Source organism: Lichenostomus cassidix, chromosome 8 (genome assembly GCF_008360975.1).
Source record: "Lichenostomus cassidix isolate B80296 chromosome 8, HeHo_3.0, whole genome shotgun sequence".
Lineage (NCBI taxonomy): Eukaryota > Metazoa > Chordata > Aves > Passeriformes > Meliphagidae > Lichenostomus > Lichenostomus cassidix.
The window spans coordinates 1-130,368 of record NC_139489.1 but is presented as its reverse complement, the minus strand read 5'-3'; the positions used below and the strand labels follow the sequence as shown (position 1 = coordinate 130,368).

The 130,368-nt window shown below is 39.5% G+C and overlaps 5 protein-coding genes, 1 long non-coding RNA gene and 1 other non-coding gene across 14 annotated transcripts in view; 5 read left to right on the top strand and 2 right to left on the bottom strand.

The window, feature by feature from the left end:
• LHX8 (LIM homeobox 8) overlaps window positions 1-9,082 on the top strand; it is a 12,927-nt gene extending 3,845 nt beyond the window's left edge. For all 4 annotated transcript variants that reach the window (XM_085067333.1, XM_085067331.1, XM_085067332.1 and 1 more), the window contains exons 4-9: window positions 1,330-1,451; window positions 2,933-3,153; window positions 3,591-3,694; window positions 6,391-6,486; window positions 7,546-7,729; window positions 8,489-9,082. In XM_085067333.1, coding sequence (XP_084923459.1) covers window positions 1,330-1,451; window positions 2,933-3,153; window positions 3,591-3,694; window positions 6,391-6,486; window positions 7,546-7,729; window positions 8,489-8,565 — 804 coding nt within the window. In that variant the 3' untranslated portion in view covers window positions 8,566-9,082. The remainder of the gene's footprint in view (window positions 1-1,329; window positions 1,452-2,932; window positions 3,154-3,590; window positions 3,695-6,390; window positions 6,487-7,545; window positions 7,730-8,488) is intronic.
• A 6,796-nt stretch (window positions 9,083-15,878) lies between these two features.
• Window positions 15,879-82,944, bottom strand: SLC44A5 (solute carrier family 44 member 5). Of its 5 annotated transcripts, none has more exons than XM_085067323.1 (22): window positions 82,715-82,944; window positions 57,517-57,565; window positions 51,991-52,064; window positions 49,996-50,080; window positions 45,971-46,055; window positions 43,446-43,574; window positions 42,615-42,675; window positions 40,875-40,998; window positions 39,897-39,980; window positions 37,129-37,241; window positions 36,573-36,704; window positions 33,953-34,052; window positions 31,100-31,192; window positions 30,098-30,185; window positions 28,130-28,392; window positions 27,236-27,330; window positions 26,748-26,851; window positions 25,419-25,492; window positions 23,483-23,553; window positions 22,331-22,419; window positions 21,629-21,713; window positions 15,879-20,814 (listed from the first exon to the last, which is right to left on the bottom strand). In XM_085067323.1, the coding sequence occupies exons 1-22, from the start codon at window positions 82,731-82,733 to the stop codon at window positions 20,702-20,704; spliced, it is 2,130 nt and encodes a 709-aa protein (XP_084923449.1). In that variant the 5' UTR covers window positions 82,734-82,944; the 3' UTR covers window positions 15,879-20,701. The 5 variants fall into 5 exon arrangements, with proteins under 5 accessions (XP_084923449.1, XP_084923448.1, XP_084923447.1 ...); XM_085067322.1 differs by lacking the exon at window positions 82,715-82,944 and adding an exon at window positions 82,289-82,531; XM_085067321.1 differs by lacking the exon at window positions 82,715-82,944 and adding an exon at window positions 81,969-82,231.
• A 1,541-nt stretch (window positions 82,945-84,485) lies between these two features.
• On the bottom strand, window positions 84,486-89,916 carry LOC146433571 (uncharacterized). Its single transcript, XR_014853642.1, has 4 exons — window positions 89,751-89,916; window positions 87,641-87,757; window positions 86,885-86,937; window positions 84,486-85,308 (listed from the first exon to the last, which is right to left on the bottom strand). It is a non-coding gene; the product is annotated as an uncharacterized LOC146433571 (long non-coding RNA).
• Window positions 89,917-89,955: 39 nt separating this feature from the next.
• Window positions 89,956-104,525, top strand: ACADM (acyl-CoA dehydrogenase medium chain). The gene is made up of 12 exons (XM_085067326.1): window positions 89,956-90,111; window positions 93,400-93,499; window positions 94,283-94,380; window positions 94,501-94,570; window positions 96,231-96,331; window positions 96,418-96,498; window positions 97,361-97,491; window positions 98,566-98,674; window positions 99,355-99,495; window positions 99,574-99,669; window positions 100,397-100,645; window positions 104,224-104,525. The coding sequence occupies exons 1-12, from the start codon at window positions 90,088-90,090 to the stop codon at window positions 104,293-104,295; spliced, it is 1,272 nt and encodes a 423-aa protein (XP_084923452.1). The 5' UTR covers window positions 89,956-90,087; the 3' UTR covers window positions 104,296-104,525.
• Window positions 104,526-106,629: 2,104 nt separating this feature from the next.
• Window positions 106,630-118,934, top strand: RABGGTB (Rab geranylgeranyltransferase subunit beta). The gene is made up of 9 exons (XM_085067327.1): window positions 106,630-106,792; window positions 107,281-107,388; window positions 108,387-108,584; window positions 110,859-110,964; window positions 112,449-112,501; window positions 112,620-112,730; window positions 115,797-115,922; window positions 116,736-116,885; window positions 117,935-118,934. The coding sequence occupies exons 1-9, from the start codon at window positions 106,790-106,792 to the stop codon at window positions 118,073-118,075; spliced, it is 996 nt and encodes a 331-aa protein (XP_084923453.1). The 5' UTR covers window positions 106,630-106,789; the 3' UTR covers window positions 118,076-118,934.
• LOC146433569 (small nucleolar RNA SNORD45) lies at window positions 107,549-107,631 on the top strand. Its single transcript, XR_014853900.1, has one exon. It is a non-coding gene; the product is annotated as a small nucleolar RNA SNORD45 (small nucleolar RNA).
• A 1,372-nt stretch (window positions 118,935-120,306) lies between the features above and the next one.
• On the top strand, window positions 120,307-125,325 carry NAA20 (N-alpha-acetyltransferase 20, NatB catalytic subunit). The gene is made up of 6 exons (XM_085067329.1): window positions 120,307-120,512; window positions 120,652-120,676; window positions 120,765-120,855; window positions 122,430-122,565; window positions 123,537-123,682; window positions 124,970-125,325. Exons 1-6 carry the CDS (start codon window positions 120,460-120,462, stop codon window positions 125,053-125,055), a joined length of 537 nt encoding a protein of 178 aa, XP_084923455.1. The 5' UTR covers window positions 120,307-120,459; the 3' UTR covers window positions 125,056-125,325.
• Window positions 125,326-130,368: the final 5,043 nt, after the last annotated feature.

Genomic DNA, 130,368 nt, shown 5'->3' with positions numbered 1-130,368 from the left:
AGAGCTGCGTTGGCTTCTCTTGCCTGTGCCGGGGCTTGGTGCAGACCTGGGGAGGCCCGGGGAGCCCTGGCACGGCAGGACTGGTTGCAGGGCAGGCTCAGTCTGGCCCAGTGCTGCTCCTCTGCTGAGGCCCTTCTAAGACGTGGTTGAGAGGGTGAGTTTGGTGACAGCTATCAACAGTTTCACATATTCTAGTGTAAACTTGTAAACACATGGGAAGGTGGCTGCCAACAAGGTTAAGGGTTAGGAAAGCATTGGGCAAACTTCAATATTACAGCCTGAAGAATGACTGAAACGGGTAATTCCAGCATGAGTGTTGGAGTCAATGCCTTGCTTTCTCTGGGGTTTGTCTGGCTGTGCTCTGATGGGCATATCCTGGATTACCTCAAATCTGGAAATATATGGGCTGTTTAGTACTAAATGAGAAATTGGCTCAATGGGGGGAAAAAACATTCTAAACTTAATCATTATTTGGTTTACAGAATTCCTCCTATACAGCATGGGATTATCCAGAGGGTTATTACTTAATTTTTGTGGTCTCTGGGAGTCTTGGGTTGTCAAATTATTTATTTAGGTGGTGCACAATGTATGCACAATGAAGAGCTCCTTTTGTAGGAAAGCAGAAATTAAAATAATTGCTCTCATCTTATTTATTTTATATGCCCTAAAATTACATGTGAGTTTTCAAAAATGCTGATTTCTGCTGCATTCCATGGCTATGTTTAGTTTTGCTCTGGACGTATCAAAGAAATATTGTATCTGCTATTAAAACACCTGCTGCTGTTTTGAAACTCAGAACTCCATTCACCAATTTTGATTTAACAGAAATGTGGCAAATGGAGATGTGGTTCATGGTGTGTTTCTATCTGAAAGATTTTTCCCCCCTTCAATACTCCTGTTTTAAAATTTTAAATAAATTTTGCAAAGTTTGTTTTTTGTTAGGCAGAACTTTATGCAGACTAGGAAATGTAAGTATATAAGTTAGCTGCCTTCCCAAGGTCATGTAAGGCCAAAAGTTTCTCTCTTACTCTAATGCTATGAGAATAGAACAAATTATCTGAATGGCACTTGTATCTCTCTACCTGCCTCTCCTAGTGCTTTTAATTACAAACCCTTGAAAGCTTGTTCTGAAAACCTGCATCGAATTAGTTAACCTCAATATGCATGCAGTTCTATAGGAAAAACCTTTTGCATTCAAGATAATTTTTCTGTGAATCATGTTGCATTTAACTTTTGACCTTGTTTGCAAAAAAACCAGGGTTTGTAAATATAAAATGTAATAGTGGTAGTACCAGCATTGAGGGGTATTTTTCTGCTGGGTTTTTACAGGTAAATGACCTTTGCTGGCATGTGCGCTGCCTCTCATGCAGCGTTTGCAGAACGTCCCTGGGAAGGCACACCAGCTGCTACATCAAAGATAAAGATATCTTCTGCAAACTTGATTATTTCAGGTATATCATCCAGGAATATAATTTATCAGATAACTTGTTACACTTGCTTGTTAGTTTTCACTTCAGCGACAACTGAAATTCATTTGAGGTGCTTTCCTCTTCATTTGCTAGTTTTATTTTCAGCAGTTTAAACTCCGACTTTTCTTGGCGAGGGACTTTGGAACCCTGAGTCTGCATAATGGAACTGTCTGCTAAATCTCCCCTCTGCCCTTCCCCTGTTGTGCATAGCTGCTGTATTTACACCATCACTTACCTGTGTATGCACTGAGGGGAAAAAGGTCAGAGTCCCTGCCACAATACAGTTGTAAAGCTATCATATGTGCAAAGAATCATACTTAGGTAATGCAGGCTGAGAATGCAACTTAAAACAGATGATGTGTTTGAAGTAGCATTTCACTGGTGTGGGGCTGAAGGCATCACAGGGACCTGCAAAATCAATGCAGAATAAATCCTGTGATATTTAAAAGGCACTTTCAGCAGTTATATCTTTCTATGATCTATTTGATTTAGAATGTAATTTTTCAAGATTACAGGCTAATCCTGTAAGGAATACTATTATTTATTTGTGTTGGCTATGTAGTATTCAGGATGCAAATTCTTTGATCCAGAAAGCAGCCAAAATCATTGCTGTTAATTTTTGTGTGATTGCTAGTACTTATCTAGTTTGATTGGTAGACCAAACTATTTCTGGCATTCTCATTTGTGCAGTGAATAGATTACATCCAGGTACTCAAGTTTGACACAGAGTGGGAGTGGGCAGGCTGAGTGCAGTAAACTTCTGGAAAAACTAACTTTTAAGGGACTTGAAAAAACTTGGGACTGCAAAGATTTTCAGGACAAATTCTTACCTAAATTATCAACATATCTTGGTGTCTAGTTTCCTCTTCAAAGAGAAATATTCTACTGAAATAAATACTTGCAAATTTTTTCATTTAATTATAAATTACAACGTGATGCGAATTGAGGAAATAGCTGTGAAGATACAGGTTTCCCCCCTTCTGCTGAAAATGCTGAAAGATTAGTGAAGGGTGATGTAGCAAAATATAGTAGCTCAGACTACCACTAGAGTAATGTGAAATACATTGGAATAATTGGAAGAATTTTGAACACCGTTAGCTGTTTCCATCTTTCTGCTTTTTAGAAGAGTACTTATCTTTATAAAATGAATTATGAGGAGATATGAATTCATGTTGCAGTTAAAATGCTTGTTTTGCTCTTTGCCTTATGAAAATACTAACTTCTGTATTTCTTTAAGTAGTGTCTTACCTTAAGATGTTAAATACAAACTTGCTGTTTCTTTTTTTTTTTTTTTTTTTTTTTTTTTTTTTTTTTTTTTTTTTTTTTTTTTTTCCAATGCAAACGCAGTCATGCCGTGGATCTCACCTGTGCTGCCACAACCTGGTCACTTCTAATCCTGCCGGAGCTTTGCTTTGCCCGAGACAGTGTCTAACTTCACCCCCTGGTTGCCATTCTCGTTGCAGGCGATATGGCACTCGCTGTTCCCGCTGCGGGAGGCACATCCATTCCACTGACTGGGTCCGTCGGGCTAAAGGAAATGTGTACCACTTGGCATGCTTTGCATGCTTCTCCTGCAAGAGACAGCTTTCAACTGGAGAGGAGTTTGCTTTGGTTGAAGAGAAAGTCCTTTGCAGAGTACATTATGACTGCATGTTGGACAATCTGAAAAGAGAAGTTGAAAATGGTAACATACTGTTTTTGTTAAGAACTGTGTTTGTGGTTCAGATTTAATGAAATTGTTGGTTTACTTAATTTTCCTTACTAAGAGATAATTCAGTGGCTTTAGTAAGACTGGAAGCACAGGTTCTTGAATTAAAATAATGTCTGTGTTTTTTGGTTTGGTTTTTTTTTGTTAGTTTGTATAACTTGTTTTCTATCCTAAGGAAAAGAAAGCAGCAGCATATCTTGTTAATATATCAAGCTAGACTTATTTCTTCCCTCACTTGTTTAGGGTATGATGTGTAATGGTGCTACATCAATTTAACTTTGAATAGAATATGGCTTTTTAAAGCTGAAATTCAGCTGACCAAGTGCTGTTGGTTATTGTTAGAGAACAGTCTGACTTATAACATCACTGTGAATGTTTAGAAGGCAGTGTTGTTTCCTTTTTAAATTTTTCAGGTAACGGGATTAGTGTGGAAGGAGCATTACTAACAGAACAAGATGTTAATCATCCAAAACCCGCAAAAAGAGCTCGGACTAGCTTCACAGCAGATCAACTACAGGTAGAGGCAGTGCTAAAAACTTGTGTAACTCAGGTTTATGCAGGACATGGGTGCTGAACCAGTAGGAAGTTTTATGCATATAGGGGCAAAGAAAAAGCTTGAATGCTTTAAACTATTTCATAAACTATCAAGACACAGCATGTTTCTGGACTTGTTTGTTAGCTTCAGCAGTTTAATATGAAATAATCCTCCTCAAGCTCTTTATTTCCCTGGGGGCAGATGGTAATTCTGCAGAGTGGAAATAAAAAGGTTGTTCTATTTTGATTACTTGATGAAATCTATGTAATCAGCCATTTCCATCACTAAACATAATAAAGACAAAATATTGAGTTATGTAATGTGAAAAATTGTACTAAAGATGCGTACTGTATGTGAGTTCAAGACATTATTAGGATGGAAGTTGGAATTGTTGCAAAGCTAGCATCTCCTCTGCTTTCCAGGCTTCTTGTCTTTTTGTTGCCTGGTCAAGAGTTAACTTCTATTGAGACAGTCCAGAGCTATTTCAAACTCAGGACAACCACTTCACCTAAATTAGCTTTCTAGGGAAAAACACCAGGACTAGGGCAAGCTTCCAATGAAAGAGGTAATGGTGAAATAAGATTGAGGTTTCCTTGTCTTCAGTTTAAGTTTAAGGTCTGTGAATTTCTGATCATGGTGTGAGTTCTGTTTTGTTGGCTTATCCTCTCTTATTCATAGTGAAAATAGCTGAGAAACACACACTGAGGTGTAATAACATGTGCAATGTTACAGTAGTTCTATATAAAATGGCATGGGGTTGTTCAAAGCTTGGGTTCCTCTTCTAGTCATGACTGGAGATAGAAGGTGGTGTTAACATAAAGCAAGCATGTTAGCAGTAATCTGACAGGTGCGCAGGCCAAGGGCTCTGGACGCTGAGCTTGAATTTCTGTAAAAGGGAACTTTTTTCCCAGCAGAAGCTGAAAGGGAGATAGGACCAGCCGTTGGGATGGAAACTGTGTTCAGGACTCCTTCCCAGCTGCTGTCATTAAAACTTCCACGTTCCCTTATTTTCCTATTTAAGGTGGATTGTAACATACTTCACCAGGTGTTTGAGATTTTATGGCTGCTTGTTATTTACTGATACTTTCTATCTACTTGTTGCATCCCTATACCTTTCCGTCAGGCTCTTATAAGACGTTACTACCAACAGAAGAAACTTTCTAGGGATACATGGACTGTCAGAGTGGCAGCACCTCAAAAGTACCTGTACAAAAGGGTGTCCACGCTTTTTTGATGTTTTTGTTCTGTAGCACTTTCCAGGACTTAAAGGGACTCCCAAGGGAGCTGGAGAGACAGTTTGGACAAGGGCCGGGAGTGATAGGACAAGGGGGAATGGCTTCCCACAGACAGAGGGCAGGATATTGCCCTTGAATTGCAATGGGATATTGGGAAGAAATTCTTCCCTTTGAGGCTGGTAAGGTGCTGGCGCAGGGTGCCCACAAAAGCTGTGGCTGCCCCATCCTTGGTAGTGTCTGTGGCCAGGTTGAATGAGGCTTGGAGCAACATGGTCTAGTGGAAGGTGTCCCTGCCTATGGCATAGGATAGGAACAAGGTGAGCTTTTTAAGGTCCCTTCCAATCTAATTCAGTGCGTGATTCTATAAAAATTTACAAAAGTAAATAGTTTCTGAATGTGGAGAGTAGTAGTCTGAATCTTCAAGTATGAAGCCAGACAAACTTGCTGGGTTAAATTAAGGGTCAAAAATCCAAAAATGAGAAAATAATGCTTTTGAAATTGCTGAAGATACCCTGCAGAAATCCATGAAGCCTTACTCTCATAAACAGGGCAAACCCTTAAAGCCTCTGAAAGTCTTCAGGATGCAGGCCAAATTGACATTTACTTCCTCAAAAAAAAGTGTAATTTATATCCCTATGATAAGTGTTAACTTTATTTACTGTAAAAAGATGAGTAAGCAAACCATCTAAAAGGACAGGTCAGGCAAGGTGGAGCCTCTGTTTTTTGGGTTGATTAAAGGCAATGGAAATATAGAGTGCTTCCTAGTTTCTACATCCTCCATGGAGATGAAAAGAGGATCAAATACTCCATATAATATAGGCTGCCGATAGTGATTGACAAGTTCAGAGTGGTGGATCATGGCTCATGCTTTCCTTATGCTATGGTCTGTTGCTATAGGTGTTTATTTGTATATTTGAATTGCTTTGCAGTGAATTTTCTCCTACAGTTCTTTTAATGCAATCTTACAGAGCAGCTCTTCTAGTTTTCACTACTGCCAAGCAGAATCAATTTCTTTAATTTCTGGTAAATGTCACAGCCCAGTTGAGCATAGAAAGGGCTTGTATTTGAGGTTTGGGTTTTTTTGGTGGGGACTCTTTTGTTTGAGGATTTTTTGTTTGTTTTTCAGTGGTTGGTTTGGTGCTGTGGTTTTTTGTTGGGGTTTTTTATGTTTGTGGGGGTTTTGGTTTGTTTTTGGTTTAGTTTCTTTGTTGGGCTTTTATTTGGTTTTGGGTGGTGTGGGGTTTTTAGGTTTCTTGGTTTTTTGGGATTTGTTTGTTTTGGGGTTTGTTTGTTTTGTTTTTTCAATATGTTGAGGACTCTCTAGAGATTAATGATTACAAGTTTCCTGAAGACAGGCAAGGAGCAGTACCACCTGCAACAACTGTCTAATGTGGCTTTCGACACAAATCCTCCTGCAATCTCATATCTTACATATCTTTTCAGGTTATGCAAGCACAATTTGCTCAGGACAACAATCCAGATGCACAAACGCTTCAGAAACTGGCAGAAAGAACAGGCTTGAGCAGGCGTGTTATACAGGTAACAGAGTGAAGTTACCTGACTCACAAAGTCTGGTACCCATCCATTGGCAATACTCAATCACAATTTTCTCTGTGAGGTTATTCTGACATGGAGAAAGATCTGATCTGTTTTATCTTCAGACAATATCCTCAGGAATGTCTAGAACAAGCATGTTAATTTGGAAAACTTGCTGTATTCCTCTCCTTCTTTGTGTGGAGGATTAAGTCTTCTAGAAAGAAACTTCCCAGCCTAAATAGTTGTAATAGTATAGAAACTGGTACTAAGTTATTCCAAATACACAATTCTGCCCTCAATAGTCTGTTCTTAAGACCTGCACTCTTTTTGAAAGCATCTTCTTGTGCACATTAGGAGCAAGTGTATATCTAGTCATCTGTTCTAGAGAGCAGAGTTAAAATATATACCCATGTCAACCAAAACTGAAACACAAACTTGAAATCTTTGCTTGAAGATGTCTCTCAGCAAACATAATATGGATGCTTTTTTACATGTAAATGTGATTTAAAAAATATACATTTCTATATGTTAATATAAATAAAGAGAAATTTTGAGTTGCCTTGGCCCATTCCAGCCTGGAAGAATGAGAGTGTTTCTGTAGAAATTAGGTATCTGGCAGCTCCAATAAATCCTTAAAAAAAAAAAAAGGAAGCTTGCATGGTTTTCCATGTGAAAAGGCAAGTGGGTATCCTATGAAAAAACACGTTTTGCTGTCAGTAGTGTTCAGGCAGGGAGAAGACTGTGTCTGGGATGTTCTGAGGGGTGTGATCCAAGTGGAGCGGGGCTGCAAGTCCTGTTGCTTGGCCCGGGGAGACACCAGCCCCAGGAGATGCCCAGCCCCTTGCTGTCCCTGTCCTTGGTGGGCTGCTGGGTAATGAAGAAACCTTCCTGACTTGACCCCACATGTAGGTTTAGAATGGCTGTTTCTCCATTTGGACAATCAGCATTGTGTCAAAAGCCCCATTAACTATGTGAATTCAGCTTAAGATAAATTCAAAGGTTATTGTTGTGCTAATGTTGAATGCAATCTATCAATGTGAAGTATATTTCCCTCCTTTTCAGGTGTGGTTTCAGAATTGCAGAGCACGCCATAAGAAACATGTTAGTCCTAATCATTCATCTACTGCTCCTGTCACAGCAGTTCAGCCCTCCAGGTTGTCTCCACCCATGTTAGAAGAAATGGCATACTCTGCATATGTACCCCAGGATGGGACTATGCTGACTGCTCTGCATAGCTACATGGATGGTAGGTATAACAGCTTTGCTGTTTCTCTCCTAAAATCATTACCATCATGATCAGCCTTTGCAAGAACAATTTACCAAGTATGGATTAAAGAAACCTAATGGGTTTATGATTTCTAGTAGTCTCCATAGAATATATCAACACTGTAATTGCTTTCTATACCTCATTAAGAAAGCAGTAGGCCTTCACTGTAACAGCATGACTGAAGACCTGAGTATGAAGACAATTATTTGTACCTCTTCCAGACTATTAAAACGATAATAAGAAATTAAATTACTTATTTAAACATCTATGTCACATATTTTAATAACACATCATTTTAATGAAAACTGTTTGTCATCTGCTCCCTGCCTGTTATCCCATGGATTGTGAGTATGCTCAATCCAAAAGATTCTCTGAGAGTTTCAGCTTCCCTCACAGTAACAGCCAATGGGAGTGAGGGGGAGAGCCTGGTGGTCAAAAGTACCTCAGTCATTATGAACCAGCAGGTCAACAACTTTGGCTCTTATTTGTAGTTACGAGGGATTGTAAAGGTTTTGGGAGATTCAGGCTGAGCCGCATATGTGGCCTGAGCTTGTTTTGCTCCAAAGCAATGGTGTTAAGGTGGGCTGTGGGTGGTGAAGGAGTGCAGATGCTGGGTTAGGAAAAACAGAACATGCTGTAGGGTTGGGACAATGAACTGTCATTATCCAGTGGGATTTACTGGCTTAAATTTTTTTGCTATTTTCAATGAAGTTAACTGGTAAATGTCTGTTTTTGTAGCTCATTCACCTACAGCTCTTGGACTTCAGACTTTGCTACCCCATTCAATGACACAGCTGCCACTAAGTCACACCTAATTCCTTTTTGTCAGGGATCTAAACTATTAAAGATGTAACCTTAAGTCATAGTGTATTGAAAACATCATTGGAAAGATATTAATGTCAACTTTTTATTTAACACCCAAAACATTTTCCAGATGATTTTTGCTGCCCAGGTATGTATGTTTGTTTAGCCTGCAAGACACTTTTATGGATTCTGCATAAGTAACTATTACATTGTTTACAAGCCTTATTATACACCACTTTTGTATTGTCTGGAAGTAGTCCACTCTAGTTATGTGTGTGTTAATTTATTTGTCATCAAAAGAGCACTTTGCCTAAAAGAAAGGACTGACAATTGTGCAAAAAGTTTACAATCTTTGTGAAATCGTGGTTTATTATTAGTCTGTGTCTGTAAGTTATTGCTAAAAGTATTACTTGTATTTGAGTTGTATACAGCCTATATGTTAAAGCTTACTTCTGTGAGTTTACAAAAATAAATTTTGGTTGCAAATATTTTCAAAAAGAACTGAATAAAGTTTCTGCTGTAGCATGCCAAGCAAAAATGTTGCTGTGTCTATAGCTGAACTGTGATCATTTGTCTAGTGCTTAACTTAAATCTTTTATTTTAAGAGAAGGTCCCTGGTGGTATACTGAGGAATATTACACTGAAGCCCACTGAAGCTTCTGGAAGGCTCATATCTATTTCAATTGATAGTAAAAGTAATTTCATGGGCTTAGATGGATCTTAAAACACTCCAAATGTGTGCTATATGAGTGGGTACATGCAAAGCAGTGCTGCTCCTGAGGGTGCACACCTGGGGGAGAGGGAAATTTGGGATGCATAGGACAGATTTTAAACTATGACTTGGCAAGTGGAGAACCTGAAGTCACATTTATTATTTTGAATCTTTCCTACTTCAGCTTTTGTTTTCTTCAGTGGTTTTATCTTGTGATTTTATTGAGCAAGGCAATGAATAAGATTAAATACTTAAGCAGTCCGCTTTTTAAAAGCGAGATCTAGCTTCAGCATTTTAAAAGTAAACTCTAGTTTGGCATTTTAACTGACATATCAAACTGCATATGAACAATGACTGGAGTTCAGTCAAATGCACTATAGTCTCCTGTGTTTAAAGCGGTTAATGTGCTAAGATTTACACATAGAATATGTTTTGATACACTGACGTTACTACACATTCAACTGCTTTTTGTCTTCACAGATTAGTTTCCTTCAATGATTTAAGACCATTAGATCCCCCTTGCTCACTTAAACTTTATTTGCATCAAAAGGAAACCATACTTTGGAAGGGGTGTGTGTGTCCATATTCCTCCTCCCCCTCCCAGCTATGCATTACTATCTACTCTGTGAAATTCCTTAATGATGCTGGTTAAACCATTTCAGTTTGGAAAAAGTAGTGTTCTTTGTTGATGACTTTTGTGAGCAGAACTTTAATGGAAAGTTCTGAATTAATAAAGTTCCATAAGTTAAATACTGGCACTGTTTTAAGTGCTGCTCACAGATGTCTGAGCTAATCTGTGAGTAGCAAAAGCAAGTGCCTTGCACTGGCACAGTGGTTTATTATCCTGCCCTTTTTTTTGTCTTTCTTTTTTTCACAAAACACTCAAGATGGGGGTTGTAGGGGAACTTGACCGACTTTATATTTTATTATAGCATAACTTCTAAGTGAAATGCCCTGGGTAGGCTACTGAATTCCAGATACCATTTTCAGTACCTAAGCTAGCTCTGTATATCTGCGTGCTACCAAACTGCATGCATAGCAGTAGACAAACTAGTTTTTGTTAACTTGTCTGATATGCAAGTAGAATAACCTTACTGCTGAAGTTTTACCAGTTAAATGCTAAATAACGTTAATTTAGATGTTAACATAACTTGGTAATTTAAAATGCAGCTTGGATTACACTGAATAGCTCTAAGGAAAAGTAATTATTAAATCTGATTTGAAGAACTGAATAGCTTCAGGTTGTCTGAAACAAAAGCAAGTTTAAGCTTATTTATGAAACACCTCTTTCTGTTCATTAAGTTCCAAAGCGAGAACAGTATTAAGCACATGGTGAGCAGCTTTCCTATTTCCTCATGAAAATAGGAAGCAGGAGCATTCATCTTTTGATCTTTTGCTACTGTTGAGTTCTTGAGCAGATATTTGTAAGTGTGGCTGGGAAAATGCAGAGTTGAAAATAGGAGACTCCAGCAGAGAATTGGAACTTGAGTCTTCCTTTGCCACTGCCAGAGCTGTCTGCAGCTCGTGTTGGGCTGACAGAGCAAGACTGAGGATAGTTTTAGTCAGCTGCACTCAGCTGAGGCTGCTGCTCTAACCTGACTTTGAATACTTTTTTGACAAGTCTCTATGTTTGTCTTTCTCTCCTGGTTGTGCACTGGCTTCATTTGTAACTTTGCTGCTGAGCTCTTCAATGCTGTAGCCATCTTCTCTGCCTCCTGCTGTATAAAAGAGTAGCTCAGATAATGCCATGATGAGGAAATTCTTGGGCTCTCTTTGCAGAAAGAGAATGTAGCTATAATAGGAACATGTGTGCTAAGTGAATGCCTTTTAGAGGGCTTAGATTCAATTTCTATTTGAAAATTTGTGTTAAATTTACATATGAAATAAATTGGTCCTAACATCTCACTTAAGCAACCTGTCTTGAACAGAGAACAATATAGAGCTTTGCTGTGTGGATGCTTTCACAGAGAATTGTATTTGCAATGCATTTCCTCTGATCCCAAAGCGTTTAGACTCCATGGTAGGACTTGTTAATAGTTTCAATATGACATATATTAAGATATCCAAAATCAAACTGATTTTGGCTATTGACTTTCACACCTTTTCCCTTTCCTTCTCTAACCTGTCCAACTACTGCTAGTTGGGGCTGTTTCATGTATTATTTTGTGTTGGAACAAGTAAACTGTAAAATAAAACTTTAAATGTATTATATTCAATCTGACCTAAGAGAAGGGAGAAATATTGAAGGAAAATATCCTCCATGTACAAACTTCACAGAATCTCTAGAAGATGTCTTCTTATTATTAGAAGTGGGAAGTATTTTAGGTTGCAGGGTAAAGAAATGGTCTATAGACACAGTATCTTCAACCGTCTTTTAGAAATATTTCAAACTGCAATTAAATGGAATCTAGATGTTTTGAAATTCCAACTGGAATACTAGTTTGTGTTCATCTGAAAATAAATCTGAAAAGTACTTGGTTATTCTCTAATCTGCTTTTCACTCTAAGGCACACCAAAATACCTTAGTCTCTGCTGGTGGAGACATTTGTCTAATCTGCTCTAAAATGTCTTCAGTAGCAGAAAGTTTTACAGACTCTGAAGGAAATCTGGCACCTTCTCCAGGAAAAAAATTTAAAAAGTCTTCCCTGCCAAGCAAATCTGCTTCACTGAGTTTTTCATACCAACTCATATTTTCTAAATGTCTGATTGTTTCTGTGCTGTTTTCTTTGTCATCTTGAAGCATGACACTGGGGTTTAGCCAAGCCCTTGCTGCTGCTCAGCTGAAGGATTAGGGCATATAAATGGCTTGTTGTTATGGGCTCTAGACTGGCAACTGCTTTTTTTGTATTAGCACTGCCCTCACCTTCTGTTTGTGGTCAGCTGTTACCTTGTTTCATTTACCATTCTGCTTAGATTATTGCAATTAAGCAGCTTCTATTTTACTATACTGTATTTCACCATTTCTTTCTTACTATTTCTCAAAGTTTTCGAAATCTTTTTGAATTCCCATTCTGAACTCCCCTTTATTGCCTCTTTGGAAAGTGCCTCAGTGAAAGAGTGTTTTGACCCAAACCTTTTTTTCCCAATTTCTGTTTTCAATAAGTTCCGAATTGGCCCTTCAGTCAGAAGAGATCCTTCTAAGCAGAGTACCTGAATTTATTATTATTCTCTGTCCAGCTAGCAGCAGAGTAGTCTGCTTTGACCCAAAATGCACAAACTGCTTCAATATTTCTAGCTGCAGGAGTCTGTTGATGCAACCTGACACAGTTTTACTGTAACCAATGGTCCAGCACTAGTGACTCTTCCCTTGTCATGGGTGGATGCCAGCAAAAATGCAGAATGATAGCCTTTACGTTCAACCTCCAGATAGGTCTCTTGCAAGGGGATTTTTCTGTAGTTTATTTGGCTTTTTTAATATCTTTGTCTAAATGTACCTCATATCTTTTTACCACACTTGCTGTTTTATGACAAACCTGCCCTGAATACCTTGCTTCAGGGATACCAAGGTTTTGTTCTCCTGTACTAAGCTGGAACACCGAGACTGCACAGCCACAGACTTGGGAGTTTAAACATACTAATATGATGACACTGTTCAAGTTGTCAGTATTTCTGTAAGAAACTGGAACTAAAACAAACAGTCGAAAGGTAAAATAAAAACTACAAAACCCTTTTGACATTATCATTTCGAGCAAAATAAGTACAGACCCTTCTCCTGGGAGTACTTTGATTCTTTTCCAAACTTAGCCTCTCTCAGACTCTAAAATTAAAACAGATTGCCAGCAGAGCCCAGCCAACCAACAGAAATGGGAGCCTGGGTCTTAATGAAAGTTGATTCAAGACAGGAAATTGAGTTGGTCAGATGTGTTGAAAATGATGGCAACCAGAAACTACATTATGAAGTTTTATACAAAACAACCCTTTCCTTCTCCAAGCCATCTGCAGATGTGTGGATTTGCAAAGGAGCATGCCAGTTTTTTGCAGAAAATGCACCAAAAGCAACATCCATCAGCAAAGTAAAACCACAAAGATATGTACAGGTAGTCCACATCAGACAGTGGCTGATATTTCATCCCATATTTATGACCAGGGTCTGTTTGATTGTAACAGGTCAGTTATATTACCATTTCCTTCTTTAACAGAAATTTGTCAGACCACACCACTGCTGCTCTGTCACTGTGGCCCAGAGTAACTGCAGCACAACAACAACTTATGGTGCCAGAGCAGAGTGAGGCAGCCTCTTCTTCCCTTTCCTTGAGCAGCTGGCACCAGTGCCAGAGACAGCACCTCCATGAGCAAGATGCTCAGAACACAGGTGCTTCCCAAACAAATCTACTGACTGAAAATGAGTGGCCATGCTGCATTCCATCAAGTGATGACATGGGTCTCTGGTAAGCAGCCCAGTGCTGCCTGGAAGACTTGCACAATATGATATTTCCCTTGGCTAACCAAAAAGAGCAAACCTTGCAAAAGTACGATCCCTAGAAGAGACTGGAGATCAGGCTTCTGGTACATGTGAAAAAGCTCCAGATAGGCTTCGAATTAATCTGGATGTGGATTAAAGTTTGCATGGCATGCAGCCAACATTAGATTTAAATGTAATGTGAATAGCAAGAAAACCACGTGAGATAAAAACCTGTCAGTCTGAAAAAAATTTTTTAAAAAGGCAAGAAAGAAATTTGGTTAGCAAACCTGAAATTTTGTGGAGGACAATATAACTAATAGCTGCAGTCAGTTTCAACAGACTGCATGTGTTAACAGGAGATACTGATGCAGTTTTAAAAATAGAAATATCCAGATTTTATAAAAATAACAACGTATATATGAGACACATAGTAAAGGTCCTCTGTGCTCCAGAATCCCCTTAAAATAACTTCTATATTACAAGTGTACCTTCCAGGGTCTGGGTACACTATGTTAGATTCTGCGAGGCTATACATGATCACTTGAATTCAAACAATGTTCTTTAACATACACAGTGCTTTACTGTTATTGTTGCTTTTCGGCATGGTCAAAATTGAGTTTTACAGCAATGCTTTACAGAACAAAAAGTGTGTAGATTTTGTTTGCCAAATTTGCATCTGATCAAATATTAAAAAGAAAAAAAACCAAAGCAAATAAAAGGGAAACAAAATTGTATCTGCTTTCATGGAGATTTACCATTGAACAGAAGTGTCTTTTATTACTTCCAAGCAAGTCTAATGTACCTCTTCCCTTGTGGCATGGCCTTAGTCAGTCCAGCTGCTAACCTGGGCTCAGGGAATACCAATATTCCTCTGAAGATCATTTTTGCTTGCTCACCTTTCACTGTTTAGTTTGGAGCAAACCGGTCCACATCTAAACCTCCTAGGACTGCTGATCTTCTCTCCACACGCATTTGCTTTAATCCAATCACAGAACATTCTGAGTTGGAAGGGATCTTCAAGGATCATTGAGTCTTCTTCTTCTTCAACCTCTTCTTTTAGGTGAAGAGCTCACACAGGGATTAAACACACAACTTTGTCACAAATTCCCTTTCCCAGCAACTGCCTACCACCCCTCGTGGCACAGATCTGGGCTGAACAAGTATTGCTACTCATGGCCAGTGATGGGACAGCACAAACCAACAGTGTGCCCACCAACACTGATGCATTTAACCCTCGCTAAGAAATAGCATCGTATTTTATAAGCCTCATACATGCTCATTTTCCCTTAAATTATATATGCTGCAACTATATACACAGGTTCTGTGTACGCATTTACTCGCCCCTGAGTCCCAAGCACACAGCCATACCAGCTTGCTTTGCTAGTTCAAAAACTTGCTTTGCTCATTCAAGGTTTTGTTGCAGGGATTGTTGAATGCCAGACAGCAATGTCCCCACATATGGAATGACTTACAAGGTATACCTTAACCTCGAGTCCAAATTCTTCCTTTGTCCCAACTCTAAATAATTGCTCCACTGCTACCTCTGCTGAAATCCATCCCCATCTCTGAAAAACTTTTGCACAGGGTTTGGTGGTGTCTTTTTACCTTTCCTATCTGCCAGAAAAATGTATGCAACAGGCCATTGGCCAGATGGGGAGTCATCTACCACAGCTCATCTGCCTGTGATGCTCCGCCAACACACAATAAAGGTTTTCTTCACTTCTCACAAAGATGGGGAAATACGACTCTTAGTGAGCCTCCTAAACTCCAAGAAAGATTTCTGCTGAGTTCCATGGTATCATTTCAGCCTTGCATTATATAAAACCTCAATTCAGGTTCAGACAAAAGTCAGTATTATTATTATATGGTTCAAAAAACCTAAATTGAAAAAATGTGACAAACAATCCCTCAGCCTTTAGAAATGAAGCCCACAACTCCCGTCCAAACAGTAGCAGTGGCAGCTGTCTCCCCGGCGCCTTCTCTGCTCTGCTCCTACGCCGCAGCAGTCGCCCACACGCCCTCGGCACCAAACTGCGCCTCGCACCCCGCGCCCCGCCGCCACCAAACCGCGCCCCGCGCCGCCCTGTTCCGCCCCGCGCAGCCGGAGCCTCCCCCGTCCCCGCTCCGCCGCTGCCAGCGCTGGCAGAACCCCTGGCTGCCGCCCCGTACCGCCCCGCTTACAGCCCGGCGCGGTGCAGACGCACTCCGGCTTATATGGAAATCTTTATTAGAACAATCCCCAAGAACTGTAAAACGGTGAAGTAACAACAAAATTAAGTACTTCCGTTATCAAAGATATTTAAACAATAGGTTTCTATTTCTGCATAGCAGAGGCAACAGGGTTAAGAGCTCAAATAATCATGCTCATGTTAATTTGGTTTTGGCAAGACAATATAATCTTAAGAATCATATTCATGAAACAGTAACCTACCTTTCATCTCTTAAACATCAAAGAGCCATTTTTATGGTTTTAAAACTCATTATTTGGGACAAATGCATGTGGACATTTTGTAGCACACAGTAACAGACAATTTTAATATTAGTAGTACTAGTGTTACTGGAACATGAAGAACAGTTGTCTAATTGTTTACAGTGCAGTACAAATTACATATTACCCAAAAAATCATAGCCTGTATCAAAAGTTTAAAAATTTAGAACAATTTATAAAACAATTCCAGAATAAGAAATTATCAGTCTTGAAATGGAGAAGGACCTTTATGCCTATAAACACGCAAACAGATGCATTACAGTAATATATATGTATTTGTTAGCTTTATTCCTTCTTTGTAAGTAGCAACTTACTGTTCTACCCACAGTTACACAGGTACAACACGCATGATCATTGTAACAGAAAGCAGAAGAGGCCCTACTCAGAAGTCCACAATACCACAAATTAAAGCTATTAAAAAAATCTACTGTATAAAAATGGAACAGTCTTGCATTGTTTTCATGTATTTGCAACACTACAACTGTCATGTTTTCTCCCAGACCACACAATCAACTTTCATAATCTGACAACAGCAACAGGCAAATGGTGTGTGCTGCATCACACAGTCCAAACACATCCCTCATCCTTACTACAGTCCATTTTTTATCAGTTAATTTGAAATAAAGTGTTGGTTTTTCTCTCTACCATTTTCTATTTTGTAATCTACATGGTATGAATGAATTTCAAAGTGTAAGCCAGGTAAAGTAACAGCCAGTAAGGCACTTTGTGTGCTAGGACACAGCTGTCCAGGCTGAGCAACTGGTCAAAGGGAGACATTCTGTGTTACTCAAAACCAGTCAGTTTATTCTTCATAATCACTTCTCTGACAATGGAAGAACATTTACTGACTATCCCAGAATCAGCCTGACATTGTATCTGCCAAAATATTTCTCCCGTTCTACAGCAGAACATGCAATAGTAAAATATTTCATTAAATACTAACATTTAAAAGAATATCCAGCATCCTTGGATCACCCAAGAATCATCTGCTGAATACTGCTTGGGGAAAAAAACCCTCAGCAGAAGAAATCATCCTATCTTCTTGTTTCTGTGTTTTGTTTCCATGGTTACTTTTTTCTTTTTTTTTTTTTTTAAACAAAATTTGAAGGCTTGACATTAAAACTTTGGTATAAAACATGTAAATGAAAGCCATCCAGTAACATGCTCCAGGGAGATACAATGAATTTAAACGGAACTAAACAAACATGATTACACAGACGTGGTAAGCAGGCGTTTTCTACTGTCTTGGTTTCTACATTCTCCTTGTTTGTGATCTTGAGAATGTTTTTTTTTCCTACTCATGTACAAGGGTCTTTCTTCAGAGCTTCCTGCTTTTCCAAAGCTCCTCCCACGGAGAAGGTGCCTGGCATGACCCTGACTCGTGAGCCCTTGGAAGTTTGAGAGCCTGCTGGTTCTGGGTTCTCCCATCCCCTCCATCCAGCACTGTGAGCACAGAACCAGTGCCAGCCCTTCAGTGCCCCAGGTGGCCACTGTGTCATCAGCCCTGGGGGGGCTCAGCAGCAAAGCACATACGATGTATTTTACTGTGTTCCACTCTCTAAAGCAAAAAATGGAATTTTGAGTTTTATACTAAACCAAGCAACAAAGTAAATTGTCATAATGTCAATACTAGTACCTCCTCTGTGGTGCACATCTGCAGACCCTGGCCTACGGATTAGTTAGGAACCATTATAATAGTCTTGAAACATCTTAGGTGATTCCCAAGTAAACACTTGCATTAATTTTGACTTAGTAATTAACAGCAATTTCATTTTAGAAAGCCAATTTTAATATTAATTATTACTTACTGAATTTATTTATTACAAAATCTATATGGTATTGCTTTGTATTTTCACAGTTCTCATAATTATGTCATTAAAAAATGGCTTTTAAATTTTCTTCTCAGAAACAATGATCACTTACATTCTAAATACTTTCACAAAATAGTGAGAGGAGCAAATTTATACATATATTTTTTTTACTGTATATAAATAATAATACAATTTAAAACTTTCACTTTTAGAAATTCCTTTAGTAAATGCATAGGTTTGTTACAAAAGTCTTCTAATCACATAACTGTATACTACTTCTATTATGTTTTATTCCTAGTAAACTCTGTGGTTACATTCATATGATAAAGAAGCGAGCTAAATATGCTTTTTTTCAAGTTGAGCTCCCAGTAAGACACTCAAGTCCAGTAGAAACAGAGATTATGTAATGCAGTTTCTTTAGCTGAAAATTAGTCACTCAGTAGTATAAAAAAAAAACTTTAGAACATGGACTGTAATGAGACCAACAGCTTCTTTAATCACAGAATGGTTACACATACCCCTAAAAGTTACTGACTGAACTCTCAGTAAAGATTGAAGGGGGGGGGTGTAGTGTGTATTCCATGCCATGCACATAATGAGAAAGGAATAATGATGATCAAAAACTTCATCCCTCAGCTATCTTTTTCTCCTGAATGTAGGATTCTCTGTCCTTTCTGACAGTCAGGTTTACTCTAGGGTACTCAGGAGGGGTTACCAAAATCTAAAGCTGCCTATAATCAGTAGTTCCTTATGAAACTGTATGCCTTTATTTTACATTATTTGAGTCCTACACTGAACCCCTCATCTTTGCTTCAGGGAAAAGGGCTCCAGCATGCACTGGACCACAAAAAATGCTTACAAGAATACTCCCACCTGCACCTCAGGTCACAGAATTTCAAGATCTTACTATGCCCATAACTGCAAGCATGTGGATGGCAGTCACTTGTGCATCAACATCCAGACCTGCGGCACGAAGGACAGTGCCAGCCTTTGCAGCAATTACAGTAATCACAAACTGTAAGTTAGACAAGTTAGTGTAAGTTAGGTAAGTTAGTGTAAGTTAGGTGTAAGTTACATAGCAAAATCCCATTGGGATGTGGATGGCCAGTAAATTTTCCCTAGAAACTGGCCTTCAAATCATCTGGAAAATAATTTGCATTTCTTTTTGTGACACCAATGGACTCCTAGGGTTAGAAAAGTATTTCCAGGTACTGAACTCCTGTCATAGAACTGGATATGTATAGCACATGCCTCTCCTGGAAGGTAGACCGTACTGGAATAACTTCTTCAGTACACTGGAATCCATGAAAACTAGGGACAGACCACAATATGGTTGGCTCCTTGGCTCCCCCAGGAGACTGATAAATTAAAACCCTTTTAACTCAGCTCTTGGCAGTAACAGACTTGAGAAGCTCTTCATTGTTAAGAATTTTTCCATCAGCAGAGCTATTACTTAAATGCAGTGACAGTTTCACTACTGGGAGGGTCATAAACCACACTAAATGTTAATGTGCTTTCTACGAACAAATGTATTAATAATTTTGTACTAATGACTGTCCAAATTTAACAATCAAAAAGCAAACAAAATCTTTCAGAGCATAGTTCAGTAGTTAAATAATTGCTCCTGCATCATGAGATGACTTGAGTTTAATGTCCTAGTACCTTACTGTGTGAGCTACTGAGAGCACAGAGACATGCAGAAAGCACAGCCCTGGCCCTCTGCACCCACACAGACATTTCAACGGCTTGACAGGAGCCCTTCTGAGCTAGGCAGAGGCAATGGAACTCCTTGTGCACACACAGAGAGCAAAAACTTTCTTTCAATGAAAAACAGACTGCATTTAGTTTTCCTTTCAGTGAAGCTCAACTTCCTTGTAACACAGAATACAGAGACTTATCAGAGATAGGGGGATAGTAACACATGTGCATCTCTCTTAGACATCAGCTAAAAATTATACATTCACCATCTTGTACCAGATGAAACCTCATTTGTGTGAACCACAAATCACTTCAACTGCAGTGGGACTTTCTCTCAGTTATATGATCGCTTAAGAACAACTCACAGAAAACTTCACTTTAAGCAGTATCAACTAAAGTCTTTTCTGACTATCTTTTTCAGGACCTGCAGGGTACCATCATGTCTTAAAAGATGCAGTTGTGAATGTGATTAAAATATCACTACATTTTTCAGTGTAGGGAATCATTAATGCATGTATAATCACAGTTTAAATAGCTGTGAACCAGCTTGTACAAAAAAATACAATCATAGCACCATATTTACAAATTTAGTACCATCTCCTGGTTAACTGGAGTCTCAAACTATCGTTTTTATGGCTAATTAGGTTATACATTAGTGCTTTCAAAAAATTGCTGAATTTCTTTTACAAATATACACTTATAAGAAGAAACATTATCAAAACTGCTGTCATCTAAGGCAGCAACTTGTATTACAAAAGTTATTAAAACATCATTACAGACTTATAAAAGTTTCAAATTTACATTTTCCTTTACATAGGCACTCTATAAACTAAAACGTGGCCTTGTTTTCACAGCTGTGAGTTTAAGCATTTAAACTAGTTAAATGTTACCAATGTTGCTCTTTTTTTTAATATAAGGAAAAGGAAAAAAAGAACCACCCATTAACCAGAAGCATCATTTACAGTTTTTACTTTTGCCTACTTCATACACATTTTGCTTCAAAGTTTCACTTTTTGATGTTGAGGTTTAGCATTTGTTATACCACTGCTTTCTTAGGGCTTAGTTTCTTCTTCCCTAGAATTCGGTGGAGGCTAGCTGACATGAAGTAGGGTTTTGCTGTAGATCCATCATTTCTTTCCAGGTCTTCACCTGAATGTACACAGCAAAAGCAGTCAAAAAAGGAAACAGAAGTACAACCACACACACAGAGACACAAACAGAACAGAAAAAAGGAGAGAGCAAAAGACCCAACATTAAAAAAAAATCTCAATCAAGGTAATTTAGCTATATTATTAAACTGATGAAGGACATTATAAAATTTCTATTTTCTCAGACCACAAGAGGTTTTAAATGATGCAGAGACACAATCATCTTGCCATTTTTAAATGACAGCAATATATCCTTTTTATTCTCCACATCTTTGGTTTGGCATTATAGGTGGAAATTTTTAGAAACTCTCGTTCCTCCACTGAACCCTGGCATTTTGGAAACCTCTTGCTAGAAAATGTATCACAAAGACAGCCATGGATTTAAGCACTTTTTAAAACTGGCCCCTTTTTCACTGCCTAAGATAAAGTTCATTTGAAAACCTGCTGCCATGAATGAATTTGTTACTATCAAGAATGGATTTGCTCTTATCAAGACACTTAAGCAAATCAGTACTGTACAGGGCTCTTCACAAAGCACCCAGAAGCAAAATTAATGAAATTTAACGAACATCTGAAAAACAAAAGCCAGATATCTCCACGAACCATAAAGCTATCTTACACTTCTTGAAGTAATGAATTTGAATACTAAAGCACTGAAGAACACATCACAGAGCCAGTGTGAAAAGAAGAAGCTGTTAATTTTTCATACAGTTTGCTAGTATGTCACCAGACTTCTGTAACGAATGGACAAGATGATTTTTCTACTCCTCTTTTCATGACTTGCTGGTATTAGTGAAAGAAATCGTAGTACTTACAAAAGCAGAGGAAAAGCGTGTCAACACACATTGCATAGACGCTGAAGAATCCATGTGCAACTAGGTAGGAGCCAATTATGACTGTCTACAAAAAACAGACCACAATAAACCCCCAAATTTCTTTTTGCACCAGTATGGCAGTACTAACACAAGTCAGAAGCCTAGATTGCTAAGCAAATTTAGAAGAATCTAATGTCAGCTCTGCATTTCTACCAAAGGTTACTACTGCTGTGGACACTGATCACAGGTTCAGGACACTGCATTCTAACTAGCAGTAGCTGCTAGTTTTCCAGTTGCCAAACTGGAACTATTTCAACCTCCAAGAAGAATATATGCCAAGAATATTCTGAACTCCTTCAAGAACTGCTCAGCCTGGAGATGTTCTGAAGTTTAAGTGGGTGCCTATAAAAGGAGAGATGCATCGCAAGTCCCTTCCATTTGAAGCCATACTGTCATCAGTGCCTTGCTGTGTGGGAAGTTTGAGCAGATGTGAAACCTAATTTTTCTGAAGATTCAGAGTCATTGCAGTGCCACTTCTGCCAGAAGGACCCCAAGGACTGGAGTGCAGCAGATCAGTCCTCACTTCAGTAGACACTACGCCACAGAGAAGCTGACCACAGAAGCTGTTACCAGACCATGCCCTGAGTAGTCTGAGCACCTTGAACTGCCCCAAGTATTCAGGAGATTAGATGGTTGCCTTACCAACAATGGTACCCAGTAGTAATTTAACATTGGCACTTCTTGTGCAAAGACTGGTATTCTCTGTGTGAAGAAAAAGAACGCCAGAACACCTGCAAGAAGCACAGGCAATTAGTGATTCCCACGCTAGCTCCTATTTCCCAGGATCTAAAGAATGGATAAGAAAGACAACAGATCCAAGGTTGGTTTTAATAAAAGTTTGTAAACAATACATTCCTCAGTACTAATTATCTGATGGAAGAGATATGTAAATGAATCAATTACCATAAAGATATTCACAGGCCCAGAAAGACTTTAATTAATTGTTTTGTTTCACCATTCTACTGAATTTAACAGCAAAATTAATAAATAATGTAATTCTACAGTGATGACAAAATATTTTAGATCAGCACTTAGTACTAGTTTTCAACTTTTGATTAAAATAGAAGTAATTAGTTAACTTTGAAAGTATACAGATTGCAAAACACAGTTATTTGTAAAATAGTTTTTTGAAACCACTGTGACAATCTGGAAAAACTGTAACAGAATACTGCCAACCTGAATTTCTGGAAGTGCTTAATTTAAAAAAAAAAAAAAACACTTTCCTGTCACAGAAAACCATGAATAATCTATTTGATATTTACTGAAAGCTAAGAAAACCTTATAAAAATGCTAGAAATATTCTATTTCTTTTACTGCAGCTTATAGCTATAACACACTCAAATACAGCAGAACTTCATGTCCATTCCTGCAGACCTGTACCATCACCTCTTGTAGCCAGTTGTCTGTTACCAGGTGAATCTCATTTGCAATTTTGCTCAGCTCTTCCAAAAGGAGAACTGACTGTGGCTGACCAATTAGATGTGAATTTAGTTTGATTCAACTAAGATGCTGTGGCTGCAGAAGTCCTTGCACCAGCCATACACGCAAGAGTGGTAAAAGCAATTATGGAAAATATGCTGTCAAGGCAAATCAGGTGCTGGGCGGGGGAAGAAAGGGGGGAAAAAAGGGTTTTAGTTCAATCTACCAAATCCTAGAAACACAGGAACAGATTTCCAAATAGCCAGACCAGTGAGAACCTCCAGCTGCTAACTAAGCATATATGAATACAGCAGGGATGCTTGTGGGTACCAGAAAATAGAAGATACAATTCAGAAAAAAAATTGACTAGCTTACCTACACCACCAGCAACAAGGATTTTCCCCAGGAATAGAAGGAAGTCTGTAACTTTGTCCAGAACTGCAACCCTGTTTAGCAAAGGACAAATGATACACAATCATCACAAACTAGACATTTGTATTCCTTCTCCTTAAATTTATGGATAATTTAAAAAAAAACCAGAAGGTTTCTGCTGTTTTTACAGGCTGTCAACACAGCACCACAGACAGGCAGTGCTGAGTTACTGCAGCGTAATCACAGGAGGCAAAAAAAGCACTGAGCATTTGCTGAGTAAGGCCTTAATGTAGCAATGCTGCTACAGGACTGACATGAAGACTGTTTACTGCTCAAGCTGGTTTAAAAAAAACCAACAAAACCAACCAACCCAAAACTTCAAAATACTTTTATTTCAGCCTTCCTTCTAGGGGCACAGATAAGCCAGACCAAAATAGTTGAAGTACACATCAAAATAAAATGCAGTATTTATGTAGATTGCTGGCAGGCCTCCTTCTCACTTGGTCCTATCTGGCCACATTTCATGATCCCACAACATGCCCAATCTATTTTAAGATATTATGGTACAACACTGAAGGCACGAGACCTCAAAGCAAGAAGATAATCACAGGTGAATGAAGGTAGACAAAAAAAGCTGACAATAAATCTGCATCTCTCATTGAAAGCACAGCAGGGAGCTTCTGCTCAATGTCCTGCCAGCCTATCAGAGAGGTAAATAATGGGATGAAAAATGAACTTTGTATCATCTACCTCTTGACAGCACAGAAGGCCATATTACCATTACGAATATGGTAATATACAGAACTGACTACTGCGACAAAGAAATGTTAAGAACTACTAAAGAGCCAAACCTTCATTAACCTCTCAGAATTCAGATTTAGCAAAATACATGAGACAAAAGCCTCTTTATTTGAAACAAAATAATTATATGCCTAGCTTTAACTACTGTTCTTAAGAACAAGTTTAAGAGGAAAATGATAAGCAGAAAATCACTAAAGGCAGAGAGATGATATTCTATAAGGAATTAAAGGCAGCTTCTCTTTTCTATTGCACAGGCATTAGACAGTATGGACATCCTGTCCTGATATTAGTGCACGGTAACATAATGAAGGTATTCCATTCTCCCATTTCCAATCCTTTCCTCTTCTTTCTTAAGCATCATTTCCATTTTCTTCTTTCAGCCTTCCTCTCCATTTCTCTCTCCCTCCCAGTCCTTCACTTAATAATTTAAAACACCTAACCAGTTTTACTGTGTCTCTTGCTCGGTAATTAGATTGTGTGCTATTGCATCAATATGGCTTGCTCCTAAGTTACTCTCCCATTATCTTTTGATCTTACAGTAGCAAAGGAAGACCCAGGAGCAATGAAGGAAAGTACTAATGAGAACAGGGCATTTGGCAGCACACTGGGTAGTGGAGAAAAGGGCCAGGGAATTTCCAAGCATCAGGGGAGATCTGGCTATGTTAAAGACAATCTTTTTGAAAGGAAAGCATCCTCTCTTCTTTACTTCCACTCTCTGACACCTTGTAAGATTTCTGAATGAATCTGAAGACTTAGGTTTTTCTGCTTTCCTTTTTTCAGACCAAGTGGACCAAAGCTCAAAAATCAAATATATGGCAGATGATGAGTACCCCATTCCTGTGTCTCTGCAGATCTCCTTTCAGGGGCTTCACTTGTTTCTTGGAGGCATTATTACAATGGGTACTTAGGAATTTAAAGGAGCAATCACAACAAAACAGTGCGATTACATCAGCTCTGCATAGTTTACTGTCCTGGACAGCCTGCTGTTGCATATTGAGTGTAAGAAGTGAGGGCCATGTCTGAGGAGAGAAACAGCGCTCAATATTTGGAGGAGATATGGGAGAGGAATGATGCGTGTTCACAGAGTGCAACAGCAGGAACTCCTGACATTTCCAAGGACTGGGAAATAGTCCCTTACCTCACCACATTCCGCATGAGCAAAAAGAATGCTTCCTTTGCCGAGGTGCAGAAGTTTTTACCATATATGGCAATCTGCAAAATAATAGCAGCTGTTATGTATTTCAAACAATTAGGACACCTCTTTGTATGCCAGGATCTTACTGCATGTAATGCATAGTTCTCCCTAATATGTGGCCTTGAAACTCAGATGAACATGAAGCATTTCCTCAGTCACCTGCTACTTCTCAATACTGTTCATGAGGCAACAACAGAATATAATCCACCTTTCCCCTTCAAATCACCTGGTGATGAGCATGCCACCCCTTGTGATCTTGCAGGCAGTAGACTCAGTATTTAAGTTTGCCAAGCAGAGCAAAAAAAGGTACTTGTTGAGGGATTCTTCTCCCTTTGCTAGGTACCTAACACTAGATTTATAGCCAGTGGAAAGGAACAGGCACTTGTAGAGCTGAAGTGAGCTGACCCTTGTAGTTATCTCCTTGGACCTGATACTGCTTTCACTGAAGAAGAAATTGGCGTAAAGTAAAGTAGCTAAAGTAATTCAGGAACAAGACCATTTCTTCCTGGAACAGTGTCCACAGGGGTAAGATACATTAGAACAGCTCTCAGCTCAGTTTATGAACTGTGAAGAAGATTGTCAAAAACAACAGTTCCTCTTCAAGATGGCAATAATTTGAAACGTAAGTTGCATGAACACTGGTTGTAATGGACCCATTACAGCTATCTCCTTTGTGACCATACTATTCAATCACTGAAATTGCTTCAAACCAGAACATCCTAGGCTGAAATCTGCATATGTTTATCTATGTGAAGATTTCAAACTTCTCTTATCTGGAAGCTATGAAGGCTTAGTTGAGAGAAATATCACTGCTGCTGCTAGTAGAATTTGTGCTTTTAACTTCCAGGTGGAAATACAATTATCACATGGTCATGCCTTCTGACCTCCTTATTTAAATATTGCCTCCAAACAGAAGTGTCATCAACATGCAATATGAAATAAGCTAATATTCCTGTTGAAATCAAGATACCAATTATTATATTAGAAGGGGACTTAACCAACTAGTTATGCCATCCCTTCCCACTCATTTTGGGGGTGAGAGTGATGGATAAAGACAGGAATAAAAAGAGGCTGAAATTAGAAGGCAAAAAAAGGTAGAACCACATGCATGTACTGAAAAGTCCCATAAATCCCATTATTTATTCAGTAGATTCAAGTACTGCTGACTTCTGATCAACTAGCAGTGGATCAGGATATTGTCATCAACTGTCAGTTGTCTAGGATATTTTAGTGTCCCAGATAGGGGAGACCACATGCAGACACAGCACATACCATGATGTAGGCATTTCTGTTTATAAATTTTAAGAATTTTTCCAAACACCAGAAACAGCACTTGAGGCAGCAGAGTAGGAATCTAGTGAAGGAGTTCTGGGTACCTGAAAAAAGCAGGAGACAGTACATCAAACATAGAACTCATAAACAGTCTTCAGAATGCAGAAAGCTATTCAGAAGAAGATCTTAAATTGTAACAAAAGCAGAAACATTTCTTTATTTCTAGGTATGGACTCTCTTTCTCAACTAAAGTTAGCTCACTAGCTTTAAATTATATCAGACTCGTATTCCATCTGAACTTTGCATTAGGTTCTCAAGAACATAGATGTCGTTTGAGTAAATCAACACAAATTTACTGGCTTCAAAAGAACCTACAATGGATAATGTGGAATTAATCTCTTTCCACTGCTAAAAAACAGCTTGGGAAAGTAAGGAAGTAATTGAACAAGGAAAGTCTTAACAACTTAGAGCAGATTCGTAAACCTCACCTTTCAGTTTGTGATCCAAGTACTCCAGTATTACTCTAACAAGCTGGACAATTGCAAGAATTAAGGCTCCAAATGCCAGCGAACCTGTATGGTATCTAAAACCAAAATATATTACTGTTATGTCACATGGGTGCATACGTTCACAGATATATGCATGTACATGTAGATGTACATATAAATAAAATCCAAAGTGAAGGAAGGTCCATTAGTGGGAATTACACAAACTAATGGACTTTTATCCTGATCCATCACAGAGCAACAGAATGAAGCCATCAGTGCTGTGTCTGTCTCTCAATCTGTGTATATATGTATTTAGTGTGTGTTTCTACTGGGAGTACCTGCTCAGCCTTACAACTGGCTGGACCTGGGGGCAGGGAGCTGCAGCAGCCTTGGTGCTGTAGGGCTACAGGATTCAGCCTTCCCCTAATAACTACGTCTTGCCAAAAGTGCTGGGTTTGGATAGACCAGAGTTAGTTTTGTTCATAGTAGCTTATGCTGTGCTACATTTTGGATTTTTGACCAGGACAGTGATGATAACACACACCCATGTTTTAGCCACTGCTGAACAGCACTTGCACAGCACCAAGGGCTGCTCTGCTCCTCATCTGGTCCCACTGATGAGAAGGTTTGTGGTGCATGAGGAGAGGGAAGGGGACATGGCCAGGATAGCACCAAATGAACCAAGGAATATCTTACACCATATGGTGGTGTGCTCAGCAACAGCAGCTGGTGGAAGGAGGGGTAAGAGGGGAACGTTGGCTTGGCTGTCACTGAAATGAAACCATAATGCTGATGAATCATTTTCATCCGTTATTCTAAGACCAGCTTCCCTAGATATAAAACGAGCAATTGTCAAATACATGACAAGGCTCACATCTGGTTCCACAGACTTACCGTATTGCTCGTCCAAATGAAGAGAAGAGTGGCCACAGTGGAATATCAGCTGGTTTTCGATAGGCCCAGTAGTAAGAGGCAAAGGCACCAGCAAGGGTACACTGACCCAGTGCAATTGCAAAGTTCACCAGCCAGAGAAAGACAAAGGCATTGGCTAACTGGAAGATGAAGATGTACTTATGGTACAGGCTTTCTCCTCCATAAAAAGCAAAAGTACACTGAGCACCTGGGCACAATTTAGTCACATTGCTTGTGTTAAAAGTCTGAAGAGAAAGAAAAATAAACAACACACTCATAAGCAATGAATTCTATGTACACAGCCTCTAACATTTAGCAGGTTAATACAAATAACATAATTTGGCTTGATGTTTCATTAGCTCATTCAAAACTGCAACACTATGTAACCTGTTTTAAGTGGTTTACATATTTAAGGATTCATATCAAAGACTTAAGCAGTCTTATGCAAAGACTTAACTTTAAACCAGGTGTTGGCAAACAGGGCTGTTCACCACATCCCTGAAACTTGAATAGATGGAATTTGCATTTCAGAAACCTACTTTTAAGATATATAAATGCTTCACTTAAGAAAATCTACTCAATTATAAAACATATATATATTTATTTGAAAACCAGACGCCAAATTGGACATTCAGGCAAATCGCCACAGCTGAAATAAAAAACTGAGCTATACCATTTAATACAAACTGTGGATATTGTCACAACTTAGCTTATGTATCTCAGACTATTAAAAAAAGGAGTAATCTCTACATTGAATTACTTTTCCCTATTTCTATTGTTAATTTAATGTATTTCGATATGGTTTGGATATGAAATGAAACCAGATCAATTCTAATTCCTTTCTTTTTTACTGTTTAGACATCAGCAGGGTGGGGTATATACATCACCACTGCAGAACACTGAAATTTAACGCATCAGTTTCTGCTCATTACCTCTTGTGCCATTGCTGGGCACCACACAAAGCAGAGCCTGATCCATGCTCTGCCCCCTCCCTGCAGACAGGGACAGACAGGGATGAGGGCCCCTCGCAGTTGTGTCTCCTCTCAAGGCTGAACAGCCGCAGCTCTCTCAGGCTTTCCTCACCAGGGAGATGCTCCAGGCTCCCCTCATCTCCACAGCCTTCGCGGAACCCACTCCAGGAGCTCCATGTCCCTCCTGTCCTGAAGAGCCCAGTCCTGGACAGAGCACTCCATATGTGCCTCACAGGACTGAGCAGAGGGGCAGCATCACCTCCCTGACCTGATGGAAATGATCTTTCTGAAGCACGCGAGGATCCCTTTGGCCTCTTTGGCCCCCAGGACAAATGGCTGGCTCAGGGACAGCTTGTTGTCCACTAGAATCCTCAGGTCCTTCTCTGCAGAGCTGCCCTCCAGCAGGTCACCTGCAGCCTGTGCTGGTGCATGGGGTTATTGTTCTCCTGGTGCTAACATTTGACAAATATTTCTAGTTTTTAAAGAATCCTGAAATTCAAATCTACAGCCAAGTAAAAACATTTGACTGAAGGCAAATTTTTTTTTAAAAAAAGACAAATATTTTTGCTGCATAAAGGTAATCACTGTACCAGAAGAAGCTAAGCTGCTTCTTCAAGTCATGGCTAATTCTTGAGCAAGCTTGAGACACAGCTTTCAAAGTTTACCACTGCCTTTGAAAGACCAAAAAACAGATTCCTCACAAATTCAAGAACACCTTACCAATAAAATTGTATTTCTCTCTCTTCCTTTCTCACCCTGTTAATTAGAATGGTTAATATTTACAGGACAGTTTAGCAGAAAAACTAGTTTATGACTGTAAAACAAAGATTTGTTACCTGAACACAAGGTAATATTTTCAGATTTAACATGGGGACTCATTACTTAAAATAAGCACATTTTCTACTAGCACTAAATTTAATCATGATTAAGAAATGCACTTAGTATAGCTCTTGCTGTAGGCAAACATTTGCACACTTACCTCTGGGTCACAAGTCAGGTTTGCATACTTGCACAGTGTTTGATTAGCCATTACTTTATACACAGGTTCTCCTGATGTGGCCAGAAAACTGAATGAAAAATGTTAAGGACGAATCACAGAACTGTGGGTTTTTTGTAATTTAGGATTCTGCAGTGGGTAACCACTAGCTCTAAAGAACTTGTGCAGATAACAGAAAAACTGCTTTTGCTCTGCAGAGATGTATCTGAAGGGTTCACAGACAAGACCGAGTACTCTCATTACTTAGAGGACTAAGGCAAATTCAGACCTGGAGCTGTAATAACCCCTGACCAGAATGGGCAGGGGGCATAACCTTGAAAATTGTCCCCATCTCTCCTCCACATCTACCTTTGACAAGGCAGACCATGCTGTAGTTCTTTAACAGTTTGTATTTTGACAGAAGTAGACGCAGAGCCTAAGGATGAATTAACACTGTCCTGAACAGCAACAACTAACCCTCTTTGCATATGAAGTAACAATTGGTTTTGAAATAGCAGTTTTCTCCTTTCTTAATCCTTATCAAACCCTTGCTGTTCAGGAACAGTGGTTGCTGTTAGACAATTCAGAGAAGATATTTTGTATAGTCTCTTACTCCTTTCTCATATTTTTCTGAACAAAACACATACAGAGCCCACTCCACCTCCAGTTAACTGAGATACCAGTAACACCAGGCCTGTAAAGCACACAGCACATTAAAGGCCCTTTTCACCCCCTAGAGTCAACCTTATGCAGTATACAAGGCCTTGTATGATCCCCCTGCCTTGGCCTGAGTTTTAGTTCAGCTCTTTTTAATTCAATTAAATGGACTGTCTGATTTGTACATCACATGCAGATGTGCAGTGAGGAAGACTGCATCAGAAGAGTAATTGCTAAGTGACCAAATAGTTTCTTAATACTGGTTTAATTAACATGAAATGGCAGAAAATTATCCAGTCTTGCAGATCAGAAGACTTGCTCCAGATAGGCACACAGACAGAAGGATACACAGCTGTCACAGCCCAGTAGGAAATACAAATTGCAATGAGTAAGAAGGTGACGATTGGGTAGAACAGTGTAGACATTATATAGCCAATTGCCCTATAAAAGAAACAAAATACATCAATAAGCTACAACAATTCCAGAAACAAGCTTATCAGTCCTCTTCTAGAAATTTAACTTTGAGATCCTTGTTGACAGTCGTAGCATAATCTAGTGCTGGGATCTCAGAATATGGCAGATATTTTTTTCTTGTATCTTCGGACCTTGACATCGTCATTTCTACCACTCCACTTATATCAACGGTACTACAGTGAACTTAATCAATTTGCCATGTTCCAACCTGTCTTCTACTTTCTCCTTCTTCATGACTGCTTCAGAGATCCCTCTCTTTCCAGGCCACTAACTGATTTCCATGACATCTCCTTGCTGACTGCTGCAGACATCACCCTTTATGTCTTTAATCCACTCAGCTCCTACTCTGCTCTTCCTTCACTCCTACAGACCTGAAATTACCTTGTTCTGTTTTGTATTTGACTAGTCTATTCTCAGCAATTTTCCTGCCTTAAGTGCCAGCTATTCTGGGGCAGAGACAGTCAACTTGTCTGCAATGCCAGGACAGACTTGCACCATCCTGCAACTACGTGACTTTCTTTGCATGTGCTGTAGATAAGTGGCACTCACCTTTGACTTCTGGCCGGCAAAACGAATAATTGCCTTTTGCTGGTGACACCTTAGAGAGCTTCTTTTAATATCAAGGCATACGTAGACTGATATTCTACTGCTAATTCTTGTGGCTAGAATGTGGCTAAAGAGCAGAAACTCATGCATGCCAGTTCCTACCCTGCCAGGGGCTCCTTCTCTGTAAGAGAGGAATTGATACCACCCCTCTTGGTAAACTGGCTGCCGCGATCCCAGAAGTGAACACCTCCAGCTGGGTATCTCACTGGATGTGAATTCAGAGAGCATGTGCTTTGTTCACTGAAGCTTACAGGTTGGTGCTCTTTACATGCCTGTAAGCTACTTCTTCCTGTTACTCCAGATGTTCTTTCCTGTGACCCTGTAAGCTTATCACAAGCCTTTTTGTCTAGTACTATTTCCTACAGTATTTCTCCTGTGACTTATGGCACTTTTGATGCTATTTGTTTTATAGGATGCAATTTACAGAACGCAAAAGGAGAAAAATTTACTGTTTCTAAAGGTAAAGGAGTAAATGCTGGGGTGGGACGCAAGGAAACTGTCATGTGCAATCAAGAGGTTATGAGCAAAACATCAATTGTTGTCTGAGACCAGAGATGAAAACATCCATTATGAGTCACACAGGAGGACGAAGCCTTATGCTGACTGAGAAATAGTCACAACAAATTAGCTATGTTCAGAAGTTAGTTGTAGGCCACTTAGTTACCATTAAGACCACGGCCTATTATTCCAAGAAACTGATTAACAACTGTTGTTTCTAACTATGGATTTCAAGTCAATTATTGGCATTATAACTGTAATGTTTTTGAAAATGTAGCTAAAAGGTATTGAAAAACATAATTTCATTTCCAGTCATTAGCACCTTACATTTCATCTTCCTAAATACAGGCCATGGTCTTAGGTTTACAATAATTACATACAGTGTTTCATCTCATGCATTATGCATGGCAGTAAAAAGCTCACTTTCAAGTGACCCTTCCATGCTGCTGGAAAACTACAGAATGTTATTACTACTCAGTTTATGAGCTTTCTAAAATCCTTTCACCTGTCAAGGTTGTGAACAAAGATTTTGAAGAGTGTTAAAGCGTTCCTGGATTTTAATGAATAGGAATTAAAGAACATAATTTAGTGCTGCCTGAATTAATTGCTATGCTCTAATTGCACAGTAGCATAAGAGAGGAAACAGATACGTGGCTAAACGCAAAACTTCAGTATTTTTTAATCCCATGACAAGAATCCCTAATCCTAATTCCCAGGAGCCAACAGAGATAGCAGAAAACGATAAGCAAGTGTACATAGACAAACCCAGAGCTAACTCTATGTGCTCTAAGAACGCAGCCTTGCTTACAGGACCTATGAGACCACAGCCTATTTGAAATTAAATCCAAGGGCCTGATGTTTTAAGTCAGTCTGTTTTAAGTCTATTTCCTTTGTAATATTCCCATGCCCCCCCCCAAAAAAAAACCCTAACTAAGTGTTGTCACTGTGTAAAACAGGAACCACTGTGAACAAAGCCTATGTAGATTTCAGGAAACACACAATGATGAGGTCCCTTAGGCCTTCAACTCTCATATCCTGCTCTGCTTTCTCCTTTTTTCATAGTTAAAAATAAATATGTGGGACTGCACCCCCTTTCAATGTCTGGTCACAGAAGTCTCCTTTTCTCTCTGCAAGTTTATGCCTCTACACACAGAAGTTTAACTGGAGCCAGTACAATCTCCTAGTCTTTCCTAAATAGAAGCCACAGACAAAACAACACCAATCCTCTGCCACTAGTATATGACTCCAGAGACAATCCAATTACAGAGCAAAGTTGGCAGTTCTAGGTCCCAGGCTCCTATTAACAGTGTACCACACTTAGCTTTCCTGCTGAGACACCTTCTTGCACTGAGGATATGTAGTAACATCACCAGTGTATGTATTCTTAAGGCAAGAAGCAGAGAGGTAAGATGCACCTTACTTTAAAAGAAAAAGCTCTATTAACCACAACCTCATTAAGAGGGAACTGGCATTCCTTTTATTACTTGTTTAGTTCAACAAATGTAGTGCTGTATTTTAATCCCCAACTTTCTGCCCTTGGTAGAGCAAGATGGAGCTCAAGAAGAGTGTATTCTAGAAATCATTTAATAAAATTCAACATATAATAAAGTCAGACAAACATACCTACTACCTTCCTTCAACAGTGCAATAGCAATCCGGATCCGATTTCTCAGGAAGATCAGCATCAGTATGATTATGACCTCAACACCACAAAGTATTATCACTGTAAACAAAAAAATAAAGAAGTTAGATCTATCAAGAACCAAACCAATATGCTGTCTCTGTCACTTCCTTGCAATTTAAACTATTGTTTATGAACTGTGTAAAATTCTCTGCTTGAGCAGGTCTCTCTTTCTCCAACTGCACCTGGCAAGCTTCAGTCCCATTTCATAGTCCCATTTCCAAGCTCCATTGTGAAAAAAATTCTGTATGCAGAGTTAGTCAGAATGTGTACAACCCTGATATATTTTTAACAGAAAACCGGAACATGTAATTCTAAAAGATAAAAATTTACTTCAATGTGATTGCAGTCTCTAGCCCGAGATACAGTTCACCCTTTACAGATTCTACTTTTCATAAACAAGTATTTTGATCATACTACAAACATTTGTTCATGCTATACTGTTGCTCATTTGCAGTATTTAGATAACAACAAAGAAATAGGAAATGAAGAGTCAACTTTTTCATGGAGAGTGCATTTTTCTGATCTACATAGTTCTAAAATTTCAATGTACTAAATTCAATAGGTTTCTTTGAGATTTAACCTGAGATCCTTTCACCTCGAGTTAAAAAGAAAAAAAAAAAAAAAAGAAGAGACTAAGGACAGTTCCAGACAAATTACCTTCACCTTCCAGTTGTGCTGCTGGAATTAGTGTGCTCTGATGTTAGAGAGCTGAGAGCTCTCAGTTATAAGCAGTATTTGAATAATAACTCTGATGTCGGCAGAGTCTGCTTCTGTCTGATTTCTATTTGTGTTGGTTAAAAACCTACTTCTGCAGTAGAGAGTCAGAAAATTCTGTGAACTACATCTAAAGAAGACTGAGTCTTTAATGCCTGAAGCACACATCCTCTGACTCTGAGACATATCCATTTATTTTTCGTGCTTCTGAAAATAGAATTTCGTGCCATAGACCTTATTCAGAACAAAATTTTTGTTACATACATTTCAACACCATTTTCCCCAGAAGGAATATATAAACATGTTTCTTTAAATTTGGTCTCATTCCAATTTGGCTCTCTGTTAGGTTAATGTACTTGTCCCAAACATTGTGAAAAAGGCAAGCAATGTCAGTACATGGTGAGTTCTAGACAAGGACTCTGACTATGTTTTCTTCAAGGATATAGAACTATTTACTTTGCTGGGTGATTGCTTTTTGAGAAAGCAATTTAATTCCTGAGTACCTCAATTTACTCAAGTGAAAGTGACGCTAAACTCTAGATAAACTATACACTGGCTTCTAAGAATCAGTGAGGGAGGAAGAACTTGAAAAGTCACAAGAAAAAAACCCCTGTAATAGAGTCCTAATATTCTCTAGGACAGCAAACTAAAAAGCCCCGCCTCAACAATATATAGAAGATGCCTCATAAACTCAATGATCCAATACAGAGGTAAATGAAGACACCAAGAAGAGAAAGGAGATTTAAGCAGCAACTACTGTTCTATTAATTTAGCTACCAATAGGGAGAGGTGGTGTTTTTTGTTATGTCCCATTCATCATCAGTTAAGAGTCTGTGTGTCTTCCAATACAGCAGTAACAGGAGTGCAAGTAATATTTCACAGGTATTTCTTCTCTCTTCTGCCCCTCCTTTCTTGGGGAGAAATGTGTAAACTGCAGGCTGTCTTGTTCCAGTAAGATTTTGTTTAAAATACACTGCTCTTTTAAGAGAAGGCAACAGAGCACCTCTGAAAATAAAGGTGATGAAATTTGCAATGGTTCATTCCACAGTTTTAGATCAGACTCCAAGAAAATTCAGGGACGTGAGTGTAAACTGACGGAAGACCTCACTGTGGTCTTCAACATCCTCATAAGGGGAAGTGGAGGGGCAGGTACTGATCTCTTCAGTCTCATGACCAGTGACAAGACACAAGGGAATGATTGGAGCTGGGTTTGGGGGCGGGGGGGGCGGGGCGGGTTAGGTGGGAGACAGAGTCGGGCACTGAACAGGCTTCCCAGGGCAGTGGTCATGGCCCCAAGGCTGCCAGAGCTCAAGGAGCATTTGGACAATACTTCAAAGCACAAGGTGGGATTGTTGGGGTATCCTGTGCACGGCCAGGAGCTGGACTTGATCCTGATGAGCCCCTTCCAACTTAGCATATTTTGAGATTCTAAGATACAAAGAGGTGTTGTTATTACTGTAATTTATTAATCTAATCTCTGGGGCTCTCAAAGAAAAAAAATCTGAAAGGGAGAAGTACCCCTTCTTATACAACTTCGTCATGGCTAACTTAATTATTGCCTTTTGTTTTCCCCATGACAAAGACGGAATACACAGGAAGTAAAATGCTAGTAACAAAAGATTTTTTCACTCTTATTGCTAGTGTGATTTCGTTATCTCCCCTTGCAAATATACTAGTCTCCTTGAAAAAAGCATGTTTTTAGACAATACAAAGAAAGGGAATTCAGCTTTCTTCTCTGAGCAACATGTGTAGCGGAGGAGATTTAACTAAGCAATAAGTGTATCAAGACACTGACTGATTTTCCTGAATATTCATTAACAGATACCAAATTTAAAGGGCACTTACTAAATGCTAACCATGTTTGCCTCAGTTGCAGGTACACTTTGAAGTCTGTCTGGAATCCAATATCATAAACAGTGAGGTCAGATCCAGGTATTCCTTTAAGATGATCGTACTCCCAGTAACAATGCCAGATGCCTTTTAAAAAACAATCAATACATAATAGGAGTGTGTTTCAAGAGTGCAAAGACAAATTTTAAAAAATCTTACAAACCAAATGTTTTGCTTTTGTATAAGCCCGAGAGGTAAGACAACCCAAAAATGCATCACTATGAGACTAGCCAATTATCACATATATGGGAAAGAAATATCAGTCCAAGTGATTATAGACTAAGCATACTGTGCATAGATAATGCAGGTCTCTGTATCTGCTGCTAAGTGTCAGCCCAGCTGAAGTTTTACTACATTTTCTTGCCATTTATGTCCTTCTCATTTAACTGTGCCTACAACTAGGCATTAATTCACCCAATTGTATCATTTAATTGATCTAACTACTGATTTTTCTTGCCCAGACTTAAGCAATAAGAAAAAATAGTCACAGAGGCTAGAAGATTACACTTACCATAACCTATAATTCCAATCACACCAAAGATGAAAATCCAGAAGAGAACCCCAGCTGTGAACCTCAATAACACAAGGAAGAGCAGACTCAGCATCATGGCAATGAACAGCCCACTAGAAAGTGAAGAAACAGAAACACAGAGAAAATGAGCATGAGAATCTGTTAACTTTCTTGTATTCCTGTTACTCCAAATGAGAGTCACTTAATCTCATGTAAGAGAATGATTTGTAAAAATGTATTTCAAAATCCTTGTATGAAATACATTCTTACAGCTAGCATCTGCTATTACAAACAAACAGCTTATATATGATGATCTCATAGGGCAAAGCCTGAAATATTTATGTGAACTAGGTTCTCAGGCTGGCTGAATGGGATTAATATAATGCCTTTTTTGTCACTTACGCCACCTGAAAAACTCACTGCCTTTTTTCAGGCCACGGTCTAATCTACAGTACAGAAAGTTAAATTGGAGGAATACCTATGAGTGGGGAAGTTGCTGGTTTATGTCCTCCACTGAAAATCCCTGCTTGCAAAGAAACAATGTTAGTAAACAACATTCTAGGAGCTTCCTAGAAAAAAAAGAATTTAATTTAGGAGGAAAACCATCAGAAGGTTAGGTGGACATAATTACAACTCATCACCACTTCTACTAATCAGAAGAGGAAATGATCAAGGCACTATGATGCATAGAAAAAAAACTGTTAAGAGCCATTTTATGGAGACCCTAGGAAAGACACTTACAGAGCCTTCTCTTAATCAAGATATAACGTAATGTAATGTAACATAACGTAACATAAGGTAACATAACATAACAAACATAACATAACATAACATAACAACATTTCTTTTCACTCCCAGAAAGCAAGTCCGAAAGAAAAAAATTATTGCAAAAGGCTTTTTTAATCCATGAGGCTTTCTAAATCATTATGAATAAAGCAATATGAATATTAATCCCATCAAACAAATATCCAGCTCAGATGCTTCAAAGAACATTTCATGTCTTATTTTCTTTAGTAGGTGTTACATGAGAATTTTTTACTAGTACAGACTCAAAAGATTTAACCCCTCCTTCTTGCCTGTGTTCAATAACCTTTTTTCTGAATGTTCCCAGTTTATTTAGCCAATAACCACAGCTGAAAAATGGGGCAGCCTCATCATAAAGTATCAAAAGCAGGTTTTTTGTGCAATCTAAGCCAGATGGGTAGAAAGACAATAATAAAAAAAAAAAAAAAATCATCAGCTTAGTTAAACCTTTGTAAGCTTGCCTTAAGTCCTAGCCATTTAAAGGCTTCCTAGCCTGATGTACTTTCCCTTTCTGAATGACATACTGAAATTCAAAATGTATTCCTCAAGAAAAGTTGTAGTTTTGGAGCTCCATCTTGAAAGCAGTAAATCACCTTTATCTGAAGCTGCCTTTAGTTATACATGAATCCTACTAACACCAAAACTGAATACACAGTAGCAACTGTCTTCAACAGACTAATTCTCTTAAACTGAGGCTTGAAAGCAGCAGTTCTTTTGGGGTATGCTACAAAGACTACAGCAATTCCATACCTAATTTTTAATCCAGCCTTCCTTCAATGTCAAGCCTTCACTGCCATCACCCAAACGCTGGCACTTAAATATATTTGTCCAGAAATCATTTGATATTTGTTATCATTTGCTGGAAAGTGTGAAGAAAATTCTATCCCACTACTTTAAAGTACTCCCTTACAAAAAATATAATATTTAAAATGTGGAAACTTGCTTCAATACTTAGAATTTCTGTTCAAAAAAACAGTCAGTTCTCTGTCCTATGTGTTCAGTGCTATCTCCTTTGAAAGAATCTGTACCATAAGCCTGATTTCAGTAAGTGATAGAGAGACTCAAGCTTGCTGAAAATCTGTGAGTTTCTAAAGTTTCTGTGCCACTAAATATTGTGAGCAGAGTATCAGACTATGGGAAAGCTGTCTTTCCACCAGTGACTGAACACCTTTAAAAGCTGGCAGCTTATGTCTCTGAACTGACTAATGCTCCATATTATTATCTAACGTGGATTTGCATTCAGGCTTGACTAATGTATGCTTAACATGTGCATGTTAGAGGTTCTCACCTGGCGATGACTTCTGTTCCTGTTTTAATAGATCAACACCCTGCTCCATCAAAACCAATATTAATGGACTAAGAATGCACAAATACTTACATATTTGCTTCAGCAAAGTAGCTGCTTCTTTTGTTTCAGTGCTGCATTTTAATTAATTGGTGATAAATGAATATTAATTGCAAGAAAAGTTAATACTCTTCAATAATTATTCTTCTTGATGTTGCTTTGCCTGCTGCATTGGATTTATGGATTTATATTGGATTTACAGATTATAATGGTTTTAATTGTGTATTGCTTGGATGAATTTAGAAACTATCTGTTTTATACACTAGTGACATATGGCAACTGCAACTGGTTTGAAAGTCACCTGATTAAGATTTTTCAGTTTTGGAATTACCACACACCTGAGTCTTGCAACAGACTACAGCACCTCCTAAATTTTTGTCTGGCAGGAGATTAAAAAGGTATTCCAGATCAATTGACACTCTATGTATGTATGCTGTACTATTCTTATTGCATGCACAGAACCATTACAACCTTATTATCATGTGATGAACGGAAATTACAGTTACTCCTTGAGTTTTAAAGAAGGATTTGTACCAAACACATACATGATCTATTTTTTTATTCCCTGCACACTCCAAAATTAGTTTGGAAACACTAAAATTACCCAAAAAGATCTTACATTAAAATCCAATACCAAGAAATGGCATAGTCTTCAAAAATTTTCATTCCAACTGATCTTGCATCCAGGACATTATTGATGCCACTGAGAAAAAACAAATCAAAGAAAAGGTTGCTTCAGATAGAAAAGCAAAATTTATTCAAACAACAAATAGGAACAGCGAAAGAATTTGAAATATTTGTGGTAGTGATAGGAGTATAATACAATTTTTCAGCTGCCGTTCTGCCACCAAGCCAACACCAATCAAAGTTACAGCAAAGAAAAAAATTGCATAAGAATGTCTCTAGAACTCCTGAAAAAAATGTTATTAAAAAGGCTTTATTGTCAGAATTGCTTATTGTGTCACAAGACAAGTGTATACTATTAATATCTGCAATGTACCAAGGGACAAACAGTTGTGATTCTAGAACTGCTAAACAGCACTGAACCAGAAAGCACGTCAGTGAAGCGAAAGGTTGGCTTCATGGAACTGTTTTCCTATCCTGCAAAGTGCTTGCCCATAAAATTGTTTTCTAAAGAATAGCCCAGCACATTGCTTTTTACCGAAAGTAGGAGCACTCTGATGAGGTGAGATGGCCAAAAATACTAGGCCAGCCCATGGTATTGGTAAGGTCATCACAGAACAGGATAGCCAAGGCCAGTACAGGCTGGCCTGGGTCCTGCCACATGAGGATTGCATTTTGAACCTCATTTAACTTTCCTAGAAAAACTAATTTTTGCTAGGAAAAACAAATATTATTTCAACAAATAAATGAGACAATAAGACTAAAACTTTTTGCTCCTTTCTGTACACCACAGTGCTAGATTTCCTTAATGGAACTTTGGAAGTGCTCAGGCACAGAGAGACCATTTACTACCAAGTCCTGCTTGGGTACCCTCAGTCCTTTGCTACAACAAATTCTGATTCTTCTTCAATTACTAAATTATTGCACAATCTCAGAATCCAACAAACAAACACTGAAGAAGGGTAAAACCTACTTTGCTGCCTCCCTGAGATCAGTTACATTTCTCGTTTTTCCACGTCCATCTTTGAATGTCGTCTGATTTGCCACAGTCAACACACCATTCTTCGTGGAGAAGTCTGGGAAGCATCTCTTCAGAACTATTCAAAATATCAAAACAAAGCATGCATTTTACATTTCATGTCAAGCTCCACCTTTATCACATGTGTTTCATAACATATTTAAATAATTTCAGATTCACAGTCAATTGTTTTTCAACTGATTAGCTAACCATATGTTGACTTTGACAAATCTTGGAAGAGCCATTACATTCAAGATTATGATTTTTGTGCTCTGTGGCTTTTCATCTAAGATCAGGCAGGGTGGGATTATAGATTTCAACTGGAGATTCCAGGTCCTACCAAATAACAACATATGTAGGAGTTTAAGAATTTGTAATAAATTTGAAACTTACTCTCTGACAGTATCTGGGCAGCTTGCAAAAATTGCAGCTTCTCAAATAGGCCATTTCATTTTAATAATCAGACTAACCCCCAGGGACAGATTCAACTCGACTGGTCACGAATCATGCTAGCACCCAAAACAATACATAACAGCAAGTGTCAGTTTCCTTATATGCCAGATGAGCTCCAGTACCAGCCACTATCATTAGACATTCTTGGAGATGAAGCAATGGAAAGAAGACAGAAACTACTGGTTAGAGAGAGGGAGGAGGGGATTATAAACACGCAAGAAAAGGAGAAATGTTTGCATACTCATTTATGCTGCCCTGTTCTTTGCTGAAGAACCTCCTTGGTTTCATTCCAAAGAGAAGAGCATGTGAGTCCTCCTTCACAGCTGTACTTAATATAACCATTCAGTGCTTTCCTGATAATATTCCAATACATACCACTGCCAGGGTTCAATATTCAGTCTCGTGTATCTCCCCCCGCAACTATTCTGACTAAATAATTAAGTAACATATCTTAATATATCTTTCCCTCTCTCTGTAATCTTTGTCCCTTGCTGTAGTCTAGAAGAATATAAGAGCTTCTTTGCAAATTATTTTATGTCTTTTGGATCAGTACATCAGTTTTCATACAAATTCATACTATGCTTTAAAAATATAACCCATATTTCTCCTTTGAATGACCTCTTCCTTCCCTACTTTAAAGTAGAGCAAAAATAAACAGAAATTTCTTATTTCCGTAAGATTCTGGGTCAGTACTACGCTTGTGCAGCTGAGATGAGCTCTGAGATCAGTGGTTGTCTACTCAGAAATAGCTGCTGACCACAGTGATGTTTTTGGCCCCTTAATGCCTCTGTATGCCCTGCATAGCCAGCATTGCACTGAAAAGAGAGCTGCATTGTAACTGGGCCGAAGTATGATTTGAACTTCAATAGCTGGCCATATGATCCTTCCCACATTTGTAGCATTTTTTTATGCCAATGGCATTGCTTGCTCTCGTTTTGGAAGGCACAATTTAAGCTGAAGAGGTTTTGCTATCAGTGATGATTCAAGAGCAAGAAAGAGCTCAGCTTGACCTGATCACATGCTGAATGTTCACAGATGACTGTTGGAAAAAATATTAATAAATATTTATACTTTCAAATTGAATTGATCTATAGCTTAAAACTGAATAGATGTCAATGTCAGATAACAGACATAACAAACATCCTAGTGGTGCTGCCACAAAACGTATTTCAGACTGGAGTTGTGCTTTAATATAAATGCTCACAATGTGCTAAGATGTGTGTAAGAAGTAGAACCACTCACAAGGCCTGCTTGGAATGATCATCGAAGGACAATCTTCATCACGTAGGACTTGAGCAACAGACTAAAAAGGGGAAAAATACGAATGCTGAATACATAGCAGTAAAACTAGTGGTTTTTGTTTCTCACCCAGTCACCCAGAGGGCATATCCCAAAACGGGCTTTGTAGCCTCCTCCTTAAACTTGATACATTCATGATCTAGGTGAGAATCCAAACTGTCACTGTGATTTGGGAAAAGACTATTTGTCTTTTCTTTTCTAGTGACAAAAAAGAAAAGACCTTTGGATCAGCATCTAAGCCAGAACTGACTGGGCAATTGTTCCTCGCCTACCCTTCACCTTTTCTCCTAAAGAAAAATAAGAATTTAACCCAATTAATACAGCTGAACTGCAAGGAGTATTAAAGATGGGAGAAGTAACGCAGTAATACATTTGAGTGCAAAATCAGTTACACAAAGGATAGATTAATTTTCTTAGCTAAATTTCTAAGTAGCTATAGATGACTTAGGAGCCTTAAGAATTGATTTGAGACATTCCACTTTACTGCTGTGGGGTACCTAAATACTAAAGGATACTGCTTGCCACAGTACTGCAACTACATGAGTAGCTGCAGATAGTTTTTTAAGCAAACACCAATCACTGGAAGAGTGGGGGATTTAGTGCGCATTCAAGACCTTCACCCCGGATTAAACAACTGGCAAATCACATAGAAGGGACATCTCCTTAGATGCTGAAATCAGAATAATTCAAATCTTTGATGTGGCTCAGTAAAATCATGCATATTACATACTACTTGAAAAAAATGTATTTTATCTTCTACTGATACATACGCACCTTGCGAGGATTGTTAAAACCAGGTTTGCAGAACTGCCTGAAGTAATTCCACTGATCTGGTCTATATCTGTAGGAAGCCTGAACATCAATGTAAGTTGCAAACCTTTCTGGGCACTTTGAGACACAAAGCTGCAAGAAAAGAAAAAAGTAAGTAAAGATACACTCTGGGTAGAGAAGGGTAAGGAAAAGTCAGTGTAATGAAAAAGCAAGAAAAATGCCACTGCCTTCAGTAATGTTTACTGCAGGATTTAGAACGGGACATATGTTGTCCTTTTGATTCCCTAAATGAATACTTCTAGAATTCTTTAATAGAAAACACTTTCAAAATGTGTTCTTCTCCTTGGCATATCAAGCCACTCTCTGTGTCTTCTTAGGTTCTATACATTCTGGTAGATAAGAAGAGCTTTTCAGTCTGTTGAAAAGAGTATTTTTTATTTTTTTGGACAGCAAGGAAAAAACCTGTCAGGTCCTCCTCTACATCTATCAGCAGCAATGTATATGAGCAAGGTGGCAGCTACTTTCACAGGATACGCACAATTTCTTTCTACTGCATGTATAAGGAGAACTTTATTTAAACAAAGTCTCACTAAAATCAAAAGCCTCAGGTAATGCTGTTCCACCAGTCTACACAACCTCTTTAGTCAAATGCATCTCTTCAAATACTGTCAAGTCAAGTGTAAATCACTCAAAAGTGACTTTTAACTGCTGACTAAGGATGGATCTCCCCATGTTATAAAGCAAGAGGATGCATATGTCAGGAATGAAGTTCACATGACTCGAGGTACAGTCATTACAAGCTGGATTTATGTGAGAAATCAGGTGAGGACTGGGGTTTAATGAATGCATCCACTGAGAAGTATGAATGCATCCACTGAGAAGTTGTGATTTAGATTTAAGTTATGGAGAAGTGGCTGCCCCAATAAATAGACTCTGAAGGTTCTGCTGGTTGCTGGAGTCATGTAAGTGGACAGACTTTCTTCAGCATGAAGACTGAGGTGGTTTGAATTCCACCTTTACAGCAAGTTTCAGCCTTTTCTAGAAGGCAGTTTGCTCCCAAAGCTGTGTTATCCAAACACCCTTTGCAAAGCTCTGCTGTTCAAGTACCAGAGAGACATCACGAACAAAACTGTCTTTCATGTCAAGGGCATTCCACCATATGTAATTCACCTAAAAGAATTTTGGGAGAAGATCTTGTACTAATCCTTAGAACAGGGCAGATGCTGCAAGAGGGTCTTTCTAGATGAGTATTTCAGTCCTACAGACTACCCACAGGCCAAGGAACAAAGAAAGAACTTTGGGCCACAGACAAGTACACACTCTACTATAAATTGTTTGCCACCTATGAAACAGGCAATGAAATGTGCTGTCTATTGATCCAATGGACTGCAATAACAGTTTTCAAATCCAGTCTTACTCAGGAACTGAAGCTCTTCTGATGTTTGTTCTTGGGTTTTTTTTTCTCATGCTATTTATATGGATAGGACAGGAATGAAGCACCCTGTTTGCAATTCAAAAGAGGAATTATCAAACAAACATTTCTTCAGCATTTTCCCAAAAGACCAGAGATTTAACCATCTGCAATAACAAACAGCATTCAAAAACACTCTTAGTTTTGGAGTTGTTGCATATTTTTAAATGAACAAAATAACTACTTTGCTCCCAAAACCTCTCCTTCAACAAGTATTTCACCCTATTTGACTCATGGCCATTGCTAACTTGACAACAGCACCAGTCACATCCCACACAATGACCTCGTATTTCTGAACAGACTGAATTGCCCTAGTAAGAGAATCTAAAGACTGCAGGGTAAAAGAGTGTTGGTGTCTGCATGTGGACAGATGGGGATTTCTGAAGCAAAACTGTGGCTGACAGAGCCAGTTTTCATTCTGATAGCAATTAGCCAGTGTTAAGAGGGTTCTTGCTCTTTCTTGTTGCAGATGTCCATCTTTTATGCTCAGGAAAATGGTCTTAAAAGAAAGATCAGGAGGATAATTTTAACTCACACAAATGCAGTGACTGGGTTTATTTCACAGCTTCATGAGGAGTCACAGCACAACAAAGCTGTGACTTATGCCGCAACAAGAACAAGCTTTCCAAAGTTTAGGTTTTGAAAGTGCCATAGGCTCTAACCACACTCAGATACTGCTGTCACTGGCAATATGCACATTTTCTTGAACACGTCTAGCTTTGAAAACCCTAGGTATCAATCAATATTTTCTGCATGCACTGAATACTACTGGATAGCTGCCTGTGATGAATTCGTAAGTAACAAATTCCTGTATTCAAGTCAGCAGACTTTTTTTTTCTCTACTCTTATCCAAAATACAGTCTTGTGCATTTCTGTTTCATTTTTCTGACGATCACAGGCTACAGAGACTGTGTGCTACAAGTCGTCTATAAAACAATCATGTTATATTTTGAAGGACATGAACAACAATTTTTAAATTCAAACAAATGTATGTCTCATTTTTAAGCACCATGACTAAGATGCAGAGAAAATATTTAATCTCTACATTTTCACTCACCTGTGTTGTAGGGCACTGTAGGTTTATTAACACTGCGGGGCTGGCACATTTCAGAATGTTGAAGTAAAACAAAATGGTCTTGTTCCTATGGAAGTGGATATGAGATAACTAACAGCATAAATATAGGTGCTCATACAGCCTACCATTCCAAAATTTATATTATTAGATATAGATATTTAAATTCTATTACTGTGAACATCCATATTGCAAACACAAGACAAAAAAAATTCCAAGCAGACCCCAAATATTTCACATCAAGGCATCTATGAGACCAGAAAAAGTTGTTCTAAAGAATACTAATTTTGACAAGTTTTTTCTGTAGCAAGATTTTAAGCTGAAACAATCAGTGTATCTGTAGTCCTCCCTTAAAAGGCTGAGGTCTGTAAAATAACCCTCCAAAACCACCATAGTCTCTGTGCCCTGAACATTCTTGTGTATGCACTGCATGCAAACTCACCATCAGCAAATGCTTCACTGTAAAAGCTGCCTAATTTTTGTTGATCAGAAGGTGGCACCAAAATCAGTCAGAAGCTTTTTATGACTGGAAACCAAAAGCAGTTGCCCAGAAAACAGAATGACAATACCATCTACTAATCACACTAAGATGCCCTTTGATATAAATAAGGATCAGTCTGTCAGTCCCAAACACTTGACATCTACTGGAACTTGGGGCCTTGTGGTAGCTGTCACTTCCATTTGGATTTTTTGAAAACATGATTCCAAGATCTCTTGATTTAAAGACTTGTGTTTTGAAGACAGCAAAATGTGCTGTTTATCTTTGCTAAGTCAGAAAACTATCAGATAGCTCTAGTGAAGGTAATATGGCAGTAGTCCTGCCCTTTTTAAACAAGAGTTCAAAGCCAGCTAGTCAGGATTATGCAGTGTCCCTGTAAGAAATAATGGTGCATATGCCCCCCTATCGACAATGAAGGGCCACCAAATTGATCAGAGAAATGGAGCACCTCTCCCATAAGGAATGGCTGAGAGAGTCGGGATTGTTCAGCTTGGAGAAGAGGAGGCTTCGGGGGTAGCCTAACTGCGGCTTTCCAGTACCTGATGGGAGCCTACAAGAACAGATGGAGAGAGGCTATCTACAAGGGCCTGGAGAGATAGGACAAGGGGGAATGGCTTCCCACTGATAGAAAGTAGGTTTAGAAGGGATATTGGGAAGAAATTCTTGGCTGTGAGGCCCTGGCACAGGTTGCCCAGAGCAGCTGTGGCTGCCCCATCCCTGGAAGTATTCAAGGCCAAGTTGAATGGAGCAACCTGGTCTGGTGAAAGGTGTCCCTGGCCATGGCACAAGGGTTGGAATGAGATGAGCTTTAAGATCCCTTCCAACTCAGGCTATTCTATGATTCTGTGATGTCCAAGAGACTCCAATAAGCAGAGTTTGAGCCCCCACTGACCTCCACCATGGCAATGCAGCACAGTGAGAGCTCTGTCTTCTGAACAGGACAGCAGTATTAAAAATAAAGGGTGCTTAGGCTAACAGGGCTGCCCCTCTTCTATCTTCTATCAACTGGCGTTGACTGCTTCAACACCAGTCCTGCTTCTACATTTCATTGTACACGCCAGTCCAGGACATATCCTCTGCTCTCCCACCAGCATGCGACTCCCACCAATTGCTGGATATGACTATGCTTTCAAAGCCATTATATAGCACCACTCAAGCCCTCCTTAAGACTGGGATTAACTAAACTGCCTCACATTTTACAAGGTTAACGTGTTTTCACTGAGGTATATTCTGCTATGCAGTGTTTAAGAAAACATGCATCGCGGCAAAACCAATTCACTGTCATTAGTTACTATTTCTTTAAATTAGTAGAATACAATTTTGGACTGAAATTATCATTATCTTTAATAGCTTCTTGACAGTATTTATGATCTGTGAGCCACTCAAAACCATTTTTTGCTGAAAACTAAAATGTCTTTTGCTTTCTTAGCCCACTTGTTGGTATTGACAGCAGAAAAGAAAGTTTAAACATATACATAAGCCATGAAAACAGCCACTGAGAATTAGGTCTGTATTTTGTATAATGAAATTGTGTTATATTCCTTTAGTACATTATGCTCTGTAGAAGGCAAAACAAATTTAGAGATTACATGGCAACTAACGGACAGATTACAAGAAAACATGAAGAGGTCTAATAGAGACTTCCATGATGATACATAAAGAATTTATTTGACTGCATGGTATTCATTGGAGTTCAAATGGGTTTTGCATAAGTCGTGAGTGCTGGCTTGGTTTTTAGCTTGGCTTTTCTATTCCTCAGTGAGATTGTTGAAAATACTTGTTACAAGGACAAGACTCAAAACATGAACACTGTGATTATTTTCCAAGAAAAATGTCTCAGACTAAGCCCTTGGGGACTTTGGAAAACCATAGTTCTGGGTTAGCCTTTCACGCTGCTTACTTTCAGGGAATGTGTAAAACAACGGTATTGACAAAAGCCTCACAAGCACATCCACAGGAACTAGAGAGACTCATTCAGAGAGGTGTCTTGGCCTACTGGTATAAAAACTCTTGCTTTTCCAGTAGGTTGTATTATGTGTCTTCTGGTTTATATAAGAATCTCTGCAATGTACCAAATAAATGCCAAAATGCAGTCTCAGTAGTTGTACTATTCTCCAGCAATCCTATATATGGAGAGTAATTTGTAAATACAAAACGGAAACCACAGTTTAAGAAATAACTAAAGGGAAGACTCGAGTAACAAAGAGAAAGAGGGAATGGGAGTGAATGATAAGAAACAGAGAGAAACACCTGGCTCCACAATACATAGTAAATTGAAGCTGTGTGTCTGAGGCTCCCTAAGCCATTTGCCCACTGCCTCCTACAGGCAACAGAGGGGACAAGGACAAATTGGCAGTGAGGCCGGGAGCAGAGAAGGGGTGCAGTGAAGGGGTGCAGTGAAGGGAACACACTTTTTCAACTACAACTTTTTCTCCTTGTTTTGCCTCTTCAGGAAGTTTGACTCTGCAACAACTGCTGTGAAGAATCTTAAACAGAGGGTGGACCAGGCCTTCTTACACTAGCCCATTTCCATTGTAAAAAAAAAACTTGAGGGGTTATATAGTCCTAGCTCTACTTCTGTTCCAGTCCCTATCTCTTGCTCCTCCCCTTCCAAACTGCCCTTTGGACAGCGGCTTCCTCATTTTTTTCCACAGAAAACTAAATGGAGAAAGAAAGAAGCAGTGAAAAGTTGTTATCAAACACTAGCACAGCATCCAGCTTCTTGACAGTGACAAGAGCACAAAGGGTGCCTAAAACTTACCTTTTAAAAGGGAGAAGGTGAGGCAATAAGCAAACCCTTTTAAAAATTCTGTTTCATAAACACCTTAGATTTTCAGAGAAAACATTGATGCAACATCTTTCTTCCGTAGAGGTTATTTTCACGTATAAGTACTCTGTTGATATCAACTAATTAGTTTAACTCTTACAATTCAAAATTTAAAAATACTTGAAAACAGAGGTAAGTAAATAGAGCCATTTTCCTCTACTTAACTCCTATTTACCCAAGGAGGATGTGGTTAGAGTTGCTTGTCTCCCAGACTACTCTGTCTCCTCTCTACAGTACCGGATAAGCACCAGAAAAAAACCAAGAGCCTTTCACTACAGACTTTTCTGTTATTCGGTGTGTGTTGAGAAAAAACTATGAACCTGGCTACAATGCCTTAGGACTACTCTTATGCCAAGGTGGATGAAGAATTACTCAACAGGTTATTAACTACCCAAACTTTGGCAGTTAGAAGCTGTGCTAGCTAGTCACTTTCTATGCAACTGCTGACACAATCTTTAAGTTATATTGATACTTTATAAAACATATTCTCTGAATGATGCAAACAGCTGCATTACAGTAACAATTTGGATCTGGATTTGCACTGAGCAACTAATATATTTCTGAAGTTTATTTGGAATAATACAGTAAGAGTATCACTGTCTCTTCGACAGACAGATTTGAAACCGCACATCTTATTCACAGTGCACAAGAAATAAAGGTTATGTAAATGGATTTAGTACTCACTCATTGAGGGTATCTTTCTGACCACAGAACTGCCCATAGCTGTCAGTTGGATAAATCACTTTCCTGGGGTCCCCGTGCACCCAAGCTGCAAAATACACAATACCTCTCAACAATTTAGTCAGGTTAAACCACAGTTAATGGTTAAAACTAGCTAGCATGAAAATGTATCACTTCTAAAATACCATTTTATACTTTGTTGATCACCACATTAAGAGTACTAATTAGTAGGTTTCCTAATGAAAAACTAAAGTGCAAAGCACAGTAAGCTGAACTGAGACATGGATTAATCCGTAAAAAATAATGGTTAGTACAAGAAGAAGAGGAGCTAACTATGTAGACAAATCTGAGTGTTCACAGGCAGTGACAATGGCGTTGATGGTAACCTTCCACTAGACCGGGTTGCTCCAAGCCCCCTCCAGCCTGGCCTTGAACACTTTCAGGGATGCCACAGCTGCTCTGAGCAACCTGTGCCAGGGTTTCACCACTCTCACAGGGAAGAATTTCTTCCTAATATCCAATCTAACTCTGCCCTCTGGCAGTTTGGAAGCAATTTTTCCTTGTCCTGTCCTTTCATGTCCTCGAGCAAAGTCCTTCTCCAGCTCTTTTGGAGACCCTTTAGGCACGGGAAGGGGCTCTAAGGTCACCCTGGAGTCTTCTCCGAGCTGAACTTCTCAGCCTGTCTCCATAGCAGAGGTGCTCCAGTCCTCAGAGCATTTCCATGGTCTCCTCTGGACTTGCTCCAACAGGCCACTGTCCTTCCTGTGCTGGGGGCCCCAGAGCTGGATACAGGAGTACAGATGGGGTCTCACAGGAGCAGAGCAGAGGGGGAGAACCCCTCCCTTCGACCTGCTGACCACACTTCTTTTGACACAGCTCAGGATACGTTTCGATTTCTGGGCTGCAAGTGCACATGGCTGCCTCATTCCCAAACTCCCAGCAATCACCATTGCCAATTCCTTCTCCTCAGGCTACTCTCAACCCAAATAGGCTTTTGCGGCTTGAAATTTTCCATCACAGTTACTTTATGATTGCAAACTTATCAAACTGTGTCATTTTTTTGAACACACTTAATTTTGAGGGGGGTTTTTTTATCAGTAAACACATGGCTTTGTACTTCTCCCTAATAACCTGCAGGAAAGCAGCTCTTCAGAGAAGGACCCAAGGATTCTGGTGGACAACAAGCTGTCCCTGAGCCAGCCATTTGTCCTGGGGACCAAGAGGCCAATGGGATCCTCGCGTGCTTCAGAAAGATCATTTCCATCAGGTCAGGGAGGTGATGCTGCCCCTCTGCTCAGTCCTGTGAGGCACATATGGAGTGCTCTGTCCAGGACTGGGCTCTTCAGGACAGGAGGGACATGGAGCTCCTGGAGTGGGTTCCGCGAAGGCTGTGGAGATGAGGGGAGCCTGGGGCATCTCCCTGGTGAGGAAAGCCTGAGAGAGCTGCGGCTGTTCAGCCTTGAGAGGAGACACAACTGCGAGGGGCCCTCATCCCTGCCTGTCCCTGTCTGCAGGGAGGGGGCAGAGCATGGATCAGGCTCTGCTTCATGGTGCCCAGCAATGGCACAAGAGGTAATGAGCAGAAACTGATGCCCAGGAAGTTCCACCTGAACACAAGGAAGAACTTCTTTCCTGCACAGTGATCGCACATTCAAACAGATTGTCCAGAGAAGGTGTGGAGTCTCCCTCACTGGGGATATTCCAGAACTGTCTGAATGCAATCCTGTGCCATATGCTCTGGAATGACCCCTCTGAGCAGGGATGTTGGACCATATGACCCACTGTGGTCCCTTCCTGCCTTACCCAGTCTGTGATTCTGTAAATTACAGTAGATACTGAATGTTAATTCATTATTTGCTTCTACAAAAGGCATTACTTATTGATTGGAAAGTTTAGCATAAATATAAGCAAAAGGGACATTTCAATTAAAAATTCTAACTTTCACAAAGCTGCTTCCCCTCCATATGAAAAGGCATTACTATACCTGTGTTTACTTACCCACAACTCCTAATGCAATGTAACCCAGAATGACAACTATGAAGATCACACAGCAAATAACATCTGTGCAGTGCCTGGGGGCAAGAAGAAACACTTTTTAAAAATAAGATGTTTAATATGACCCTTCAAAACCACTGATTGTTATAGGGTATTTCAACATCTGAATAAGATGTCTGCACCAGCACTTTGCAGAAGTTTTATTCACAAACTCACATTTGAGGTGTAAGGTATTGTTTTTGCAGCAGGACCAGCTAGTAAATGTGTATGCCTTTTTCATTGTAGACAACAAGAACATATTAAGGAACAGATTTAAGTGTTGTTGAAACAAGTTATACCTGTAACACTGAACCTGTAAGATCACTTATCATATCAGGAGCAAGATGTACTACAGGACATCTGCCCCAGAACTGTCATTTTTAGCATCTGCCATTCTTTCTGTTCTCCAATCTATGTTTCCTCTTACAGCGAAACATTTTTTACATGAAAGAGATAAAGAGAGCAGAGTTTTTGAACAGCTGGAAAACTTAAAATGTGTTTCCAAGTGTGGAAAGGAATGAAGAAATCCTGTACACTTCTCTAGAGAGGCACAGCTTTATCATCTCACTGAAATAAACTTTTAGTAAGGCTGAGGTAGTACAGAATACAAGGTCAATATGACAGTAATCTAAAATGGGACAACTGCTCAAAGTTGAAGAAGCGATGCAAAAACAACACTTCTCATTTTCCCATCCTCCATTCAGAAGCAGTTCTGACACTGCTCAAGCTTGGCTTTTATCCCACTAGAGCCATTTTTAAGGGTATAATATTTAATTCAAGATGTCTCAGGAGAAATATGGCAACATAAATACTTTAATTACAACTCTTATAATCTCAAAAACCTCTTTCAGTTCAATTCTCACAGGTCACATTTTACGATACCTAAATGCAATTAAAGATTAGGTTTAGCACCATTTATGCTAAAGGTCCCGTTTAAAGTTTTGCAGAACCAGAAGTACCCATAAGCACTTCACTGGAATGCACGATTTTATCTTCTTCATAATACACAAATTTCCATACAATACCTAGTAAAACTCACTGTTGCCAAATACTATGGTTTTATAACTATTAAAAAAGAAAAAAAAGTTCGTAAATTTTTTGGGCGGCTTCAGAAAATGTTGAAACAGTTCACAGACACTAATTGATGTCCATATAAAATAACTGTTTATTTTACTATATATTATGGCTGAAACCCTGGCTCCATTTAATATCACTGTTCGCTCATGTAGCTCACTTTCAGGGAGGTCATAATAGTAACTCATAAATACAAGGCTCCACAGGACAGGAAGAAAAGTTGAAACATTTTATATTAATAGATTAAAATAACTCCCTAAAGACACAGGATTAGGTGGTGAAAATTCTGGGAGTTTACATAGTTGAAGAAACTGGAAAGAAGGGAGTTGCCTCTTCTTGAACAGGAGATATTGGAAGCTCATGCTTGTTACTAAAACCTAATAAGAAATTTTGCAGTCTTTTTTGCTTTTCACCACCTGTCAGAAACATAGTGGCTTCTTGGCTTCTCTTGGTGTGTTACAGGTGAAAGTGCATGCAAAGAATACTTTGTGCATGTGTAATGGCATCCTACCACATAAATGAATGCAAAGATAAAATCATCCACAGAGTATTAGTGAATGAAAGCCATTTATTCACTGACAGCTTGTACACTTAATCATTAGTGACTGTAACCTCTCTCTGGCAGTTTCATGCCCAATCTGTCATGAATACAATTGTGCTCAAGATGCTACATGAGCAACAAACGATGACATTTATTAGTTAAACACCCCTAGTACCTATAAAGCTTTGAGCCTAGCACTTTGCAACCACACAGAGCAAACGGAGGCTTGAGATGTTCACAGTGTGGCCTTCAGGTTACCACTTTCAACTCTGCAGATTGACAATAGGGTAACAGCTCATGTCCTCACTTCTGAATTCTTTCTTCCTGGTTAAATAACAATTTGTGTTTTGAGACTTCCCTAATTCATGTTCCATCAAGGTGATGTTGTACTATGCCATACAAAGCCATGAATACAAGGCCTTATTTCAATTCCTGCGGTGAACCTCGAAGGCAAGGAAGGATTACTTGGAAGAAATGTCTACCTTCAAGGAATCAGAGACAGAATCACAGACCGGATTGGGCCGGAAGGGACCTTAAAGATCATCTTGTTCCAACCTTGTGCCAGGGGCAGGGACACGTTCCAGGCTGCTCCAAGCCCTGTCCAACCTAGCCTTATCTTAGACTTAAAATATAATGCACTAGATTTTGTCTCATATAAATTCAATTAAACTGATCATCAAATCCGGCATGAGGAAGGTATACATCTCCAATTCAGACTGACACAGAACACCAGAAGTTTCTGTTTTCTAGAAAGTTGTCTACCAAAAGTCCTGCTACTTTATTTTGAGCTGAGAAATTGCAGAGCTACTACTTCAACCTGTAAGCTCACTCATTTGGTGGATAGGATACATAAAACTTTTTACGTATTTTCTGGTAGTAATGCACATTGATGAACACCTAGTAACACCTCTAAAATACAATTTAAGTTCATTTCTATACACAGGGCACACAAAGTCTCACTGGCAATATCATAAAGATTAGGAACTCCCTAAACAAGTATTTCTATTTATTTCTACAATTATTAGCTTTCAGAAAGGAAGAAACACATCCTGCATAGACAAGAATAATGTGTATGTTCTAGCGATAGTGTGACAAGACAGCAGTTTTCTTCTTTGTCATAAATTTTCTGCTGAAAATGGTAAAACTGAAGTAACTTGTGTTTCTCTAATTTAGTCTTAGTGGGGACAGTAAATGCTAATTTAGGACTTAGCTCTCTACGTTGCATCTGGAAAAACACTGACAAATTGCCCATGATTGAAGGCTGGACTTGATGATCTTGGAGAGTATTTTCCAACCTTAATGATTCTATGATTTCCTTAGATGCTTTCTGAGCAATTTCACTCTGCTTGTAAACTACTGAACCTTCTAAGTGGTAACATGCTTTCATCTGCATTTCATAAAATGAAGTGAAGTCAAGCCAGATTGTTCTGGTAGGAGGCTCTATCACAAAGTGTATCAGAACTACTTTTAGGTTAGACACAGTTCATGTTTTGAATACGTATTTCTATGGAGAACAGAGGCAGACGGTCTTGAATAGCGCAGAATGAGTATGGGAAAATCTGAAAGGACTGCAGTATGTACTCATACCAATAAAAGACACTATCGTGGTAATACCATTCTGGATTTTCTGAGTTGGTTGGCTCAGTCAATCAACACAGTCATTGCATCTTAATCCTTTTTAATGAAAAGATGTTTGCCTGAAATATATCAAACTTCACACACAGTCCCCTTCAGAATGATGGTACTAGCAAATCACTATAGACATTGCCTTTTTGAACACTCCTTTTACCCACCATTTTTCAACATTTAAAGCACTGGCAACAGCTCTGTTCTATTAAAAAAAATTCAGACAACTGAATATTCTTGCAGAGGATCCCTTTGACAAAACTGTGGGAGCAATCCATTATTTAATAGATATTAATACACCATCACTAAGGCTTGGTTTTCTATTTCTCAGTTTTTCAGAGTTTTGGAAGACAGCTTGGTGAACAACTTCAAACATCATTTCTACTCTACAGCACCTTCAAAAAACTTCATCAGTTTCAACAGTCACAGTGATGTGATGTGATCTTTTCCAGCTATGTCTGTACCTTTCAATGCCAATACATACAATTTGCAGCCTATGCCCCTAGAAACCCTCTCCATTTTTCAAAAATGAAGAAAAACTTTCTCCCTGAAAAATGAAAAGTGACAAGAAATCAAGCACAGGACAAATTATATTATCATCAGAAAAAACAGATGGGCATTTCCCCACTCCTACTCTACACAGTTATGCCAGTTATGGCAAGGTGTGCAAACATCTCTGTTCCCACTCAAATACCCATTAGTTGCACTCATTTATCTGGTAAAAAAAAGCATGCTGTCAGCTTCCTAGCATCGCTTTTACAGGCAACTGAAAAGCCCCAAAGACAGAAACAAACTCAGAGACAATTCCCATTTTCCTCCTTTTGAACTCTTTGGAGTACCATCTAAGAAAGCATTTTGTTCATAAGAACTAGGTAGTTTTTATTTGCTTGAAAGACTGTGGTTTCATAATAATTTAATCTTAGTAATTGGGAAAATTAATTTAAAACCCTCCTGTTCATTCACTGTATTTTAGAAAAATCAATAATAACCTTGAACTACTTCATGGGCATATTGGTAGTGTACTGCAGAGCGCTGCACTCATTATCCTAAAAGGTCAGGCAAGTCATCTGTATATCATGCAGAAATATTTTCTTGAACATAAATGCAAGTGCACCTCATTGCAAATATGCTCAATAAGCATCAATATACCTACCACGTTCTTATGATCTGCTATTCAATGAATCCATACCCTTAATATTTAGGGAACTGGTCTTTTTTATAATGTTTCCAACAATACTATCTCAACAAAGCATTATAAAGTGCACTGAACATATGTGGTGCTATATATATGTGCTATATATAGTAGTGTTGCATTGTATTCATTTGGTTGTGGTTTTAAGCAGATGCTGTGCAATGTACAATTAGAATAGCACATAAATATATATGCAGAAGCTGGCACTAAACAGAAGCAACTACACAGATGTAACAGCAAACCACAGTGAAAAACCAGTTTTTACTGACCACATCACACAGTAACAGTACAAACAAGAGAACTTTTCCTGGCATACCATCACCAGAGTTTCACCACTTCTCATGCTTGTGAAAGGCACACTAATAGACTGATCAAAAACACCATTAAATTGCAATATTTCAGGATCTAATTCTGCAGTCCATAAAACCACCAGTAGTCTCACTTCAGAGACATTTCATGCATGCAAAAACTTCTGGCTCAAGTAAGGTTTCAGGGCTGAGTCACTGCAGCAGCCAGCCCCTTCACTGACAGTACTTCACCACTCAAGCACCACGGATTTCCTGCCAGGGATGTACCTGCTGGCCAGCTGCAGCACAAATAGCATGGCACACGACCAGGCCATTCTCCGGAGAACTAAGTCTCCTGGTGAGGTGACACACCTCCCTGGTGAGGGAGCAAGAAAACCAGCTGCAAACCAAACAGCAGAATGTGACAGAGTTTCAGTCCTGTGCTCTTTGGAAACAAGATGAACTGCATCACGTGCTTCCTTGCCACGGCACCCCAAAATTGAACAACACCTCAAATGGTCCTATTTACATCAGCACAAGTCAAGACCACAGACAGTAGTCAATAAGAGGCACATGGAATTGGCATTCAAACTAAAAAGACTTAAGAGAACACAGTGTAATATTCCCCATTTGTCATACATTCTCAAGGGTAGTAAAGATGGTGTCCTGGATTTAGGAGACTTGCAGACTCAAATTCACAAGTCTTGCTAACAATATTTTTTACCCCCTGTTCACCAAAAGAATTTAACAGAATGAGTTATGATATTTACCTGTTATGAATAGGTCCTCTGAACTTCGGGTCAAATTTCCTTGGTTCACCTGCAGTTAAAATAAAACAGTATAAAAACATGTCCTTATTTAAAACAAAATCAGTCTAGAGAGGGGTGTTAACATCAGTCTTTGAAGAACATCTTCCATATATTCCTATTTAATCAGTTTTGTTAAAATCATTTCATAGGGGGAATACCAGTAATTCACCACTAAAACTACCTAGCTTTTGTGTGTAAGATTAAAGCTTTTTTTCTTCTAGTTTAAAAACATTGAGGGCCTCACATTTACCACATGATAAATTACCTTTAATGAACATCGTATGACTATGCCTATGCACAGGGTTACAATACATTTGAGAGACAAGGATTATGTCTCCCAGTCACATGCTAAGTGTGTTTGACAGTGAGTAAGTGAACCTAACTCTTTGCGTTTACAGGCAATGCCCGTCTGATTTTTCTCTAGAATCACAGAATGTTAAACGGTCGGAAGGGCCCTTAAATATAATCTTGTCCCAATGCCCCCTTCCATGGGCAGGGACACCTCCAACTAGACCAGGTTGCTCAGAGCCCCATCCAACCTGGCCTTGAACACTGCAAGGGTTGGGGCATCCACAGACCCCATGGGCAACCTGTTCATGTCTCACTTCTTCTTAAAATCCGACCCAAATTTCTCCTCTTTCAATTTGTACCCATTACTCCTCGTTCTGTCATTACAGTTCCTGACAAAAAATCCCTCTCCATCTTTCCTGTAGGGCCCTTTCGGATACTGAAAGGTTGCTATGAGGTCTCCACGCAACCTTCTCTTCTCCAGGCTGAACAGTCCCAACTTTCTCAGCGTATCTTTGTAAGGGAGGTGCTGCAATTCTTACTGACTTCATGGCCTCCTCTGGACATGCTTCAACAGCTCCATGTCCTTCTTATTCTGGGAGAACCAAAACTGTACACAGTACTCCAGGCAGAATCTCACAAGAGCAGAGTGAAGGAGGAGAATCACCTCCTTTGACCTGCTGACCATACTCCTTCAGATGTTGCCCAGGATACTTCTGTGTTGCTATCTAGCCCAGGATACTTCTGTATTGCTATGTAGCACACTTTCCCTAGCAAGCACAGATACGCAAAAATACTATATAAATAGATTTTAAAATAAAGCTGATTGTCACGGACTTCTCCAACCAGAGCAGAAATTCACAAAGTAGGCAGTCCTTTCTGTGAATAGAAAGTTATCTCTCAGTGCCTCATCCACCTACCCAAGCCAGTCTGGACAAAGAGGAATGACTCTTACCAGTTTTTATTAACCTACAGTGTATACGCAGAAAGGGACACAGCTGTAACTGAATACCATTTGTAAATTAAACATACAGAAGTCAATACAACCAAAAAACTTCCTGATGATTTGATAACTGAAAATATGGTATCACACCATTGGCTATATTTTTGTAGCCTGTGCTACTGTGACAGCAAATAGTCTTTACGTGCCACAGATAGCCAAATCCTTCCTCCTCTATCATACGACTAGCTCCCCCTAAGTTCAAGTTGTGTAAGTCTAAAATGTAAATTGTCTGCAGTATACCAAATTTCCAATTTTGTCAAGTGGCAATCTATCTATAGAAGTAGTCATAATTTACTACATTAATTTCTTACTAAAATGTACTTTTTGTATTTCTGCACAGCCCAAAAATGCAGAACAGAAGAGGCAGCGCTAGAAGGTCTAAGCATTATTACATTGATACTGTAATGCTTATATAGTGAAATGAAACACAAGGCATTATACTCAGTATGTGAATCTGAAAGCCTGAGGCAATCTCTCCTTTCAAGTCACAATGGAACAGAATCTCCATGTGGTGATCCTGACCAAAATGAAATTCCCATTCTCTGTGGAATTTGATTAAAACACCAATTGTAGAATTCTGCAATGAGAAATGTGTACACCTGTATATGCACTCCTACAATAACGTACAAGACAGGGCCAAACTACATGCTGGAACGACAAAACCATCATTTTAAAGTCAGCCCTGCCATTGCGTATTACGCAATGACAAAAAAGAGTAATTTCATATGACAGTTCACCAATGATGCCTGTCATATGAAGCCACAGCACATTTTGTTATTACAGAACTTAGCAGCAACGTTCTAATGTTTACCGAATGAAATATTTAATATAACGAGTATTGGGCAACCAAGGTAAAAGTAACATGATGAGGACGTAGACCGACCGATCTCCTGCGAAATATTAAGTGTTGACTGAACTCTAATGTTTAACTACCTCCCAAGATTTCCTGTCATCCTTTTGCAAATACAAAAAAAAAAAAAAAAATGCAGCGAAGCCAAATGACTAATTTTACTGTGCTCCTACTCAAGTTTGCACCTCTGTGAAAGGCTGTTTCAGTTAATCTCAATATAGTACAGGAACAGAAGATGCTAAACAGAAATGCACACTAACTGACATGCATTTGGTCACCAATATATTACTCAACTCCAATAAAATACTATTTCTAGTTTGGTAACTATTAAGTTTCTTCAGGTTTCTTCTCTGGTGTTTGGTCAACAACTACATGTGCCTGTGACTAGAACAGACATAGCTTTTCAAGAGAACAGTGTTTTTACAAGCAAGACGTTGGAGCTACATGTATAGGCACTGCTCCCCTCTACTGGAGCACATCAGTCAGTTCAAGTAATTTTAAGTATTGCTAGAAAAGGCCTCAGCAACAATAATGCCTCCTTTAGGACACGTGTACACAAGCTGCTAATTCAATGCTCAAAGACACAAGTGCACAAGACAACGAATTAGACTGCTAACAAAGGCTTGGGGTGGGATTGAAAGAGGTTTATCCCAGTTATGTTTCTCTAAAATTTACACTAGGGTTTTGATGCTTTTGCTCATCTATTCTGGGTAGGATTATGAAAAAAAAACTAACACAATTTCCTGCATAATTGATATATCCCTTTGAGAAGCAGAAACTTCTTGAACATATATAAAAGCCTAATCTTTGCAAGGTTTACAGTCTTAATTTTGCAAAGAATCCAAATAAATGTTTGAAATTTACTGCTGTTTAGTAGTAGTCAATTTAATTTTACTTTGAGGATTTTTTTTAGGCAAACTGAAGGTACGTTTTAAGCCACATGTAATATTCCTTATATACACACAGCCTAATAATTCTAGTGATGTAAAGTAATATATTATTACTATAAGACACAAATATGTTGAAGCAGTCTATTAAGTCAAAAGGTTGACATTAATAAAAAAACAACTCTTTCAATAAGTCTTGTACCTGGTTTACAGGGTTTTTTCCTCTTTGGAAGATCCAGGTATAACTTGTTTCTTATAAGATCATGCACACATAAATTGCAATTATAATAAAGGCACACCTATGATTCCTCTCCTGTGTAATAAATCATACTAAATGGTAGCTGCCTTTGAAATATCTTAAGCGTAAGTCTTTCTGGACTGCCATTATACTATTGATACTGGCTCATGACTTGCAAAAAATGGAAGGGTGAAGTGGAAAGAGGAGTGGTAGATGAGACAAACAAGTCACCTCATCACTTAAGTGTCCCTTTCTTCACATGGCTGCAAGGACACAGATTTTTACATGCAAGTCAGTTTCCACCCACATTTAGTCCAAGTTTCAGAAGTGACTGTCGCTGACTTACAGTGGAGCTGAGGGCATTCAGCACTGCTCACAAACCAAGTGCCACTGCTGCAAGTCTTACCAAAGGACAGAAAAAAGGCAGAGGGGGGAAAAAAACACAACACAGTGAAAGGCAATGGTTTAAGGTTTCAAGCAGACCAAACTACTATATACTACTTAGTTTTACCCATCATTCAGGCTCCTTGCTTCCCAAGTAGTCCAGGTGATGCACACAACATAGAAAGAATTGTCCAGGAATCCTGACGTCCGTGACAGTTCAGTGGAGAAGGCTGACTGCTTTTCTACCGTGGTTAAAAAACCAAGCATTAAATCAGACTCTAAGAATGAAATTATTATGCATTATTATGAAATTAAATGCATTCTTCCAATTAGTCATGTTTTTGAAGAAGTATGATGTCCTCCATGTCATAGCCACAAGAAAAAGTGAACGACAACACATCATACACCCAGCTGACTATCAGTCCAGAGACTGTGCAATGTTTTTTCCTGATGGAGACTGTACAGTAAATATGCTGCCCATGTTCACTTAACAGTGGACAAAACATCACCAGCATGATACAATCAAATGTCAAAGGTCCACTCCTAACATTCTTCTGATAGTAGTGACAGCACAGGCTATTAAGTAAGTATTAAAATATACTAGTTGTCAAACAATTACCCACGGAAAGGGGACTGAAAATATATAGTTAGTGTACTACAAGTGGATTATCACCGAACTGCAATTCTGCCACATGATCAAAAGTACCGATAGCTAGTGGAAGTTTTACAGTCTCTAAAACCACAAACAAAACGTTCCCAGCAGTTTGGGTCACATACAGAGCTTCATTAAGGTTTCCATTTCTATGAGCATATTAGCTGTTACCCCAAATTCTTCTTTAGAGCTGAAATTCTATCTGTCCTTTTGTTTCCCAGCTTCCATTTCTTATTATTTTTCTGGGGCTAATGCAGCAACAAGTTTCATGGAATTTTCAAGCAAAGACACAGCTACCAAGATACTTCTGAAATGTACGATGAGTAGGAGGAGTACTTCTCTGCAAATTCAACTATTCTGCGAGACCTTTTTTTCAAAGTGAGGTTGGGCCCAGGAGAATGGGTGAACTCTAGAACAAAGCAAATTGTGTTTGTTAGTTATGTTTGATGTAACTGTTTTGTTAAATATCTCCTTCTCCCAACATTTTCATATATTAATCCAGCTAGAAAGGGTTCTTGAAACACACACTTATGCTTTAGAAAAAACAGCATCTAAAATACAGTCTTTGATGATACTTTACCTGGAAAAAGGATGTTTTGAAATAATCAGATGCTTCCTACTTGGGATCAGAAAATGCAAGAGTTTTCTGTTTCTAGGTTGCTCTACTCCAGCTGATCTAGAATGACAGATGGCCACCAATAATTTTTTTTCTCCTAGCAGAGTCTCTAACCCCTAATGCTTTATACCATTACATATCACTTTTCTAGTTTATCCAATGCTGTAAAATGCTGCATGCAGACACCATACCAAGACCTTTTCTATAAATCATTAAAATACCACTTTCATAACCTCAGAAGGAGGGTATTATCTCCAGCATCTACCATTAATAATTACAACAAGGCACTGTTGCTAGTGGGGGAAAAGTGCAACTATACACATTTCTTTACATATAAAAATGCCATGTAGATGAAACAAGAGCTGGTTTATTCTGGACTTTGTGCACATCATCTATCTGCCACCATTTTATTTGTACAAATGCATTGAATTACTTTGAAATCAAGAGAACAGTAAAACTCACAACCTCATGAATATACTAGTGTCTAATTCACAAAAGCCACGTTGAAAGTGCAGTAATCAGAGCTTTAACAGCAAAGCATAATTTTGAAGATCTGTCTTTCTCTGTATACCAGGCCTTTTGTAATGGCTGCTGATTTAAACCAGTAATGGCCAATGGTTGCCTGTATTTGTTTACTGCACTGACATTCGCTTTGAAAGCTAGACATCAAAAATCCTAATGTAACATGTTGGCACAATGTACAATACAAAATGAACATGGCTGCAGCTTGCCCGTGCCCACGCCAGACACAGCCCAGGCTGCCTCGTGCTCCTGCCTGAAGCCATAGAGTCATCAGATTTTGCTCAGCCCATTGGACCCCTGTCTTACCCTGCCCTGCCTGCAGCACCAGTCCACCACCAGCCCTGCCTCCCGGCTGCAGGTTCACTCTGACCTGCTGGCCTTGCTGGGCATCATCCAATAGAGTCTGCCCGCCAGGCCCTGGCCTGCCAGCCCAGTCCTGGCACTTGTGGCCCAGCTCCCAAGGCAAACCTTGATCTGGCAGCAGGATGTTTATATAGAGAGTGATTAATTTTTCTCAAAGAACAATATAATGGAAGTTCAAGCATATTTAACATTAGTAACACATTTTCTCTTGAATACCCTCTACAACAACTGAAGGTTTGTTTCACCCAAACATTGCTGAATACCAACAGATCATGTCTGCAGAGCCGTGTCGAATAAACTACACTACATAAGGCTGGACAATTTAACATATTACAAGTATGGTTATTGTTCAAGGCACTTCCAAAGCTAAAAGATGCCTTATTTTGCCTTTACAAAAATGTTTGAACCATGCACTCACAGTTTCAGTGGAAGTCCCACTGCCCAAATGCATGACCAACTTTTGCACTTGGCTACTACTGTTTGGTATGGTATTAGAGCACAAAAATAAATGGTTATGGCTTAGACCAATTACAGTGTTGAGCATATAGATTTGTCCAGAAAATTAGTGACTTACTGATAAGATTAAAAAGCTTTATCAATAGCTATTTGCTAATTCACTGCCTTTTCTCTGTATAGATACACAAACCTTGTAGAGATGTACTTTAGAGGGAAAAAAATTATATAAAGAAAACCATTCAGACAGGGATTTGGTGAGTCATGACTACTGCTGCTTTAACAGAGGTTGAAATTTATGTCTAACACTGTACATAAGAAAGATGCATTATTATGAATGCCTGTCTTTCTGTACAGTCTTTGTACAGCATACTGTCTGGTATAATGAACAAAGCACCAGCTCTCCCTGGCTGTTTTTGAACCATTAGATATGCAGTGACAATTAAGAGTTTGTAAGGCTGTGTTAATTAGATCCAGTATTTTAATAGGCAGGCACGTTTTCATTTATTTTGCCTTCATTTCTGAGACTTCTGCCACTTACTGTAGGATGTGCTCTGCAGTCTTAGCAGTGTTAACAATGGGTCTGTGTCTGGAACAGTGAATATATTCACAAAACAATAATACAGGCAGATGTAATTTATTTGAGCAAATAAATCCCTTACAGTTGCTTAGAAATGGTCAGAAGTAACCCTTTATTCCAAGTTTTTTCACTTGTTAATAAAAACAAGACTTCCACTGTATTCTCAATTTTGTCTTCTTAAAAAAAGCCCCAAAACCTCTGGAATCAGAAGCTTGACTTTATACAAAGACAAATGTATTCTTAGACAAAAGAGGACTGTGACCACCAATGTCTTCTGTTCCTATAGGCTTCTAAAGTAACAACATATTATGCTTAGCTGGTCTGCAACCTTTGAGCCAGGTTCTATTCCTAGGTAATAAGACTGTTACCAAATAAATAATCCAACATTAGTTACAGGTTTTTATTCTTCAAAGAAACCTGTAGGCATTTCCAACATATGCAATTAATGAGAGATTTTTACACACGAATGCAGAAAACAGTGTCTCCATACCTTTCATTGTTAGGGGGTAAAACAAAAAAGAGCATGATTTGAACAATGATCTGAAAACTGTTTGAATAATTTTGTATGTAAGGGGACTTAGTTTGGAAAACTTCATGCTAGCTAGATATCTGCAAAAAATGATACATAGTGACTCCTAAACCTGTACACAGACTGACTTTCAATGGTACTTTATTGAGTACTGTGCATTATGAGAAACGTCTCTCTGGGAAACAACCTGTTTCTGCAGAAGCAAGGGTCAAGTTAGTGTCTAAAGCACAGAACTGGCTCAGATTCCCCCTCCATTTCAACAGCAAAATATATGGTATGTTCAATGTATAAGACTAGGTTTATTATAATTGGTTTGCAGATTTTCCAATTTGTGATGGGTAAACTAACACTAGTTTGGAACTTGTTTTCTATTGCTGTTGGTTTATCAATTTAGAACAAAACAACTGATTAATATAATCTCAGATGTAAATCCACAAACACAGTGGCATAAATAACAGTCCTGAATGATCAGCCTAGACTGAAATCATTATATGACTAAAACCCATATATATAAATAATTAGATGTGTATCAGCTATAAAGTATGTGGAATTAGTGAAGACATGATTACAAAAGAAAAAACCCGGTGGGAAGGAACATTTCTACAATTCTTCATGTTGTTCAAAAGAAAGGGTACTCAGTGATTAACCCAGCCCAACATCTGCTTCATTGCAGGAATGGGCTTTGAGTCTCGGCAGCATCTTCAAAAGTGTTCAGAATCCAAAAGCTGAGAGTTTGGTTAAATCCAGATGCTGGATCAGACCCTCACTGTTTTCTAAGAGGGCAGAGATATTCTTACAGACAAGTCAAGTGCTACTTCCATTATCTGTGACCTCCAATGTTCCAGGCCCCGTAATCTTTCCTTCTGTACTGTTAATGTCCTTCAACTCTCATTTCCTAGTTCACATCCTTTAATAATTCTCCATCCTGAATCCCACATTACCTCCCTTCTCTTCCTAACTACATTTTTATTGCCATTCTGCTGCCAGAAATAGGAATATATGAAATATACTGCCACCTATGAAATGCTCCTGATTGACAAGTTTCCACTCTGTTCACCCTTAGAGATAAAAATGTTTTATACATTTTTAATGTGGAGTGCTGATCGGAAATCAAAAGGCCACCTAAGAAGGTACATTAAGACCAATCAAATAAAGGGACTACTGCAAACTAAATTTGCTTTCTATATATCTTAGAATGCATAGCACTAATTAAATATCTCAGTGAGCAGTAGCATGAGTCTAGTCTCCTCTGAATTGGTGTCATTTACACTGCACCATCACCCATTAAAACAAAAGCTGCTCCTGCTGACCCCTAAAACATTTTGCCAGTCAAGAGTCTATCTGTTTGGAAGCCTATCACAGAAAATACCCGGAAAGAGTGAAATCAACATTCCAACAATATTGTAAACTACGTAAGGTAACCAGAAACTAATTTGAAAAGAGAGAGCTATTTTGAAGAAACAACCCTGTGTTGACAGAGAGATTAATAAAAGGAAATGTCACCAAAAAAGTCAAATAAAAGATATATCTTCTTATATCTGTTTATGATATAAGAAGAAAAACACTCCTTTTCTATATACATTCCTTTCCTGGGTATAATTCAGCATTATGAATTTGAAAGTTGAGATTCTAAATCTTGCAAATCTATTTTTAACTTGCACAGTTGAAAAGATAGGTATCTCTATGGGCTCCACAGGAAAGGACCCAGGTTAAGTCTTTCCTGTAAGTTGAATGAGACTTAAACTAGTCTGAAATAATGGTTCAGAAACTTCATCTTTCCCTACCGCTTCTAAATTGTATCTTCTGGTTTGTTTTTTTATAAGACAGATGGAGTTCCTAAAGAGCGACTTAAATTTCTGTGACAATTACTACAGAAATTCCAAGAAAAGCTGCAAACATTTGCACTAAAAATAGCAAGAAATCTTGAATTTCTCTCATGTTTTAAGCAGCAGACCTTATGCTAAAGAAACAGATGCCAAAGATAAGTATCAGAAATTTCCTGACTGCCCTTTTACTATTTTCTGGAAGGTTTTCTCTACTGTAGTAAACCAGTATGGGCTCGCCTAAGGTGAAGAGACAGATCTATAAACTCAACTAGGGGCCTAAAAAAATGTAAAGTAGACTTGAGGGATCCTGTTACAAGCAGACCAAATGGACAGTAATTTAAAAGTTGTGAGATCACAGTTAGTAAGCCAAGAAGAAAACAGGACTGGTTAACAGCTACACTTGCCTGGTGCGAGAGGCTTGATTTCCAGTCTCAGGGTACTGACTTTATGTTAAACAGCTCTCAAGAAGAAGAAAAAAATCTTTTATTCAGGACTTTTAAAATAGGACTGATCAAATGTTTTAGCATGATGTTTTCAGCTTCCCAGACTTCTTTCCCTGTCAATGAAGCAATACCAATATTTGTTCTTCAGCTTAAAAGACACAATACCAGATCTCCATCTAAATTGCAATTAATGGGGCTTGATTAATGAGTAAGTGGAACAAAAAATCTTCTGGAGGGAAAAAAGGAAAGAATAAAACAAATAGATGGCGAAAGCAAGTCAAAATGGAAACAATCAGGTACGCAAGGGAAACAGGAACGGGATGATGCAGGAGGACACATTGAAGAACAAACTGTAACTGAAGTGTAGGAGAGTTTATAAGACTGATCAGGTATCCAAGAACAGCAGCAGATTATCCACATGTCCTTCACTAAAGACAAGTCCACCACAAGCTGTATTTAGCAGGCAACCCAAAGGCATTAAGTTAAAATTGGACTTCAGTTATCCTGACAGCTGCAAAATGGAATAAACTATTCAAAAGTCAATTTCTGAACCAAAATTTTGAATCTAAAGCACAGCAATTTTGTAATTAAGAGTAGCATGAACTGAAAGAAGTTCAAGTCCTAGCATGTTTTCAAGACTATGACTGACAAAGAATTGTTTCTTTAATCATAAGCATCAGCAATAACTTCTTTTAATGCACCTAAACATTTTCTAACAGCACACTCTCACCAATTGAATCCATATAAGTCAAACAACAAATGCAGTAAACTCTGCATAAATGAGAATTTGATAGTTACAATATGTTATTGCTTGCCGAGAAACGGAGGCTTGACAATCCAATATGGGTTTAATACAAGCTTCGGTTTATTGATTTACAGTATAGAGTTTTATAGTCTAGTTAACTAGATCATGCGTATTCTGTAATCGTACAATATTATTGATTATATACTTCCACGCCCTAAGTTTGGCTACTTGCCTTAACATGTATCTATGTTTATCTATAATGCCTGATTTCTGCATATTTGTTATCAATTAACACATTCTCGACGGCTCCCACACCTCTATGTTGCGGCCAAGGTTATGATGACATAGATCGCTGATTGGACGCAGGTATCTAATTAATAGTTGGCTGAATATGGCTATTGTCAAGAAGCGGCTTGTTAAGAAGCAATCTATCTACGTCTGCGTGTCCCTTCTCTAGAAGCCAGCTTTCCACAATTGCTTGATTCTGATTTCTGGATAATACACAAATGAAATGATTCCTGAATGCTCACAACAAAGACAGAACCATATCGATAATAAGCATGTACTGGTAAAATGCAGAATGAGATGACAGTACATATATATCCTGAATGCTTCAGGAAATACAGTAAGGAACTTGGCTGAAGGAAAATTATCTGAAACACAACCATGTATTTTCCTATTACTAGCAGACAAAATGAATGGTAACATAGTTTTCTTCTTAGAGTACCTTTTGTGAGAGATCTCAATCTCATTCATCAATAAAAACTGAAAGGATAATATAGATTAAAGGGGACAAGCTGGGAATACTAGGACACAGAAAGCTGACTTTCTAAGGTCACGTGCCAGAAGGTTGCTCCAAGTTACTATTCTATTCTAAGGATGGAAGCCAATACTTTTCAATCCCAGGCTTTTTTAGACATACCAATAATTATCCTCAGTCTCTCTTCCCATTTCACTATTGTTATGATCCAATTATTAAGGTTCTTAGAAATACCTGTGCCTGAATTAAGGTGCAAATGAGACCATATGCCAGTCAATAGTATGGGCTTTATTTGATAGTAAATATGAGAGAGAGAAAGAAGAAATGAGAGAAAAGGAGGAGTAGGAACAGAGGTGCAGGGGACAAAATAAAGAAAATATCACCATCTGTGGACCCCACTAATGTTGTGTTGGTCCTCTCCAGCTGGTCTTCTTGGTGGTGATGGTCCCCCCAAAAGCACAGAATGCCATGGGTTAATATACACTCAGGCCAGGGGCAATTGTCAGGCATGTCCCGCCGGGGCAGGGGGCAGTCTCTTGCAGCAGACTACTTGCATCACGTGCAGTCCTGTGGTGCAATGCCTAGCACTTTGGGGGGTCTTTGATGGATTGTGACTCCCCCTCAGCTGCCTCTCACATCAAAGTCCCGCAGATGTGGCCTGTGGGGCTGGGGGCTCCAAAGCTGGGCCAGTTTGTGTAACAGAGGATGGGTGTTTATTGCCTCTGACCAGAGGTTACACCACGCACCCCAAGCCTCCTCCCCTTCTCCGGCTGGGGGGGAAGTCTGTGTCTGTGAGCTGTGCTCTCCCCCACCCCAATACTCAGCCGGGGACGATCCTCAGTGCAGCTGAGGTTTCGCCTTTGTGGATGCATACTTTTCCCTCAGCCGGAGATGACTGAACAATAGGTTTCCCTTTATCTAATCTTAGCAGTTTGACTCTCAGTCCAAAGCCCCAGTCAGGTACCTTCAGGGACGCTTCTTTGATTGTAGCTTCCTTATACACTTTTTGTTATAATGAGCAAAACTTTACATCAGTGTTTGAGGCATGAACTATTTCAGTCTCCGACAGCCACCCCATGACTCAAACATTACAATAAATGTCTCTCTCCTAGCAATCTTCTTCAGTTTATGGGCTATCTACGGAGATGATGAAAAAAAAGATAATAGGAGAAAAGATAGAAACAGTAGAAGCAATAACATGGGTAATGATACCAATACGTGCAATAGTTCAAAGCATAAATTGAATTGTAATCATCAATTTAATTTTCATTAGTCAGTGCCCCCACTCCAGGAACCCCAGGAATTAGTGGGCTTTTTCAATGGGTAGTGGGTGTGAGGGATATCACTATATTGTATCTCTTAGATGTTGGTTCAATGTTTTGAAATTGGTCATAGAATTATACAGCGGATTTTTATTTTTAAATTTCATAGAGGGATATTCTCAACAAAGGAAGTGTTGTACATGTGTTTGCATGTGTCAATTAGCTGAATTTCAAGAGGACTCCCAGCTTTTACAGTATAATTGATTAACTATGCATCGTGGTATAAATGTGAATGGATTTATTGGCGATGTGTGTTTTCTTCTCGATCACATTCATATATAGTCAGAAGACTTCTATAGGTAATACTCCTATTCCACTGGATAATTCTATACATCATGAAAATCAGTTTTTATTATACAAAATTAACATACACAACATTTTCATACAAAATGTTCTCATGCAAGCTTATCTTTACCTTAGGGCTATGCTCGGTTTTCCAGGAGACAGATTATAGCACTGTTTTATTTTCAATCTTGACACAAATTAGGAATTGTGGCTTTACAATCAGTGTGATTAAAAAATGAAATTAATTCTTTTTCAAATTTAGTTGTATTATCCCAAGTAGGTTTTTCTCTTTTGAATTTTTGAGGCAAAGTTAAAATACTCTCGTAGGATATATGGCAGGAGATTTAACAGCCATTGGTCTGAGAGCTGGTAGGAGGCTTTTCTGTGTTTTATTCATGTAATTTTTATGTAACATTTGTTTGTGTTCTGTTAATTACAAATTCTTTAATTCACTACTTAGTAAATTAGAAAAATTTAGCTAAATTGTAATAATTTTAAATCCTTCCAAGGCAGAAGTGGGAACGTTAGTATATATTTGTATAAATTCTTATACCAACTCTCCGGATAAAATTGGTTGAGACAAATTATACAACCATAACAACTTTTGCCACACTATTTTTCAGTAAAAAGACAAAACAAGTTAGACAAAAACAAAACAAAACAAAACAAAAAAACCCTTAAGAACATGTAGAATGTTTTAACTAATATTTGATCCTCTAGCAAGTCATTTGCAATGAAAATACAAATAAATTACAAATATTAACAAACTGACAATGCAAGCAATTATGGTGACACTTTACATGTTCATTGGCTTTCATGAAGCTTCATTTCATGTGTTGGTAGGTTCCCATAAAAGAAAAGTGAAAATTTGGCCCACTAGACCGATTACCAAAGTCCCAGTCAAGTACCTTCAGGGAGGCTTCTTCAATTGTAGCTTCTTTATAAACTTTTTGTTATAATGAGCAAAACTTTATATCAGTGTTTGAGGCATGAACTATTTCAGTCTCTGACAATTATAGACTAGGAAAAAAAGTAAAAAACTATTCGAGTTTCGAATTATTGTCATCAAAAATCTGAAAACATGAATATTAAGTCCGTTTGCCAATGACTCTATAGTCTTGCAAAACACTTAACTGTATGTTTGCTGATTATTTTATGTCAAGAATTCGCTTTCCCTCAGTGTGATTTGGATACCTACCCTGCTCAGCCCTACTTTGTTATGCAACTTGTGCTGGAACAATGAAGCAACAGTGTTCTTCACAGGACACAAAAAAGCCATCATCCAGACGTGAGGAAAAAAAATACAGCAGTGGATCTGCCCCCACTTTTTAAATACTTCCCACTCACTAGAGAATTCCAGCAAAAATCTGTCCCACAGTGCACATTCCACCCTACTAGTATTCCCAGAATAGAAATGTCTCAGTTGTTTGGCACAGTGCATCACCAGGAATAAATACATCAAGCCAACCAGAGTTTGATCCTTAGGTATTACGACCTATTATTCCTGGGATACTCTGACACTTTGTCATACTATCAATACAGTTACATTTACAATTGCTTTGAATGCTACTGGAAAATGGTCCTGAAGCATAAACAACTTCTCACACATTCTGCAAGTTTCCCATCTTGAGCAACACACAAGTCATTAAAACCTAAAAAACAAGAGGCTTCCTTTACCAAATAAACATTTCCTCATCTTTTTCTAATGTGATAGTACATGGCAACATTCTTCTTACTCAGTACTTCCAGAGGAAGATTTTCTCATGGCCAAAATGTTTCTTTTATTACAGATTCAGCATGTTAACTCAGCAGAAGATTTGGAAAAATTTGCAAACAACTTTCATCTGTTCAGAAAATCTGCTGCAAAGTGCTTTCTACCTAGTTCTATGAAAGCTGCAAAACAAATGAACAAAATCACCTCCAACAACTCTCTGATCAATGTTTATCACTACTGAGGTTTTGCCAAAAAAAATTGGCAGGTTTCCTACAGAGGTCCATCATGTATTACAAAGGATTCACAGCTGGAAGCCAAGTACAAACTCCTCCTGAGAGAAATCTTATGTCCTAAATATGATTATATTTTGGCAATCTGCAATTATCTTTTTTAAAAAAAAGTTCTGATGGTGAAATACGCTGCAAATGTAACACAGAAAAAAAGCATAAAATTCATTGCCTTTTGCTCACATTTATTTTATATGTAGGTCAGATCTACAGAATTGAAGCCAGTAGAGTGAGAATGGGGAGAAAAAAATCAAAAAATTCCTCTACAACAGATGAAAACAAGGAAGGAGCATGCGATAAACTAAAACTGTATTTTGTAACAAAAAGACAGATTGATAGAACAGAGAGAGACGAACAGACAATAATGAAAGACAAAGCAGATACACCAGATGCACAGATGATGTCAAAATAGATGCCTGTAATGACAACAGCTATAGTACAAGAACTTGACATCTGTACCAATAATTTGCATGAACTTTCTTTATCCTTGCAGGGATGCAACCTTACAATTATTTAGAAGCATCTAAACTAGTAGCATTGGCAGCATTTGGTTGAGGGGTTGTGTCAAATAGTCAGGAGGAAGCTGTGTAACTTACCACAGCTTTTGTAGTGCAGCCAAAGCAGCAGAGAAAGACAACATAATATGTAGTTGTCATCAAATGTAAACATTTGTCCATAAATAGTCCATAAAAAAGAAAATACATAATTTAATCTTCTAATCAAATATTTAGCATTCATCCATCTTTGCAAAAGAAAAGGTAAGGACACGCGTGAAGAGCAAACCAATCTCAGCTGTAAGTGGAAATCATATACAAGACCGTACCCTACAGAGATAAAGCAAGGGAAAGCAGACACATATGCTTTACCCTTTATTACACTAATCATGACTGACGTCAAAGCTGAAATGCCCCAACATCAGGAAAACACGTTTTAAGACAGTGCCCAGCTACCCCAAGTGTCTACAAGTGCTCATCAGGTCTGCATGAGAGGATGAGCAGACAGGCCAAGACAGCCCAAGTATGTTTGAAAGGTCAAAAAAAGCACAGCTATATAGACTACAGTCCTACCCTTCCACCAGTACTCCAGAAAGGCTCTTGGGATCACACAGCAAGAACAGAATCCAATTCCTCTTCCAGTTTCATTTATTATGCAAGCTAGAAGCAGAATTTTACCCATAAACAAGAGAATCTTGCCAAATACATAGCAGTCTGTATTAAGGACCACTGTAATTTGGTTGCTCTTGTTGGGCAACTATGACTTATTATTTTAAAGGTAAAATCAATACAGGCAATTTCAATACTTAAAAGCAAATTCACTGCAGGAGGCCTTTTAAAGGTAATTACAAATCTTTGTACAGACATAAAACTATGATACTTTGCCCTTAGGTATGACAGAAAATGGCTAGAAACAACATAGTTTAGTGCAAGCCCTTCAGTCAAATCTAATGAACTTTCATTCCCACGTTAAGTGTAATATTATCATTAACTGATCCCACTAACTGAACTGACCCGAGAGCTTAAAACAAGTCAAAACAGGTGACAAAAAACACATTAATTGACCATCCACATCCCCCAGAAGTCACTCTGTGGGGACAAAAAGAAACACTTCCCCAGATCGTTCCTTGACCATTCCACCCTTTCTTACTAAATATTTTTTTATACTTTTGAGTGAGACAGAGCATAAATAAACAACATTTGTAGGATTTCTCATATATCTTCTTCTGGCAGTGGTTACAGTGCGCATAACAGGGAAGAGTCTTGGAAAAAAGCTCTTCGCAGTTGGAGCGTATATATTTTTCTGCTTGCAGAGTTACATTTCCAGGTGTACTATACAACTTCATTTGATAGTCGTTGGCTCAGAATTTCAGTGGACTTGTTTGTTTATTTGTTTACCATCCCGTTACAGATTCCCTTGATTTGGGGTTACTTTCACCTTGTTAAGAAACTTTCACTGATTTCTCTTCCTATTCTGCTTGTCAGTATCCCAAAGCCCTCATTCACTACCTACAGATTTTTGATTCCCTCAGTTGAAAGGAAAACGTTTCATTATATAAGGATTAGAAGAAAAAGCCATCAGTTTCCAGTAGCTGAGCTTTCTTTATTATCTTCTGTACAATTCCAAAATAAGCTTTCAGACAGCTGCCACAAAGATGGTTGTTTTCCCTCAAACTGGAGAACCAAAAGGTGGCTAATGTCAAGTTTGTGGACTGGTGTTACATGGCTCTTGCCACAACATTTGGTCATTGTTTTTTATACATACATATTTATATTTATATATATATATATAAAGTGCCTATCACCATATTGATAAACATTCTCTGGAACCACTTGTGAAGAACCCATCAGCATAAATTAGCAAGGATCTATCTGCTCTGCACGAACTGCATAAGTAGAAATGCAATATAATGTAACATTATGTTACTTGCTTTCCAAATGAAATTATGTATTCCTAGTTATAATAGTTCTGTCAGCAATACTTTCTCTGGGTGTAGCAGAAACCTGCATAGATGCCAGAAAAATGCTAACAATGAAATATATATGTGTGTGTTCATATTATGTACATATTTACTTACATACACACATATGTATGTATGCATGTACGTATAAAAGCACTTGATTATCTCACAAATTCTACCCAAACCTTTAAATTACATATGGGGGTAAATATTACAAGAGTTCAAGAGTATTGGTCACAGGCACATCATTTCCCCGTTTATAGTAGTTGCCTAGATGCTAGCACAGATACTGCATTGTACTGAAACCAACAAAAAGGGATATTCACAGATACAGCTTATTGCCTTTTGTCAGAAGACAGAGTAAAGCAACAGCTTGGGAATTATTTATCATTCTGCCTTGGGGCAGGGGGAGGAATCTAAAAACAAATACTGTATTTTTCCACACTTAGTCAGCCAGTTTTTAGCAACCTGATGACATCCAAGAAATCATAACTCTTGTAGAAAAAATATCAGTGATGAAAAAACCAGTTAATTTTACTGTAATATCCAGCACAAATTATCTTACATAATAAATACTGGAGGTATTATTCCACATATTCGTTTATTTCAAAGTACACTGATTATGAAGGACACTAATTCAACTACCAAATTTCATAGCACATCAGCTTGTGTAAGTCTAGATGATTTGCATGCAATAAATACTCAGTTTCTTCTACATATAATCAGCTGTGCAGGAGATAATTAAATGGTATCCCAGCCCACTCACATTAAAGTTCCTCCTTCTGGTGAAACATACTCCTAAGGCACAAATAGGTTCCCACCCTAATCACATCAGAAATACACACTGTATCATATATTTTAACAGCTATCTCCTGGTTAAAATAGGTACAAGCATGGGATTTCCTGCTGGAGAAGTAACCCACCAGCGTCTTTTGGGAACCTTAATCAGTGGTCCTCTTGAGGGAGAAGATTGCTTTAGGCAAAACTTTCTTGTCTTGGCAGATGTCAGAGGTCAGTCAAAGACACCATTTCAGGTTTTAGTAAAACAGAAGACCTTTGACTTCAAAGTGACTGCTCAACAGTCACTTTGTCACTTGTTGCAGCTCTCTTCAGCACAATCTGGGAGGGAAAGGATGACTTCATTTATGTGGAATGAGCCTGGAAAAATGCAAACATCCCTTAGTTAGGGATATTTATTAGAAATGAGAAGGAACAGTCAGATGTATCCCATCTCTGCCTGTGAAAAGTTCCCCATAATTTGTATAGGCATGCGGGCAGCACTGAATTTCTACATCAGCAGTAGGCTCTGTGGCTTTATCCCACAAACCAGAGAGATTCCCTCCTGGCTACTTTTATTTCTGGGTGTTTATAGCAGCCCAGTCGCTGTGAAGTGCTACAGCAGATAATTGTGGTAAGAAAAAATCCCCACTCTTGTTTCATATGGACTGCAGATCTATCATTCAAAATGACTGGTATAAAGCTATTTATACCTATACCTGGAGAGAAGTGCATTTCAGAGACTGGAATACCAGGATCATAAAAGCTTTGTACCAACAATTTTAGACTGAACAATATGAAAAGAAAAGAAAAAAATAAAAGAAAAAAAAAGAGAGAAAAAAACCCCCAGAAACATTCACATAAAGTTTAAGTTGCATGGGTCTTTTGTCCAAAACTATACTCAGTCACTGCTGGGATCTGTTGCCTAAGAATACTTATATATCTAAGACATCCATGTAACTCTAATGCCTGCCAGGCATTTATTTCCTCATTCATCCTAGCAAAAATAAAACACAGGTTTACAATAAACTTCTTTTCCCCCTGGAGTTACTTATTAGAAGAGTCACTGCTTTCCCACACCACTTTCATGGACTTTGAGTCCTCTGTTACACCACCTTCCAAGTAAGTGCTTACAGAAAACAAAGTTGGGAGGAACTTTGAAAGGTTATTCTGTTAGTCTTCTTCCAGGATTTCTTGCTACTTCTTCAATGCTTCCTCAACCTCAGACTGAAATACCTTCTTCAAAGTCCCAAAGGAATCACTACAATTTCAGAGGGAAAACAGCACATACGGAAATCTAAATGTCCAGGTTCACGTATATGTTGTACAATACACAGCCATCACATTTTCCTTAGTCTTCACTGTAACAAAGTAGGCTTGTTAACAGATTTGGGTATTTATCTTCACTGTACTAAACAAGTCAGAGTAATATTCCATAAAACACACCTTGTTCCTGACCTCACAGGAAAGCTCTTATGCTTACATGCTTTAATAGTCCAAAGTTAACATAATTTACACTATCCTGCTAGATGCTTCTGTATTATTTCATTAGAATAATAGATATTAATGACAGGCTGCCTCCCTGACATAATACCCAGATGCTAGGGAATCACATTAGCAGATTTTGTAAATCTGCTTCTGAGCCAGATACTAGCAATAGGAAAGAAATAATAAATACAGTTAAACAACAGTGAATGTGATGTGCTTTTACACTTTAGGAGTGAATGCAGAGCAAACATTTTCTCATATCCAAGTGAAGATCGGTTACTGAATTTACCAAATCACCTCCACGTTTCTGTGTGTTAAACTGTAGAAACATTTCTGTCTTCTGACCAAATGATCATGGTTAATTTATTTTATTTTTGCTTATCACATAACAGTAACAACTAACTAGCCTGTACAGAATGAGATATTTACAACTCTAATATAAGGATACAGTGCAGAGAAATGCAGGCCTGGTATGACAAGAGAGACTTTGAGAAGCAGAGATGCAAGATTAGATGATAATATCCCATACAGGCTTGGGATAGTAGTAGAGAGAATCTCCCCTCAACTATGTATTAGTATAGCTTGTTAAAAGATGCAACAAAGTTAATTACTCAACAAGAAGCCTAGCATATTAAACTCTCTCTCAATAATGTTCAGTGACAGTTATACCACAACCCACTCAATAGTGTATAACTGTGCATAACAATTACATTAATCTTCTTACTTACAGATGTTCTGATTGTATCGTCCTTGTTCATGGCTGAGAAATAAGAATGGCTCAGCTTAAGTCAGTAAGCTAAAAGATGTAGAACACTCAAGTGCTAAAGGATAACAAATGTAGAACGTGGATGCTTTCAGTTACTCTAGAATCTTAATTGGACTGGAAAATGCAGTAATTATTTTGGCTTAAGAAATACAAAGAAGTGATAGACCACTAGGTGAGCAAAAATCATATTAACTAAATCCTACCAGTTTTATTGCCTATTCAATTACTGACCAAACTGTCTCTGGTATGCAGTACTTTTCATCTTTTCACAGAACCACAGAATGGTTTGGTTTGGAAGGGACCATAAAGCTCATCTCATTCCAACCCTATGCCATGGGCATGGACACCTTTGACTAGACCAGGTTGCTCCAAGACCTCTCTAACGTGGCCTTGGACACTTCCAGAGATGGAGCAGCCACAGCTTCTCTGGACAAACTGTTTCAGCATCTAATCACCCTTGTGATAAAAAATTTCTTCCTTATGTCCAACCTAAACCCTTTTTCAGTTAAAAACTATTGTCCCTTGTACCCTCAAGAGAAACCTGGGGGGGGGGGGGGTAAAGGAAAAAAAAAATGGGGTTAAAAAAAAAAAAAAGAGTATTTTTCCATCTTTCTTACAAACCCCCTTTATATACATCAAAAAGCCAAATCATCCCAACTGTTTCAACCTGCCTTTCCTCATAGGAGAGGTGTTCCAGCCCACTAATCATCTTCATGGCCCTCCTCTGGACCTGCTCCAACAGATCCCTGTCTTGCTTGTGTTGGGAATGCTGGAGGTAGATGCAATACCTTCAGGTGGCGTCTCACTGGAGTGTAGTAGAACAGTAGAATTAACTCCCTCAACATGCTGTCACACATCTTTTGATGCAGCCCATCTTTTGATGGTTTTCTGGGCTGTAAATGCACATTTCCAGGTCATAGCCAATTTTTCATCCACCAGTACCCCAAGTCTTTCTTCTGCAGAGCTGCTCTCAAACCATTCAGCCCCCAGCTTGTGCCAACAATGGGGATCACCTGACCCCGGTGTAAGACCTCACACTTGGCCTTGCTTGACTTCAAGAAGCTTGTAGCTCCTCAAGCCTGTCATGGCCCCCTGAACGGTATCCCTTCCTTTTAGTGTATCAGCTGAACCACTCACCTTGGTGGTACCCGCAACTGTGCTGAGGGTGCACTCAATCTCATTGTATTTTGTTAATGTACATACTAAATAGCATTGGTTTCAGTACAAACATTACTCATTACTGGTTCCCTCTTGGATACTGAGCCATTGACCGTAACTCTTGGGACAGGGATATTGTAGAGGACATTACCACTGAAAAAGACAAAAAATTAAGCAGCATGCTAAAACAGAAAGTTTTCACTCAAAAAGACCAGTTAAAAAAGAACAGGAAACATATTACAAAGTGCTGCTTTTAAAATTCTTTCTCCATTTTTCTGTCCAGCCTCCCAAATTTATTCCATGGTGAACTGTTTTGTAAATTTGTAAATTTAAAAAAATTGTAAAATTAGGATGTTAGTAAAATCAGATATGTCTGAAGCTCTGTAACTAGGTTCAGCAGATGTGCTCAAAGAGTAAACAACCTATCCGACCTAAGGCATGCACAGCAAAGCCTAGATGAAGTGGACCGAATTTATGTCAGAGGAAGAAAGGTTTAAGCCACCTGAATCTGAGTTTCACCTACTTTCAATACTTCTGCATGTATTAAAATATTAATAAAGTGTTACATTGAGTTTCATTTTTTATATGAACCTACCCCCCTGGTATGAAATTTGAACCTCAGAAGGCAAAACTAATTACATACCACATACACAAGGATTTACCAGCAGGAGCTAAGGAAGCTTTATCTGCAGTAGTGTAACAGCCAACAGCTTCCATATCATATGACACTGCTGTGGCTAAACAGCCCATTTTCCTCACATTGAGGATGTCTTTCCTTCGTGGTACATATGTGTAACTGGAGGAAATTAAGAACTGCAAGTGCGGGCCAAGTGATATGAATCTTGACAGTAAGATTTACAGTTCCTCAAAAGCTCTCCCAAGAAACAGAACTTCCCCAGCTTGGGAACACAAACAAATAGAATTGTTCTTAGGAGAAACCTAACATGCTCACTTCATAGCAGTAACTAGGAAATCACAGCTATAGACTCAAGTTTTGGTTGCATCCATTACTGGCAAAGGAAATCATAGGTAAGTAGTTCTTCCTAGAGAAGATCTAAACATGCAGATATAAAAAAACTAGATGAATTTGAGTTGGGAGTAATAAAATTGGGTACTTCATAACCTTCTCAATGTTTCTTGTAATACTGATAAAAGCTTTTTTGAAGACGTCATCATCCCTTTGGACTTCAGTGTCCATTTCTAAGGTAAAACTGAACTGGAGTTCGCTGCTACAGGAAATTGTTTATGGGACAATCACTGATTCTACAGAGAAGAAAAAAATAATTCCACCATTCATTTCAACAGTCACTGACAGCATTTAATATTGCAGTCACATGAAAGAAAAGCATTACTTCAGTTAAAAAATTAAGATCCCACTCGTCAACCATGCCCTTGACTAATCTCTTCTAAAGAATCAGAGTGATGCCACAAGTTAAAAAACTTTGAGAACAATTTGCCTTTGTCATTTATAAATGTGGTGAGGAATCCTTGAGATTCCAAGGAGAGAAGTTTAGGACATCTATAACTGAAATATATGCCAGCAACTAATAAATAACCAGTTGCTGGGACAGACAACAAAGTCAAGTGAATAACTACGACAGCAAACTAACTTAAAAGGAAAAGCATGTCATATATGCTCAATTTGAAAATGCTGCACTTTCTGTTTTATAAGTCCTTAACATTATGGTGCCTAACAAGGGAAAGAACCTTGCTTCCCAACACAAGAGTAGAGTAATTGCTTGAGATTTCTGCAAAAGTACGAACACAATAAACATTACCACTATGAATATCAGTACATGCAAATGAACTAAAAATAAGTAAATACACTGATGAAACAGCTCAAGTAGCAAAAATTCTACAATTCTCAGAATGTTGTCCTCCCCCCTAAAACTGAATAAAAAGAACCACCCTTTCTTACCCATGCAAGATGCTTTCAAAATGAAGTTAAAAAATTATTGTATTATGACAGTAACACACTTGGTACCTCCTGTCATGACTTTACCAGAGTGTTCTTGCTTACAAATGGCAACTGAGGAAGCATACATAGCACTTACTGATCACTATTTGAAAGCTATTTTTCCCTTTCTGAATACTGTGTTCCTGCTCTTCTTTCAGAACAATACTTCCTCTCTTTCTACCATCAGAGCTGAATATCTATGATCCTAGGCCTACACTCTCTCTGCAGTAACCTGCAAAACCATTTGAATTCCATAGGAGTAGAAAAACGTTCTCATACAAGTTAAATGATTCCAGACTCATCAATTTACATTTCACCTTTGCTTTGTAGCTTATTTTCCCTCCCTAAATACTTTCTTTTTCTTTCATTTTCCTTTTTAAAGGAAATCAAGCTGTAGATTTTCCTTTAGTCAGACCAAGGTTCATAGCATGGCAATGAATTAAAAAACAGATTTCTCCAAGGTGTAAACACCTCACACAGCATGCCTCTGCTACCAAGGCATAGCTTTCCAAGCTATGTTTACCCGTTTGTGTAACTCGGCTCATTGCTGCAGGCCTTTAGGGCTCCCGGAGCAGCAGACTTGTTCTAAGGGGGTTTGCTCATTCTGCACGTTTGTTTTGCCATGGAAATCTCGCGCTCACTGGGTGAGGAAAGCGGCTTTGCAGCGACACCTTCAAACAGGCTAAGCAGCTTTGCAAACCCCGTGTCCCCCATCACAAATACATCGCCATCCAAGGAGCAGTTAAAGCAGAGTCCAAACACCCAGATGAAGTTCTGCCCCCGGTGACCTTCCCGCGGCGCCGGCTAGGAGGAACAGCGGGGAGCTCCCGCTGCGCGCACCCGAAACACCAGCAGCCCAAGGGTACCACAGCTCAGCGGGCTCCGCCCCCGCACACCGCTCCGGGCACCCCACGGCCCACGGCCCCGTACAACGCTTTAGGCACCCCACAGTCGGCTCGGCTCGGCTCGGCCCAGCCCGGCCTGCGCACCTGCCGCCCGGCTCGCGCACCTGCGGCCCGGCCCCCCTCTACGCCCCAGAACGCGGACAAAGCGGCCACAACGCACCTGCTATCACGGCGGGGGCGGCGGCGGAAGCTTCAGGTCTTCCCGCCCCCATCCCTGTGCCCACCGGCTCTCTGCCCGAACCGATCGTCCTCCTTGGTCCAGGCCGGGCGAGGTGCTCCGGCGTCCTGGGGTCTACCTCCGACACGGGGAACCCTGCGCCCACCACACCCCCATATTCGCTGAGGGAAACAAACTCCAGCCGCGTCTGACCACCGCTGCCCGCCGGGCAGATCCGCGCTGTAAACAGGCCGAAGGGCGGTACAGGCGCCCGCCGCCCCCGCCCCAGCACCGGCGCTCGCCCCGCCGTGCCCCGCGCTCACCGTAGAGATGTGCGGAGGCTTCGCCCTTCCTCGCCATCGTCTCCCGGTGCCCTCTGCGCCGGCACTGCCAGGGCACAGCCAGGGGCCCGGCGCCTCCGCCCGCCGCTCAGCGCGTTCTTTGTTGCCGTGAAGGCATGAGAAGCGGCGGCGGCCGGGCAGCCTCCCGCTCCGCTCTGCCGCGGCCGCCCGCAGCACCGCCCGCACCCCGCGCCCACCCTCCCGTCCCGGCGGCTCCGCGGCGACGCCTGCGCCGACCCGCGGGGGCGGTACCGGTGCCCGGGTCGCGAGGAGGGGGGTGCGGGCGGAGCAGCTGCGCCGAGGGCCGGCGAGGGGCGCCGGGACGGGCCGCGCGTCGCCAACTTCGCTTGGGCCCGGCGGCAACTTCGGCATCCGGCGAGAGCGGGACCGTATCCGGCGGGGCCGTACCTGGCAGGGCGGTTTCCATCCTCCCGCACCAACCGCCGCTGCCCGCAGCCTGACGCGCTGCCCGTCCGTGCCCTGCGCAGAGCCCGGAGGTGCTGCCGCTGGTGGGAAGCGGCCGGCCGGCCGTGAAGCCGCTCGCTGCCCGCCCGGGCCCCGGCGGGAAGCGCCTCCCTTGGCGGAGCTGTCCGTGCCGCCCGTGCTGAGCGCCGGGCCGGCCGGGCCGCCCGCGGGCAGCGGTCTCGTGCCCAGCAGCCGGCACGGGCTTCCGGGGCTGGAGGAAAGTGAAGCGTTTTGACGTGCTCACCGATAGCGGACGGGGGGAAAAGAGTTGGTTCTGGGTTGGGGCATTTTCATGATTCAGTCCAAAAACAGCCTCAGTCCTGACAAATACAGATTTCTGGTCATAAACTTTCCTCTAGTTGACATCTTTCTCCTTGTGTTTTATCTGAATGGGGCAATGGCCACTTACAAGCAATTAGTCTAATTGCTGAGATTGCTGAGACTCTTTTTCAGTCGTGACAACACAAATCATCACTACAGCAAAAGGCCCCTGTATGCAGATGTCACGATGCTATTAGTCTGTTGTCACTAAGTGCAATGCACCAAAAAATTTGTACAAGAAAACATTTTGAAATTACAGAAGTGCACCTGTAGGCCATTGTTAACATTTTCAGACATGAGCTTTAGAGGAAAAGTTACTTTCTGAGGCTTGCAAATAAAGGCGCTCTTCCAAAATTGGCTTAAGACCCTCAAAAGCACATGGTTATTTTATTTATAAGTAAATTAATCTCCATAGACCATGGAAGTTGTTGCTATGCTTGTATTGAAATGTAAACCAATCATCTTTGCATTAGTGAGTGTATATGCCTCTTACATGGTGAGTGCATCATCAGGTGTTGCAGAGCCAACTGCCTTGGCTAGTTTCAAGAAAACTAAGTCAGGCATATGTACCTCCTTATCCCTCCTCCCAGAGGTCTCAGTTCAGGCCAATTGCTCCAATAATTACTGAATTTCACATATGCAATTTTGTCTGCTAGTAGTGGAAGTACTGGGGGCAGTCTTTCCTTGTGAAAAGGTTTTAAATAAAATAAGCCACCATAGAGGGAAAAGTCCTTTTATGGCTAAAAATTGTTAAAGGGTGTTAGAAGGGTCTGTCACTTCTTGTAGCTCCGGGACCCCTCCTGCCCAGCTGCTGGAGCCCAGGCTGGTGCCTGGGAATGCAGGGTCCCTGCCAGGCAGAATGCCGCCGCTGCTGCCACATTCCTGTTTGTGGTGCCACAGATGAGGGACAGTCTTCAACCGTACCTACATGTAGGACTCACCTCCAGCTCCAGCACAGAGCACAGGCAGCCATGTCTTCTCCTCCTCTTGGGCTGGCAGAGACAAAAGGTCACTGGCACAGGTGCACACAAGACTCCCTGGATGCCCAAGAACATGCACATTCACGCAGTCCCACTGCACTGATCCCAGCCTTCTTACCTGCCTCAGGAGCACCTAGTTCCGGGCTGGTTCGGCTTGGTGCTTGCTGCAAACATATTGCACTCACACATCCCACAGGCATTCCATACTCCCAGGTTGCCATGGATGACAGGATGGATCCCTGCCTGTCTGATGACCCAAAGTCTCCTACTCACAAGTCCAGCTTGAAGTTTGCCAGCAAATGAGACATGCACACCCACCCTGGAGAAGATATTGGCACCCTCAGCATCCAGCACCAGGCACACAAGCTGTGATGTGTCGTCACACTCCAGCTACCGGTGCTGAGCCACTCACTCACCTCACCCACACCAGTCCCTCCTAGTAGAAGATTTTCAGGACATGCGCTGTTACCTCCTCAGCAGCTGGCAGCTGAGACCTCCAAACGCTCCAGTAGCAGATACTGAGACCTCCCTGGCACAAGCAGCACCAGGGGGCACCAACGTTCCCAAATGTAACCTTGCTACCAAATCCAATCACAGAGGACCCTCAGTAACTGCCACTTAATTCATCCTTACAACACACATACACACGAGACAGTGAGATTACAAAAACAGAAGAAGATTTTATAAGAAGATAGGATTTAATAATAAGACAGTGGTGTCTAGGCTGGGCTCAGTCAGGCAAGTGTACTTACTGCCCTTTTTAACATGACTGGTCCATTTAATACCCCGTTGTTTTTTCTGCCTCTGTTCCTCCAGATGCCCTTCCCCTGCACATTCCTTCATTAGTTTGAATAGCTCCACAGATCCATTTCCAACATCACGGACCCTCAGATTTGTGTCTTACCAGGTGCAAAGTCCCAGTTTGCCTGCAGTTTACTGAGAGGCAGTTTGTTTCTTGTCTTTGTCACTGTTATCTTTGACTGTCAAGTTTGTGTCTCCATATTTTGTTCATGGCTTTTCACCTTTGTGTGGTATCTCACTTGACAAGACCTTTGATCAGATAATCGTTCTGAAATAAACATTCCTCATTAGTTAGTAAGACTGACTGATTTGTGTCTCTTCACTGCCTCCCTTACCATTTGTCAGTCAGGTCTCCGTGTCTTTATGTTCTTGTTTATGGCTTCCTCCTTTTCTTGTTCTCCATTTCTGCACCAAAAAGGTTCATGACCAGATATCCTTAAAGAAGCAGACATTTTCCTTTCGCATGCCCCTATGAATAATATTTTTTTTAAAATTTGAAGACTAATCAAAATTTTTTTTAATTGGTGGGGTCACCCATGAAATCTCAAAGGTTTGTATGTTGGGACTCTTGCTGTTCCAGATACTCATCAATGATTTAAAAAAGGAGAGGAACATTGAAGTGGGAAAATTTGATGCCGATAGTTATGGGGCTGAAAGAATTTCAGATAAGCTCAGGGTAAATACAATGTAAAATGACACTGACACAATTGTGCAGAGAACAATTATATACAAAAATGAGCTTTGAGTTGACCATAACATCTCACATCTTCTTGTCATAGATAATACATGAAAATTTTCACTTCAGTGTTCAGAGGTAGTAAAAAAAAGGCTAACAGAAAATAACGCAAAAAGAGAACAGAACTTATACTTGTATCTTTTTGCAAGAACATGAGTGACTTTATGATTCTGATTCTTTGACACAAAGCTAAAACATTGTAGAAAGTACTCAGAGATGATTATTCAGCTTGGAAAAGTAACAGCTTTCAAGACATTTTTCTATTAGATCTTTGACCCAAAGAGGATGACTGCCTCAGAGACGGTTCAGTGCCTGTTTGAATTCAAGTAGTAGGGACCACAAATGAATTTAGCAGATGCCTGATTGAAAAGAAGCAAGCTGAAGTGGTTCTTCACAGTGTAAGAAACTAACCTGTGGTTCCCAACACATTCAAAAAGCAACCAGTCAAGTTAATGGAAGAGGCTATGAAGCATTATTGAATACAAAGGCATCACTTCCAGCTCAGAAAACTTCTAAATTGAAAAATGTTTGGAGGGTAGAAAAATTTTTGAAAAAAAAAGACAAAAAAATCACTATTTTGGTAAATTATTATTGGTAAATGCTCTCTTCTGGAACCATTTCCTGACCATTCTTTATTGCACTACCATAAACTGCATATTGTGCCAAATGGATCTTTGGTCTGACCTAGTACAAGTCTTATTACTTCCATGGCAAAAGGACTTTCACCTATTCACGTTGTAAAGGGCCTCATCGTTTGTCACAGGAATGTTAGATGAATATCTCAATCACCACCTTCTTGTGCTCGTATTCTGAATCCCATTATTCTTCTTCCAGAAGTTCCAACCCAAGCTTTCTCCCTTTTGTTTACTTTGTCAATGCATGTGCTCCAACAGGGCTATAATCTCAGCTAGTCTTTCTAAACTCTACCTTATGTAATTCAACAACAAGCAACAGCTATAATCATTATTGAATTCTGTCTTTATTATGCAGGCATAAGTTCTGTCAGCTGTTGTAGAAACTGAACTCTTATGATTTAAGGCATGTTTTACTTTGTGTTTTGTCATTTGCTACACTTACTAAAAATAATTATACAGGTTTTACTATAAAATTAGTGTCTACCTTGTATCAATACACATTAACGGGGTTAGGCTTTTGCACACTATTAAATGTTAGCATTGGTATGGTCTGCAGAGCCACAAATGGAATTTTACAATATAAATGTTTATTGAAATCCCACCCACCATACTGTCACGGTGCTGCTTACTGGTACCTCACCTTTAGTCAGGTTGGGCTGCCAGACTTCTGACATCACTGTTTTGGGATCTAACCTACAAGTGTTAAATATATTTGAGTTCAGTACAACTCGACTTTAATGCTGGATTCCACAAGGAGAAATGTACCAAACAATATATCTTGAATATTTTAGGCTGCCAAAGTGCCAGCTGCAGCATGCTTAGTGCAAAAATGTCCTAAATGCTTCCTTTACACATTCTTCTGGTTAGTATATAAGAGAGTATTCTAGGTTAATAAAGCAACAAAATGCAGTATACAATTCTTACTGTAGTAAAAATTATCAGAGGAATATTAATTAAGAAATATGACACAGTAGTAAGGGTTTGAGAAAATAAAAATGAAAGACATATTTTCTGCTTCGGAGAGAAATGCAAAAAAAAAATCTAAGTACACTTTACAGAAGTTTCTGTCTATTGTCAATTCTTATATAAGTAAGTTTGAAACTCAGAGTTCTAGAGGTTCAGGCTTTGACAGATAACCTTGCCATCTTTCATATCTCTCTCTTCCCAAACATTTAGTAGACACGGACCACCTGAGCTTTGAATTTTTTCCTCTGGATTGTCTTTGAAAAAACCATGTTGACAACATATTGCCAAAAAAATTCTCCTTCATTCACCCAAGAAGGAGATGTGAAGAGAGGTAGAAAGAGGTAGAAAACAATTTGAAGGAGAGGAGGAAGGTGACCAAGGGTATAGCTTCATAAGTGCAAGCTGCATAGTGATCAGCTGGTTCAAGTACCTTAACTCAGTTGCTCCTGTCATTTAGCAGAAATGTCCTTAAATGCCTTTGTCTTGGCTCCACACACTCTTTCCTTCCTTTTTCTGGAATAACTTCTGTTCTTTAACCTCTACAATCCTGCAGGAGATCACAGATTATTAGCAGCTTTTTACTACAGAAGCTTGCTTCCAGAAAATAGAGACATCTGTCTTCAGAAACAAGTAGCATTTCACATGCAAATATGCTTCTAGTGTAAGGCAGATCTGAAGAACAGCAAGTGTTATGGTGTAGTCCTGACTCAGTTTCTTCAATTGGTCAGTTTTAGACAACAACCTGCTCAGAATATGTCTACATGAACAATTCAGTTCAGGTGAGGAGCGTAGTTTTCATGTGAGTTTCCCAATTGTCCCCTTTTACTGTGCCTTACTTGATTCACAGAGACATCTCAAAGCACCTAAACTGATTTTTGGATGAAATTTACTGGAAGACATGATCTAGGAGTGCACCCAACATGTTCCAACCCCTTATTAGGGGACACTCTGTCAAGCCTGAAGTAAAAATGCTCCAAAATATTTATTAGGTCTTGAATACAATATTTCATTGTATAAACCTAACAGCATTGCTCTGCATTACTTCACCATGTCTACACTCCCTCAGTCCACTGATTTATTCAGTCTCCCTGCCTTAAGGATGTCCTCAACCCCATTCAAAGCTGTCTCTTCATCTCAAAAAAAGAGCTGATTCATCTACTAAAGAGCTACGGATCCTAACCTTAAGGGCATCTATAAATAACGTCTCATTTCTGATCACTGTAGGATTTTCATCACTTCCTGCAGCTAGCAACTATGCTTAGGCTATAGCATCCTTACAGGTGTTTAAGCATGCTCAGTCAGCTGGAGTTGCTTGTTTCATACAGACTCTGAACCCGTCTACACATCTTTAGAATTTTGACGTGTGCAATCTTAGAATATGCACAGTAAAATCCATGCTGCAAATCAAAAATTAAAAGTTTAAAGCCTTCAAATGAGACTACTATGTTTCCTTATATATCATCACAACGTAGCACTGTGATAATAAATAGGCTGAAGAATACAAAGATACTGCATACACACAAACCACACAAATAGTTAAATAATACATAAAGAGAAAATTGACTGCTCAGTAATTAAATTCCCACCCTATATTCAGAAATATGACCTATGGAACAGAACCCTATATTAAATGGAACACAAGATGCAGACTTTGAGTGCTGACATTTAAAAGCACCACTACAGCTTTACATTCTAAAGGTATAGTGTACTTGAAACAGTAACATACAGAAAATTAAAAAATACTTATGCAATATAGAGTTATAGATTATGCTTATGTCTTTTACTCAAGTACCCTTAAAGTGCAGAAGAAAAAAATTCTACTGATATTAGAGTGAAAAAGCAGCAGCCTATGAACTGTATCAAAGCTGCCTACATGCCTCCCTTAGGTAATCACCTGCAATCACGACAGTATAAAGTCTGAAGTCTATAAAACACTTCAATCAGCTCCTTTCAAACAGTTGATAAATATGCCCAGAAATAACTTTTATACGGCTAGTTTTCTATCAAACTGTTTCTTTGGTATTAACTACAAAATCAGCACTCTGAACTGTCAGAAACAAAACAAGCAATTAAGAACCAAACATATAAAGGCAATAATGATGAAAAAAATTGTGGCATCTTATTTTGTATTATTATGCAAAATAAGATGTTATCCAAAATCCAGCTTCCAGAAAAATACTGTGTTTTGTTAATTCTGTTTAAAATCTCACACCAAAAAAGACATTCATAGAAAAATCAAGGCTGCTATTTTTCTTGAAAGCCTTATTTTACTAAACCCCTAAATAACACTGCTGTACAAGAGTGAAACAATAATATTCAAAACAGTGTATTTAACGCACCACAGATAATTTCCAAAAGTACTACTTTTCCTTCAAAACACAACAGGAATTTCGAGCATTTATAAGCACATTTTATGTAACTATCAACACAGATGGTAACAACTCCCGTGCGCCAGGCTCAGTCACTCTCCAGTTCCTGGCACACCTCCGAAACATGAGTTTATGATTCCCTGAGGTGCAAATTATAGTAAAACTGCTCACACGGACTTTTCCGCTAACAGGTGAATGATGTAGGTGATTGGAACCAGCCTAGGGCACTCGGCAAACAGACAGCAAACTGGCCAAGCCTGCGGCACGGACACTGCGGGCTCCGGCTGACGACGTGGGCCGGGCCGGTCACAGGGCTGGCTCTCCTCGCAGGAGCGGGCGGAGGGACGGAAGCGGGCCCGAGGCCCTCCTCGCAGTGGCTGAACGGGGCGGCACGGGGCAGTCGAGTCCAGGGCTTCGCCGGCTCAGTGGGCGGCCCGCGCTGCACCGCCCCGGCCACCCGAGCCCCGCCCCGCCGAAGCCACTGCGGCCGCCGGGCACCCGCGCCGAGATGGCTGCGCTGAGAGCGACGCGGGTGAGCGGCCGGGTCGGGCGAAGGCTCGGAGGACACAAGACCCGGGGAGCGGGACGGGACGGGACGGGACGGGACGAGACGGACCTGGCCGAGGTGCTGCCGCTGCTGGCGGCCGGGGAAGCGCGGGCAGCGGGGATGGGCCGCGGGATCGCAGAGGGCGAAGGGCGGAAGCGGTGGCGCCAGCCCGGGTTCCGCCTGCCGTGACCGTCGGGACAGCTGCAGGCGTAGGGGCTGCCATGGAGGGCAGAGCCGGCGGGGCTGGAATCCACCCGCTGTGCTGCTTTTCCTGCCCCGCACTATTACCCGAGTTTATGGCCGTAATCCACACGGTTCGAATGGGTGTTGCCATCTGATGTTCCTCAGCGGAGTTACTGCACAGCCCCGGGGCTCCTCCTGTGCCAAAGGCCGCGCCGTGCCAACTGTGTGGGTCTGGCACGTCCCATTTAACGGTGGAGACGGCTTCAAAACACCGGGGTTATAGTTCAGGGTATTTTATCCGATGCATTTCCTTTAGCATACGTAGATGTACTACCTATGTTAATTTTCTTTAAAAATGTGTGATGTATAATAGTCGGTTTTCTAAAGAACAAATATTCTATTGCATTGAGCCATCAATAACCTCACAGCTCTAAAGGAGAAAATAAAAACTGTTCAAAATGCATTTAGCATTTACACAGGCCTTTTTCTGGATTCCCCATTTTCAGAGGCATTTATCAGTCTGAATTACTTGAAAGGCCCTTCACAGCCTCCTGGCAGCAGTGTTAGTTTGCCCCAGACTGATGCAGCTTGGCCACAGGACCTAAGTTGCTGTAAGAGTGAGGGAAGTCATTAAGGGAAGAATTCTCCATCTGAAGTTGATATTTTATGGATCAAAAGTAATGCTTTAGGCAAAGGAAGCCCATAGGGAGGATATTAGTATTTCAAGTTCAGCCCAGTGATACCTTACCCCAGCAACAAACTGCTCTTGAAATTTTTTTCATTTTTGCCCTGACATATGTGAGGGAGATTCGAGGTTAGTGACGCTTACCTTATTGTTGCTCCATCATTTTCTGTGATATACATCTTTTCGAACAGATTCTGTAGCTCTTTTGGGATCAAGGTGATAAAGAGTTTGCATCACTTCTGTAGGTAGCCTTGTCATACCCTTTTCCTGACAGCACATTATTTCAGTGTTAGCCTTGCTACATTGATGATCATATTTGTAATTGACAGAGTTTATACAATAGTGCAAGGAAATGCAGTAGGAGTTGCATATGAACATCGCTAGCAGTAGTCTGCCACTGAATCTAACTGTCCTTCAGAGTCAAGCAGTAGTAAAGTTCACAACTAGACAGATGTTCATCCACATTCTTACATGTAGCAAACCCTCATCTTTTGTCATCTGATCAGTCATGCAGCTTCTAGGTATGAGTCCCACCTGTCCATATTTGTTTGTGGTGGTATTGTTGAGTTTTTCCAGATTAATCTTCAGTGTTACCTTGCATACTACACTAGACCTAATAGACACAAGTTGCCACAATAGACCTAAGTTCTCTGTTTTGAATTTTACAATTTTTCAGATAGGGTATCACTTTTAGCATTAGTTTGAATCCAGTATTTTTCCAAGTGTAGGCAAAACCTTTTGGTGGCAAAGCTATACATTAGTCTGTCAAGGGCTGCTCCTTAAAAAGAGAAAAGGAAAAGAAAAATAAATTAGAATCAACTGACATTTTTTCAACTTCATATTGTGTTTTTTCCAGATAAAATAAGGTATAAATCATTCTGAAGAATCAAGGTCTTTCTAGATGTTTGTGGTATTGTTTTAGTTTTTAAACTGAGAGGTAGCAGTAACAAAAAACGTAGCAAGATACTGTTTTGCAATGTCTATAGCTTTTGAAAACTTGAACTCAATAATGTATTACCTACTGGAAAATGCAACCATGAGCAATTAATAAATTGACTTTAACGGTACAGTATGCAAATGTGTCATAGCCTCTCACTGCCTTCCCTCTTCTGTGCCTAGCAGTGATCCTTCTGCACTACTTCACCTTTGAACTTTACAGATGTTTTCAGTATTCTCTGAAAGTACTTTTTTCACTGTGTTGATACCTATTATTGCCCGTATTCTTCATGCTTCTTGCATGAAGCAAGAAGCAGAGTGCCATTGAAGCAATGAGCTGTGTTGTAACCATCTATCATAGCATTATTATTTAGCTCAGTTTATCTACCATAACTTTTTTGAAGATACCTGTTGCCTCCCCAGCTATGTAACTTACTGTAATGTCCTTATCTCCAGGAGTTCCCAGTAAAATTTCTGTAATACTTTTGCATTACTATCAATAATTCAAATTTTTTAATGCTGGGAAAGGAGTGGTCCGATCACACTTTAAAAAATATATTTCTACATTTTCACACAAGAAAATCAAGAAGTCTTTTCTTAATGTTTAGGCAAATTTGTTTTTGCAATATATTGATATGGGTTGTCCTAAAAAATTATCCAGTTACACATTTTTCACTAATTTCCAAACATTTCAGAGATTCATAGCTCTTGAAGAGACTAAACCAATCTCTTAAAATCCAATTCAAACACGTTTTTGCACAGTACTAAGACATTCTGAAAATAGATGTATCAACAATATTTGGGGCTCTAAACTTAAAAAAGCAAAGAAAGTATTTAAAATGAAAATAATAAATTTGTGCTAAGTATTAGGAAGAAAAATAAACTTCAGATAGTCTACTGCGTTCTCTCCTGTAATAACAATCACCACGTGTCAGTGTCAGCAGCTTATTAAAAGAAAACAGAGATGAGTCTAAGACATTATCAAACTAATAGGTGGGTTGTTTTTAAAATCTTGCTAAACCTGCATGTAGGTAAACATTGGGTAATAGCATATTCACTAGAGGGCCAGAAAATCAAGTTTGATGAGTGTGTATATAAAGGAAAGAAGTACATATTGCTGTGTCTCTAGGAACATAAATTTTAATTATGCTTAATAATTTTAAAATGCTTGTTATATGCTTAATAATTTTTAAATATTCCATTGCAAAATACTTAAAAGTGTGTACAGCAGCTCACTCACCCTTGGTCCTGTTAAAGCCTGAGATTCCTGGTAGAGCTGTCAGTTTGTGACAGGAGCAAAACACAAGGTAGCCAGTAACTCTTTTATCACTGTAGTAATTGTACTATACTTGATGTGATACCATTTTTAGAGAGGGAATCTACATTTAAAGTTGTGCTGCAGATAGGTTAGTAGCTTTAGGAGACTTGAGATGTAAAGATCTTACACCTCATGTTCTTTTCCTCTTTAGCAAATGCTTAAAACCATCGTAGGGCGTGGATGGAGGTCACATTCTAGTAAACCTGCTCAAAACTTACATGTAGGCAAACCTGGAGCTGGCTTTAGCTTTGGTAAGTAGTACAGTTTTTGAAAGAAATATAACAATTACAGGCAAATTGCAGAGTTAAAAATAAATAATATCCTGTATTGGACTTCACCATGAATTTAAAATGGTATTTTTTCTAAAAATATTTTTGTAATTTAAAAACTAGTTTGAAAACCAAAGTAACTTTTTCCTCAACTCGGACAAAGGAGATACGTGTGTAGTGGTCGTAAGATTTTCTTCTTTCTTTAACTCATATCTGTCTTAAGTTTTGGTTTTTTTTTTATTGCCAAAGTGTCTTAGCTTCGAATACTTACCTCATATTGCTGTTTGCAATATTACAATACCTATATTTAGTCAGAGTTGAACTTGGTTATCAAGAAATGTAAAAAAAGAAATTCATCTTCATCTTGGCAAATTTAATGGGTCAGAGCTAGATGTGTGAAATTGAAGAGTCAGGATCTTTGGACAGTCTCTGTGTTTTTATGCATTTAATTAACACAGCATTCTTCTTGTTCCTTTTGCTACTACATTTTATGTTACACAGTCCTCTCTACTTTGTTTTCAATATTTTGTGGATAATTTAATCAGATGTGAGTAAGTGCATTTTAGCTGTTGATCAGAGAACAATGGAGGTTTTCTCCCAGGAGAAAGAGAAAACTGAGCTTTTTTGCTTCCTGGAGAGCCCCAAACAGTGGTGGTTTGGGTTGTCCTGGAAGGATGCTCTGGTTTTCTCTTTTATCATAGTGTTGACAATTGACAAAATAAAAGACAGTAGAGTATTTATGATCTTTTCCTTTTTTTGAACTAGAACTTACTGATGAACAGAAAGAGTTTCAAGCTACTGCTCGTAAATTTGCTGTGGAGGAAATTATCCCTGTTGCTGCACAATATGACAAAACTGGAGAGGTAAATCTACCATAGTGTAAGGGAAAAATTGGGAAAAAAACAGACAGCATCTTAACCTGCATAAATTTTAATACTTTGGTTGCAGTGACTCAGAAGGTGATTTTTCCATGTCTGTTTCAGTATCCTGTTCCACTTATAAAACGGGCTTGGGAACTTGGTCTTATGAATTCACACATACCGGAAAGCTGTGGTAAGTAAACATTCTTTTTAATCTGTAAAATGAAATATCGAAAAGACATTAGATGAGATTTCTGTGTGTACTTATGGATTCTATACCAAATAAATAGTTGCATACTTGAATAATCTAAATTTAATCAGTAGCCAGGTTGACACATACAAGTGTTACTAGGTGTGGATGTAATCAGGAGACAAATTAGACAGATTATGGTTTAGTCATTTATGACCAGATATTTCTTCCGTGATTACGCCTGCTTAATGTTCCCCTGGTGCAGTGTCAGCTGATTAGGCAGAGAAATCAGAAGGTCATGTTTTGTTCTAGTCTCTGATACAAGCTGAAGCAGTTTAAGAGCTTATCCCCGAAGGACAGTTTTTCAGTTTAGAATAGGGGCAGTACAGCAGAGCCCTGGCTCACATATGCATGAGTGATACAGACAAACAGGATATGCTAGAGAAGGGTTTTGGTGAAAGGAACTCATGCCTCATAAAATCACTGGAGTTCTCTGAAATAGCTAATAAATGAACAAGGGATCACTGGTTGATAGAGAGTGCTTGAACTTCCAAAATTAAGTTTTAAAAATCATCAGGTTTCGTATTGGCAAAATTAGCAGCGCAGCCTTGCTGGGTCTTGTGCTATTTGGGATGTCTATAAATAAACTGGAAAAGGGGGTAAATGCAAAGGTGATAGAGCTTGCTAATAATACTAAGTTATTCAGTGTACAAAAGATGAAGCAGTTATGCTGCTTCCTGAATCCGAATTGCACTTGCCTGTTCAACTCATTATACAGACGGATCCTTCTATCTCAAGAGAGTATTGGGGAAATGGAAAAGGTTTCTAAAAGGCTGATAAAGATTATAGAGGTTTTATCTTGTATGTGAGGTGTCAGTTCTGTAGGAAAAATGACTAAAATATCAGTGTCACGGAAAAGTGTGAAAAGGGATCGATAGTTCACTGTCCCTTTCAATATAACTAGAAGGCATCAAATTATATCAGCAGATGGTAGATTCAAAACAAGTGAAAGGAGATGGTTCTGCATGCAGTGTGGAGTTAATTTGCAACTTACTGTTCTTGTAGGATATAGGTGCTAAAATTTTACATAGATTCAGAAAGAGACTGGAAAAATTCATGTAACCGATGTCTGTCAGGAACTAGCATAAGAAAGATACCAACGAGAATGATTTCTTTGACTGAAGTAGTCACCTGAAGGCTCAGGAAAATATTTTCATGGTAGTTGTTATTGTATTTGTATGTACTTCCCGTAGTGTTGGCTTCTGTCAGAAACAAATTACTGAGTTGGTTGTCTACTAATTCAGACACTTTTTCGTTCCCAAATGCTTTTGGCTCAGGAGCCCTTTTTCTGCTTCCTAGGAGCTCTTAATTTTTGAATGTACAGTAGTAAAAAAATGCGAATGGTACATTCTTGCCACTTCATGCAACTTGTCCCATATTAATCAAACAATTCTGGACACATGATATGTGATTTTCAAATCACCTGTTACTCTTCTGACTAAGATTTATTTTAAAAAGCTTGCATGAGAATGTCTAACCAAACACAGTACATAATCAAATGTATGTGGAAGAATACATTTTTGTTCACTATTTTTTGTTAATCACTAATATTAATAAGTTGTAATTTAAATTCCCCCAAGTAAATTAAATGCTTCAACCATAGGTGGCCTTGGCCTTGGCACTTTTGAAGCGTGCCTTATTACGGAAGAGCTAGCTTACGGATGTACAGGGGTTCAAACTGCCATTGAAGCAAACTCCCTAGGGGTAAGTTCTGTCTTTTCTTACATCCCTTAAACTACAACCTCTGCACTTTAAAGAGCTGGATTAATGGTCTAAATATTTTCTTTCAGCAAATGCCAGTTATCATTGCAGGAAATGAGCATCAGCAGAAAAAATACTTGGGAAGAATGACAGAGGAACCAATGATGTGTGTAAGTATAACTGCTATACTGTAGAATGTTCCTAAATCATATTAATAGTATTAATCCTTTCTTTCCTTACTTTTTTCCTATTTTTTTGCCCTTTTTTTTACCCTGAACACTTACATGTACTCACAACTTAGCCCTTTTTAATTTATATGTAAACAGTGACATTTACTGAAAGTCAGCAAATACCTAGTAAGATACATCCAGTAAGCACACAGAAGATACTACTTGGAAAATCATCCCCATCCTAAGTCACTTACCAAAAATTAATAGTTTTTATTTCCCTTTCAAGAGGGGGGTGTAGATGTTTAAGAAAAATATAATGTTTATGTAAGGAGACACTCTATTTGGATGGGAATGAAAATCTATTTGTGATCTTAAATATTACATAAGCAGTACTTGTTACATAGTAAGAAGATTCACGTGGAATATATATAAATCTGTACAACTAAACCTCCTAAACTGAAGGACTCAGTAAACATAAAATGTTACTCAGTGCTCTTATTTTCAGACTTCAAAGATCCTCAGCTTTCACATCAGAATTTTTAAAGCTGGAGGAAGGATTAACTTAAGGGTTAAAGAATGTTTCTCTTTGATTAAAGGCCAATTTTATGTATTATTATGTATTTAAAAAGAAAATTAACCCTTGTATGTTTGGATTCTTACTCGGCCAGCTGTTGCAGGGGTGGGTGTGTTGGGTTGTTTTGGGGTTTTATTGAGGGGTTTTGGTTATTTGGTGTTTGGATCTTACCATGCTGTTCACTTAAACATTTTACAGATCATTTGATACACATAATATGCATTAATTTGTAGTTGACTGAAAATAGAACTTTTATTCCCCAAGACTTTGCATCTTAATTTCTTTTAGGCTTACTGTGTAACAGAGCCTGGAGCGGGCTCTGATGTGGCTGGTATAAAAACAAAGGCAGAGAAGAAAGGAGATGAGTATGTTATTAATGGTCAGAAGATGTGGATCACAAATGGGGGGAAAGCAAACTGGTATGTTAAATTGTGTCATAGTTCTGTGCTGTCATGTAGTGGCTTTACCCCACCCTTTCACCCTCGGTTAAATTCTTTAAAGACCTGATATAAATCTGAATGTTCACTGTGTTTCAGCAGGCTACATTTTAATCTCTGCTGAGTTTATCAGGGTAGCTATCAGGACAGCATATACAAATGCAGTCTTCAGTGCTGTGCAAAGCTTAAAAAGGAAAATGAGGGATGACATAATGACTCCACACTCAAGAATGGCCTCTTGAATCTTGCCTCTATCAAAATTAAATCTGGTTCTGCTAGAAACATCTCTTACTCCTAGTGAAGCTAAGAAATGCTACTAGATTGTGGTATTATATTTTATTTGTTGAAAAGAAGACATTTTCCATCTGTCAAAGATTCCAGATATGGTTGTGCTGTCTGGAGCATGCTTTTACAATGTAAACTTCTTAAATCATGTCTTGCATCACACTGATTCACAACACAGAAGTTTCCCTGAATTCAAGTGGAAAAAACTTTATACACTTACCCAAAAGCTAAATTTTCTAGTTATTTCCTTGTTGAAGGCAGACCCACCAAAGACAATCTACCAGATATCTTTTGACTTTACTGAATACCATAAATGTGATTTACGGCTGTTTAATTTCTAAGAGGAATATTTATTCACAATTTACACTTAGAAAAATAAAATCAGGATCTTTGAAATCAGGTGGTAATATTTACATCCAAGAATGTATGTCCTAAGCATTAATTGTTATGTACACGCTATGAATAGGTTTCTTTTGTACTATTTGGGAAGCTGGTAATATAAGAAAGATTTACAATACATGGAAAAGGTAGAGAATATTTGCATGTTGATCTGAAATAATTTTATTAAACTATATGAAATCTTGAATCTTTGAAACTTCCACTCTCTTGCTCCCTCCCCTTTTATCTTCAGGATGGGCAAGAAAGGTTGTTAACTTAAAGACAGAATTTATTACATGGTAGAAATGCACATTAAGATGTTTAAAGTGCAAGATAAATATGTCTTGTTAATTGTGAGGATAAACTTCATCCATGTTCTTTGTTTTAAACTAGGTATTTTTTGCTAGCACGTACCAATCCAGATCCAAAAGCTCCTGCAAGTAAAGCCTTTACTGGATTCATAGTGGAAGCAGATAGCCCTGGGATCCAAATTGGAAGAAAGGTGAAGACTGTCTTTCTTGTTTGACAAGCTAGGAATTATTGTCCTAAATGAGAAGTAGTATGCCTTGAAAGAATAAGAAGCAAGTTGGACAATTTTTACCATAAATATACACGTAGTGAGTTTTAATATCAGCTACTGCTGGTCAAAGAAGAGGCCTTAGAGATACTGATGTTAGTTCTGTCTTTAGAAAAACAAAGCAAAACAAACAAACAAAAAACCAAAACAAACCAACAAACAAAAAAACCCATACAACAAGAACAAACCAACCAAAAACCCAACTATTTTTACTAGTAGGTAAAACTGAGTGTTGAACATTAGGAAAGAAATCTGAAAACTTGAAGAGTTCATTTATTTATCTACTTGTAGTAGACACGTACTTCCTGCATATTAGATTCTTTTCTTTTTCCACTTATATCTCAAAGTTGTTCTAGAGAAAGACAAGACGATTACAGTGACAGAAGTAATTTCATATTAGGAGAAAGTAAACTGCCCAACTTAAAAAAGTTAAGGGCATGCTGGTCTGCAAGTACAAAACTAGTATTTGTCTTGCATGTAGTAATTTTTAGAGTAAGTGTTTCGGGGAAGAAAAACTGTATGCTTAAAGTCAACAAAAGAATGAAAACATATCGTACCTTTGAATAAACCAATTTACTAGCACATCTGTAAATTTTCCACTTCAGGAAATGAATATGGGTCAGCGCTGCTCAGATACAAGAGGCATTGTCTTTGAAGATGTGAGAGTCCCAAAAGAAAATGTATTGATAGCTGAAGGAGCTGGCTTTAAAATCGCAATGGGAGCTTTTGATAAGACCAGACCACCCGTAAGTATCAGCAATAACTTGGTTATAAAATATAGCAGAAATTTCTGATGTTTTTATTCTGGCCTGTATTCAATTCAGGTAGCAGCTGGTGCTGTTGGATTAGCAAAAAGAGCCCTCGATGAAGCTACTAGATACGCTTTGGAGAGAAAAACCTTTGGCAAAGCAATTGTCGAAGTAAGTGTGGGGGCAATAGAGAGAATATAATAAAAGCTTATGTTTTCACACCAGATGTACTGCTACTGATATTTCAAGGTTATTCCTTGATATTTATATTTCCTTAATTTTTATATTATATCTCTGCCATTTGGGGATTTCCAAGTATATAGGTTGCACCATAAGTAAACTTAGCTATGTGGTAACTTCAGGAATTTTTTATAATATATCAATGATAGTAGTAAAAGCAGAAAGAGAACTCTGCCCAAAACCTCAAAACTTACATACCAGCAGGGCATACTTAAGTTCTTCAGTGCTAATAAAGAGGGATTTTTAGGAAAGAAGAAAACATCTGAGGTATATGAAACAAGACACATAGTATTAACACTTATAGAATACATTGCCAATCATGCCGCTTTACCAGTTTTGAAGAAATACAAATAAACAGCAAGGTAAATACCAGTCGTCTAAATAGGAAAGAACAACTTCAAAATCAGTATTTAATCCCTGTGACTAATTGAATTTGAAAATAAAAACCTTAAAAGTCTAATTCAACATACGTGTAGGAGAGCCTGATGCATATTCTGTTGCATATGCATCTCTTACAAGAGAAGAAATTCTCTTGTATAACTTACTGAGTTCATTGAGAAAAATAACTGTGTTAAGGAGATTATATATTTCTTGCGTGTCATAGAATTTTAAGCAGGCAATATTAACCTAGCACCTATATTAATCTATTTCATCCTAGCACCAAGCAGTGTCTTTCTTGCTTGCTGAAATGGCAATGAAAGTTGAACTCGCTAGGATGGCTTACCAGAGAGCTGCGTGGGAAGTTGATGCTGGTCGCAGGAATACCTACTACGCTTCCATTGCGAAGGCATTTGCTGGTGACATTGCAAACCAAGTAGCTGCAGATGCAGTACAGATTTTTGGAGGAAATGGATTTAATACTGAATATCCTGTAGAAAAACTAATGAGAGATGCTAAAATCTACCAGGTAAGTAAAAGAAAATGTGATAATGAATAGATTTTATGTAGAATAAACTAATGGCTACTTACTTCAAATAATTTTCAAATCTTTAAAAAAAAAAAGTTTTTAGAATGAAAGCAGTGATCCTTCCATTTAAAGAAAGAGTCCTTCAAATCAGGAAATTACTTCCATACAAAAGTCATTGCACTTGACAAAAACTCAACCCACGGAAGAGAAGTAAATTATGGTTTTTCTTTCTTTCTTTTGTTTTCCCCTCTAATGTGGTAACTCTTTGCAATTCTTAGATCCTCAATTTTGAAGTTTTTGAACTCTTAGGAAAAAACCCTCATCAAAATACCAATGCTTGCTTTGGTATTCTGTAAGTAGAGGTGGTTTAAGTATCATGCTGTTCTTGAAAACTTTCAGAGATGCAATTCTGTCTGTATCCTGGATTGGTGTTTGCTTATAGTTTAGCTGTCTTCTTAGCCTGAACACTAAAGCAGCGTCTTACCCCAGCAACTTACGAGGGAAAAGGTGGTTTTTGTTTGGTTGGTTGGGGTTTTTGGTTTTGTTTTTCTTTTCCATTTATAGTGTCCATAATCTGTTACTTTAAACTTTCTGAAACTTTGGTATCATAAAGTGTGTAGAATGCCCTGCTTGAGATATCACCAGTATTGAGTATCATGGTGTCACAGTCTAACCCAGCTGGCGACTAAGTTGCCACAGAGACACTTGCCTCCCCTCCCTGCTCCCGAGGGATGGCAGAGAGAATCGGAAAAAAAAGGTAAAACTCATAGGCTGAGAATAAGAACAGTTTAATAATAGAAATAAAGTAAATGATAATAATAAAAAGGAGAGACAGATAGGTAATAAACTCAAGAAGAATGAGTGATGTGCAAAAAAGTAGTTCACCATCCAGTGACTGATGCCCACCTTGTCCACCAGCAGCAATCAGCACCCAACTTCCCCCAAGTTTATATACTGGGCATGACTCTCTATGGCATGAAATACCCCTTTGGCCATTCCAGGTCAGCCGTCCTGGCCATGCTCCCTCCCAGCTTTTTGTGCACCTCCTTGCTGGCAGATCATGGGAAACTGAAATGTCCTGGATTTAGAGTAAGCACTACAGAGCAAGAACTGAAACAGGAATGTGTTACCAACACTATATTCACACTAAAACCAAAATACAGCACTGTACCAGCTACTAGGAAAAAAGATAGCCCTATCCTAGCTGAAACCATGACTTGTGAAATTATCATCTTGCATGTGTTTTCTCAACAGAAGTGTGACACAACCTAGAGTGATTAGCCATTTTTTTTAACAAACCCTTTTTGTATTCGCGGTTAGTCCATAGTTCCCTGTAATCTCCAGGTTTTCTACTGCAGCGTTACTGCCAAGAAATTATTCCATGTCATGTTATAATTACTGTATTGGCATATGCTATGCTGCCATTCTTCATTCAGCAAGAATATTTTAATTGCATTCAGCAGAGCCAGTAATCATTATTGGCATTATCTAATATTAATAGTGACTAGATAAAACGTATCAAAATAGATATCAAGAAATGCACATGGACCAGGACCTATAATCCTTGTTAGGTACAACAGCTATCATTCTTAAGATTGTAGGTAGTTTAATATTTGTCTTACATCTGACTTCAAAATGAAAACTATTTTTGCCACTAGCCAATACTTTATTTTTCTCAGTTTAAGGAAAGACAACTGCTGTGCTGGAACCTTAAGGTCCCTACACCTAACTTCAGTTCTGTGAGTGAGGAAATGAATGATTAATTGAACTTTATGATTGGGATTTTTTTCCTGTCAGGTTGCATGCTTTTTTAGAGAATGATGGTGTGAGAGTTGAAACTCAGATTGATTGAGACTTACTTTACAGAATACCACTATTAGTTATTTTCATTATAGTGATCCAAATGCATAGCTAAGTGGACTTGGTTTTGTAATTAATCAGATTAATCGGGTTTAGTATTAAATTTTGACTGACTGTTCCGCTTCATCCCCAAAAGAATTCAGGGAAGGCTTTTGTCTTGCAATTATTTTGTTCTTGTCTCTTGATTGTATCTTGCACTTCACTGTGCTTTGTTGTATTGCAGCTCAATTTGAGATGGTATATACTTTTGGCCATACGTTGCATGCACAAAAAGTTGATTTTCCAACTTTTCTTTCATATGTTTGATAATTTTTGGTATTACCCGATCCTTTTATTTTGTTTACTGGTAACATTTTTAGGTGTCCTTACTCTGCCCTAGTTCTGTCTGGCTACAGATCTAGGCTACTTTGGTAGAAACTCTTAGTTTTGGAAACTCTTAAATTTGGAAAACGTCCTTTCTTTAATTGTCGAGGATTCTTGAAACTATTTCCATCCACTTATAAACCAAGACCTTTCCTGTAATTTAAGAAGATGGTGAGTTGTGATTTCTTTACACTTGAATTCCATGGCTGTCTTCATCAGTAAGTGTATATTTAGTGGACTAGGACAAGTTTGGTAGATTGCAGGAACAGCGGCCAAGCCTGTGACAGCTACATTCTAAGCAGTTTGAGCAGGCTGAGTTCATAGCAAGTCTGTTTGGTCTCCTGGAATGTATGTCCCTGATAGGCATGCCAATTGTAAGGGTCCAGTTGTAGGCTTGGACCATTATGGCTTTCCTAGGGATTGGTAAGTGTTTGGTATACAGAAAAAGCAGAGCTTCCAGGCACTTAGTATTCACAAAACACAGTGTGCTCTGTGGACTGCATCAATGTGGGGTAAGCAGCAGCACAGAATTCACCTTGGGAATCAACAGTTTTTTCGGAACCAGAACGCTTATGTGAATGCAGATCACAGTGTCCTTATTTTTTAAATGCTTTTTAAGATTCTTGGAATGATTACTCCTAGAAGTGAATTTGCATGATTTTCAACAATTTGCCAAACCAAGTTCTGGCAGAACTGGGCACTGAAACGTTAAAACCTCTAAACTATGTTGTCTTGGCCCTTGCATTACATTGCAGTATGCCTGCAGAGTATGCAGCCTCCTTTGGCATTAGAGCTTCATAGGTGCTTTTTCGTCTATTTTTGACTTTAGTGTTCGTAAACAAATAGAACAGAGGGATGATGCAGGCTGTTTCTAGAAGAAAATGCAAGAATAAAGAAAACCACCAAAAAAAAACCTGTATGGAAGAGAGTAGTAGTTAACAAGAAGCAATGGAAACAAATGGATCAAAGAGAACATATGGTATGACCTTGAAAAGCTAGTCAAAGAAAATATAACACTTAAGCACAAGTCACCTCTTCCCTTCTACCCATGATTTCAGAACCTACTTTGTAAAATCTTAAGTTATGTATTTTCTTCGTCAAATAAGAGGAACGTCGTCCCCTATTGAGTTTAGATAAGAGCACCTGAGAGAACAAGACTTTCTCACTATCTTGTATGAATTACCTTTCATTTAGTCCACTGTAATTATTGTGTCTCACTGGAATTTTCTCTGTTTTCTCTGTCTTCCTGCACATTGTAACCCACACTGGATTAGTGCTATGAAGATTTATAAATGTATACCTGCTAAAACCTTTTAAAAATCAGGTGTTACCATTATTGCAATTCTTCTTTTCAGATTTACGAAGGAACTGCTCAGATTCAAAGGATGATCATAGCTCGTGAGCATGTTGGCAAATTTAAGGCTTAAAGAAACTTACAAAGTGTGTGTGGCGCTGCTGTAGTGTTCTGTGTCCTTATGGAAAAGGATTTTAGTGCATTTCTCAATGGAATTTAAAAGGGATGAAGAAGAATTTCCTTCACAATATTTTTATTCTGTTCATTATTAAGCACTGATTCTGTTTTGTCTATAAAATAAGATAATCAAAATGTCACTTCTGACAGTCAATGCTGCCTTCTAATAAAATATTTTTAAGAGAAGTGTGGTTGGTTTGTATTCATTTTGCTTGTCGTATCACTTACACCGGACAACTCAAAATACAATTTCCGAAGTTCGTTAATAACCATATTTCAGTTTCTCTATGCTCTTCCCCCAAGCAGCTGAACAGCCTTTCGGTGGAGCAGCATGAAGGCCTGCATTGCTATTGTCTGCTTGTGTCTGTGCTGAGGATTTATATAGTATCTAGCAGTAACAGTATCGGCTTGAGAGAATCTGGCCTTTACACTCTCAAGCGTGTACATATTAAATGAGGATTAATCACTTCAAGTAAAAATGTGTAGCTTTCCCTTAGCAATGACTTACAAGATGTTTTTTATTGAGAATGCATTATATTAAAACTCAGAATCATGGAGTATGCCGAATTGGGAGGGACCCGCAAGGACCATCGAGTCCAGCTCCTGGCCCTGCACAACAATCCCACCCTGTGCCTGAGAGCATGGTCCAAATGCTGCTTGAGCTCTGGCAGCCTTGGGGCCGTGACCACTGCCCTGGGGAGCGTGTTTCAGTGCCCAACCACCCTCTGGAGGTAGAACCTCCCCATAAAACCAAACCTAAGCCTCCCAACTCAGCTCCAGGCATTCCCTTGGGTTCTGTCACCGAGCACCAGAGAGATCAGTGTCTGCCCCTCTTCCCCTCACAAGGAAGTTGTAGACTGTGACAAGTCTCCCCTCAGGCTCCACTCCTTCAGGCTGAACAGACCACGTGACCTCTGCTGCTCCTCATGGCTTCCACACAACGCCTTTCACCATCTTCCTTGCCCTCCTTCGGATGCCCTCTAATACCTTAATGTATTTCCTGTATGTATAAACCTATTATTCTTTTCCATCAATGTATATACTTAACTATGTTTGCAGCAAGAACAGGCAAGAAGAAGGAATTAGGAGATCTTGTTTTTAACCTCGGATAGAGCCTTCTTGGCAATGCTGGCAGAATGGACGTTCCCTGGAGTTCTTGAACAAATTACTGGACACCTGAGGCTGTACTGCATCCAATTTTAGGCTCCCCTGTGTAAGAAAGATGGGGAATTAAAGGAGGGAGTCTAGCACATGGCCACAAAAATATTAAAGGCCTGAAGCATGTATCATGTGGGAAGAGGCTGACTTTTTGGCCTGGACAAGAAAAAGCTCAGGGGTAATTTTATTTACGTGCATAACACCTGATGGAATGCAATGAAGAGGAGGGAGCCACACTCAGTAGTACCCACTGACAGGACAAGAGCCAATGCGGACAAAATACATGACATTCCACTGGAACACGAGAAAACTTTTTTTTATTGTGTGGGATATCATATGCTGACAGAGGTTCTAGAGTCTTCATCTGTGGAGACACTCAAAATTCAACTGGTAGTGAACAACCTGCTCTAGTTGAGCCTACTTGGTGGTAGGTGGGTTGTTCTCCATGATTTCAAGAGGTATCTTGAAACCTCAATAATTCTGTTAATTCATTTGTAATTTCCCTCCAAAATGTCCTTGCCTCTGTCTGGTCTCTTTTATGTCTCATCTGAATTCAGTGCTGGATGGTACTATTACTGTCGTCAGGTATAAATTCTGCAATCGTTACTTATTGGGTAGGCTACCTGGGAAGTTAGTAATTTAAAGACAATTTTTAATCCCTATAAATTACTGATTTACCTCCAGGAAGACCCATAATGCAACGTCTTTGGTAAGTATTTGATGCATGTAAGAAATGGACCTTATTTTTGACCGTCCTATGCAATCCAGCATTATAAATAATACTTCTTGGTTGATATTCCTGCCTGTCATGGTTCAGGGGGAACAAATGCCAGCATCAAGAGATGTTAATCATGAGCATAATCGCCCCGGATAGTTTTAATTAGGAAGCAAAAGGGACGGTTCTGAACAAAAGGACAGTTATCTTTACCTGTTTTACCTGGGACTAAATTCTTGGATTTGCTTTTCCGTAGAGGTGAGGAAGGAAACCGAAATTATTTCTAAATGCTGTCCTGTTTGCTGTAATGGAAGAAAGCGCATAGCTGGAGTTAAGCGTACTTTAAATTTACTACCTATTTCAAAACCGACTTTAGCTGTTCTGCCGTAAGTCAGAACGGCACTGCCACTACCGGCCTCCTGAAGGGCGCGGCGTAGCGCCGCGGGGCCGTGGCTGGCAGTGCCGTGCAGTTCCGCGCAGCCGCCGGCGGGCGGGTCCCGGGAGGGCGCAGCGAGGCCCCGCCAGGCCCCGCCGGCCGCCGCCTTCCGCTCTGCCTCTTCCTGTGCGTGCGGAGAACATGGTGGGTACAGGGGGGCCCGGTGTGTTTGGGGTCGTCTCTTCTACGGTAATGCGTTGTTTTCTAGCGCGCGGCTGTACCGGCTTTGAGGGAACGCGGATCGCACCGGGTCCGGTCCGGGGGGCGCGGCTGGCGCCCACCTCTCCAGCTCCACAGCGGCCCCGGGAGCGCGCGGGCTGGGCCAAGCCTGGCGGGGACGCGGGGGCGCTGGGCGGCAGGGCCGAGCCCAGGGAAGGGGTCCTGTGTCCGGCGCTTCAGGTTATTACTGGCGAGTTGGTGTTATTTCTTAGCATTATTGCAAGGTTCGGTTCGAAGCCTCTCCCCAGGATTTAACCGGGTTGAACAGTGATGGCGTGAGATATGCAAACTAGGGTCAGAATAGCTTTTTTTTTTTTTTCCCTCAGAGTCACAGTCGCACATGTTGACTGAATTATACCAAGTCGCTGAAACGTTTTGACCTGACATTGCAACTGACTTGGTGCTTTTTACAGGGGACACCGCAAAAGGATGTTATAATAAAACCCGATGCTCCGAGCACATTACTTTCAGAAAAACATGCGGATTATATAGCGTCATATGGAACAAAGAAAGATGATTATGTAGGTATCAGTTTGTTTCAGTACAGTTGTGATTTTGTTCACAGTAATAATAACGTTTATTTATTGGCTCAGACTTAAGGGTTTAAATGCATGTTGGCAAGCTAATGGATTTTTACCGTTATCCAGAGTACAAAATAAAGATGTATTGGCTATTTCTCTAGGTCTGTGATGAGTTTTGGCATGTATTATCTGAATATAAATTTGAAGATTATAATTTTAGCTCTAGGATTATTCTGAGACCTGAGAAACAGGCTACTTGCTTCTTCATCCACTAGAATGCACAAATAGAGCTGCATTTGCATGTAATACTTTTGATGGGACAACTAACATCAATTTTACGGTCATAAGTGATTGGATGTAGCCCACAATAATGGTATTCCAGTTCCAGCAGGTGCACATTGTCAGTAACTGCTTAAGGGAAGAAAAGTTGCAGTTACCTTTACTGTTCACAAAAGCAAGCACTCCAAGCAGTGTTGCTTTCGATTGTACTGCATGTAGGAAATAATCTTTGTGCCCTGTAGGTGATGTAATCAATGTAAGAGAATTCAATACAAAATTTCACTGCATAGTGCAACTTCAGATTGTGAGAGTTTTGGCACTTGGAAATAATAGACTTGTTGAGACTAGTTGGGGTGGCAATTTGAAGGGTTCCTTGAATGCCAAGATAATCAGTTATGATGTGAATTGGTGCCCAGCTACTTGTATGTGCCTAATTTGACATTGAGGCTGATGCTTTGAACTAGAAAAATACAGGGGAGAAGGGAGTGTACTATGTATAGATACATACATCTGCATTTTCCTGTATGTATGAGTGTGTATCTACACGTGAGCATGATGTGCAGGATATCAGTGAGTTGCTGATACGCAGTCATTTGTTAAATGGATGGGAGATGATTGACCGACTAGAAATTATTTGTGAAAGTTAACTAATGTATTTTCACTGCTCTATATTGATGGTGTGCTTATGTGATCAAGAACTAACATAATGCGCTGTTTAGGAATACTGTATGTCAGAGTATTTGAGGATGAGTGGTGTATACTGGGGACTGACAGCAATGGATCTCATGGGGCAGCTGCACCGAATGAACAAAGAAGAAATTCTGTCATTCATCAAATCGTGTCAACATGAATGTGGTGGAATAAGTGCTAGCATAGGTCACGATCCTCATCTTCTGTATACCCTCAGTGCTGTCCAGGTAAGTGTAGCAGGGTAATTTTAGAAAAAGGTGTTTGTGATTAAGATTTAGTAATTGTGGACTTACGAACCAGTTACTGTTGGAAGCCAATAGCAAAAACTATTACAGTACCTTACTAAAAAAAACGGAGGGACAGAACTTCAGGATTTAGCTGTATCACTTTGTAAAAATTGTCATATTTGGGTATATTTTACTTTCATTGGTCAATTAATGGTTACTGCATTCTATTACCAATTTTGTAAGTTATCTTGAAATACTCCTTAGCTACAGGTTTTACTGGAGTATTTTATAGATGATTTTGGATTGTATAAATTCTTCTAGGTGTACATTGCGGTGAAAAATACATATGACCAGAATAACGGTTAAATATTGATTCTGTTTTTATCTGGGTTTTTGGGGGGCTATAACTTAAAAATTACACCAGTCTACTGAGCTTTTTATGTATTTATTTGGTGCAATGCAACCATCTCCATTATGGACTTATTTTCTCACTATTGCTGGTAGGTTTTTTTATTCTGTTCTTTGTCTTGTTTTGTTCTTCTCATGCAAACCATTGTGTGAAAAAGTACTGAAAAGGCTCAAACACTTTTGAACAATTGGCTTGATTGTTTGCCCTGTGCATCTCTCACTCAGTCTTGGGATGAAATATTTTCATGGCGTTACAAATAAATAATACGCCATTCTTTTGTAGGCAGAAGCTCTGCTGGATTTAAGGTACTGGGTTGGAACCCCTTAGGTAGGACAGAATTCTCTAAGGTTTGTATTTATTACCACTTTAGCGCTAGAATTACTCTGAATCCTCTGAGTACTGGGAAACTAAAGTTTCTTTAGGCTGTGATGTCTGAGCTTTTCCAAATTGTCCAATCCAACTGCTTTCACAAATTCCAATTGGAAAGAGGGGGGTTCAGTTTGAGAATGTTACTTTACACATTAGAGAGGTTAGTTCTCAAATATATATTTAATATTTAAGATATTAAATGTGAAGGAGATATCTTCATGTTAATTGAATTTAGCTCTAGTTGTGCAAACTGAAAAAGTGTTCACAAGTGCTGATGTAAAATTTAGGTGGTAAAATTAACCAGCATATCTTAATGAGTATGCATGGTCTTAGTGAAGAAACACTGTTTAGTCCTGTCTACATATCCAGGATGTTTAAAGGGTCATGTCATATGTTTTTGTGGTCACACTTCATAGTAACTCGTTCAGATTTGCGTTTAAGGCACATGCTGCAATTATATATTTTCTGCTTGAGTTGTACTTTTTTTTTTAAATTTTCCGTAAGAGTTAAATTTTATCTAACAATTGAAAGATTCCAGCTAACTAGGTTTGAAGTCATAGTGTCCAGTGTTTTTCAGGCCTGGCACTATAATATTGCTTAGTTTCAACTAGTTGGTTGTTTTGGTCTTTTTTTTTTTTTTCATTTTGTTATATATAATAAATTCTTAATTACTCTGTTTACTGATTATGCAAGTTATGAGTAAAACCATGAAGTAAGATGGGGCTCAGAAGCAGTATTGTTGTTTTCACATGACATTGTGTCATCCTGGTTTACTGGTTTAAATCAGTGCTGGTTTGGAAAACTGTATTCTCTCCTGTAACCTTTCTTTTTCTTCCAGAATATATTTACTGTACAATTGCTATATAGTTATAGTGTTCATATTTTTTTCTTAAATTATTGCATTTTCGTTCAACTTCTTATGCTTAAAACTGGAATGTAAATAAAAATCTAATAATTTGAAAGTAATAGTTGCTGACAAGCTTGCATTGTAAGTGGAATTAGTAACTAGCTGCGTAACGTACGCATATCCAAGTAGCCGCAGTGCAAAACTACAAATTGGTACATCTAAGACGTCATTGTCCCATTACAGTATTCACCATAATCTAATCTCTGTTCTATGTATTGCTACCGTAGATAGCACATATTATAAAACAAATAAACCTAGTTATGCTTTTGAAAGGAGACCTCCACATTGAAAAGTAACAAAGCATGAAAGAGTTCAGCTTAAATTGTTTGTATCTCCCTTTGTAAATTTTTTAAAGTTTTTAGACAGAGATAATCTACAGTACAGAGACTAACTACTAAAGCGGAAAAAAGGTTTTTTTAAGTAAACCTTACCAAATAGTATTCAGAGTCAATTAAATCAAGTCTTTTATAAATCCATGCTTTTTTTTGGTTAAGATATAAATTTTTTACATTTTGGCTTCTCTTTGATTATTACTGGGTCTTTTGTTTTCCCCATATTCTTATTACTGTGTCTTTTTTCTCCCCACCAGATTCTTATCTTATATGATAGTCTTCATGTTGTTGATGTGAATAAAATTGTTGAATATATACAGAACTTGCAGAAAGAAGATGGATCGTTTGCTGGAGATGAATGGGGTAATTTTTAGATCTTTTAAATGTAGTGTCTAAAGTTGACACGTGTACATTTGTAAACTTAAGTTTTCTTGGATGGTCTTTTTGCATATGTATTGTATGTGAACACTTTTATTTTCCGAGTTATGAAACAGAAGGGTTTGTGAAGGAGAGAGTTATGTTTCATTCCTTTCATGAATATTCTAAACTTCGGTTCCATTCTTGTATTAAGAATAAAGTGTCCAGTTCTTAAAGAAGAAAACTTCTGGGCATTTGTAACTTACCAGTACTTTGATATACTAGGTACGCTGTTCCGTAAGGAATGTTTTATACTTGCTATTTGATGGTAGTCAGTAATGATCTGTATCAGTAATGATCTACATGCATGTCAACTGTGAAAGGATTTTTCAGTGTGTGTGAGTGAGAAAAACTGGGTTTGTACTCATGAACTTCTGTTAATACCGGGGTTTTTTTGCACATACAAATTCTTTATGAACAGACATGGCATTTTTCAGCTGTGACATAAATATTTAGTCACTCTCTAAGTATTTATCACCATGGAAGACCTAAATTTTAATAAAATCTATCGCATACCACTCATGTTCTTGTTCGGGTAAAATTCAGCAATGGAGATGTTAGCAGTATATGTGCTGCTGTAAAGGTAGATGATACGCTCTGTGTTAAATCGGTTCATAGTTTGCTGCGCCCTTTTTGTTGAAGTATTATCACAAGTCCGCCGATTGCGCCATGGATTGATGTTATTTCTGAGAGGCGTGGCTGAAGGAGGGTGATACCCGATGCAGGACAGAGCAGCGCACGTTTGGCTTATGTGTTTCAGCTTGTGAATTTCTTAAGAAGAGAAGTCTTGCTTAAGTACAACCAAAAAATGAATGTTTGCAGCTCAGTTCAATTTTAGATTGTGACTTCAAGTATTAATTGCTTGGAGTTTGTGCTACAAGAGTTATATTTGACTTGAAAAGCAATCATTCTGTTGTAGGTGTAGTGGCTTTGTATTTGCTTGCAGGTACAAATATGCAAAGGAAACCATGTAACTTTAATTAGTTTTCTCTGAAACAAAACAATGGCTTCTACTTCTGCCTGGATTTAAGGCAGAGCAAGAGTTGTCTGATTGTCTTTGCATTATTTCCACTACTCTGCAAGTATCTGTGGAGCACTGTAGATAAACTCTAAAATTCAATAGTTGTGTGTAAATTACCATGAGTAGAATTTATTTGGATATATATCTGTCAAGCTCTAAATGAGTTGTTGATTTTTATGCACGGTGAAACATACAGATCAATGAAATGGTAATGTACGTTTTCTAAATTACTGGGGAAAGAATTAATAAGCTGGAAAATGAAATTGTATAGGGAGATTTTTTAGCTGATTTTTGTTGTTTAGCATGGAATATAGTATTTTTACATTTTGTTCTGTACTTTGGGTAGTGATTTAAACGTCTGTTTGTTGAAAAAATAATCTTACTTCATTCCTTACCCCCCACATTATAGGAGAAATAGATACAAGGTTCTCTTTCTGTGCTGCAGCAACTCTTGCACTTCTGGTAAGTCCTAAAGCATCGCTCATTTGAGTAAAGAATCTTCTCTTTGGTAGTGCTGAAGTTTAAGTAGTAGATGAACTTGGTAGAATATCAAGCACATTAGTTATTTTCTGACTTTCAGGGAAAGCTGGATGCTATTGATGTGGGAAAAGCGGTGGAGTTCGTGTTATCCTGTATGAACTTTGATGGAGGATTTGGTTGTAGACCGGGTTCTGAATCACATGCAGGACAGGTGAGTTTTTCTTTGCATGGAAATATTTTAAATTAGCAGTCATCACATACTGCATTTAAATGTTTCTTTACAACGTGTATCACTGATGGCAATTGATGGACCTTGTGTTTCCAAATGCCTGATTCTAGTATCTTGGTTTAAAAACATGGACAAATATGTAACCTAATCTGAGAAGTCAAGTTGAGACTCTGGAGTTTATAATCTAGATGCAAAAAAAGAATCTTAAGGGAGCAAGTTTTAGGATTGTATTGCAGTCTTCACTTAGTGATGTTGAAATTGCTAGCATGAGGATTTTTAGAGAATTTGAAATGGGTATCAAGGGAGACAGTGGACAAGATTTATCACTGTTTCTGACACATATCATAATGGGACATAAAGGTCAGTTGTGTAGTATGTTTGTTTGAGATTTATCAGCCAATGAACCCAAAAAAAATGAGACCGGAATCTTATCAAGCAATACTTCATTTTTTGAGGAAGATTAGTTTTAAGATGAGATACCTAATTTACTAATGGGAATATTTATGAGCTAGAATAAATATTATTCTAAGTGTTATGCAATGTTATTGGTGGGAATATTTATAAGCTAGAATCACTAGTGTTACGTGCTGTTATTGGTGACGGTGAGTTTGAAAAATGCTCAGTAAAATCTACTTGAGAAGAAAATGCGGTAGTATAATTGGATCAAAGTAAGGGATCTCCTGAGGAAGACAATGTAAATAAGTTCTTCCAACAGAAAATTTACCTTTCCTATTTTTATTTCTTCTCATGGAAGCGTTTATTACACTTAGCCTGAATGTGTGGAAAAAAATCAACTTTTAATGGTGTTGCAGTCACCTGTTTATTTTGCATAATTATGGTGAGTAATGCCATAGCCAGGATTCACCTCATCACATTAAAATACTGGAGGCATTTTGTTGACAAATGTGTTGGGATTCCTGCCCCTTCTTTGTTTAAAAACGTTACATCTGGTGCATGTACTTGCCTTCCAAATTTGATGTACAGTAGCATTGCCCATATAGTCAAAATAGCTGGACCATGTTCTAGTATTTGAGGAAGTTTGTTCAATAGCTGAACCCACTCTGTCTACACGTGGCACTTCTTGTGAGGATTAGATGTGTTGTGCTTATTCACATACTCCTTAAAAAGCAAACACTTTCATTTCCATGGAAGTTCAGAAGTTTTCTGGGAATGTTGCCAAACCTGATCTCCTTTTATGACTGCGTGACCTGCCTAGAGGATGAGGGAAGGGTAGTGGATATGTCTGCTTAGACTTGAGTAAAGCCTTTGACACCCTTTCCCACAGCGTTCTCCTGGAGAAGCTGCAGTCCACGGCTTGGAGAGGGCAGTCTTAGCTGGGTGAAAAACTGGCTGGGTGGCTGGACCCAGAGAGCAGTGGGGTATGGTGTTAAATCAAGTTGGTGAAGGCTCACAAGTGGGGTTCTTCAGGGCTCAGTTTTGGGGCCAGTCCCATTTGATATCCTCATCAATGGTGTGGACAAGGGAATCAAGTACATCCTTAGTAAGTTCACAGGCAGCACCAGTTTGTGTGGGAGTGTTGATTCATGTGAGGCAGAATGCTCCGCAGAGGGGTCTGGACAGGCTGTATCCTTGGGCCAAGGCCAATTGTGTGACATTCAGCAATGCCAGGTGCCGGGTCTTGAATTTGTGTCACAACAATGACGTGGAACACTCCAGGTTTAGGGAGGAATGACTTGAAAGGTGCCCTGCAGGAAAGGACCTAGGGCTGCTGGTGGACAGGAGCTGAACATGAGCCCAGGTGTGGCCAGGTGGGCAAGGCCAGCGGCACCTGGGCTGTAGCAGCTACAGTGTGGCCACTGGAGCAGGGCAGCATCTGTCCCCTGTGCTGGCCACTGCTGGGCCACCTCCATTCCTCCTTTACTTCAAAAAGGATGTTAACGGTGCTAGAGCATGTCTAGAGAAGGGTGATGGAGCTGGGGAAGGGTCTGTAACATAAGGCCTATGAGGAGCAGCTGAGGGTTAATGGAGTGTTTAGTCCTGAGAAAAGAAGGTTCAGGAGAGCCTTTACCGTTCTGCAACTGCCTGAAAGGAGGTTGTTAAGGTGGGGCTCAGCCTCTTCTCCCAGTCGGCTGGTAACAGGACAAAGGGAAATGGCCTCAAGTTGCACTGTGGGAGATTCAGTTTGGATATTAGGAAAAATTTCTTCACTGAAAGAGTGGTTAAGTATTGGAAGAGGCTCCCTAGAAAAGTGAAGGTGTCTCCATCCCAGAAAGTGTTCAAAAAAGACGTGGCACTATGTGATATGGTTTAGTCATATTAGGTTAAAGGTTGGACTTGATAATTTTAGAGGCCTTTTCCAACCGTAATGGTTCTGTGATTCTTGGCTTTCTGTGCTTTGCTGCTTTCCTAGTGACCACATGAAATGTGAGCAAAGTAAGCTGTTGCTCTATAAATGTTATCTTTCAGGAAAAAGTTACTAATTTTTAAATTAATTACTAAAAAGGCATTAAATCAATGTAGGTATATTACATGGCACTTTGAAAGTAAACCTGATGGGACTGAATATATGTGGAATTGCCGAGATAATTAATGTTTGGGGTTAGCCTGTTTCTGGTAGGGAATTTGTTTGGTCTTTAGTTTACTCTCTGCATTTGGGTAAGAGGTAGGTACAGGAACAAGCCATAGACTGGATGCAAAATTTTGATAAAGGCCATATGCAGCCTGCAGAAATCAGTTTGACTACTCTGGCTTGAGAATCTGTGTTCTTAAAATAAAACTGTATGGCTCTGTCAGATCTCCTAGGATCACTTTCCAAATACTGCATTAGTGTCTTATATTAGTAAAATATTATTGCTATGTAATGAAGTAGTGTTACTGGTACCAGTTTTTTTTTTTTTTACAAAAGCAACTGTAACAGTAACATACTTTTCTAAAGGAAAAGTCTTTGAAACTGAAAGTTTAAGTGTGTGTGTGCTTATTTTGCATTGTGTACATGACTGTATTGCTGCTTTGAGATGTTCCTGCATTTAGTCTGCTAAACTATACTTAGTTTTTAAACACACAAAAAATTTATGTCTGTAATTTTAGATCTATTGTTGCACAGGATTTCTGGCTATAACAGACCAGTTGCATCAAATAAACGTTGACTTGCTGGGTTGGTGGCTTTGTGAACGTCAGTTACCTTCTGGAGGTCTCAATGGACGACCAGAGAAGGTATTCTGTGGCTTCTTTCCTTTCTTGAAACCTCAATAGAGATTGTTTTTTCTAAAGCTGAACTACTTCTGGAAAATGTCATTACTTCTATAAAATGTCTAGTAAATGTTTCAAAGAAGTCAGGCCTTCATCTTGCTTCCTTATTTTGTTACTAACAGTTGTCATGCAGTCCTTAGCTATGCTTAGTTTGAGTCCTCAGCATAGGAAAGTACACACAGTGAAGGATGTCTTGCTGACCACTTGAGCCGTTAGCCTGTTAATCTGGCCCTTGAATGTTTTCCTGACATTGGGAATGATCTTTTCTATAGGATTTGTACCAAAATCACTGTTTTACTGGATGTAAACCCCGAGTGTCATAGTGTTCCACATCACAGTAGTAAATTATGTAATCTAAAATAATCTCTGTGAAATAGATAATCAAATAATAGAATCCCCTGCTGCTTCTCCCTGCCCCCTCAGTATATACAAATAGTTGATAAATTCTTTGTATTTCGTCCTGAAGAAAGTCCTGTGGTTTTTTAGCTTCTCTCACAGAAGGTGAGAGCTTTAAAAATTACATTCTTGTGGCCTTCTTTCTTGAATAAGGGAAGATTTGAGAAAAATACTTTGTGTTCCCGAAAACAGAAGCCCTGAAAGGAGGCTCCATCGAGAAACTCTCTTTCACTCCAAAGATACTCTTAAAGTGTTGTGTCTCTGCAACAGTATTACGACAGCACACCTGGTAATGTGCAGAATTACCAGTAAAATTTGCAAGTGGTTATTTGGTTATCTTTAAAACCCAGTAAAATATCAATTTGCTTCTCTGCTTGCCAGCTACCTGATGTATGTTATTCGTGGTGGGTGCTAGCTTCTTTGAAGATGATCGGTAGGATACGGTGGATTGACAGAGAGAAACTGCGCTCATTTATTTTGGCTTGCCAGGATGAGGAGACTGGAGGATTTGCGGACAGACCGGGAGATATGGTAAATAATATTTTTTCTAAATAAAATACACATAGTTGAAAATCAAGAAACTCTCTTTTACTCCAGAGATACTCTTAAGTGTTGTGTCTGTGCAACAGTTCTTAAAACAGGAAGAGTTTTGTATTTCTAAGGAGCCCACGGGAAGACCTTTTCTCTTTTCAAAATTCTGCAAGAAAAGCCCATCACTTAAAGTCTAAATATTTTTCTGGCTTTGAGATTAAACTTGAGTATTGAAATATTTGTGTCTTCTTGGAAGAGCAGCTTTGCAGCGCCTTTTCTCTGAATGTAATGAGAGCACCTTTGTGAGAAATCTTCCATGTTATATTCACAGTCATTTCATATTGTTTTTACCTGTCCTCCACTGGTGAAGCAGGCACTCCTGTAGAAACGCCATGTTTTTGCTTTGTTCCTGCAGAAATTCATTCCTAACAGACCCTGTTGTTTCAGGGGCTTTTGTTTCTGGGTTGTCTTTTCATTTGTTTTTGTTTTGTGGCGGGGGGAGAGGGGGTGATGGTCTTGCGATTTTAGGAGTAGGGGTTTGGGGTTTTTTTGGTTGTTATTTATAGTTCTGGGAGGTTTTCTAGCAAAATAGGTTGCTGCTTCCCTCTCAAGGTCTTACAGTATAGCTCTGTATTTGGAGACCATTAAATAGTATTATGATGATGAACAAATGGGGAATTTATGGAAGTGTTACTTGTAGATGATCCAGTTTACTTTTAAAATTTTAATTATCTTTGCTTCTACCATCCTGTGATATTGCACTCACTGATACGTGAGTGCTTTCTGTGTAACTCAGAGTTGAAAATTTTCTTAGCAGCAGATAATTGACAATAATCCCTGAGTAAATCATAGTATTGTAAATGCCTGCTATGGAAATTGTCTTCCCTGTCAACACACATTAGCAAAATTGAAAATTTTTCAGTTGTATTGTCTTCCCCAGCCATGAAGATTTTCGGTCCTCTTGCTAGCTAACAAAAGTTTCATTCCATACAAGTGAAAAGCTGATTGACTTTTGTAAACGGACACAAGTTTTTTTTGGTTTCTCCCAGGTGGATCCGTTTCACACCTTATTTGGAATCGCTGGACTATCTTTATTAGGAGAAGAACAAATTAAGGCTGTCAATCCTGTATTTTGTATGCCAGAAGATGTCCTTCGAAGAATAAATGTACAGCCTGAGCTTGTAAGCTAAGCCTTGTAGAGACCAAAAGTTGATATGACCAGTTGCTTTGGTTTTACTAATTTATAATCTCATATGTGAAACTGTCAGCATATTCTTCTTTCAGATGTGTTTACATTGTGGAAGTAAAGCAATAGGTTTGCTGTGGACTATGTCACTTTATAAATTGCAGAAAAAAAAAACAGAACAGGCTGGTTCTTACAATCTGAGTGTAACATGTTCTTTTGGTAATATTCTAAGGTATGTAGGAACATTTCTCATCTGTATCTAAATGTATGGGTCTTTTTTTTTTTAAATTTCTTTTAATTCAAATCAAAGCTTGACTGTGTGAATGCTTAATTTTTCTATTCCTGTAATATCAGCCATGCTAGTACTGGTCTTTATGCGGGCCTCTTTTAATGGTGGATCATGCAAAGCACTTTAAAAGAATAGTAAAAAGAAAACCCCAACTAACAAAATCCTACTTAATCCATGCACTTAATGCCACACTGTTGCATATTTAATTCTTCCTGTTCATGTTTGCCATCATTTTTGTACACTGAGAAACAGCTGCTTCTTCTGACAGCAACTGGTACCAGTAAGACCTTAATTATGGTTCTTGTAAATATAGAAATGTCTTCATTTATTCATGAGTTCCTTAGACAAAATGCCACTGATACTTGAAGTACAGCATACCTTGTGTATGTGTAGTGAAAGTTGCTAACATTAAGCATTCTAGAGAAGGTCTCTATAGGACAGTGACTTGTAATTGAATAAAGAGTTGATTTTTAATTTGTTGCTGCGTTGAAATCCTGCTTTTGTAGCTTATAAGACAGTAATTGTCAACACTTGATTATGGTGTAATTGAAAATAAAACTAGCTGTGGAAAATACTTGTTCTCTGAAGAATGAAATCCTTTTTGTCTTCACAGAAGTGGTAAAATTGCCGCTTAATTTACATTCCACACATCCTTGCTGAGACTGAATGGTATTCCACTCGTAATATGTAGTAAAAGGCAATGGTGAAGGGGAGGAAGTCTTTGATAATCTCTGTACTTGCACTTAAGTAAGGCCTAAACATATTTGAGCTGTACTTCATTCAGCAGACATAGCCACACAAGATTTGGCCCGCAGAGTTTTCATACTAGCAGAATTACATATTGATGTGTAGTCATGTAAAATAAAAAGCTGGAGTCACTGAAGAGAAAATACTGGTTTAGGCTACAATATAGGGAATTAATTTGATAATGGTAAAGAGTAGTGTAACCATGACCAGCTTCTGAACGAACTTCATTTACAGTAACAGAAGTGCCTTTTAGCACTTCAGAAGTAAAGTCTTTATCTTGAGTACCGCAACACAGTCTGAAGATCATTTTGGCTTTAGAGTTTGTCTTAGTCACAGCGGTCAAGTGAATGGTTGAGCATTTTCTCCTCTTAAGGGTGTGTCATGATACCATTCCTGTAGCTCTGCAGGAAAGGAGTGCCTGAAGTGGTAGATGGTTACAAAGCTATACATTTAGTAACACCTCAAAGGACCGAGAACTGGCCTTAAAATGGTCTATTCCTTTTCACAAGTTTCACATCACACTTCCACCACCATCCCGAAAGGCATAGTCTCTTCCTGCTTCCAGCAGCTCTGTCATCCCACATCACTGTTGCACTACATCTACAGACCTTGAATCAACTTTGATCCTTAAATCATCAGAAATGTGACAGATGTCAAATTGCCATGCTCTGTGTGCCTTAGCATCTCCCGATTCCAAATTCTGGGTCAAGAAAGGTACGTTTCATTGTCCCAAAACACGTACCCAAGCTCCATTCGCTGCATCTCATGCAGAATTTTCAGACAAAAATGAAACTCACAGTATGGGCTCAAACGTTTGAGCAAACTTTCCTTCAGATTAACTGGAGAGCGATGTGGGTCCCTTGCAGTGGCAGCTGTCTTCAGAAACAGCTGAGTATTGGAAATACAGCGATAGAGGTGAGAGGCATGGCACAGCAGGCTCTGCGGAGTAGGTGAATGTTTCTGGGCAGAGTGGACTTCTATATCGGAGCGCCAGAAGCTCCGCGCATCTGCTGGTACTGCCGCCCCGCCGGGCCCCGCCCCACCGCGCCTCGCTCCACTACGGGCCGGCTCAGCTTTGGCAGTCGCCCCCCCCGCTCTTTTCGGTCGGGGATCCTGCGCCGTCCCGGCTCCGCACGGCCCGCGGCGGCAGCTCTCGGGCGGGGTCCAGGTCGGGGCGGTTCTGCGAGGCGGGACGGGACTGAGGTGGGGCGGGGCAGGGCTGTGGAAGGAGCGGGGACGCCCCTTCCGCCGCCTTTCCGTAGAGAAAGTGTCCCGTGTGCGCGGGAGCGCTTCCGGGGCAGCATCCTCACCGTCGACTCACCGACATCGTCGTCATCGCCGTCATCATCATCATGACAACGCTTCGCGCCTTCACCTGCGACGACCTCTTCCGATTCAACAACATGTGAGCACCGGCTGTCCCCTCTCTCTGCCCCCCTAGCCCCTGCGCGCTTCCTCACCCCGCGGGGTGCTCGGGTTTCCCCCCGCCGGCCGGGCGGGTGGGCCCGAGCCCGTGGTGAGCGCCGCCCTCTCTTCCCCCGCAGCAACTTAGACCCGCTGACCGAGACCGTATCCTTCTCGCCGGGGCAGGGGCGCGGGACCGGGTGCGGGCGGCGCAGCCGTGGCGGCCGCAGTTGCTCCTTAACCGAGCGCCCAGTACGGGATTCCCTTCTACTTGCAGTACCTCGCCCACTGGCCGGAGTATTTCATCGTCGCCGAGGCGCCTGGCGGGGAGCTGATGGGTTACAGTGAGTGCCGGTTGTTCGGCGGTGACGTCTCCCTTCGTTGCCTATTTCGGGCATTATAACTCGGTAGCTTTTCCTACGCTTCGCGTTTACCATATACCCAGCATGGAAGAGGAACGCTGCGTTGCATCTTTCCGTTTCTTAAGTATCTAAGAGTGTTACGTAGGACTCCTGGCAGTAACTTCCAGTTTGATGTTCCTAGTGCAGCGAGGAACCTTGGCTGTGGTAACATCTACTCGGATTTTTTGAATGGCTATTTCTATAATGTGGTATTGATGCCTTAAAAGCTGATAAAAAAAAGAGGCAGACACAGCAGTATAGGGGGAAAAAGGGTATTACCTTGGTTTTAATAGGATCCCAGGCGCACCCTCGTCAAAGGTGGAAACACGCGGAGGAGCACACCCGTGTACAGCGCGTATACAATTTAATGGACCTTACAAACTGGCATACCTATCTAAAATCTCCCGATAAGAAACGTAACAAGTGAAGTAATTGTCCCGCTATTCTAATTATCCACCCCCAAATGAGGCTACAATTTAGTTTACACCGACATGTTCCAGAGAGGAGCTCCGGCCAAGGCCGGAGCCTCTAGTTCTGAGATAGTAGGGATGTTTTGTCTTCCCTGGAGAACCCCGAACTAGGCTAAATATCAGAATACAAAGGTTATAGAAATGTAGGGCTAAGGTACAGGGAGTAAAAGGTGCAAGGAATGGGAAAGGGTATAAAATGTATAAAAAAGGTATAAAAAGAAAAGACAAAAAACCATCAGGCATCAGCATTAAGTCCCTATGCTCAGGTCTAATGTCATGCAGTCAGTAAAAGTGCTGGACTTGGATTTTGCATTGCCCTTTAAGGGAAAGCTGGGGTCCTGGATGTCATTTGCCAATCTGCTGTGGAATATTTGTGCTTTTCAGAAATCATTCTAAAGAGTACTTCCAAAAGGTGGGGTGGGGCAGAGTAAGTCTTTGAAAGGACCCAGGAAATAAAAATATTTCACATACTAAAGCTGAAAGTATGTTTGCTGTATAGAACATTTCTATCCAGTTGCTTATTAGCAGTGATTGTGATATCTATAGAAGCGTGGTGTGGAAGCATTTTTTTTCCCTTAAGCATACCAGGTTTGCAGGGCCTTAGCTTTCTGTTGCCAGATTGTCAGAGCTTCCCAAGCTCTATTCCCCATAATCTCCAAAAGTCCCAGTTGCTGGGATGGTAGTTTTAGGTTTCTAGCCCTCTGCTCCTCTGTTACTGTAGTTAAATCTTAAATTTTGGTCAATGAGACACTAATGAGAAGTGCTCAAAATTTTCATTTAGAATTCAGCTCAAGGTAGGAATTTGCAAACTTGTTTGTATTTTGTTTACAGTAGTCAAGAAACTGCGGCAATATTTGAGCAAATTGAAATTTTTAGTGGTAGTTGAATCACGGAGTGAAAAGGTAGATACCCCTGTTGGAGGGGTTTACCACAAGCACTGTAACGTTTGTTTATCCGTGGCTTATTCCTCTCGCAATGAAGTTGTGTGGCTGTGGGCAGCGTGTTACCGTACAGGTGCCGCCGTGCTGATGCTCTGTATGTTCACAGTCATGGGCAAAGCTGAAGGCTCTGTGGCTAGGGAAGAATGGCACGGACATGTTACCGCTCTCTCTGTTGCACCAGAATTTCGACGGCTGGGTTTGGCTGCTAAATTGATGGAGCTACTGGAAGAAATTTCAGAAAAGTGAGTAATATGTCTATCTTTAAATGTGTCTTTTAAAGTAATATTTTAAAGTAGTATTTCTACAGACACCTGTACCTGGCTTACATGCAGAATTTTGCTTTACGTAGTGTTGTGATTTTCTGAAATTCCTCATAGTTGTAGAAAAAGTTATGAAAGTTACTTAGCAGTTCAAAATCTCAGGGTTTCTCTGAAAGCCAATTTGCCAGAGTGAGGAGGATGTACCCTGAGTTACAGTAGAGATACTGTGTAAAAGAACAGTTCTTGACAGGAGAAGAGTTTTGTGAAAGTCAGAACTGTTTCCTGTAGGGCTTCCAACATACTTGTTCAGTAGTTGTGGGCTTTGCACAATGCCCTCAGGCACAAGCTTGACCAATTTTTGTACCGCACATAGCATTTTAGCTCGCCATTCTGTGCTTGATTACTTGTACCTGAGAGAATTTAATTTACCATCAGATGAACCCACCAGGAAATGTCCCTAAGTGATTCTGGTAGGGCAACCCTATTGCGGTTGGTAAAAGTAGTAAATATTACAATGATTTGAAAAATTTGCCTTGTGAGGTTAAGGGGCTGTCTCCTCTTAGCCAACTGAATTGTGTTACTGATTCCACTCCTCTTAATCCAAGCAGTATAAAATGTGGAAATTTTTTATGCAAATAATATAATATGGATATAGGCCTGTGTTGGTGTTTAGCTTGCCCTGTTCTTTCTGTTCATGCTGTTGAACCCATTGACTGGTGTAGAAGGACTGTTTGACTGAAATAAAATGATATATGTGTCTAGACTTGAATTTTCTCTTGGTAAAGGAGTCTATCTGTTATTACATCGTGAAAGAGGTTTGATCACTGTAGTACATCAGATTTGCCTTGGTTTCATTACAATGTATGGGTTATTGCTTAGAAATACATTTACCTGCTATTACTCAATGTGCTTTGTTCATTTGTTTGGTTTTTTTTTTCCCTCCCCTGCTAAAGAAAAGGTGGATTTTTTGTGGATCTCTTTGTGAGAGTATCGAATCAGGTTGCTGTAAATATGTATAAGCAACTAGGCTACAGTGTGTACCGGACAGTGTTAGAGTACTACTCTGCTAGCAGCGGAGAGCCAGATGAAGATGCTTATGGTAAGTTCTTGTTCTGTCTCAAGTTGAACGGAATGACTCTCACGTTGAGGGTTTACTGGGCTCGTTTGTAAGACTAGTATTAGTTTTTGGCATATGAAACAGTTTCAGATAGTTGCTGATTAATGAGACTTTTGTATTCCTTTGTAGACAACTTTTCCTACTTAAGATTATATCAGTTACAAATGTAATGTTGCCTCTTACACATTTTGTAGAATCTCAAGCAACTGCAGAACAAGAATAAACGAGAAGGAACGACAGCGCTTTCTTCTTTTCATGCCATAACAGGGACTTGAAATTTTGTTTTTCTCAGATGTGTAACTATAAATTAATAAGTGTCAGTGGTCAACAGCGGCAGAGAATTGTGTGACATTTTCAGCCTAAAAGGGAAGAAACATGTAAATTCAAGTGTGTTAATGTTAATTCTGTTAACAGATATGAACTATCGGGTGCCTCATCTTTATAGATTTTTTTCCTTTTAAGTATCCTCCGAAAGCATTACATGTCCATGCCGTGTATTATTTTTGTTCTCGCGCTATTTATTTGAGAGGTAGGTGCGCTGTGAAATATAAGGGCTATGCACAGGTATCGGCCACTGTTGCGTGTGCCTTAAATTGTATATTTGTCCCTTTTGCTGTTATTTGCTTTCTATTCAGCTGAGTTTAATGAAGTGGTTTGTATCAGTTGATATCCATTCCGCTGAACATTAAGGACATTAAACTATTAGTGTGTCCTGAGGAGAGCGATGAAGATGATGAGAGGTCTCAAGGGCAAGACCTAGGAGGGGCAGCTGATGTCCACGGGTTTATTCCACTTGGAGAGGAGAAAGCTGAGACAAGCCCTCATCACAGTCTACAGCCTCCTCAAAGAGGGCAGCAGATGAGGGTGTTGATCTCCTGTCTGTGGTGACCAGTGACAGGACAGGAGGAGATGGAGCAAAGCTATGTCAGGGCATGTTCGCATTGGACACTGGGAGAAGGCTCTGAACTGAGAGGCCGGTGGGTAATTGCAACGGTGTCTCCAGGCAAATGGTCACGACAGCAAGGCCATGAGAGTTCAAGGAATATATGAATAATGCTCCTAATAACATAGTATAGTTTTAGGTAGTCCTGTGTGGAGCAGGGAGTTGCATCCTTACAGGTCCCTTGCAACTTGAGGTAGTCTTAAGATTCTAGGAAGACTAGATTATTTTCTTGATTAGAAATTATCTTGTTTTAATGGAGAATTCACTTAATGTGAGTTTGTATAATGACTGCATTACTATAATATAATTTTTTCCTTTTGCTGTAGATATGAGAAAAGCTCTTTCCAGAGATACGGAGAAGAAATCAGTTATACCTCTGCCTCATCCTGTGAGGCCAGAAGACATCGAGTAACTCTAAGTTGTGGTTGTCATGCAGTTTCCTAAGCGTCCCGTTCCAAGTCCCCTAACCCCCAAGAATTTACAGTTGAGAAGTTTAATGCCAAATCTTTTTCCCAAAAAATATTAAAAAGCAATGCTGAGAAGCAGAGTAACATTGCTTCTGTTGGTAATGGCTGTATACTGCCACTACTGCCACACTTACTGTATTATTTTTCCTTTTAAATACTCTATTATTTTTTTTTTTTTTTAGATTTGGAGACTATTAAAATGGACTTACCTACTGTATGGTGTTTTCTGGTTTTCTTTCAAATCAAAATACCTGAATTCAGCGACAGTAAAAACTCCTGAAACGCATTTATTCACAGCCACTGAAAATGCTGTACAAAACCCATGAAACATGGAGAGAAGTCTTTTCCATCTTCATGGCAGAGGCACGGGAATGAACTTAGATTCACCGTTTAGTTGCATAAGCCACAGAAATTGTCCTGTGCATAGCTGCTGCAGGCTGGGGTGGGAACTGAGAGCAGGAGGCATAGGAGAGCAGATTGTCTCGTGAGGGAATCTGCAGGGGATGAGGGTACCATAATGTAATCTAAATTAATTGACAACATTGTTTCCCTGGCAGAAGACAGAAGACAAAACAGATCCCTCTGGGTCAGGCTATCAAGGATATCAAAGGAGATCAACCAAGTGAAGAATGAGGGATCTATTCCCAGTCTGCAGCAGACACGAATGATGTACTGTGAGCATGTAATGTGTTATGAGCAGGTATGAGCCTCAGCCTAGGATGTCTACATCTTTCCCGGGCTCTGTGCTATATTGTAGACACGACACAGCGAATCCAGGCAACGTGAGGGAAGTGCAGATGTTCAAGGAGTCCTTTGGATGAGGTTTGTTTTAGTATCATCAAGAGAAATCATGTGCATCAGCATGTGAGGTGGATTTAAGGTCGTCTTTTTGTCATTGTTTTTTCCTTCAGCTCCGAACTTACGTGGTCAAAGTCTTTACTTTGAGAAAGTAGGCTGTGCACGTGTTATACAGTCTACATACGGGTAATAAGTATGTGCAGGTATAAGGCTAAACAGGTTATTTAGCGTCCAGTACTTAATAAAATATTTGGAGAAATGCGTATCAGTTTTGGAATCAGCGTAGCCCAATTTGTAGCGTAAGAAGCAGTAGCACCCTCGTTGAAAGCCAGAGGTTTTTAAGTGTTGAAAGCAAGGTTGTTCTATATTGAAATGGGTATAGACTGGGTATGCAAATTTTTCTATGTATTCAGCCAGATTTTCAAACCATGGGAAATGTTGTGTAATGGAAAGTATTTAATGAAGTTTTTTTTCTAGTACTTATAGCCATATCTGTAAGTTTGTGCAGCTACAGATTGGCATCTTGGGGCTGGATTCTGTGTGACGATGAGCAAGATGGAGAAGTAGCAATTCAGAACTCCTTTGTAAGCACTGATAATTTCAGGCCTTTAAAGCTGCATTCAAAGAGAGCAGATATCAGATGGGAAGAGCAAGTAGCAAAAGAGTAAAGAAGAACATGGTGAGCAAGGGAAGTCCTTCAATTTTTGTGTTGTCCATGTAGGATTTTGATCTTCCATCAAGCAAGAAAAGTATCAGGATGTAAAGAATGTAGGCAATGAAATGGCAATAAAATAGAGGGGATGAGAGCAGAAATCCTGTGGTAAGTATTGGAATGTTCCTGTCTGGGTTCTTTCTTCATTGTTTGTCAATTTTTTGTGGTATGATTTAGGCATCTGAGAGTCCTTGAAAATGGTGAATGAGTACTCACATGAGTTGTTAAAAGAGGCCAGGGTCCTTGAGTGTGCCATTGTCACGGGGCTTTACACAGGCAGCAGTTGCTGTGACACAATTGTCTTCTGTGGCCTGCTTCTGCAAGGGTGGGGTATGCTTAATGTTTATTATAATTTCCAAATAATAAGAAGGAATTGTGCTTTTTTCTCTCACACACATAAGGTAAGCAGTTGTGTAGAAGAACATGGAGTAATCAAAGAGCAAACAAAAATGTTGTGTGCAAGGATGCTGCATCTTTAAGAGAAGGACAGGAAAGTAGTTTAAGGCAGAGATGTCATTGTATAGCAGAAAGAAGGGGGGGGGGACGAGGAGGAGGAGGAGTTGGAGGGAGAAGATGATGATGAGGAGGGCAAAACAGGCTGAAAGTATAGATATGACCTGAATCTATTTTTAAGAAGAAAAGAGCATAGGAGTGAAATAAAACCTTTCAAACACCTTCCTTCTGCCCCTCTGTTCTCCTTGCTGCAGCAGTGCAGGGCAGTAGGGAACGGGGGTTATGGGCAACTGTTGTTTTTCCCACGGGAGATGGTTGTTTGCAAAGTTGTCCAATGTGAGTGCATCTCCTGAGCAACAGATGTGTGCCAAGTGGTGCAGCGTGGGTCATTCTTGCACAGGGTGAAGTTCTTCAAGGACAGGCTCATTTAGTGTGCTGTTGTCCACGGGCTTGTGGTGGATCTCTCTGTCCCCGTGAACCTGCACAGGCTGCAGGGGCACAGTGGCTTCACTATTGCAGTCACCACGGGCCACAGAGGAATCTCAGCTCTGGTTCCTGGAGTGCCTGTTTCCCCCTTCTGTGGTGACCTCAGTGCCTGGCTGCAGAGTTGTTCGTGTCCTGTTTTTCCAGCTTCTTGTTTTCTGTTTGAAGTTAGAAATGTGTAATGAATTGTTTTGTTTCTTGTGAGATATGATATCACAGAAATGTTAGCACCATTATTAAATGCCCCAGCCTTGAGCAACAGCACATATGTGTTTGGAAGCAGCAGTGACTGGCTGTGGCAGACATGGGGGAAGCTTGTAGAAAGTTGTTTCAGAAGCACCTGTTGCAGCCTCTTCCCCCCTGCCCCTGCAACAGTAGCCTAGCTTGTCCATGGAAGCCCAACACAGAGAGATACAGGATTGTGACATGCAAATATGAGTGTTGTATATAGAAATGAATGCATGTATGTCTGCCTGCCTGCCTGCGTATGAAATATAGCAAGTAATTATATATCTATGATTATATCTGCTGCATCAGTTCTTCCAGGAGATCCTCGTTGCCCTGTGTCAGTGGGGTGTGGTGGGGAGAGCACCTGAGAAGTCAAGCTTTAGAGAAAGGAACATGAAAGTATGTACTATAAGTATTTTTATTTAGCAGTCAAGTGCCTGTCAGCATAGGGGTAATGCTTCTGTATAGTCCCTATGCTGTCAGACAGTCCCTAAGATGTGTATTCCAGGTAGAGAGAGGGAGATGTGGCCATGTTCATTGTTGTGGGTGAGTAACAGTTTTTATGTGGTCCTTTGTTTTTCTTCCTTCAATATCATACTTGCAATATTTGATTAGATGTGGTGTCCTGAAGCAGCAGTTACAGCAGTTGCAGCTGTTGTTGTGGGTAGTGAATAATTGAAATGCATGTAAAGAACTGATTGTTATGATTGCTATCAGTATAGCTTGGTGCTCTTAATCCCACAAAGCAGGTTTGTAAAAGGTTGAAACAGTCCTTTTTTTTTCCCAGAAAACCTGAGTGAATGGATTGAGGTAACCCAGAGGTGATCTAGTGTATCCTGAGGCTTGTTATGAAGTGTTGTCAGATGGTTTTTATGATGTGAAGAGCCATTTGCTCTGGTGTGCAGGACAGAAGGGTGGAAAAGTTTGTTCCCTGTGTAAAAGAGGCCCCGTTTGCAGCCTGGTTGAAATGTGGTATTGTAGCTGAAAAGTGTGCATGCTGCAGGAATTGTGTCAGATGAAAGGTGTGAAGAAGCAGAGCTCTGTGTGCACTTGGATTCCTGGAAACTGCCTATCTTACACGAGGGTGGTGATGTGCCATTGCTGTGTAAAAGAGCCATTGATTGCCAGCCAGGTGCCCACAAACAAATGTGGGATTTTGTGTTGTAAAGTTGTGCCAATGGCAGGATTTGTGCCACACAGAAGCTGCTAGGAGCTAGGCCTGAGGCTGGCCTTGGACTCCTGGGTATCTTGTGCCAACTGTATCCAAGGATTTCCTAGGTGTTGAAAAGAGGCAGTGGTTTGAGGCAGGTTTGATCAGCAGGAAGAGGAAGGGAGATCACAGTCATGGGCCATGATGGAAATCTTTTCAAGTAAGAGATGTTACAGTTGTACTTTAAAGGATAAATACCTTGTGTGGCTTATGTGGCAAATAAGATGAGATGAATGACATGTTGCCAGTGAATTGTAAAGAAGTCATCAGTGAAGGTGCTGACATGCAAACCTAAGTTATCCCCTAGGTTTTGAGAAGGATCCCTGTCAGGCTGCAGTGTGTTGGTCTAACCTAATACCAGAGCTGTGGTGACCATAGAGGTGTTAATTGCATAAAGGGAAGTAAAGTATCGCTCAGATGTTTTGGTTACAGTGATGGGAGTTCATCTACACCAGATACTTTTATCAGAAGCATGGCCTGGGCCGTTCACATGTTCAGACTGAATGAATTTACAAGCAGCACCTGGAAATGATCCCTTTGGGCATTTTCCTTGCTTCCATGTGATGTGGCTGAGTTGAAGAGCGATTGGAACAGAGGCTGAGAATCAGGCACCATGTGAGCTGTGTGGCATTTGCTCTCGTGTTTGAAGTAAACCTTCTGAATCATCTTTCAGTGTGTCATATTGGAACAGGGGAGGATAGTTATTGCAGTTATTGTTTCTTCAGCACCATGAGCTATGTTATTCCTTGAACATGGCATTGAAAGAGTTAGCAAAACTTGTTTGCTTCTGTTAGGCCATTTGGAAGCCAAATGTGTGTACATGGATAATTGATGAGGTGCAGTTCTGTAAGGCTTGTGTAATGGAGCCTTAGGAATCAGATGTAATCCTGAGATGTATTTCTGTAGGCTGTGCATGTGGTATGCAGTTGACACAGAGGCAATAAGTATGTGGAGGTATAAGGCCAAGCACCTTATTTCCTGTTATGTATTAGATAAAATAGGTGGAGAAATGTGTACCAGTGCTGAGATCAGCATAGGCAAATTTTTAATGGAAGAAGCGGTAGCAACATCATCGACAGCCAGAAGTTTTCTAGAGTTGCAAGTGATGGTGTTCTTTATTGAAATGGATAGAGAGTTGATGTGGCAATATTTGTATGTATTGAGGCAGATTTTGAAAGCATGGGAAATGTTGTGCAAGGGCAAGTATTTAATGAATTTTTTCTACTGTTTCTAGCCACATGTGGAGGTTTTTGCAGCTATGGTGGATGGGCATGTTGTGGGTGAATTGTGTGCTGTGATGAGGCAGATGGGGAAGTAGCAGTTGAGCAGTGCTTGTTGATGAGTGAGAATTGCAGGTAGGTCCTTGAAGGTGCA

Coding starts and splice junctions, on each gene's coding strand:
- SLC44A5 (XM_085067321.1), bottom strand. CDS start 82,020: ATGGGGGCGGGAAGACCTGAAGCTTCCGCCGCCGCCCCCGCCGTGATA. Junction 23,554..25,418: donor CTCATGCGGAATGTGGTGAG/GTAAGGGACTAT, acceptor TTTGCTAAACAG/GGTTGCAGTTCTGGACAAAG. Junction 21,714..22,330: donor ACTACTGGGTACCATTGTTG/GTAAGGCAACCA, acceptor TGTTTTTTGTAG/ACAGTCATAATTGGCTCCTA.
- RABGGTB (XM_085067327.1), top strand. Junction 115,923..116,735: donor TCAATGGACGACCAGAGAAG/GTATTCTGTGGC, acceptor TCTGCTTGCCAG/CTACCTGATGTATGTTATTC. Junction 116,886..117,934: donor CGGACAGACCGGGAGATATG/GTAAATAATATT, acceptor GGTTTCTCCCAG/GTGGATCCGTTTCACACCTT.
- ACADM (XM_085067326.1), top strand. CDS start 90,088: ATGGCTGCGCTGAGAGCGACGCGG. Junction 96,332..96,417: donor TTGAAGCAAACTCCCTAGGG/GTAAGTTCTGTC, acceptor ATTTTCTTTCAG/CAAATGCCAGTTATCATTGC. Junction 97,492..98,565: donor AATGGGGGGAAAGCAAACTG/GTATGTTAAATT, acceptor GTTTTAAACTAG/GTATTTTTTGCTAGCACGTA.
- NAA20 (XM_085067329.1), top strand. CDS start 120,460: ATGACAACGCTTCGCGCCTTCACCTGCGACGACCTCTTCCGATTCAAC. Junction 120,856..122,429: donor CGGGGAGCTGATGGGTTACA/GTGAGTGCCGGT, acceptor GTATGTTCACAG/TCATGGGCAAAGCTGAAGGC. Junction 123,683..124,969: donor GCCAGATGAAGATGCTTATG/GTAAGTTCTTGT, acceptor CTTTTGCTGTAG/ATATGAGAAAAGCTCTTTCC.